This window comes from Cannabis sativa, chromosome 9 (assembly GCF_029168945.1).
Source record: "Cannabis sativa cultivar Pink pepper isolate KNU-18-1 chromosome 9, ASM2916894v1, whole genome shotgun sequence".
NCBI classification, from domain to species: Eukaryota; Viridiplantae; Streptophyta; class Magnoliopsida; order Rosales; family Cannabaceae; genus Cannabis; species Cannabis sativa.
Window position 1 is genome coordinate 5846987 of NC_083609.1, and position 144179 is coordinate 5991165.

A 144179-nucleotide genomic window follows, 5' to 3' on the forward strand; every position below is an offset into this window, starting at 1 on the left:
AAAAATTAAGAAATCAAAGAATAGGATGAAGAAATCATACAAATTGCCCCATCATAATGTTTGTGTTTTTCTTTATAAATAGATATATATATATATATATATATATAGATAAGGAAGAGGTTTCAATGGTTACATTTTTATTGTAACCATCATGGTTACATTTTTTTAAGCCATTGGATTACTATTTAATGGTTGTGATTAATTTGGAAATTAAATAAAAATAAATAAAAAATAACTTGTAACCTGAAAGTAACCTAATCATTTATTTCCTTATAAAACTTTAATTAAGATTAATTATATTTTAAAATTAAATTAATTATAATTATTAATTAATTTTTTACAATTTATTACTATAGAAGGATCTTTTAGCAATTTATTTTTTTATACTTAAATTATTTAAAATTTTATAGCAAAGTTTTTTATAATTTAAAATTATACACATATAATTTCATAATTTAAATTTTATTATACTTGTAATCTTAATTTTAAATTATTACACATAATTATTTAATTTTTTTATTTAAATATTTAAAAAGTAAAAAATGAAATAAGTTGAAGGATTTTTTTTTAAAAAAAATGACTGCACTTGTTATCGATTGATTAGCTTGAGACCTCATACTTAGTTCATATAATTGTAACAAAATAATTAATTATTTGAAAATTTATTATAAGAAGAGAATTTTAATTTGTGTCAAAAGAAGTTTAATTTTTGTAAAAAAATAAATTTTTTTTGTAAATATTATAATTAAATGGCTTAATTATTAAAATAATTAAAGTAAGGATTTAAATATAAATATTAATTACTAAAAGAGGTCTTGTTAAATATTTAATTAATTATTTTAAGAAAATAGTTAATTATAATTAAATAATTCTAAAAAAGGAATGTCTATTTAATTAATTATTTTAAGAAAATAGTTAATTATAATTAATTAAATCTAAAAAAGGAAAGTCTACCTATTAGTAACCTGCTATTATAGGTTAAATAAAAATGTAACCATATGGTTACAATAAAAATGTAACCATTGAATAGTCACTCATATAGATAAATATTGATGTATCAATTATTATTGTCTAAAACATACATTTAGAAGAAGAGGAACAGTTTTCTGTGTTTTATTCATTAATTATTTATTTAAAATATACATTTTATATCAATTTTTACCTTTTCACCTTATTATATCTAATCATATTACATTATATAATAATTAATACTGCCAAATATATATATATTATTACATCTAAATATATTTTTGATATTCTCAAGAAGAACTTTAAAAAAAATACTATTTAATGTATATGTTAATACTAACTTTATTAAAATCTAAAAAAGAAATAAAAATACCTTGGCGAAGAAAAAAATTTAAACAATCTTTATAATCATCTATGTAGATATATAGTGATCATAAAGAATGTAGATTGAGAGATCATCACATAATTCTCATATGAACAATAGCAATGACAATAGATTGTGCTTCTTTTATAGTCTAATATATAGATTGATTTTGTAGTAGCTATTTTGTTTGTTTAATTAGGTGGGGCAAGTTATAAAAAGGGAATATTGAATACTATATTATCATTGCGTAACTGTTAAGATTGTAAATCAAAGATCATAATATAATTATATAAAATTATTAAATAAGGTGAGATGAGAAAAATGAAAGGTCTTATTATTAAATAAGGTGAGATGAAAAAAATGAAAGGTTTTATTAAAGAAAAATAATTAAAAAATAAAAAAATGTGAAAATATGAGAAAACAAAGAAAAGGAAAGAAATTTCATAGAAACTGCCATGTCATCATTATTGTGCTTTCTTTTATTTATATACTAGGTCTAGATAAGGAGAGCTCAATTGACATGTTTTAACTGAGGATTCAAGATGAGTAGTTGTAAAGATAAGTGCTTCGTCTAGTATTTTCTCTCCATGAACTCTCATTTGTGCAGCTTCATACAAGTTCAACATTCCTCGAATGTCACTCGAAATTGATTCTTTAAATTTTCCTTTTTCATTCTTGTACTTGTCGAATATGTCTGTGTTAATTAATCCACCCAAGCCACCAAACAAATTTATAATCAGCAATAATAATAATAAACATATAAGAAAAGAAAAGAGCATTGTTATAAGACATCAGTGATAATATTACTGTGAGGTGATGCCTAGGGTCGAACTTGAATTGAAATGGACCATAAGCAAAAAAAAAAAAAATTGAACCCTTACTATATAAAGATAAATGGTATTTTTAAAAAATATTAAAGAAATATATATATATTTTTTAAAGGATAAATAGCAGCATAAGTACCTAAAGTTTTGAGTTTGTAATCGGCATAAATTCAATGATTTTTTTAGTGGCATAAGTACCTAATGTTTGTAAAACTGTAATTTTTCTCTATTTTCATTAGTACAAACTCCGTTTTAAATTTATTAAAAGAAGATTTAGAAGTAACTGATACAACATATTTCTGTCCGGACCAAATAATTTAGAATATGGGTCTTATATGTGCCCTATTTAAGACAATAACAGAGTCTATATTTATGAAACTGGAGGAAAATTAAAGTTTTATAAACATTGGGTACTTATACCACTAAAAAAAATCATTGAGTTTATGCTACTTACAAACTCAAAATTTGAGTACTTATACCACTATTTACCTTTTTTAAAAAAGTTTTTTTTATTTGGGTTCCTAAAATGGGTGGGCCCTAATTAAGTGCGGGCCTAGCCCGTCTTAGCTTAGGACCGACCCAGTGACACCTTATAAAATAGTTACTGATATATTATAAATTATAATACTTAATATTAATTATGTCATGAAATGAAGCATCCTTTACGTATAATTTCATGTTAATTATATTCAAATATACTATCAATTGTATTATGGAATACATATATCTATATATAAAGTCTATTTATATATATTGGTGCATGTATTATATATATACTAGGGAACTAAGCCGCGCTTTGCGCGGTGTTGCCCAAATTTTATAATCTTTTCATACATATATATATTGTACTTATTAAATGATATAATCTAAAATATAATATTTTAAAATTAGAAACATAATTTGTTATTTTTAAAATATAGAGAAAGATAGCGATTTTGTGAAAAATATTAGAAATAGTGGAACAAAAAAATTACATATATTTTTATAAGAAAATAAATGAAAAAAAGTAACAATTTCTGAATTTAATAAATTATGCTTATGACCACTGATGTAGGTTTTTTGAAACACTATTTAGATTCTATTTTTGACAGAAAGAAACAAATTAAATCCTCCCTCTAATTTATTAAAAAAATTATTATTTAAGAAAACAAAGTAGTAAATTAATAACTTTTGTAATACACATTTTGAAATGATATTTATCATTTTTAATAATAGAAAAAATATATTTATACTTGGTTAATTATAATTTTTGCAATATAGTCTCAGTGACGAATTTATATATTTTATAATTAGTACAACTGCAAATGAGTTTAATATTCATTATAAATCAAATAATCTTTTTTACCCTGTAAAAATATATTATTATTTTATTATATAATATAGAATTTATAAGTTTAAATGATATAAAAATATTAGTTAAAATTTTAAGGTAGTTCTATAATTATGAATTTTTTGTTTTAAATTGCTTAATTTTTAATTTAAAATATTATTTTTTTTATGTTATTTAAATTTTTAACTTGAAAAATTAAATTAATTATTAATGTATTATGTTATTTAAAAGTTATTTCTTTAAAAAAAAAAAATTAACTAAATATCATAGCTTTTTTATGGACTCATTGTTGAAAGGGATATATATATATATTGATGTTTAATATTTTTATTTATTTATCTTTTATCTCAAAAGAAATATGTGAATTCATCTTTATATAAAATAATAAATAATGAAATTTTCTCTTAAATATTATATTACACCTTATATTATATTCTTTAGAAAATATGATTAGTGCATATTTTTTTTTATTATAAAAGTATAATTTTTATGATGCTATAAAAGTCCCACATCGCTTAAAAATGTGATTAGTGTTAGACTTGTAACCTATAAATATATCACTCATTCTTTTTTTCACTATATGGGTGATTGATTTATTCAATATTACACCATTAAGTATACATTTTTATGATGTGACAACATCTTTGATATTTAGTTAAATAAATAAAAAACAACTAAATTTTTTCTAATATTTTAGATATTTTTAGTCATCTTTAATTACCTGTATTTTTTATATTTCCATATAATATAGATATTTATTATAGAGTTTTTATTTTTTTTTTAAAAAAAAGTATTAATGTTAGACTTGTAACTTATAAATATATCACTCATCCTTCTTTTCATTGAATCAATGAGTGATTAACTCAATCTTATCCAATTAAATATTGGTAAAATGAACAATTAAAAAAAAATAAAATTTAAATTTAAAATATCATTATAATTTAGTCATTCTTTGGACTCCATTTAAAAAAAAAAATTAAAATTCATGTAGGACAAAAGTAAGAGAATAGTCACAACTTAGTAATCTGAATAGTTTTAGATAATATTTAGTATCGATAATAGTTCAAAGACATAATTTTTTCAGTAATAATTTAGGAAAAATAAACCTATTTATTGTTATAATAATTTAAGTTATAAACATAATATTAAAATCATTTTAAATATATTGATATTGATTGTTTTATTTTATTCATAAACAATGAGAAAATGGATATAAGAATATGAATTAAAATTAACATAGGATGCCACATAAATCATTTTAAAGTTCATATTTTTGTTTTTAATTTATAATGTAAACTACAAAAAGTATTTTTTAAGTAAAAAATGTCAATTTTTATTTCTAATAATTTTTACTATTTAAATAAATTAAACTAAACTTACAAAATATAAAAAATAAGAAAAATGATAAAATAATAATAATAAAAAAAATCAATTTGTTGAAATAGGTATGTTTTGTATTCTAAAATTGATATAATAAAAAAGTAACAAAAAATTTTAAAAAATAAATAAAAAAAATATGATAAAAAATGCTCAAATATATAGTCATATAAGTGTGTCACCTCTTACAAATATATTTTTTAACTTTTGAACAAATTAAAATTTAAGAGAAAATATTTTAGCTGTAAAAAAATATTTTTAACTCGAACAAACCAATATAAAAATCTAGAATATTAAAATAAATTCTTAAACTAAATTAATTTCGTAAATATATATAAAATAAAAAATTATTATAAAAAATTTAATTATTAAAAGATAAATAACTACTTATAGAATTCAATAAATATAATTTATTAGGTAAGATATTAATAAATCACCCATAAAAAAATAATATTTCTTAGACAAAAAAGTGTTGAAAAATAAAAGTATTATTTATAACCTACTTAGATAACACCTAAAAGATATCTAAACAATGTGGGACTTTTACCTTTGTATGTATAGTTTATGTTTCAAATAAAATAAGAGAATATGCCAAAAAATAGGAAAAATAGGAAGAAAGAATAGTAAAATGCCACCTAAACTCCTCTTGTGCATTCCTTTATATATATATATTGATTTAAGGTAGTTCTATAATTATGAATTTTTTGTTTTAAATTGCGTAATTTTTAATTTAAAATATTATTTTTTTTATGTTATTTAAATTTTTAACTTGAAAAATTAAATTAATTATTAATGTATTATGTTATTTAAAAGTTATTTCTTTAAAAAAAAAAATTAACTAAATATCATAGCTTTTTTATGGACTCATTGTTGAAAGGGATATATATATATATTGATGTTTAATATTTTTATTTATTTATCTTTTATCTCAAAAGAAATATGTGAATTCATCTTTATATAAAATAATAAATAATGAAATTTTCTCTTAAATATTATATTACACCTTATATTATATTCTTTAGAAAATATGATTAGTGCATATTTTTTTTTATTATAAAAGTATAATTTTTATGATGCTATAAAAGTCCCACATCGCTTAAAAATGTGATTAGTGTTAGACTTGTAACCTATAAATATATCACTCATTCTTTTTTTCACTATATGGGTGATTGATTTATTCAATATTACACCATTAAGTATACATTTTTATGATGTGACAACATCTTTGATATTTAGTTAAATAAATAAAAAACAACTAAATTTTTTCTAATATTTTAGATATTTTTAGTCATCTTTAATTACCTGTATTTTTTATATTTCCATATAATATAGATATTTATTATAGAGTTTTTATTTTTTTTTTAAAAAAAAGTATTAATGTTAGACTTGTAACTTATAAATATATCACTCATCCTTCTTTTCATTGAATCAATGAGTGATTAACTCAATCTTATCCAATTAAATATTGGTAAAATGAACAATTAAAAAAAATTAAAATTTAAATTTGAAATATCATTATAATTTAGTCATTTTTTGGACTCCTTTTAAAAAAAAATTAAAATTCATGTAGGACAAAAAGTAAGAGAATGGTCACAACTTAGTTACCTGAATAGTTTTAGAAAATATTTAGTATCGATAATAGTTCAAAGACATGATTTCTTTAGTAATAATTTATGAAAAATAAACCTATTTGTTGTTATAATAATTTAAGTTATAAACATAATATTAAAATCATTTTAAATATATTGATATTGATTGTTTTATTTTATTCATAAACAATGAGAAAATGGATATAAGAATATGAATTAAAATTAACATAGGATGCCACATAAATCATTTTAAAGTTCATATTTTTGTTTTTAATTTATAATGTAAATTACAAAAAGTATTTTTTAAGTAAAAAAATGTCAATTTTTATTTCTAATAATTTTAACTATTTAAATAATTTAAATTAAACTTACAAAATATAAAAATAAGAAAAATGATAATATAATAATAATAATAAAAAATCAATTTGTTGAAATAGGTATGTTTTGTATTCTAAAATTGATATAATAAAAAAGCAACAAAAATTTTTTAAAAAAAAATATGATAAAATATATGTTAAAAAATGCTCAAATATATAGTCATATAAGTGTGTCACCTCTTACAAATATATTTTTTAACTTTTGAACAAATTAAAATTTAAGAGAAAATATTTTAGCTGTAAAAAAATATTTTTAACTCGAACAAACCAATATAAAAATCTAGAATATTAAAATAAATTCTTAAACTAAATTAATTTCGTAAATATATATAAAATAAAAAATTATTATAAAAAATTTAATTATTAAAAGATAAATAACTACTTATAGAATTCAATAAATATAATTTATTAGGTAAGATATTAATAAATCACCCATAAAAAAATAATATTTCTTAGACAAAAAAGTTTGAAAAATAAAAGTATTATTTATAACCTACTTAGATAACACCTAAAAGATATCTAAACAATGTGGGACTTTTACCTTTGTATGTATAGTTTATGTTTCAAATAAAATAAGAGAATATGCCAAAAAATAGGAAAAATAGGAAGAAAGAATAGTAAAATGCCACCTAAACTCCTCTTGTGCATTCCTTTATATATATATATTGATACTAGGAAACATTACTGCGCTTTGCGCGGTTTTGTAATATAATAAATTTATATATTTAGTTTTTAATATTTTTGTAAAATATATATGAATATTAATTTGAGATAGAAATTTATACATTATTTAATTTTATTTTTTTACTAATGGTATATTACAACTACTGAATAGATAAAAAAAGAAAAAGAGTAGATATAAAAAAATTTGAACTAACTTTTTTTTTTTTAAAAAAAAAAAACCAACTTTATTTCTTAATAATTGGATCTGAAGATATTATATATTCCTATACTATATTAATATAAAGTAAGTCTATCAGTACACTGTTTTAATTGGTGTTTCAGTAAAATTTATATTTGTTTTGATATTTAAATCTGGAAGTATTTTGTCAATATTTTTTTTTTTATACGAACGTGTTCACTATAAATTTTTTAGGATAGCTATTAAATTTTTAAAAAAATTGTATTATTTATATTACTGAAAATACACCATGAGAGAGAACAACTGCTTGATTATTTAGGATCGCATGATTATTTTTTCATGTAGATGTAGCAAACAAATGCTTGATTTAATTTTATTTTTCAAAGGATAGTCTCCTTATAATAAACCATGAGAGAGATGCTCTCCCTATACTATATATTATATTATTAATTATTACACCATATAATAAGTAATATTCTTAATAATAATAATAATAGTTAATAAACTTTATCACCCATTTTTTTACAGTTTTGTTTATAATTATAATAATATAACACTATAACAATATTGCTATTATTATTATATTATGATTATTAATTATAATAGTTACTAAATTTAAAATATTACGTATATTATTAAATTACTATTAATTATATATATATATATATCCAGTTAACCTTACTTAAAAGTTTAAAAATAATAAAAACCGAAGAAATTAAAATTCTTGATTGTAAAATTAGTAAAAGAATTATATAGATACTTGTTGATGGTCTTCTCTTGATATTGCTTTTTTTTTTCCAATTCGGATATAAATCATAAAGTTATTTAAACTCTATTTATCAACCTATACGGAATAAGTTGTATTCTAAAAACTCTTTAAAGCTTCATGCATTAGGTATTAAATTATTACAGGATACATTTATGCAGTTAATTACTATACCACAAAAATGGATCACTCATATGTAATTTTGTAGTTTTTACACGTAATTTTAAAATAATTTTTAGTGACATTCTTAAATTTAAATTTATCCAATCATTTTCAAAAGAAAAAAAAAAGTCACATCCAATAAGAAATTAAATAAATGACAACTATCTCAAAACAGAGCCCAACAAAAAATAAAAAAAACAAAATAGCCCGATTTTTTCTATGTTTATACAACACTCAGCATTTTCAAAGAAGCTTTCTAACTTTTCTAGGTGTGAAGAGAAAGTTCTAAATTCATCACAAATATATCATAACAATAGAAAGATGCACAAAAGTATATAAAGTAAATTACCACAACACATTAGATTAGGATATCAAATAAGATCAACCATCATTACATAAAAAAAAAATCAAGATAATCTAAATTAAGAGAAATGAAAGAGGACTAAATAAGGAGTAAACGGATTAAAATAAATAAATTAAAAAGAAACCTACCAAAAAAATAAACGACAAATGTTATCTCAACTTTGTCATTGGATAATGGGAATCAGTACTCTCCATAATCTCAATTTTCATGAAGCCATAATCTCACATATATATATATATATATATATATATATAAAAAATTTAAAGACGGATTCATCGGAACCTTTTGAATAATGGCACCTCTTCAATGGCTTAAATTAGTATAAATGACTTTTAAATAGCTAAGGTGGAATATCAAAGTTCTCATGAACATTCATATATAATATATGCTTTATAATTATCATTTATTATATACTTGAATTGTAATTGTAATTGTAATTTATTTTATATGTTACCTATTATTAATAATTTTTTGAATAGATGCTAGAAATTTTTAGTGTCTTTTCACCTTCTATTGTCATTATGAAAAATTAAAAATAATAAGAAAAATTAAGAAAATAGAAAAAGTGAAACAAAACTTATAGAGATGGCCACATCATCATGCATAACAACAAAATTATATAGATATATAGATTGATAATTAGATTTTACAAAAAAAATATCATCTTATTCAATCCAATTAAATGAGAAAAAATAAAATCCAAATAGTAATTTAATTGATTTGACTTTTTTAATTTAACTTTTAGTTCAAAAGATAACTAGTTTCACTATTAACTTAAATATATACGAAAAAATCACAAGAAAATTAGAGATAACTAATCATTTAAGTTTAATAATACTACATAAAATTATCAATTTTACAATTTTTAATATACAACAAAACTATTAAAGTATTCTTCTCAAAAAATAAGATGCATATTATTTTAAGATTTTCTCTGATTGAGTACAAAATAGTGAGAGGGAAAACTAATAAATATCCTCACCCCCAACCTAGTAGAATGCTTATGATTGTTTTTTTTGTGGTGTTTGGTGGTTGAGAACTTTTCCAAAAAAAAAAAAAACTAATAAATATCCAATTTTAATTAATTAGTAACTAATAATTTGTAAAATATGATCAACATTTGTTATTTTATTGACTTCAACAAATATTGAAATTTATTAATGTATGTAATTTTTTTGAGAACATAATTTTTTTTTTCAGTATTACACCAGTAAATATTTATAGTTATTCTATATAAAATGTGGCTATATAACAGAATTCTTGGTTTATGAGAAATTATTGGGTGACTTTTTTTTTTATGTTTTCTATTCAAAAATAATAGTTTTATTCTAAATAAATTGTAACTATATAACAAAATATCTCAAAATAAAAATAAAATATCCCCAAAATTATTTAGCATATTTCAATCGCTCCGATTGATCAGGAGAAGGCTTAAAAATTTTCTATTGAAATTTTTATTCACGATTGAGAGTTGGCGAAAAGAACTTTTCCATGATTGAGGGTGGAAGCTTAAAAAATTCGATTGAAATTTTCAATCACAGCTCCTTTGCGATTGAGGGTTGGTTTCGGAGTTCGCCAACGCCGATGATGATGATGATGATGATGATGATGATGATGATGATGATGATGATGATGATAATGATGATGATGATGATGATGATGATGATGATGATGATGATGATGATGAAGATGACGATCTGGCTCAGCAACCGATTATCCTTTGCGAATGAGAGGGTTGGTTTCGGAGTTCGCCAACGCCGATGATATGATGATGAAGACGACGATTTGGCTCACACTACTACAAAAACACCCTTTAGAGGCGGTTTTTAAGCCCTTTCAGCGTCGGTTTTCGCGAAATTCGCTACCGACGCTGATCAGGGCGACGCTAAAGGGTTTATATGAACCGACGCCATAGGGGTACCTATGGCGTCGGTTATTAGCTGATAACCGACGCCATAGGGGTACCTATGGCGTCGGTTATTAGCTTATAACCGACGCCATAGGGGCTTTATCAACCGACGCCAAAAGCAAGCGATTTTCAGTTTTTTCAAATTTTTTTTATTTAATTATATAATTATAATTTCATTTTAATTATATATTTAATAATTTTATATATTATTTTAATTTTATATTTATTAATTTATATATTATTTTATTTAATTTAAATTACATATTTATTTAAATTTTAAATTACATATTTATTTAATTTAATTATATATTAATTACATATTTATTTAATTTAATTATATATTAATTACATTTTAAATTAAATAGTAATTAAATTTGGGTAAAAACATATATAATTTGATTTCATAAAAGTAATTAAATATTACACAAACATGTAAAATTAGTTAAAAATATTAATAAGTTAATAAATCTAATTACAAGTTAATCTATAAAAATAACATAATGAAGAAAAATTCTTCGTCCTTTGAACCTCAATCGTCACCGTGAATCACCGCCATCAATTGTTCGATCCACTTTCGCTGTAGTGGTAACAATTCTGTTTTTGGATCGTATTGCTTCTTACCACCAAACTGTTAAAAAAATTAAAAATTTATATTAGTTTATGTATATGTATATTATATATTTGTTATTATAAAATTTATATACTATGATCAATAATTAAAACTTACAGCTTTTTGATCTTGTATGTAACGGTTGGGGTTGGCACGTGCGACGATGTCAGTGATATATTTCAAAACATAAAAACCGCATTCTTGGCTTTTAGGTTGTCTTGGACAGTTTGCTTGTGAAATTCCTTGCCACGGGCCAAGATGCGATGTGCGTCCTATATACATGAATGCCCCGTTTAGGAAAATTATATTAGCATTTCAATTCGTTAGTTAATTTAAATTCGTTACATAAGAAGTCATTAAATTATTACCTTCCGATCATTTGTTCTATTTCTTCGGGAATTGGGCGGCCTTTTACAGGGTTTAAATGGATAATTTTCCCTGGCGCAACCACCACTAGCGTCCAATGCATCCTAGAAAATTATATTGGAATATAAGTAAGATAGTATAAAAATAATTTGAAGACATAATATAGAAATGAACAATTAGCACTAAAGAATTTAATAAAGTTTACCTGATATTCCAAGGAATAAAGAACATTTGGTGGTTGTTGTTCATTAATGATAACCAATTAGCCAATCGTCTTGCCGCATCGTCAAAAGACTGACTCTGTTCTTCATCGTTGATCCCATGCACTGTGAGAAGCTCTGGGTCGTAAAACTTGAAAATTTTTCTCAGACCGTTGATGCTCTCCCATATGTGCCTGCCAAAAAAAGTGTTAGTGCCTTATAATAATTTAACTATAATTTGATATAAGGTTAATTAGATTAAAGAAGAGTATACATCATTCCAAACAGCATTCCACAGTTGCGATGTAGTCACACGTAGCAACTGCTGCAAATCCTCTCCGGATAACGTGATGCGGGTACGCGGTGCAATGAATGCTCGGGGACGGGAATTGTGATTATATCACGTTTATCTTTGAGCCTTAGGAATTCATGAATCATCCATTTTAGCGAATTAGGGATCAACGCCATCTTCTCTTCCGTGAACAAGTCATCTTCCCGTGCACCACGGCCTTGTGGAGAAAGCATCGGAGCTTTCCCCTTTGACGCATCACATCTTGAGGGCGGTTTAGCGAGTGGACCCTAAACAAAACAGAACATAATATATATATCAAATTTTATCTAAATTCTACCGAAATTTCGGCAGCATAACGGTTGTAATTGAATGACCCCAAAATTTTTGAACATGGCTGTATAACGACAAATAACACATATATAACAGTAGTTTGTTCATCCATCCCACCGCAGCACATATATTCGCGAGAACCTACTTCACTACGGATGAATATTGAAGATATTCAAACTCCACTAATCATTAATAATTAATTTCAGTTGAGAAGTTACCTCGGTTGTTAAAATTAAGTGTTTAGGCCAAGGAAGGAACATCTGGTACACGTCCCTAACATATCTGCACTCTTCAATTGGGGCCGGGATTTCGGCGTCCTCTTGCGGGATTTCGTAACCATGATCCGAGAATGTGAATCATCGTAATCCTGGCAGTGAACTTTGATCGTACCCACATGCTCGTACAAATACCCTCGGGCCACAATATTGTCGATGTTGTCGGAAGCGAGAGATGTCTTGTCGATTAAGGGCCGCATGGTCCTCAAAATTGTATAGGATACCTTGGTCGTTGAGGGAAATGAACTCCTCAGCATAAATTTGTGGTTGTACCTCATCCCGAGGAGCGTATGGTTGTGGAACATACGCCTCACGACCACCTCTCCTTCTTCCTCTTGTTCGGCGGCGTTCCTCTGTCGCTTAAGGGATTGGACTTCGGCTTTTAATTTTTCAATCTCCTTCGCTTGCCGAGCCACAACATCGTACACTTCCCTTTTCTTCTGCCGAACAGTTGAGATGCCACAGTCGGGAACCTACAAATCATAAAATGCAAATTAGCAACGATTTCATTTGTGTAACTAAATAAATAACATTTGAAGTAATAGCATACCCGGCGGCCACGACACGTCCGGGATGCTGCGGTGTCCGGCGCTGCGTGAGGATATCGTTTTGGCCCCGGACACGAATTTGTCCCTGACTAAGCTTCTCCTCTAATTGAGCCTAATGCACGCATATATTCAAGCAATTAGTATATGAATTATATACACTAACTCATGAGTAGAACTCAATTAAGGATTAATATATACTTACTATCTTCTCGGCAATTTCCTTGTCGTAATCAGTGACAAGTTTTCTACTCTTGGTGCGACATTTAATCCAAACACGGTGGCGGGGAGGATCTGCAACTTCGAGGTCCTTTTTCTACATAACGTTATAACAATGAAATGAGTACCAATTAAATTGTATAGCACATTATAGCACATTAAATTTTAAGTATTACTTACCACAGCTTCCCGTACGTTCACCATTCCACTCCGACCACTTCGATGTCTGGATTGAATTTTTGAGGAACGTTCACGTTGCACCTTACTCAATTCCTACAATGCCAAAAAAATACATTAGATACATGTACTTGTATTTAAGAGTTTATCTTAGTGTTAATATAATTAACGTACCAGAAATTCAGGAGTTAGTCGACTTTCAACAAATTTGCACCAATCAGCAGCGTCGATCTCCGGGTGCTTTTCAGGGACTTGTGCAGTCGTCCCAGATCATTCTCTTTCAACGCGGGCATTATGATGTCTTTTGTCATCCTATTCTTGAAGTCTTTCATTAACTTCCCAGCTAGGATGAGACAATCATGTTTGAAGGTGTCTGGCACAATGAACCCCGTCTATTTTGAAGGAAAACAAACACGGTTAGAGTCAACATTTGGAGTAATAGAAAAACAAATCAAAATTCTAACAAATAATAGCTTACCTGAATGTCTTTCCAAACTTTATTTTTCGAGTACGGTTGACTTCTTTCCGGTTTTATAAGCCAACCCTATTGTCTGCCGACATCGACTCCCGAGTGGATACGAGCTTCGCGTAGCTTTTTCCACGGTATTGACCTTTATCATTAACTTCGAGGGCCACTCTTTTGCCCTTTGATCCATTAGTTTGGATATTTCATTCATTTGCGTCGGCCCTCGTGTAGGTATTGTGGTTGGACACTCATTTTACGCTCCCGAATCGGATCCACGATTACGAGTTCGCCATGTCTACACCATTAACAAACAAACTTCAAAGTTAGCTACATATATAACAAGTAGTGTATATGAAATATTAAAAGCATAAACAAATTGTTAAGTATTCAGGACCATTCAAATATTAAAAGCTATATATCAAGTTACCAATTAGACACGTTTTCTTTTCTTTTTTTGTTTATGTTTGCCTGAATCACAATTGACCCATATTCCCTCATTGATATCGTTTCTAATGTATTCAGCGTCGTCTTCCTCAATGTTACGATCAATTCCCATGAGTTGCTCATGAATTGGTTGTCCAACAATGAAGTCATCGTAACATAAGTCAGCATTCTCCTCATCCTCTTCAGTCTCTAAGAACCTCCTCTCTGGTGTCGATAAAACAATAGACCATTTATCATTAGCCGGATCAGAAATGTAAAAAACTTGAGCTGCTTGGCTAGCCATGATGAATGGATCATTCTTGCTTCCTCTCTTACTTAAATCAACCAAAGTAAAACCAAGCTCGTCGGTTTTTACTCCAACGTTGTTGTCAACCCAAGAACACTTAAAAAGTGGAATTCGGAACGCAAAATAATTGAGCTCCCATATTTCTTCAATGACCCCGTAATACGTCATAGTACCTAAAACAGGGTTTCTATCTTTTGCACTTGCAAAGTGCATAGTTTCTGCGACGATACGTATACCACTATTTTGAACCTCTCGAGCATCATCTCTTGACTTTGTATGAAAACGTTTACCCCTTACAATGTACGCTTCATGCTTTACAACCGCAAAAGTTGGTCCAAGGGCAATACGACTCAACACATCAGATACTCCATGATTCGGTTCGTTCAACTTTGCTATAATGGTATTCCTTAACCACCCAATGAAAGTTTGACGATGTTGGTCTGCAACCCATTTTTGTTTATTTTTTTGATTTCTTGGAACCATTGATTGTAACAGCTCCATATGGTCACTGTAAAACAAGTAAGATAAATCAAGTTATTGTTCATCGTGACTTAAGTAATGTTAATCAAACAAAAGGTACTTACGTTATATATGGTTGAACCTCTGCGTTATTGTTCATCACGACTAATTGAGCTTGATCTAGTTCAAGCTTGGACACTGTCACCATTGTCCCTTTGCCCCTTAATCCTCTATCAACATCATCTGGGTCAGTTCTTGGTTTGCTAATTCCTATTGCCTCAACTCCAGCCATGTACTCTGAACAAAATTCCACAGCCTCTTCAGATATGTAGCACTCAACCATACAGCCTTGCTTCTCTCACTAGATGAACCATTAAATGGATCATGATGTCGAAAAAAGATGGCGGAAAAAACTTTTCCAGGTTGCACAATGTTTTGACTACATGTTCATGTAATGCATCTAACTTATCCAATTCTAATTCCTTCCCGCACAGCCTATTAAAGAAAATGCAAACATGTGTCAAACACTCCCGAACATTTTTTGGCAAGACTGATCTAATGGCAATTGGAAGTAGATGTTGCATTAACGCATGACAATCATGTGATTTCAGACCCATTAGTTTCAATTCAGTCTCATTCACCAAGTTTTTGATGTTAGACGAGTAACCATCGGGTACTTTCATATTTGCAAGTGATTTGCAAACTGTTTGTTTCTCTTTTTTGGACAAAGTGAAACAAGCAGGAGGCAAATATAAACGTTCACCTTTTGTAAAGACCGCATATGAATAATGCTTTGGATTATTAAATAATTAGGGTTTATGTATGAGATTTTATTATTATTAATAATAATACAATTATGTGAATTTATTTGAGTTCGTATGTATTTATTATGCTATTTTATGTTTAATTATCCAATTTCTGTGTTTGTGTTCGGAAGCGGTGGAAAGCGGCGCTGGGGCCTTTAGAGAATTGTATTATATGGTTTAGAATATTTTTCGGGATATCATTGCTAAGTTTTAGCGGTGTTGGTATTTTCGGGGTTTGGTAAATGACTAATTTACCCTTGAGATGTTTAGTTATTTCTATTATTGGATGGGGGGCAAGAAGGTCTTTTGGCAAAGGCTTCTTTTGTCTTATTTGGGTTTTATTAATGCTGAATATAAGTTGATAATTTTAAAAGAAAATCAATATATTACTTAGGTTAGATGGAATAGAAAGAAATTAGAGAAAAGTGTTCATTCCTCTCTTCATTCTCCCTCTCTCTTTCGATTCTCTTGGGGAGCAGCTAGGGTTGTGTTATTTGCTCTTGATTCAAGGATAGTTAGTAGGAATCCTCAAGCTTTGATCCAAGGTAACTTTTCTTTCTTAATTTTCTTAGCTTAAGTTAGGTTCTATATGTGAATTTGGGTTTTATGTTGCTGTATGAACTAAGGTGGTTTGATTTGGTATTCTGGAGGTTGATTGATGTTGGTTGAGTTAATTTGAACTGAATTTATGGGTTGAATTGAGGTTTGGGCAAAGTTGAGTTTAAGAACTCAAACCTAGCTCTCTAATGGTAGATTGAAAATTGGTGTGAATTGCTGAGTTTTGTTGATTGGGATTGATCTAATATGATATTTACAGGTGTTCTGGAAGTTATTGTGAAGTTTGGGGTTGATTTGAGTTAAGGGGAAGTTTTTTGGGTTCCCAGCTCAGAACCGGAATTCCGGTTCCTGGGGCCTGTTCGATCGGCCAGGGTTGGTCCCGAAACCGGACTTCGGTTGGGAACCGTCCTTGCCGGTTGGGGCTTTTTCCCGAGCCCTAGTTTTTCCCGTTTTTAAGTAATTTAGGGTAGTGACATCCTTTTTATCGATAGGGTTAAGCTTAGTTTGTATTTTAATCCCCGATAAGTGTTTTAGCGAGTCTCTTATCGGTTTTTGAACATAATGGTTTAGGGCCCTGTTAAACGTCGAGCTGCACTTCCACTCAGGCTGACCGGCACACTTGAGCACGGAACGAGGTAAGATAGCGTAAGAGTATGTATATGAATGTATATGTCTGTTTTAAATGATTATTAGAGTGTTAGCATAGTATTGCACGTTAATATAATTACGGTGTTACCAACACGAGTACCCAGGGTACGTCGTGTTCGTGGTACAACACTTAGTAATTTCCGGGAGTACAGATAGGGCTCTACCATCACAAGTACAAGTTGGTACTTTAGTGCATTTGGTATAGTAGTCGTACTACCCTTAAGAACGTTCTTAATCATTTGGTGAGCTTCGTTGTTAAGCTCAGGGCAGCTTGATCATAAAGCTGGCAGCGTGCTACTTTTATATATTTCTTGCATATCTTACTGAGTCTGTTGACTCATCAGTTTGCTACCTTGTGTAGGTAAAGGAAAAGCAAAGTTGGAGGAACAGTGAGGTGGAACTCGGCATGATTGTACATATCGCGGCAGTGCAACCTGGAGGGTTTCGGTTTATTAGTATTTTAGAGTCTGTATTTCGAGGATGCTTGTCCGCTAATTTTTTTTAGAAAAAAAAAATGTATATGTACATATTAGTAAAATACTTTTAACTAGTATTTTGATACTCGGGATCCCGATCCATATAATTATTAATATATTAATTATCAAAATTAGACTTCGGATTTTATTATTATAAAATACGGGCGTTACAGTTTGGTATCAGAGCCACTGGGTTGTCCACTGAAGACCGTCAAGATATGTACAATCAAGGCCAGTGTCGAGTTCAACTCACGGTTCCGTAAGCTTTATTTCTTTTTGCAAACTATTTTAAGATATGTTGTGTTGTATATATGATTAAATAAGATGTTTTAAATTTTAATTGCGGTCTTGAAAGTATTTTGACCCATTTGTCGACCTACGTGCCTTGTGGGTTCGCAGGCTAAGTCCTAAATAATGGACGACCAGCGAAACGTTAGAAGGCAGGGTGAATTGGTTGAGACCGGAGGTGGTCGGGGTGGTAGAAATCCCCAAAACCCCCGTGGGCGCGGTAGAGGCCGCGGTCGAGTCCCGAGAGGTGGACAGGAGAATCCACCTCAGGCCCCTGTTGATTGGGAACAAAGGTTTGCTGAGATGCAAACTAGAATTGAGCAACAAGAAGAAGAGATCCGACGACTCAGGCAACGGGATGCTCCTGTTGAGCCTCCCCCGCAACCGCCTGCTGCGGCTCTGCCGATTCCGCAGCCCCTGTGGTGCCAGCTGAGCAAAATATTGCTGGTAACCGCATGGAGCCTTTATATGAGAGGTTCGGAAAACAAGCGCCTCCGGTATTTACGGGAGGCCACGATGTTTTAAAGGCGGAGCGATGGTTGGCCAGATTATTGAGAAAATATTGAATTTTATGGGAGTAAGTTTGGAAATGATAGGGTGGCATGTGCCACGTTCCAATTTCAGGAGGATGCCCTGATTTGGTGGGAAATGGTATCCCTCACTAGAGATGTGACTAGAATGACCTGGGAAGAGTTCCGGGAATTGTTCAACGCCAAATATTACAATGAGGCGGTCCGCAGTGCAAAGCGGAAGGAATTTGTTGAGTTGGTACAAGGTGAGGGTATGTCAGTAACTGAGTATACCACCAAGTTTGATCGCTTGGCTAAGTTAGCCTCCGGAATTGTACCAACAGACTTCAGCAAGAAAGAAAAGTATTTGGCTGGGCTGAATGCCAAAATCAGACATGACCTGGTTATTACAACGAATGATACCACAACTTATGCAGAAATGGTTGATAAGGCTCTTCGAGCTGAAGGAGCAGTTAAATTTTTACAAGAAACCCGAGAGTCTTCTGGTGTTGGTGGGATCACTACTTTACCTATGTCGGGTCCTGAGAGAGAGAGTGGGGGTTCTACCTTTGAACAGAAGAAAAGAACTTTTCCACCTTCGGGAAGTTCAGGGCAAGGAAAAAGGTTTCGAGGAAACCAGATCAGAGGGGGACGTCAGACTTATTCTTATCCTGAGTGCCCGCGTTGCAAGAAGCATCATCCCGGGGTTTGTAACCGGAGAGCCTGTTTTCAGTGTGGTTCGGTGGGACATCTCAGGAAAGACTGTCCTCAGTTGAAGAAAGAGGAACCGAAGCCCGAGGTCAAACCTGTATCTGCACCTGCTCGTGTTTTTGCTATAACTCAGGCAGATGCTGCTGCCAGTCCTTCAGTAGTTACAGGTCAGCTTCTAATCAATGGTTTTGCTTATACTGTTTTATTTGATTCGGGTGCTACTCGGTCTTATGTGTCATCAAGACTTCTTGATCAGTTTGATAGACCTAGTGATATTCTCGAGACGGGGTTTGGAACCCTGTTGCCTAATGGAGAATTAATTATTTCAAGGAAGTGGATTAGGTCAGTAATAATTAGAATTGAAGATAGAGAATTGAATGCTGATCTCGTGGAGTTACCATTGGCTGAATTCGATATTATACTTGGTATGGACTTTTTGTCCAAATACTCTGCTAGTATTGATTGTAAACGGAAAATGGTGACTTTTGAACCGGAAAATGAGGAACCTTTTGTTTTTGTTGGTTCGGTCCAAGGTTCTCGTGTTCCAAGAATCTCAGCGTTGAAAGCTAGGGATTTATTACGAGATGGATGTGTTGGATTTCTGGCAGTGGTAGTGGATTCCAGTAAACCTGTGTTACTTGGACCAGAAGAAGTTAAAGTGGTTAAGGAATTCCTGGATGTATTTCCAGAGGAATTGCCGGGATTACCACCGCAGCGGGAGATAGATTTCATCATTGATTTAATTCCTGGGGCAGAACCTGTTTCAAAGGCACCCTACCGAATGGCACTTGCTGAATTAAAAGAACTAAAGATACAACTCCAAGGGATGTTGGATCTAGGGTTTACTCGGCCTAGTGTGTCACCTTGGGGAGCCCCTGTGCTATTCGTGAAGAAGAAAGATGGAACTCTTCGTATGTGTATTGATTATCGGGAGCTGAATAAGTTAACCATTAAGAATAAATATCCTCTGCCCAGAATTGACGATTTGTTTGACCAACTTCAGGGGCAAAGTTTGTATTCTCTAAGATTGACTTGAGGTCTGGGTATCATCAATTGAAAATTCGAGATGAGGATATCCCGAAGACAGCTTTCCGAACCAGGTATGGTCATTATGAATTCCTGGTTATGTCTTTTGGGTTAACAAATGCACCGGCAGCTTTTATGGATCTCATGAATAGGGTATTCAAGGATTTCCTCGATAATTTTGTAATTGTATTTATCGATGATATTCTTGTGTACTCTCGGTCAGAAGCAGAACATGAGCAACATCTTCGAATGGTTCTGCAGCGACTTAGGGATCATAAACTTTATGCAAAGTTCAAAAAGTGTGAGTTCTGGCTGTCACAAGTGTCTTTTCTGGGGCATATTGTTGGAAAAGACGGAATTATGGTTGATCCAGGGAAGATTGAAGCGGTGAAGAATTGGCCTAGACCTAAAACAGTCACGGAAATTCGAAGTTTTCTCGGTTTAGCGGGTTATTATCGGCGTTTTGTGGAAGGATTTTCCAAAATTGCGATGCCGTTATCCGAGCTAACTAGGAAAAATCAGCGATTTATATGGTCAGATAAGTGTGAAAAGAGTTTTCAAGAGCTGAAGCAGCGATTGATTACAGCTCCTGTCCTGGCCTTGCCATCTGATCAAGAAAAGTTTGTGGTGTATTGTGACGCTTCAAGGCAGGGTTTAGGCTGTGTGTTAATGCAAGCAGATAAAGTCATAGCTTATGCTTCTCGGCAACTGAAAGATTATGAGCAGCGTTACCCAACTCACGACCTAGAACTTGCAGCAGTGGTGTTCGCCTTGAAAATTTGGCGACATTACTTGTATGGTGAAAGGTGTGAGATCTATACTGACCACAAGAGTCTCAAGTATTTCTTCACTCAGAAGGATTTGAATATGAGACAGAGAAGGTGGTTAGAATTGGTAAAAGACTATGACTGTGAAATCCTGTATCATCCTGGAAAGGCAAATGTTGTAGCTGATGCCTTAAGTAGAAAAGGACCTGATCAGATATCCAACATGGTTATGATTTCCTCTCAGCTAGCCTCGGAAATGACTAGAGCAAACATTGAGTTGGTGACTGAGAAATTATTTAATACGACACTTCGATCGATTTATTTGGAAAAGAATCGAATGGTTCAGTTAGAAGATCTGAATTGGTTAAAATTCGAGAAGATGTCTTAGCGTGGCAAAGCTAAGGACTTCTCCATTTCTGACAATGGGATGCTATTGTTTAAAGCACGGGTGTGTGTCCCTGATTTCTGTGAGCTTAAAAAGGAAATTTTAGAAGAAGCTCATACTACCCCTTACTCATTACATCCAGGAACCACCAAAATGTATCAAGATTTGAAACCTTATTTCTGGTGGTATGGGATGAAGAGGGATGTAGTGGACTATGTCACTAAATGTTTAACACAATCGGCAAATCAAAGCCGAGCATCAACGACGGCGGGGTTACTTCGGCCATTAACACTTCCGAATGGAAGTGGGAAGACATTGCAATGGACTTTGTGGTTGGCTTGCCTAGAACCACAGGAATGTACGACTCAGTTTGGGTTGTGGTGGATCGTTTTACAAAGTCAGCACATTTCTTACCTGTTAAGGTAACCTATTCAGTGGATCAGTATGCTGATTTGTATGTGAAAGAAATTGTTCGTCTTCATGGAGTACCGAAGTCAATCGTTTCAGATAGGGATCCTAAATTTACCTCAAAGTTTTGGGTAAGTTTGCAAAAGGCTATGGGAACTAATTTGAAATTCAGCACAGCCTTTCACCCTCGAAACGGATGGGCAATGCCGAACGAACCATCCAGATACTTGAAGACTTGTTACGAGCTTGTGTCATGGATTTTGGAGGGTCATGGAGTAAGTATTTGCCTCTGATTGAATTCTCCTATAATAATAGCTATCAAAGTACCATAGGAATGGCTCCCTATGAGCTGCTCTATGGAAGAAAGTGTCGTTCCCCAATTCATTGGGACGAAACAGGAGAACGGAAATACTTGGGCCCTGAATTAGTTCAGAAGACGAATGAAGCAATAGACAAGATCAAAGCCCGAATGCTTGCTTCTCAAAGCAGGCAGAAAAGTTATGCAGATCCTAAGCGACGGGATGTTACATTCCAACCTGGTGATCATGTCTTTCTACGAGTATCCCCGATGAAGGGAATCAGACGCTTTGGAAAGAAAGGTAAATTGAGCCCTAGGTTTATTGGACCTTTTGAAATTTTGGAGAAGGTTGGACAAGTTGCTTATCGGTTAGCCCTACCTCCTTCCTTGTCAACAGTGCATAACGTGTTTCATGTTTCCATGCTGAGGAAGTATGTGTCTGATCCAATGCATGTTCTGAGTTACGAAACATTGGAGTTGCAACCTGATTTATCATACGACGAACAACCAGTGCAAATTTTGGATAAAAAGGAAAAGGTTCTCCGAACCAAAACCATATCATTAGTCAAAGTACTCTGGAGGAATAGTAAAGTGGAAGAAGCCACTTGGGAACTGGAATTTGACATGAGGGCTCAGCATCCTGAGTTGTTCAGGTAGATTTCGGGGGCGAAATCTTCTTAACGGGGGGATAATTGTAAAGACCGCATATGAATAATGCTTTGGATTATTAAATAATTAGGGTTTATGTATGAGATTTTATTATTATTAATAATAATACAATTATGTGAATTTATTTGAGTTCGTATGTATTTATTATGCTATTTTATGTTTAATTATCCAATTTCTGTGTTTGTGTTCGGAAGCGGTGGAAAGCGGTGCTGGGGCCTTTAGAGAATTGTATTATATGGTTTAGAATATTTTTCGGGATATCATTGCTAAGTTTTAGCGGTGTTGGTATTTTCGGGGTTTGGTAAATGACTAATTTACCCTTGAGATGTTTAGTTATTTCTATTATTGGATGGGGGGCAAGAAGGTCTTTTGGCAAAGGCTTCTTTTGTCTTATTTGGGTTTTATTAATGCTGAATATAAGTTGATAATTTTAAAAGAAAATCAATATATTACTTAGGTTAGATGGAATAGAAAGAAATTAGAGAAAAGTGTTCATTCCTCTCTTCATTCTCCCTCTCTCTTTCGATTCTCTTGGGGAGCAGCTAGGGTTGTGTTATTTGCTCTTGATTCAAGGATAGTTAGTAGGAATCCTCAAGCTTTGATCCAAGGTAACTTTTCTTTCTTAATTTTCTTAGCTTAAGTTAGGTTCTATATGTGAATTTGGGTTTTATGTTGCTGTATGAACTAAGGTGGTTTGATTTGGTATTCTGGAGGTTGATTGATGTTGGTTGAGTTAATTTGAACTGAATTTATGGGTTGAATTGAGGTTTGGGCAAAGTTTGAGTTTAAGAACTCAAACCTAGCTCTCTAATGGTAGATTGAAAATTGGTGTGAATTGCTGAGTTTTGTTGATTGGGATTGATCTAATATGATATTTACAGGTGTTCTGGAAGTTATTGTGAAGTTTGGGGTTGATTTGAGTTAAGGGGAAGTTTTTTGGGTTCCCAGCTCAGAACCGGAATTCCGGTTCCTGGGGCCACCTGTTGCAGCAAGGTCGGCCTGGGTTGGTCCCGTGAACCGGGACTTCCGGTTGGGAACCGGCCTGCCGGTTGGGGCTTTTTCCCGAGCCCTAGTTTTCCCCGTTTTTAAGTAATTTAGGGTAGTGACATCCTTTTTATCGATAGGGTTAAGCTTAGTTTGTATTTTAATCCCCGATAAGTGTTTTAGCGAGTCTCTTATCGGTTTTTGAACATAATGGTTTAGGGCCCTGTTAAACGTCGAGCTGCACTTCCACTCAGGCTGACCGACACACTTGAGCACGGAACGAGGTAAGATAGCGTAAGAGTATGTATATGAATGTATATGTCTGTTTTAAATGATTATTAGAGTGTTAGCATAGTATTGCACGTTAATATAATTACGGTGTTACCAACACGAGTACCCAGGGTACGTCGTGTTCGTGGTACAACACTTAGTAATTTCCGGGAGTACAGATAGGGCTCTACCATCACAAGTACAAGTTGGTACTTTAGTGCATTTGGTATAGTAGTCGTACTACCCTTAAGAACGTTCTTAATCATTTGGTGAGCTTCGTTGTTAAGCTCAGGGCAGCTTGATCATAAAGCTGGCAGCGTGCTACTTTTATATATTTCTTGCATATCTTACTGAGTCTGTTGACTCATCAGTTTGCTACCTTGTGTAGGTAAAGGAAAAGCAAAGCTGGAGGAACAGTGAGGTGGAACTCGGCATGATTGTACATATCGCGGCAGTGCAACCTGGAGGGTTTCGGTTTATTAGTATTTTGGAGTCTGTATTTCGAGGATGCTTGTCCGCTAAATTTTTTTTTAAAAAAAAAAAATGTATATGTACATATTAGTAAAATACTTTTAACTAGTATTTTGATACTCGGGATCCCGATCCATATAATTATTAATATATTAATTATCAAAATTAGACTTCGAATTTTATTATTATAAAATACGGGCGTTACACCTTTCTTCTCAGGTGCCAGAGATTGTTGTATACCCATTTCAACGAGATCTAAACGACTATTTAGACCGTCCTTAGTTTTGCCGGGAATATCAAGTAAGGTACCAATAATACTCTCACACACATTTTTTCAATATGCATGACATCCAAACAATGTCGAACTAGTAGACTTTTCCAATATGGAAGACGAAAGAAGATTGACTTTCTTTGAAAATAACCATTAGTTTTTTTATTTTTTTGCGTCTTTCCATACTTAAAATCTACAAGTTGAACTTGTTGGAGAATTTGTTCCCCAGACAGTGGCAAAGGAGCCATATCACCCTCTTCAGTACCATCGAATGCTTTCTTCTTCCGTCTATCAGGATGATTTACAGGCAAGTACCGTCTGTGACCCATATAACACATCTTGTGTCCATTTGCCAAGCGACGAGCCGATGTGTTAGTGCAACAAATCGGACAACCTTCGTAACCTTTTGTGCTTAAGCCTGATAAATTACTATAAGCAGGGAAATCACTGACAGTCCACAACAACACAGCTTTCAGATTAAAAAATTCTTTTTTAAAACCATCATAGACCTGAACCCCGTTCTCATACAATTCTATTAAATCATCAATCAATGGTTCCAAATATACATCGATATTATGTCCAGGTTGTTGCGGGCCTGATATCATTAAAGAAAGCATGTTAAATTTCCTCTTCATCACTAACCAGGGAGGAAGATTGTACATAACTAGGAAGACAGGCCATGAACTATGACGACTACTTAGAGATCTATGTGGATTTACTCCATCCGCAGACAGACCGAGACGAATGTGTCTTGGTTCAGATTTGAATTCAGGATTTATGTAGTTCACTTTTTTCCAAGCTTGGGAATCTGCAGGATGTCTAAGTTTTCCATCTTTCACTCTCTTGGTCTCATGCCAAATCAAATTTTCAGAATGTTCTGCACTACGATATAATCGTTTCAGTCGCGGAATCAAAGGCATGTACCACATCACTTTTTGGGGGATAAGTTTCCTATTCTCCTTACTCTTATTTACTTTATGGCGGGATAAACCGCAAGTCGGGCAATAATTCATGTCTGCATATTCCTTACGATATAAAATGCAATCGTTCGGACATGCATGAATTTTTTCATACTTCAATCCTATAGAATTTAACGTTTTTTTCACTTCATAAGTAGATTCGGAAAGCGTTGGCAAATGGTAAGATATCTTTAAAAGCAGCTAAAAATTGAGTAAAACATTTATCGCTCACTCCATTTTCTGCTTTTATGTTGTAAAACTTTACCATTGTTGGTAATCTTAGTTTTTTACAACCATCGAACAGAGGTTTATCAGCATCACTAAGAAAATTATCGAATTTCTCAGGATCATTAAGAAATTCCTCCTGTGCTTCGTTAAGCAAGTCCAATGGATAATCATCGAAATCATTACCCTCGATATCATCTACCCCGCTTTCCTAATGGATATGGATCATTAGGTAAATGTTCGCCATGGTAATACCAATTAGTATAACTTCTATTGAAACCTCGTAAATACACATGGTCCTTAATCATTGTAATATTCCCTTTAGATACATTACAACAATCTACACACGGACAATGAATACGATCGTGATTTGTAGAATTCTTTAAGGCAAACTCTAAAAATGCATCGAACCCTACTTGAAATCGCAGTGTGTCTCTCTCCTCACGCATCTATGATTTATCCATAACAAAAATCCTATCCAAAAAAATTCAGTATTTAGTAACTACTTATAGCTAGTTACTAATTACACAATGTAACTAACTAAGTTTCTCACAATTTATTCATATTAATTTATAAATTACTCAAATTCTCGTTTTAGATTAGTTCATATTACTAGGTTGTTTTGTTGATTAGAATGTTATTAAAATGTTAAATATTTTTAATAAATAAAATTGAGGGGAAAAATTTTTGGTAAAGCAATAAAGGTATTAACTAATATTTTCTCCTTTTAATTAACTTTTGCTCTTTATTTTCTTTGAAAAATAAAAATCCACATTGAACCTCTCAAATGAAAGAAAAAAAAATAAAAAAAGAAGGATTTTATATGTTTATTTTGTTAATTTATTTAGTAACTAATTATATCTAGTTACTAATTACACAATGTAACTAACTAAGTCTCTCACACAATTTATTCATATTAATCTAAAAATTACTCAAATTTTCGTTTTACATTAGTTCATGTTATTAGGTTGTTTAGTTGATTAGAATGTTGGTAAAATTAAAAAGTTTACATAAATGTGAATATTATTATTTTTTATGTGACCTAACTTCTTATTACTATGTTATAATTAACTATATTATGAATGGTTTTAGTAAGATTTATCCTAATTCTACCGAAATTTCGGCAGCATAACGAGTTTGTAATTGGACGTTCCCAAAAATTTTACAAGTGCCTAAAATAACAAACAAAACAGATAAACAATACAAAATTAATCCACCCATCCGACCGCAGTACATGTATTCGCAGAACCTACTTCACTACGAATGAATATTTAAGATATTCAAACTCAACTAACATGCATTGATAATTAATTATATATTAAGAAAAAGTTAGTAAAAGTATATACCTATAATTGCAAGCCCAAATACGCTACACACAAAATTATGCCGAACCCCTATAATATAAAGAAATACAACGAAATTACAAAATTAATTATTTCATAACTTATAACTAGTTATACAAAATTGTAACAAGTTACTTAGTTACTAAATTATACATACATATATATAATCAATTATATCTCACACTATTATCTCAAAAAAATAAAATTATATCACACGCTAATTCCATTTTGAAATTTTTATTTCTAAACTAATTTTTTTTTTGAAACTAATGAAATCCCTCCAATGTCATTTTATTCACAATAAATATATATTGCAAAAAATATATAAAATACAATTACAAAATTTATTTTCATAAAAAATATACACACACTATATACACACACAATATATACACACATTATATACAAATATTCAATAAAATATACAAATACATATATATACTATACATTGTGGTATAAATTATTACCTAATAACCGCAATCCGACGACCACCGTAAAAAATCCCGACACTATACACATAAAACACAATAATATTACTAATAAAATAAAAAAAACTCAAATAATAATTTACAAAAACAAAAAATAAAACAATATACATAATACAATAAGAATAGAAGCAATATTTATACCTTAAACGAGGTTGAGATTGAACAATTTCTCAACAAAAATGGGTGGCCGGATTTCACACCCAAAATTTACTATTTGGGTTCGGATGACACTTTTAGAGGCTAAAAAATCAAAACTTTTTAGGTGTATGTTATTAAGTATCGAAAATGGAGGATTTTAAAAAAAAAATGGGCTGAAATGGTTGAGAAATGAGGGAGATAGGGTGGGGAGAAGGTGGTGGAGGCGAGGGTTTTGGCTGAGAAAATGGGGTCTCTGGTTTTTCTGGGTTGCTGAGTGAAGTGGGGAGGAAGAAGGAAGGTCGAGCAAAGAGATATACTCTGATCGACCCTATGGCGTCGGTTCCTGTATAGGAACCGACGGCATAAGGTACACGGTCTTCGACACGTGTACTATGCGGTCGGTTCCTATGGAAGGAACCGACGCCATAGGGTAGTTCGAAAAAAAAAAAAAAAAAAATTTCCAACCGCCTCTAAATGGTATAATACAATTTTATACCTACGGTTTTTATCAAAAAACCGCCTCTAAATGTCAATTTCGAACATAGCGGGTATTTTCACACCCTTTAGCTTCCCTTTTTATAAATAGGGTTGAAAAAACTGCCTCTAAAGGCTAATATTGTAATAGTGGCACCTGATTAGGGAGCTTGACTTCCTTGAGTAAGATCAGATATAGGAGGCTTGATAGGTTTGATTCTGCAATTTCATACGATTTGAGTGCATATTCTTTGAGTAAGATCAGATATAGGAGGCTTGATAGGTATGATTCTGCAATTTTATACGATTTGAGTGCATTGATAAAAAAAATTCTCCCATCCCGTTTGGGAAAGCGGCAAATCAACTTAGTATCCTTTCGAGGTGGGTTCTCGCACACGATCTTTAATTGATTTTTGTAAAGCCCTTGAATCGCTCATGATTAGGTCAACGATTGACCAAGGCCAAGACTGTATAACTAGCCTTAGTTGAGTAAACTTCTGTGCGAATGTTTTTGTTATATCAATGATTTTTTTAAAAAATTTTATATTATTGTTTACAGGAAAGAATGACCAATGTGTAATATGGGAAAGTCCTAAAACTAAATTCCTGATTGATTTCTTAGTATTTCATCAGCACTGGATTCCATCGTATGTTCGCCAAATGTTATAACAATGAGTGGTCATCTAATCTTCATCTTTAAATCAAATCCCATCTAACACTTTCTCGTAGTTGTTTTTCTTTACTTTTTTGCTTCACCAAAATCTTTGCTCTTTTTTTCTTTAGCCAATAGATTGTCCAATATGCTGCAAGAGCAACCAGCTACAATGAAAAGTGCAAAATAAAAAAATTATACTATTGTCTCTATCGAAGCAAATGAAGATTGAAATCCACCAATGAGTATCATTATTTTTCTTATCTACAATTTTTAGACAAATGCTATCTTCAATTATCAACAATTTAGAGATTGATTTTTAATTTTCTTTTTATCTTACACCTATTTAAGTAATGTTTCTTTAAGTATTGGAACATCAATTTTTAGTTTATTTTTGGATTAACTTAAGAACATATTTAACTCATCAAGCTTTCTTAATATATTACATTCGTTATTCACTTTTAATTGACAAAATTATAAACTATAATATTTAGATACACATAATAATAATCTCACCTAATAACTAATAATATTTTTTCTTTAATTTTTAATTGTATCACTTTTAAATAATATAAAAAAAAACTAGCATAAAATTTAGTATACATTTCGCAGGTAGCTTTTTGCTAATATATATATGTACTTGCTTTTTAATATACAACATGATCAGCTCTTACATTACATCGTGTATTCCAATGATTCTTAAAGATCTCTACAGACAATTCTTAAAAAAAAAGAAAAAAAAAAAAAAAAAAAAAAAAAAAAAGAGCTTAATGTTATTATTATTACAATTTGCCTTTCTTAAATATTAGTAGTATAAATGTGTTTGGACAATATTCCATAAGGCCTTCTGATTATAGTTTACAATCCATATATATATATATATATATATATATATATATATATATTATGATCTAATTTCACATTTGGATAATTCATGTTATTGTCAACTTTCAGTGCCCAGCATTACCTACCAATATATGTATATGTAGCGTTATTTATAATTAAAAAAAGAAATATATTGAAGAACTATAAGCATATATGCAGAATGTGGATTGTTTTTTCTCTGAAAGATATCAATTAAATAGAAAAAACATACTCTAATCATAACAATGAGCGGCGCCTTTCTATGCTCTTCTCTCCATAACGACAAAATTTAGACCACCAATTATGAAACATGCGTACAACTCACACACATTAGAATGTTAATATATAATATAATTTCAAAGATATAAATGAGTAACAATCACCTATGGATTTTTCCTTCTTCATCTTCTTCTGCTCTGTCTAGAAACACAAAGACCTTAACAACCAATCATTTTAGTCCATTATTATATGTACAGAAAAAAAAAGAAAAAGAAAAGATCATTTCCTTTACTCATACTTCTACCACTATTCATCAAAGCTTTCACAAAAAACTTCATTTGAAAGCACACCCAACTTCTTCTGCACTTCACCTTCGTTTGGAACGTAGTATTAGATCGTATTGTATTGTATTGTATTATATTGAATTGGATTATATAATACTATGTTAAACTTTAATTTATACTAAAATATTATATATTTAGGTGTCCATAAAAGTTTATACCACGTATAGTTTTACATAAAAATATTGCATAAAATATAATACAATACAATACAATACAATACAATACAATACGACCTAATACGTCGTTCCAAACTAACACTTAATCTACTAAGAAGAAAAAAGAACCATTTTTTTCCAACCAAATGCATTCTCAAAAATTTGATAAACTGTATTTTCGATAACAAAGATGTGATTTCAAAACCACTTTTTTTTAAAAAAAAGAAAATAAATAATTAATTAAAAATACATGTACACTGGTCTCTTCAACAAGCCCATGAGTTCGGCCAAACTGCCACCACAATCAAGCAATAATCCAAAACATACCCAATCAACTTTATAGTCCAAGTGAAGAAAGTAAAAGAAAATGAAAGAACTTATAATATGAAAAGAACCCATTTTTCATATCCAACAAAGAAAAAATCACCCAATAAAATTTCGAGTAAAAAAAAGCTATCATCATATAAGTAAACGAAAATGAAAGAAAAATACTTGTTAATAGCATAGCAACGAATTTGCACTCCAGATCAATATGACTAATATGTTAGACTTTTATTTGGGCTTACATTAAATTTTATTGGTTTTATTAAAACTTGGGTTGATTGGATAGTTCTTTGATGTATTAGCCCATGTTGTTGGTGATCAATTGTTAATGGGCTTAGCATCTGTGAGTAAAGTCTAGGTGAAGCAGAAGTGTGGGCTTTTCTAGTTGACTGAAGCCTTTGATGAGCAGGCCCAGTCCAACTAGGGTTTTGTAGCTAAGTCCCCTCCCTAACTCTATAAATACATATTGTCTCATCACAATTGTATACCTTTGATAATCAGATAAAAATAAACTGCTTCTGATTTAGAGATCTAGGGAGGAAGACTTAGTTGATAGTATTGCACTATCAAATTGGAGTAAGCTGCGTGGATCGAAACGAGAGATAATTGCTATGGATCAATCAGGTACACATACCTAATTATTATATCTTATTATTGTGTTCTATGTTATATACAAATAGATCTTGGGTTAAATGTTAATTTATATAACATGTGGTATCAGATTGCCTATTGTATATGATTTAGAACCTATAATTAGTATAATTAATTTGTATATGTTAATTATCCATAATTTCATATCAATTTCGTTATTATTTTATGTGCAATTTTTTGTTTATAAATCTTAAAACTTTAGGAGTTTTATTGATCGTTAAATTCTCTTTCAATTGATATATTATATGCATAAAATCATTGTGTATATTAAGAGAATTTTAATTTTAAAGTTTTAGGGTTTATATGATTATAATGTGAAATTATAATTGTGTATTTTGATTTTATCGTTTTTAATCTAAAATTGATTATAGATATCTCATTATTAATTGTTTATGAATGTTCTTAAATGATTAATTTTGTATTTTGATTAAGATTGATATTCCAAATCAATTTTTTTTTTATGTTCTTTATTTTTGGATAGCTTTTCTTTAGATCTATTGTTTTTAGCAATTAATAGCCGAAATTAGTAGCATAGATCAATTAGAAATTCAATCCCGAGCAAAACCCATCCAAATTCCGTTGTTTTCGTCGAGTTTTGGCCGGAAAACACGACCAGACCCGACTGGAACCCGCCCAAGGAAGAAGAAGAAGCTGCCAGGCCGCGAAGCCCACTCGCGCAGGTGGCGCGTGGGGGCGCGTGCGGCCACGTGGGGCATCGTTTTTCGACGTTTTTTTTTTCCAGCGTGCTTAGAATTTAATTTCTGATTTTTCTATGATTTTTAATTAATTTTTTGACTCCGTTTAATAATTATTATTATTTTAATGATAATTATGTAGTTAAAAAATTATTAAAAATAATTTTTGATAATTTTTCGAAATTTGTCAATCATAGAAAATTTTTTAAGTTTCTTCTCGTTCCATTAGACATAGTCACTCTCTTATTTGATTTATCTTGACTATGTAGTCTCCACCAATTTTCTTATATTCAAATCTTTTGATTATTTGTTGTTCTAAAGTTATAAAACTTGGTTGTTTGATCCAAAAATAATGTGTTATGGTGGACACTTTATTTTTTGCTTATCAATATAATAAAAGCAATTATATATCTCTTTTGGAAATTTGGTTGAAAATTATTAATTTTCAATGATTGTTTTATCACCAAATTTCACATGTTGAAGAAAATATTATATATTTTTGGTTGACTATATGTGTAATTACTTGCCCAAAGGTAGTATTTACATATATTAGTTCACATTCCATGAAGTGAGTTAATATTAAATGTATATATTTTAATTATTTGCCCAAAGGTAATAATTTAAATATATAAATTTATTATTATTTTTTTTTGCTTGAATTAATACATATTTTTTAAGAAATTTATTTGCCCAAAGGTATAAAATTCTTAAATGATATGTATTTTTTCTTTGTTGTTAACTTCATGAAGGTAGATCATGTGTGTGTTATATTCTCACCCCAAAGGGGAGTTTATAATGACCAGTTGACTCTACAATATTTTCTAATGCATTGCTCATATTGCTTATTCAAGTTTTAATTTTTGGATTTTTCGGTCTCCTTTCTGCGAACAACAATAATGCTTCCATCCATATTTTGAATGCTTCCAACTACAAGACATGGAAACGAGATGTGGAATTTACTTTAGGCATAATGGATATGGACTTGTGCCTACGAGAAGAAAAACCTGCTGATCTTACTGACTCAAAGATACCGCCGAGAGAACTCATCATGCACAATGGGAAAAGTCAAGTCGTCTTAGTCTTCTTACTATGAAAAGATCCATTCCTGAACATCTATTGAGTGGTTTGCCAGACACTACAAATGCCAAAGAGTTTTTCAATGCTGTAGAAAAATTATACGACACTGGTGAAAACGGCGAAGTTTGGACATCTTATGGATGAAATGACAACCATTAAGTATGATGAATTAAAAGGAGTGCGAGATTTTATTCGAAATTGGTGAATGTTCAGATCCAAGTTGAAAGATCATAATATTCCTCTTCCCGACTCTTTCATTATTCATCGAGCTCTTCATGCTCTTTCCCGCCTCTTTCGGCCTTATCAAGACGGCCTACAACACTTACAATCAAACATGGACTATCGGCGACCTAATTTCTCGGTGTGTAGTGAAGAAAGCAAGCTTAAAAGGGAGAAGAATGAATCTGCTAACTATGTTTCTCACCTCAAGCCCAACAAAGGAAAAGGAAAATTCAAGAATAAAAATGATGGTGCTACAAAACAGAATGGTAATGGTAAGGAGCATAAGAATAAACAGAAGAATAACAATGGAAAGTCCAAATACTCTAATGTGAAGTGTTACTTTTGTGAAAAATTGGGGCATCGGAGAACGGATTTGTCACAAATTTAAGACTTGGTTAGAAAAGAAGCAAGCACAATCGGGTAATCCATTGGCATGTGTTTGTTTTGAATCTAATCTAGTTGATGTTCCTATTGATTCTTGGTGGTTAGACGGTGGTGCTCTTGTTCATGTTTCGCTTCCTTACAGGGGCTAAGGGATCTCAGGAAGCCAAGTGAGAGGGAGTCCAAGCTTAAAGTGGGCAATGATGTTGGAGTTGACGTTATCTATGTTGGAACATTTATTCTTGAATTACAGTCTCGTGATAAGATTATTCTGAACAATACTTTTTATGTTCCTACTTTTAAAAGGAATTTAGTTTCGCTTCCGCTTTTGGTTAAACAAGGATATTCTTTTCATTTTGCAAATGATAATGTTGACATTATGCTTGACTCTCGAATTATTGGAAATTGCTTTTATTCTGATGGTCTTTACAAGTTGTCATTGGCTCCTTTAGATTCCTCTTTTAATGTTGTGAATTCTGTGGGTAAAAGACCTCATATTAAGGAAACATCCTTATTGTTATGGCACAAAAGATTGGGTCATATTTCCAGAGAAAGGGTTGATCGTTTAATTAAATCTGAAATACTTCCTCCTCTTGATGCTTCTGATTGGGATACTTGTGTTGATTGTACTCGTGGAAAATTGACTAAAACAAGAAAGAAGACTGCAAACCGCAGTCAATCTTTATTGGAAATTATCCACACGGACATCAGTGGTCCTTATTCCACCACGTTGTGCAGAAATAAGTATTTTATCACTTTTATCGATGATTTTTCTCGTTATGGATTCACCTATTTAATTAAAGAAAAATCTGACGCCCTTGATAAACTCAAATTTTTTCAAAATGAGGTTGAGAAACAATTAGGAAGAGTCATCAAAGTTGTTCATTCTGATCGTGGAGGAGAATATTATGGTCGTTATACAGAATCTGGACAACACATGGGGCTTTTTGCAGAGTACTTACAAGAAAATGGTATAGTTGCTCAATACACTATGCCTGGTTCACCTGAGCAAAATGGCGTTGCTGAAAAAATTCCTTCAACATCTCTTGAAATGGGGGAGTCATCTAAAGGAATTTGTATTCCTATGTCATTTTCAAGAGATGATAATAGTAGTCTCAATCCTACTCCAGTTGGTAATACTCCCATTGTTGATGAATACATTGCTCCCGATATCGAAGATGATGAAGGTCCTATTATTGATGAAGGGCCTATTAATGATGAAGCTCCTATTGTTAATGAGAATCTTGTTATTGAAGAAATTCCAGTTGTGGAAGATGTTATTCAAAACAATGATCAACAAAGAGAAGTTATTCCAGAAGTACCTCCTCTAAGAAGATCTCAGAGACAAAAGAAGTCAACAAAGTGTCATGATAATTTTGTTTATCTTGGAGAAGGAGAATATGATATTGATCATTTTGTGGATCCTGTCACTTTTAGTGAAGCACTTAATAGTCCACAATCTTCAAAATGGTTAGCAGCTACGGATGATGAGATCGACTCCATGAAGAAAAATGGTGTATGGGAGCTAGTTTTATTACCTGATGGTTTCAAACCAATAGGTTGTAAGTGGATTTTAAAGGCTAAAAGGGATAAAAAGGGACAGATTGAAAGGTTTAAAGCGCGTTTAGTGGCTAAAGGCTTTACTCAAAGAGAAGGTATTGATTACACTGAAACTTTCTCACCTGTTTCCACTAAAGATTCATTCAGAATTATTATGGCCTTAGTTGCGCATTTTGATTTAGAGTTGCATCAAATGGATGTTAAAACTGCTTTTCTGAATGGAGAATTGAATGAGGAAGTCTATATGTCTCAACTCGAAGGCTACAAGGAGAAAGGAAAAGAACACTTAGTTTGCAAGTTGAAACGATCCATTTATGGTCTCAAACAGGCATCTCGCCAGTGGTACTTGAAGTTTGACCAGGTTGTGACATCGTTTGGTTTTGTAGAGAACAAGTTTGATCAGTGTATTTATATGAAGATCAGTGGGAGTCGTTATATTTTTCTTGTTCTTTATGTAGATGACATTTTACTTGCCAGCAGTGATTTGTCACTACTAAATGAGACCAAAAATTTTCTGTCTTCCAATTTTGATATGAAAGATCTTGGAGAGGCATCCTATGTTTTGGGGATTGAGATCCATCGTGACAGGAATCGAAAAGTTCTTGGCTTATCTCAAGAAGCTTACATTAATCGTGTGCTCAAAAGGTTCAACATGGATTTGTGTAAAGTCGGTTGTTCCTATTACGAAAGGGGACAAGTTCACTAAGCAGCAATGTCCTAAGAACGACTTGGAAAGAGGAGCAATGAAGAACATCCCTTATGCAAGTGTAGTAGGGAGTTTGATGTATGCTCAGGTTTGCACTCGACCTGACATAGCTTTCGTAGTCAATGTTCTTGGGAGATATTTATCTGATCCTGGCCTTGATCATTGGGTTGCAGCCAAGAAAGTTTTGAGATATTTGCAAAGAACGAAGAGTTTTATGCTTGTGTATAAGCATGTTGACAATCTTCGAGTTGTTGGTTATTCAGATTCAGATTTTGGTGGTTGTGTAGATGATTTAAAGTCAACTTCTGGCTATATTTTCACCTTGGCAGGTGCTGCTATTTCTTGGAAGAGTGTCAAACAGACTTTGATCACATCATCTACTATGTATGCTGAGTTTGTTGCATGTTATGGGGCATCTTTGCAAGCTTTGTGGCTGAAGAATTTTATTTCGGAGATACGAGTGGTTGATTCTATTTCCACACCTATGCTAATCTATTGTGATAATAATGCTGCTGTTTTCTTTTCAAAGAATAACAAGATTAGTAGTGCTTCTAAACATATGGAAATAAAGTATCTCAGCATCGGAGACTTGGTCAAGAAAGGAGACATTGTCATTGAAAATTGCAAGACCGAGTCGATGTTAGCTGATCCTCTAACCAAAGGGTTAAGTGCCGTGTTGTTTAATAAACATGTTGTTAATATGGGCATTTTAGAATCTTTTGATCTTTTGGGTTAGTGGGAGTTTTGTTTTCTGTTTGTTTTTAGAAATTATTATTTATAATTTTCTGAATAAAGTTATGAACTACATTTTATGTTTCAATATTTTTTTATTATTGAATGGATATGTTTTCAATTATGTTTTGTTATATTCTCGAGAATGATTGAATTGAAAGCATGTGGTTCATATTGTTGTGATCATTGTCTTTTAAATTTATTTGCTTATTGACAATGATATGTTGTTGGCTTAATTATTTAAGCAAGTTTAGTGACACTTACTTATTTTAAGTGGTGTATGTTTAATTTCACTGGCTTATTTATTAAGCATCACGGTATCAGTGAAATTGAGGACTGATAAGGATATTATGTTATTTTAAATTGATCACATGTTGAACATAATTCCTTACCACACTACTAGACTTATTGACCATGTCGATTTAATACTTTGGTATTTGTGATTATGAATGTCTTTTGTTGAGTTAAAAACAATATGACTGTCATAGTTCATTATCAAAGGTTAAATTGGACCGGTATGTTGAGATGCTATCAGAGAAGTATCATTTTTTAAAGTGGCCACAAATGTTTTCTTGTTGTTCAACCCATGAGTCGTTTTCAAACAAAATTATTTTGATATATAATATATATGTATTAAAATCAATGTAGCCCAAGTGGGAGAATGTTAGACTTTTATTTGGGCTTACATTAAATTTTATTGGTTTTATTAAAACTTGGGTTGATTGGATAGTTCTTTGCTGTATTAGCCCATGTTGTTGGTGATCAATTGTTAATGGGCTTAGCATCTGTGAGTAAAGTCTAGGTGAAGCAGAAGTGTGGGCTTTTCTAGTTGACTGAAGCCTTTGATGAGCAGGCCCAGTCCAACTAGGGTTTTGTAGCTAAGTCCCCTCCCTAACTCTATAAATACATATTGTCTCATCACAATTGTATACCTTTGATAATCAGATAAAAATAAACTGCTTCTGATTTAGAGATCTAGGGAGGAAGACTTAGTTGATAGTATTGCACTATCAAATTGGAGTAACTGCTGTGGATCAAACAGAGATAATTGCTATGGATCAATCAGGTACACATACCTAATTATTATATCTTATTATTGTGTTCTATGTTATATACAAATAGATCTTGGGTTAAATGTTAATTTATATAACATAATAAGCAAGATAGTAAAGTCACCATGAGACTCTGGAGACGAGAAAGACTCTCTTTATTGATTGTTATTTTCTTTGAAAAGAATCGAATAATATGGTTAAGTATAGGTCGGTGGAAACAGACCTAACTAATTAATAACTAATTACAAGTAATATAAAACTAATTACACAGTCTAATAGCTCCCCTTAAGATGGCGTGTGTATAAATTGACGACACCTATCTTGGATACAATATCAGAAAAAACAAAAGGCAACAAGGCCTTGGTAAATATATCAGTTAAATTGTTCTGAGAAGAGACATGTAGAAGCTTGAGGATTCCTTGATGGACTTTTTCACGGACGAAATGGCAATCTATCTCCACATGCTTGGTGCGCTCATGAAAGACATGATTTTCGATAATGTGAATAGCAGCGGTGTTCACAACTAGAAAAAGGGTCTTTCTCTTCGGTTTTTAAGTCAGTTTGTCTTCAATTTTTATAAAAATTCGCTACCGAAGTTATTTGAGGCGATGACGTATGTTCTAAAATACCGAAGACGTAAGGGGAGCCTTTGTCGTAGTAAGATTAGCAGGAGGAGTATGATTGACCCCGAGGTCTTTGAGAAGAGCAAGGATCCAAGTTACTTCGCAAGTGGCATTCGCCACATATAGCCCGATATTCGGCCTCAGCTGATGAACGAGAAACAATAGGCTATTTTTTTGACTTCCAAGAGACAAGAGAAGAGCCTAAAAAACACAATAACCAGAAATAGAATACCTTGTATCTTGGCAGCCACCCCAGTCCGCATCCGAGAAGAAAAACACTGGAACATTCTGAGGGGAAAGACTGGTTTCTGCATAAGCAAAAAGTTTTGTAGTGGTTGTAGATGAGAAAAAGATGCCTTGACCCGAAGTAGCTTTAAGGTATTGTAGAACCCTTTGTGTATCATGTAAATGGGGTACTCGAGGAGAGGCTAGAAATTGACTCAACCTATTGACAACATAAGTAATGTCGAGTCGAGTAATGATTAAGTAGAAAAGTCAATGAGGCTCCTATAAGAAGTAGGATCATATAAGAGTTCATGCCTTGATCTTTGGTGAGTTTTAAATTTGGCTCCATAGGTGTGGATGCTAGTTTTACACCAGTATATCCTATATCAATGAGTATATTACTCTCAGATCAGGTAGATATCTCTAATAACTTGTTTGTTTAATTTAATTGAATCTTGATCTTCCTGGCACAACTAATCATGAACCAAAGGTCTATTTTCTATTCCTTTCAACAATAGTTATATACAATTACATATTTATAGGCTTTAACACTTTCAAAATTACTAATAAACCCATATAGCATTTTCATAGTCTAACAGTGTGATTTTTAGCAATTCTCATCATATAATATTATAGAGATAATTTCATAACAATTGGCTTATACTGCGTACTAATTATCATTGATCTGTCTTATATTGAAAAAAAAAAAAAAGTAGGTACGAGTAGGTGGCATAATTAGCTTAACATATAAATAGATTAATTTGCTGGAGAACGCCACATCATATCTTGCTGTATAATTTATCGTCACTCCCTAAAATAGACAAACTAAATATATATATAATTATTTTTTCATATTAGAAAGATCTATAATGATGGTATAATTAATCATTATATATGGCAAAGAACTCAGGTCGTCGCAGATCATCAATAGTAGTTGTAAATAATTCAGCGGCGGTTTCGTGGCGGAAGCCGCCGGGGAACTATCCGTGGCGACGGAGTTCAACAGCCAGAGATGATCATCATTGTCGTCGTGACGATGGCGATGATGATATGATCATACGAGAATTGAAGAGACGAAGAAGGGTTGCAAGGTACAAGACTTATGCTATTGAAAGCAAAGTAAGGAAAGGCTTTCGATGGTTCAAAACCAAATTCTCTAAGCTTTTGCATTAACCCCCCTAATAATTTAATAATAATAATTAAATTTACGAGAGGCATGCATGCATGCATGCATATGTACGTACTGTTTGATATGATTTATTTCATCGTTTGGTTGTAATTAATTAATAATTTTATGGGATTATTATTCTCTGATTCTCTTCTGATCTAGCTAGTATACTTGTATTTATATTTGAAATAGAAGGTTTTTTATTACAATCATCATATTGCATAAACATTAATTTAACAAGCAATTAAACTTAATTATATAAAATCGTATTTTTTTTAATGTTATGCATAATTAATATTTGGGATTAATACAGTCACTGTATTAATATTTTTTTTTTAATATTTTGCGTTGACCTGGTGAACACCTACAAACAACCCATCGTACATATTTCATACAGTCGATTAGGTTTTCCAAGACATTTGTTATTATTTTTTGGAAAGGAAGGAATTATCACAATATATAAGAATGACATGCAAATTTATACTCTAATGGAAGGATCTATTTCCATCAATCTCTTAATAATTATTCTTGAGATATTTATTAATCAAGTACTTTTGTGTTTGAAATTGATTATTTATTGTCAGCAAAATGGCAATTTATTTGAAAAAATTAATTTGCACTTTAGCATAGTTTAAAGTGGAAATTACACATTTTCTGATTTTTTATATGCAAAAATAAGGTATTTATGAGAAAAATAATATAAAGTAACTCGTTAACATGATATATACAGTAGAACCTTTATTCAAGAATATACTTGGGACTAAGCAAATTTTATTCTAATTGAGAAGTTATAACTAAATAGAGTTACACTAGAAAAAAAAAATTAAAATACCAAAAAATATCAATGTAATAATAATAACAATAAATAATTATTAATACTATATTATAATAAAATTATTTTAGAGTAAATATAATGTTAATACATATATTACAATTTGGAATAAAATTATTAATTTTATGTAAATAAATTTACAAAATATATGTATATATTTTATTAAGATGTAATTATCCTTATGTAGAAGTATACTTTGTTAATACGGGACTTAAAAAATATATAACTAATTACAATTTAGAGGTTATTCTTATTTATAACTAGTCCAAATTGGGACTTGATTTTTTTTATAACAAATTAGAGGTTATTCTTGAATAGAGTATTCTTAAATAGAGGTTCTACTGTATATGTAACAAAGGTAACCAACTAATTACTCTAAACTGTTTTTCGAATATTTTTTAGTTTTTTATTTAACTTTTTAATAAAATTTTTTTTTTTCAGAAAACAGCCACATTTTTTTTTTTTAAATTTTGGCAAAAAAAAAAAAACCATAAAAATAAAAATCCCCTACTTTAAATTATAGTTTGTTAAAAGAAACCTCTAGACATCTTATCAATCAATATATCAATATCAATAGATATATATATATATATAAAAAGGAAAGCACTAAGGAGTTTAGGTGGCAATTTGTATGAGTTTTTCACCCTCTTCTTTGATTTCTCAATTTCTTGATTTTTCTCATTTATTTATAATTTTTTATATATTATCAAATGATTAATGTGTCTTTTAATTTTTATAACTTACACTATTATGTACTTTCCATTATTATATTACTTTTTATAACTTACACTATTATTAGTATATTATAATTGGTATATAAGTGACTTTTGATTGTATTTTCTTAAATGCAAAATGTCAAAAGTTGTGACCATTTAGTTTACAAATAATATTATGATCTCTATATAAATACATATTTATCTCAAGTTTCTCCTAATTACTATCAACATAGAATACTAATCATCCTAAATTACTAAAGACCAAATTATGAGTACTAATAGCCATTCTTAAGATATATTTATACATATACAATCATGCCTATATATATATGACAAGAGGATGCTCTGAAGTGGAGAGTCAAGAAAAATCAACGAGGTTCTTAAACCCTCTTTCAAGTCAAATATAGATATTGGTAGCTTTAAATTTGATTCGTTTTCTCTAATATAAAATTTCAATGTAATCATGCCAGTAGGTATGGTCACCTAACCATATTAGATATGTAGTTTTTTCAATTTCTTCTCAAAGTATCATTTAAATAATAAATCTTCATTTTTATATTTTTATATATATATTTTTTTTTTTTGAAAAAATGTATTTTTATTGGTTCAATTCTATGTTATAGGTAGTCTTCTCAATAGACAAACATGAATTGGTTTTTTTATGGAGGCTACCAAGTATTTGGGAAAGATTTATATATATTAATAAAAAATAACATTAATAGATTAATAAAATATATGGGAGAACATCGTATATCGTATACCATGAACATATGCATATTTATCGAGTGTGATGTATAAAAAATCTTATTTACATATATATAATTATAAATATTATTATATATTTTTATTATTAAATGTTAATTTATTTATTCTTCAATTATACATAATAGTGTATTTAAAATTTACTTTGATAGTTATTGTTATTGAGTACACTACTATGTGAAATCAATATGTGATGCAATCTCTTAATATATTTGTATCATTTTGTTATTTAATACATTTTCACACATTTTTCTTAAAAAAAGTGCATGATGTCAAATAATTTATTACAAAAATAATTTTAATAAAAATGATATTATTATAACTTTTTTTTATTAAATATTGTAAATGACTACCTTATTAGTAATATAATAAATACAATTCAATGGTGTAAATAATGTAAAATATAATGATAATAAGAAAATAGTGGATACTCGAAAATTGATTAAAGCAATGATTGGTGGTGGCAACCACGGGTATATATAGATTAAAATATTTAGAAGTTGTGACATTATAATCTTTATGTTTTTATTTTTGGTAAATGAGAGTGATATAATTAAATACTATAAATAGCAATCAATATCAATATATATAAGAAAGATTAAAAAAAAAGGCATGTAGAACTCTAAATGAACTATCTTCAATCTTTTTTCTATTCTCTATTTTTTTATTTATTTAATAATTTTATTAATTTATCATAACTATTAATTAATTGTACCCGTGCTTATAAGTTATAAAAAAAATCAAAAGACATATATATAATTAAATTGCACTCTATATGAGTTATCTTCAATCTTTTTTCTTTTCTTATTTATTTAATGTTTTTATTAATTTATCATAACTATTAATTAATTATATTTGTATTTATAAGTCATAAAAAATCAAAATACATATATACTATTAAATTATATAATAAATTAAGATTTAATTGAAAAAATTAATAATAATAATATGTAGCTTATAATGTAATTACTAATTCTATATATTTAACATACTAACAATCTATATATATATATATATATATATATATTAATATCAATCATCAATCATCAATAATTATTAATAAATATATATAAATATTAGGACAGATGCTATAGATTTTTTTTGTTATACTTTCTCAATAAATATAAAAATCAGTATGTTTTTTTTTTAACTATGATTTACATTTTTTATAATCTATAATAAAAAAAAAATTATACAATTCAATATGCTCATCTTTTGAGTGGTTTCTTGGACCTCAAAAGCAGCATGTATTTATATTTTACAGCTCTATTATTTTATTGTTGCCTAATTTATAGTAAGCTAAATACTAATGAATATTATTTATTTTAAATTACATTTTAAATAAAATGTAAAAAAATTACATTAAAATAATTAAAAGAATTATAAAAGTGAGATCGAACCCGCGCGAAGCACGGCTTAGTTCCCTAGTATATAAATAAAGGAAAGCACAAAAGATTTTAGGTGGCATCTTATAATTCTCTCTTTCTATTTTTCTAATTTTGTGAGGCTTTCTTATGGTTGGTGAAGAATTGTTTATTTAAATATTTTTACTACATTAATAGTGAAACTTTTTATATTCTTCAATTAATTAAAGATAAATTGTATTCTTTTGTATATTTATGAGACTTTTTATTATCACAAAACTTTTCAACTTTCTTTCACAAAAAAATGAAAAAAAAACTCTTTCAACTTTCTTACTATAATATATCCCACTCAAACTATCCTATATATACTACAATATATAACTTAGAACTTTAAGCATTTTTACTGTAGAAAAATTATCATCTTGGAATTGGGAAGAAGCCAAATTGTAAGTATATTTATGAATAATATCAAGGTACGAAATTTTTATTTTTAATTACTATAACTGGATGTTTTATATAAATTTTATATGCACATTCTGATTATTATATATTTATTATGAAAATAATATATTAAGGTAATAACATCATATATATGTGTGTGAATTAAATATATGAAGAGAATCGCTTTATATATATGATATAAATTTTAAAGCAATATTTGAGCACACAATAACAATATAGATCTCTATGCATGAGGAAATTAATAGTAACACGAAGAGTTTGTAAATTTTCAGTTGAAAAGAAGACTAGACTTAATTTTTACTAAGATATATATATATATATATTCCTTTTTAAGTTTCAATTCCTTAATTATTTTTGGTCCTTTTTGTTACCTTTTTATCAATTTTGAAGAATTTTTTTTTATCTCTTTTAAGATTATATACATTGTAAATATATATATATATATTATTGTACTATTTATATAGAGAATGATAAATATACATACCATCCTTATATTTTATTGAAATCACTCGCAACAATAATCTTCTCATCCACAATATATTATGCTATTCCTTTCATAATGTTAGGCACCAAGTTTTTTTGGTAACTAAATAAACAAATATCACATGGTCCTAAGATAAAATAATAAAAAAATTATGCTCTATCATTAACAATTAAGATTTCTAAATTTTTATTTAGATATAAATATAAGTAAGTACACTTTAAAAACTTTGAGCGCTGGAAAGTCATGATTTTTTTTTTCATTTGCAGATAATCTATAAATATTTATCTTTTTACAAACAAAAAGTTTATTAATAGTAACAATGTAGCATCTCATAATGATAGTATTTTATGACAGCATTGCATTTCACAGTATACATTATTTAAAATTGTCATTGTACTGTCACAAACCGCGCGAAGCGCGGATTTGTTTCCTAGTTACTAATATAAGACAACCTCAATTACTAATAAACCCATATGGCTCAATTCTCAACATTTTATTAATAAATGTTGCCTATTTTGTTTACTACGATTTTAAACCGTCGAGAATACTAAATTTTTCTCGACAATTTTAAATAGCTACTTAATATTTTTAGCGACGGTCCCCGAAAAAAATCGTTTTAAGGACCGTTGCAAATTCTAATATTTGTAGTAGTATTTTTTTTCTTTTATACTGTAAACACCAAAAATAAAAAATAAAATCTTCATCTTCCACACCCACAGATAGAAACATCACAGCAACACCAGAACAGTTAGAAAACAACCATTAAATCTGGCGAGATGAAGCGGAAACATTAAAACCATTAATACATGGATTGTCATTATGATTTTTCTAATGTTCACTACAACAAAAAGAGCTTATAGAAACCGGGATAAAAAAAATGTTTTTTATCCCGATTTTATGTAAAAATTGAAATAAAAGGCCTCTTTTTATCCCAGTTTTAACATAAGAACTGGAATTTAAAGGAGGTTTTCTATCCCGGTTTTTATGTAAAAGCTGGGATTAAATGTCAAAAAATTAAAAAACAATATATATATAACAAAAAAATAATCAGACCTAAAATATCTTATTATCAATTCATTGTTTTACAATATTTATTCATATGTTTTTCAGATAAAAAAAATCATTACTTTACAATTTTTTTTCCGTATATAACATATACAAATTAGTACAATAAAATTCAAAATAATCATGACTACAATAAAAATCACAAACAGTCAACAACCACGAACCACCGTCGAGAATCACCACGAATTGCCGTCGACGCCACAAACTCAGAAGCATTGTGGTTAACGAACTGCCACAAACCTCCAACCTCCGTCCACCTAAGAAAAGATAGAATGATAGAGATCCAGAATATACGAAGAACAAATTTATTTTTTCAAAAAAAAAAAAAATAAATAAAGAACGTGATGGAACGATACTTGAATGTTTCGGATGATGTGGAGCTCAGATCTGAACTCCATAGTCGCGAGAAAAAGTTACTTGGCTGTTGGACAAAGATATAGAAGTGGAGAGGAAAGAGAAGGAGCGACGGAAGAGAGAGAACATATGTGAGAAAATATATCAAATCTAAAATAAAACGCTAAAGGGGTTAAAAAGATTAGGGAAACCCTTCCTTTACCCTGTTTGGATCTAGTAAAACAATAAAGGATGAAATTTTGATTTTTTGGGGATCAGCCAAACAAGGCCCTTGCTCCAAAGTGTAATAAAAGACCTATTAGGGGCGTGTTTGGCTAGTGAATAAAAAAAATAATCTTTAACTTTTTTTAGTGTAATTTTTTCTTTTTTTAGTGCTAAACCAAACATGGCCCTTGTGCCTTATACAAAAGTGGGGTAAAAAGTATCAACATATTTTTTATCCCACTTTTTATTTTGTAAAGTATAAAAAGTGGGATAAAATGTCCATTTTCTAGTAGTGGTTGTTTTTTGGGTTGTTCCACTGTTGTTTCGTTAACAAATCTTGGTTTCAAATTACACAAGTTAAACCAACTGCTGAATATTTGTTTGAGGTAACGAGAATGAAAAAATCATGGACAATAATAGTCTTACCTCCCATTGAAATGATAAATCTGGAAGACAAAGAAAAGATGGAAGTGTTGTGATATTTTGCAAACGCAAGTGCACGTATCGTGACAAGTAGTAAACTCACCAAGAGTGATGTCGGTCCTACAAGAATTGTAGTTAAGTACGTTAAAATAAAACTTTTACTTCTATTTGGTTGAATAAAAATTAAGAAAGGATTAAATCTAAAAAATAAAAACAGTGCAAGAATAAGCAATTAAACCAATAAGAAAATTAATAGTTAATAAAAACTAGGGTTTCGACTTCAATTATTTCTATTGATTATGACCTAATATGATTATCTCCCTATTATCAATTTCTATGCAATAGCATATTTACTAAGGTATTTATAGTCTTCTCAGATATATAAATCTCAATCACATGCAAACTTTCTACTCTCGTGATAAATTTAACAAGCTGTAAGTGTCATGTTTTGTGTGGCAAATTAGATATTGCTTTTGTTCAGTATTTGTTGTCTCTAACATCTGTTCTGCAGTTAGTTGCATCTGTTTTTCACTAATATCATTTTAGTGCCATGTCAGCTTTCTGCTAGTTTGTTAGAGTGTGCCAGCTGTACTTTGCTGGTTGGTTAGTTAGTCTGGTTTATTATCTTTAGTATATAAATTCGATCAAAACCGTTGTACTAACTAACTCTCTTCTGTTAGAATCTTCTTCTTGATTCTTGCTCTGCTAGGGCAACATATTTTTCTGTTTTTGTTTGTGCAGATTGAAGTTCGAGAGATCTTCTTGAGGTTGAAGATGAAGTTCAAATCTGCTTGATCTGAAGGGAGTTCAGATTCTTTGCTGAAGGTTGTTCAGCTGTGTGTTTCTTGTGTTTGAGATCTAAATGTGTTTAGATCTCAAAGCTTGAGGTTGTTCAAGCATTAGGTAACTTTGTATAAAAGTCAATTTAGATTACTTTGTTTGATTTGAAGAATCAGAACTGGATATTGTAATTGAATTGATTGTTTAGTGAAAGTTACTGTACCCGGTTCAAGGGAACCCAAGCACTACTCGGTTGGAATGCGTTTCCAATGCAGAGGAAGCTTGTAAATTCTGTGTTCACTGTTATTAATTTCTAATTCATAACATAGAATTAATCGGCTAAGAATCATCAATATGAACTGGTAGAAATTAGGACTTTCAATTGGTATCAGAGCCTACTTTTTCAAGTAAAGAAATTGCGATCTTGGATTTGTCCTATTGTCTGCACATCTTTAAGTTTCTCTGTCAATCTTTATCCTGTAATTTTCTGGAAAACTAACCCACCACGAGTCTCATCTCGTTGTGCAACAAAGTTCTTTGCTGAGTGTGTGCAGATCTACCTGAAATGGAAATGTTCAGAGAAGGAGGATCAACTTCCAGACCCCCCATGCTGGAAGGTTCTAACTATCCCTATTGGAAGACAAAGATGAGAGCTTTCTTGAAGGCTGTGGATGAACGAGTCTGGATGGCAGTTGCCGAAGGTTGGTCACCTCCTACTGTTACGGATGAAGAAGGGGACAAGATCAAAAAATCCAGTGAATGGACTACTGACGAAATGGAACGAGCCAATTTCAATTCCAAAGCTCTTCATGCCCTCTTCAATGCAGTCTCGACTAATCAACTGAAAGTTATTTCGAACTGTGAAGTTGCCAAAGATGCGTGGGAAAAGCTGAAAATCAAGAATGAGGGAACTGATGCTGTTAAAAAGGCTCGACTTCGATCTCTAGCAAAATCCTTTGAGAATCTGTCAATGGAGGAAGATGAATCCGTCTCAGAATTTCATGCTAAGCTGTGTGACATTTCCAATGAATCCTATGCTCTTGGCAAAACTTACTCCAACAAGAAATTGGTGAGAAAGCTACTAGGTGTTCTTCCAAAAAGATTCATGTCCAAAGTAACGTCTATTGAAGAAAGCAGAGATATTGAAGCACTTGATCTAGACGAATTGATTGGGTCACTCCAAAATTATGAGTTAACTCTTGAGAGATGGGAGAAAGGGAAGAAAACCAAGAGTTCTGAGAAGGAGAAGACCGAAATGGGAGTTGCTTTCATCCATAAGGAAGAAAACTCTAAGGAAGTTGATTTGTCTGAATCTTTTACAGATGCGAATCTGGCCCTCCTGGCAAAGAATTATGCCCGATTCTTAAAAAAGAACTTCAAGAAATCTAATTCTGGTAATAAGGAAAATTCTACTGGAAGGAACTTCCCTGGTCCTAACCGACAATCCCAACAACCAGAAAAGAAAGGAAAAGGGATTCAGTGTCACGAATGCTCAGGTTTTGGTCACATACAGGCAGAATGTGCAAATACACTTAAGAAAAAGAAGGCCTTGGCTGTCACATGGAGTGATAGTGAAGAAGAAGAGGCTAGTGATGAATCGAAGGATGATAAGTCTGTAATGGCATTTATGGTCAGGGAATCTGTCCCTGAAGAAGTTGAGGGAGATGACTCATTGTCTGATTCTGAATCAACAGCTGATGAGAAAAATAAGGCTTATGAGGAAATGTTTGCCCAATGGGGCTATATGGCTAAGAGAGTGAAGGAACTACAAGATCTGAACAAAGCTCTTGATGATAGTAAATGTGAACTAGAAGATAAGCTCAAGAAGATGACATTGGAGTTGTGTTCCAAAGACAGTGAGATATACAAATTGACTTCTGAACTTGTGAGAGCAAAGCAGTCCCTTTCTCATGTTCCCTCGGGCACTGCTGCACTGAATCAAGCTCTCCAAAATCAGAAGCCGTATGGAGACAGAACATCTATTGGATACAAACTGTTATACAATCAAGGGAATGATTTGACTATTGAAGATAACTCAGCTTCATCCTCTGGTGATAAAATAAAGTTTGTATCTGCCTCTACTACCATCAAGGATGATCAACCAGAGAAAAAACCTGATGAATCTAAGCCCAACTCTGTCAAAAGAGGTCCTATGAGTGAAAAATCAAGAGACAAACAGGTTGATCGATTTGTTCCAACGTGTCACTTCTGCAATAAAAGAGGACACATCAGGCCAAGATGTTACAAACTCCGAACTTACTTGACAAACCTTATCAATAGGAAATCTGGCCACGGTAATTTCTCTTTTGCCCCACAACACGGAACTAAGAAGAAGAGGAAATCCAAACGTAAAAATCTGGCTCTTGTTGCTCATACCTCCCTGTCAGCTATGAAAGATAACTGTTGGTACTTTGATAGTGGATGCTCACGACACATGACAGGTTCCTGCAATGATCTTAAGAACTTTCATTCATCCAAAGAAGGTTTTGTCACCTTTGGTGATGGAAATAAAGGGGAGATTATGGGGCAGGGTGATCTAGATCTCTTGGATGTCTTCTCTCTGACAGGCGTGCTATTCGTGAAAGGACTGAAAGCAAACTTAATTAGCATCAGTCAACTATGTGATGCTAACTATGATGTGAACTTCACCAAGACACAATGCTTAGTCTCATCTGATGGGAAAACAGTTCTCACAGGGAACAGAACGGCTGATCACTGCTATGTTCTGACCAATCAAGTAAAATGCCACAGGGTGTTCTTGGATAAACCTGATTTATGGCACTACAGACTGGGGCACCTAAACTACAGAGACTTAAAGAAGATTGTTTCCATCAAAGCTGTCCGTGGGATTCCTGAATTCAGATTGGGAAGAGATAGGGTGTGTGGTCCCTGCCAACAAGGTAAACAAATTAAGTCCTCTCATCCTCCTATAAATGCCCTCCTTACTTCCAAAGTACTGGAATTAGTTCATGTTGATCTAATGGGTCCAATGCAAACTGCAAGCATTGCGGGGAAACGGTATGTGATGGTGTGTGTAGATGACTTCTCAAGATACACTTGGGTGAACTTCCTCAAAGAAAAATCAGATACCTTTGGAGCCTTCTCCTCTCTGTGTCTGCAGCTGCAAAATGAAAAGGGTGTCACCATTGGAAAGGTTTATCGGGTCAGAAGCGATCATGGGAAGGAATTTGAAAACGACATATTTGCTCAATTCTGTAATAAAATGGGTATTAGCCATGAGTTCTCTGCACCTAAGACTCCACAGCAGAATGGGATTGTAGAACGCAAAAATAGAACTCTTCAGGAGATGGCTCGGGTCATGCTGTGTGCAAAGGGTGTGGCTATCCGGTTTTGGGCCGAAGCTGTGAATACTGCATGTTATATATGTAATCGAGTTCATCTGCGAACTGGTGCATCTCAAACTCCATACGAACTGTGGAAAGGCAAGACTCCTAATCTGAGCCATGTACATATATTTGGGTGTACCTGTTACATACTCAATGATCGTGATCATCTTGGAAAATTTGATGCTCGGAGTGATGAAGGAATTTTCCTTGGATACTCGACTAACAGCCGTGCGTATAGGGTGTACAACAAACGAACTTTTACAGTCATGGAGTCAATGAATGTAAAGTTTGACGACTTGGAGGTGTCAGACAATGGGGTTGGATCTGGAGAGGACGATTCCCATGACCCATGTATCCCATCACTCCCTCTGGTTACACTTAATCAAGAAACACCAGAGATAACACCATCTGACAGCCAACCAGTCTCATCTGCAAATGATGGTACCTCATCTGTTGATTCTATGGGAGATGACGCCATCTCAGCACCTCAGCCCATCAGCAAGGATGCAATGTCCTCACCTCACTCTCGATTATATAAGAAGGGTCCCCCGTCTTGGATTCAAAAAGCTCATCCTCCCACAATTGTCATTGGGGACCCAAATGCAACTATGGTCACTCGTCGCAAGGTGCTAAATGTTATTGCATTTGCTTGCTATGTGTCTCTGGTAGAACCTCAAAATGTAACTGAGGCTCTCCTGGATGAATTCTGGAACAATGCAATGCAGGATGAAATGGGGCAGTTCAAAAGAAACCGAGTGTGGATCCTAGTTCCTAAACCTGATGGAGTAAACATTATAGGAACCAAATGGCTCTTCAAGAACAAATCTGATGAGTTCGGGACAGTGGTTCGAAATAAGGCCAGGTTAGTTGCTCAAGGCTACAATCAAGTGGAAGGGGTTGATTTTGAAGAAACTTTTGCACCAGTGGCTAGACTTGAGTCTATTCGGTTACTGTTAGCTGTGGCATGCTTCTTGAAATTCAAACTTCACCAAATGGATGTCAAAAGTGCCTTTCTCAATGGAGTCCTACAGGAGGAGGTCTATGTGAAACAGCCCAAAGGATTTGAAGACCCGAAGTTCCCAGAGCATGTCTATAAACTCAAGAAAGCTCTATATGGGCTTAAACAAGCTCCTAGAGCATGGTATGACAGGTTAACCTCCTTCCTTCTTGCAAATGGGTTTGCCAGAGGTACTGCTGATAACACTCTTTTTATTAAGCTCTTGCAACCAGGTATTTTTGTAGCTCAAATTTATGTTGATGACATCATTTTTGGGTCTACTTGTGAAAAGGAAGTTGTCAAATTTGTTGATCTCATGACTAGTGAATTTGAAATGAGTCTTATAGGGGATCTGAGTTTCTTTTTAGGTCTACAGATTAAGCAAACTGATCAAGGTATTTTTATCTCACAGTCCAAATATGTTAGAAAAATGCTTGAGAAGTTTGGCTTAGATCACACTAAACATGCCCCTACCCCTTTAAGTACTACTACCAAACTTAGCCGAGATGAGTCTGGTGAGTCTGTTGATCCCACCCTATATAGAGGAATGATAGGTAGTCTTCTATATTTGACAGCCAGTAGACCTGACATTTGCTTTAGTGTAGGCTTGTGTGCTCGTTATCAAGCTAATCCCAAACAGTCTCATCTGTCTGCTGTTAAGCGTATCTTTAAATACCTATCTGGAACTTCAGAGTTTGGCTTGTGGTACTCCAGAGATACCAACATGTCTATTGTTGGTTACAGTGACTCCGATTGGGCTGGGAGCTTAGATGATAGGAAAAGTACGTCGGGAGGGTGTTTTTACTTGGGAAATAACCTTGTGTCATGGTTAAGCAAAAAACAAAACTCCATTTCCCTCTCCACTGCAGAAGCTGAGTATATCGCAGCTGGAAGCTGTTGTACTCAACTGATCTGGCTTAATAAAATGGTTACTGATTATGGGTTTCCACAGAACTCATTGGTCCTATATTGTGATAGTACAAGTGCCATTAACATTTCCAAAAACCCAGTTCAGCACTCACGTACAAAACATATAGACATACGTTATCATTTCATTCGACATATGGTTGAATCTAAATTGTTGACTATTACTCATGTGTCCACAGGTGCTCAACTTGCTGATTTATTCACCAAGGCTCTGGATGCTCACACCTTTGCTCATCTTCGCAACTCCATTGGAGTTTGCACTATCTGATCTTGTGGAAGTTGCATCTTACATGAGTCAACAACCTCTGGCTATGGTAAGTTGGTCAATATTCTAAGTCTAGGGAGTTCACATGGTGTTTGGATTATTAATTGGCTGTGTCTAGGGAAGAATCATTCACTACCCCAGTTGCAAAGGCTACCTTTCTTGGATGAAATGGGAAGAGCTATCCTTGTACCTTTGAGTGCCTAGGAAAGTTTGCTCCTTTTCGAGTCACTCTCAGAGAAAAATTTAAAGGATGACGGCTACATCTCCCTGAAAGAGTGAAAGCCTCAACTGGTTGGCAAAACCCAGAGTGTGTGTGTCTATCAATCATTAGAAAAAGGGAAAGAAACTTTTTAAAAAAAAATAAACAAAAAACTGAGGCAAGTCAACTCTCTTTTCTTTTGAGTGTCTTGTTTGAGATGAGTGAAGTGCCTTGATCAACTTCTTGGTGCTTCACATGAGGTCACTTCACACACAAATGGTAGTTGGGTGATTCATCCTTGCTCATATGTCAGTTGTTATCCTCTCATGCATATGATATTGATCCCTGTTGTTCTCAAATCTTATTGACTAACTTACCTGTGCTCTAAGTGCTGTTGTCCTGTGTAGGTGTTCTTTTTACAGATTGTCTTTCAAAGCATGGGTGTGTGTTTCTGAAGAGCTATTTTTTTTTCACAAATTGAGTGTCTGTTTTCACACGTGGTAATTTTCACAATTTTTTTTCTCTAAGTCGTTTTTTTTTTGGTACGTATTGCCTATCTCGAGTTGGGCTGTTGTTTTTTTTGTTCTTTTGTTAATGGGCTTGGGCTTCATTCTATATCATGATCAGGGCAGTTTGGTCTTTTTCCATAAATGGTAATAAATATCTGTTTTTACCATCATTTGTTTTCACCAAACTTGTCAACTCAAACTATTCATCTTCTTAAGCTCAGTTCAACTTCTCTAAGGATTTTACTGTGTTTGGGGTGTCTTGGCTGTGCAACAATGGGCAAAAAGGCAGGGCGTCTCGTGAAAACGTCTGCGTTAACTGGCGATGGCTCGTCGTCTCTCTCACCACCGGTCCAACCACACTCGTCTCCCACTAGGTCAGAATCGCCTCCATGCACACCAATCCCAGGTAAGCCTTCTTCCTCTGTAAGTCTTCCGAGAAGGTTTACTAGGTCAATGTCCATTCCCTTTGCCTCGACTAAGGCTCCTCCCTCCTCCACCACTTCCCCCATGCCTCACACTGAGTCTGACTCGTCTCCGCCCCCTCTGCCAAAGTCTCACTCAAAAAGGAAACATGTTTCCTCTGATGCAACTCCTTCGTCAGTGCCTAAGAAATCCAAAATTCCTGAACCTAGTGTGTCTGAGCAAAATCTGTCCAATGCACCATTTTACTCTAATGATAAACTGCTTAGATTTCAAGAAAATGTATGTCGTCGCCCATTGTGGCCTGAATACCGTGTTAAGCTCAAGCATTTTCCTAGAATTAAGGAGTTAATTGAGTCTCGTGGGTGGTCATTGTCTGTTACTCATCTCCAACCCCCAAATGAGAATCTGGTAAGAGAGTTTTATGCCAACCTTGATGAAAGCATTCTAAATAGGAAGAGTCAGTTTCTTTATCTAGCTTATATTAGAGGTAATAGGTTTCGGTTTGCTCCTTCCACCATTAGTTGTGTCCTGAAAATCAAAACCATCACCCATCCCACATTTAATGATGAATATAAACCAGAGTTTAAGGTTGTAGGAGCTGAGATTACTGGCAATCCTAATTTTGTATGGAATGGGAAGGAGTTACCTGTCACGGTTCTCTCCGAGTTTTACAGGATCCTTCATAAAATAGCCATGTCTAACTGGTGGGCCAATTCTCACATTTCCACAATCAACTACAATACAGCTAGATTTCTGTATGCCTTAGGTACTGGGGTCAGCATTGATCTTCCAACACTCATGTATGATCGAATTATGAGTTCTGCCTCTGCCAAAAGTATCAAACATACCCTACCTTATCCCAGCTTGATCAACAGAGTGGTTAAAAGAGGTTCTCCAGTTGTTTATGAGCAAGACAAACTTCTTCCGGTTCCATCCATTGGTAAATCCTTTAATCCTGTGCATAGCAAACCACTTCCACTATCAGTCATGGATGTTTCTGCTGTTGGGGCTTCACTAATGGAAGATTCACCTGCTGCAACAACTGTCCCTTCCTCTTCACGAGATGGGGCTGCTTCCACTAATTGGCATTCTCAGTTGCTCGCCACAGTCACTGATCTGGCCACCTCCTATGCTCGTGACCAACTCAGGCAACGTCGCTTTGAAAAATCGGTCATTGATGTTCTCACTGCTATGGCCAATGTACTCAAGGAATCTGAAGCTTCTCCAGCTGTTCATACTCAGGGGATTGTGTCTAGCTCTTCTGCAGATGAATCTGACCAGCATCAGCCTGCTCCTGGTCTCTCTCCATCTCCTGCCGCCCTAGACCCATCTGCTGGACAAAGTCAGCCACAAATGTCTGCAGCCACTCCCGTCCCTTTCTCTGCTGATGTTCAAGGTGCTCAGGGTGTCTCTTCATCAGCTGGCATTGACAAAGAGATTGATTCCTGGTTTCAACAAGGCGAGGATATTGGGACTGGTATTCAGGGGGAGTCGTCACACCTTTCTTTGTAGTCCGGGGGGGAGCCCTCAAATGTGGCAGCTGTTCAGGGGGAGCCTTCCAATGTGGCTCCGGTCTCTGCTCCAGATGGTGGTGACTCAAGGATTCTTGGTGCTCCTCTGGTGTCCTATTCCAGCAGTGATTGATTATGATCATCGAGGGGGAGTTATTTTACCTTTTGATATAAACTTTGTTCTTACCTTTTGATATAAACTTTGTTCTTACCTTTTGATATAAACATTGTACACAGTTTTTTTTTGGGTTTTGTGTTAATATTGTGGATACTGGCTGTGTTTTAGTATTGCGTATGTCTAAACTGTTGATGATTTCAATATGGTTTGTCGTTGATCATAATTTGCCAAGGGGGAGATTGTAAGTGTCATGTTTTGTGTGGCAAATTAGATATTGCTTTTGTTCAGTATTTGTTGTCTCTAACATCTGTTCTGGAGTTAGTTGCATCTGTTTTTCACTAATATCATTTTAGTGCCATGTCAGCTTTCTGCTAGTTTGTTAGAGTGTGCCAGCTGTACTTTGCTGGTTGGTTAGTTAGTCTGGTTTATTATCTTTAGTATATAAATTCGATCAAAACCGTTGTACTAACTAACTCTCTTCTGTTAGAATCTTCTTCTTGATTCTTGCTCTGCTAGGGCAACATATTTTCTGTTTTTGTTCTTGTTTGTGCAGATTGAAGTTCGAGAGATCTTCCTGAGGTTGAAGATGAAGTTCAAATCTGCTTGATCTGAAGGGAGTTCAGATTCTTTGCTGAAGGTTGTTCAGCTGTGTGTTTCTTGTGTTTGAGATCTAAATGTGTTTAGATCTCAAAGCTTGAGGTTGTTCAAGCATTAGGTAACTTTGTATAAAAGTCAATTTAGATTACTTTGTTTGATTTGAAGAATCAGAACTGGATATTGTAATTGAATTGATTGTTTAGTGAAAGTTACTGTACCCGGTTCAAGGGAACCCAAGCACTACTCGGTTGGAATGCGTTTCCAATGCAGAGGAAGCTTGTAAATTCTGTGTTCACTGTTATTAATTTCTAATTCATAACATAGAATTAATCGGCTAAGAATCATCAATATGAACTGGTAGAAATTAGGACTTTCACAAGCAACAGGCATTAAACACAGAAATCCTATAAGCTATCTAAACCATATAGGTACGCTCGTCCTATATCAAAATTCAGTTCTATTTTACTATAGCATAATTGACACTCTTCTCAGACCTCGCATCAAAATCATAGATAGTTAATTGGTGATTAGGCAATTAAAAATAGTTAAGCACGAATGAAATATAATACATAGAAACTAGGGGGAAAATAAATCATATTAATACCATAAAGTAATATCAAACAATATCCATCTAACCCTAATCAAGTGGTTAGCTACACATGTTCATGGAACCAAAATCACATATATTAACTTTAAGAAAGAGAAGAAAATAGAGAAGAAAAGAATGCTGAAAACCCTCTGAAGAATGCCTCCAGTATTGCAGTTAATCTTTGAAATTGGTGCGCTTAGTATTCTGCTCTAAATTCCTTCTCAAAAACTATTGACGTCCACTTTTTTATAGCCAAAAAATGATAAAAAAAAATTATAAAAATGCTGAAAAGAAAACCTATTCTGCTTAGGATTAGAACACCTATATTGCTTAGGATTAGAAAGGGCAGTGAGTTTTCTACTGCGTCGACTGATAGTATTTTAGCCATAACTCTTGATATTACTCGGAATTAGACGATTCAAGATGTTCCGGAAAGATAAAAGAGAGATCTAGAACTTTAGTGTTTTGAATTTTTTTTCAAAATCTAATCAGAAGATAGTCGAATTCAGGCTTGAAGTTTCAGCTTTATTTTCTTGCACAAATTTCTCTATTTTATGTATCATCTTTTTGTGAGATTTTTTTCATCTTATTCCTTTGATATTTTCTAATCTTCTTCTATTTTAAATCTGCAAAAATAAAAGATAAAAAGCGTAAAATTGCTCCAAACAATAGTAAAATTAAATTAAAAATACACTAAAAATTAATCTAAAATTAATACTAAAACTATCCTAACAGCAAGCTGGCGGGGAAAAGAAACAACATAACAAATGCAACAAATGTGGGGAGCTGGGAGACAACAAGAGAACATGCAGGGGAGAAGGCATCAAAAATGAAAAGAAGCAAAATAATTTAAAAACAACAGTGGAATAACGGAGGAAAACTGAACATATATTGGAGCATATGATACTGAAAAAAAATAACTTATATACAAATTTCATTATTTTTCTATTACTATCAAAAATAGAGCTGTTGACCGAGATTTTCGGCAACCGATTTAACAATATATAAGAAAGCTGTAGGAAGTTTAATGCATGAGATTTTTACGTGGTTGGGGCATTAATGAGCCTTAGTCCACGAGTCTTTTTTATTTATGAGAGTATTTATTACAGAGAATGTTCTTGGTAGTTTTTCTCTCTTTGATTCTTATGAAACCCAGAATTCTCGACCCCCGTCTTAATGTGTTTGGGGGGTATTTATAGTATTTTTCAGGGGTGATCCCTAGAACCGTACTTCTAGACTTTCTGTGTATTTTCAGTAGGGGCACACATTTCCAGCAGATATAAAATGGGAAATACATGGCCTATACCCTAGGTACCTTAGGGGTTAGGTGGATATAATCCTTTATCCCTTCTTAACTGATGTGATCCCTCATAAAGTATCCATCACTAGGCTTATTAATCATAGTGTAATAGCTGCAGAAGAGGGGTTACGCCGTCAGACTTAATGCTTATGGCAGTTTCAATACGTCTTCTCCCATACGACATTAAATGCGAGGTGACTGTTCAAATGGGGTCTGGTGCCTCCCGGAAGTGCTTTACCATAGCTCTATCTTTCGGGAGTACGTGGACCCCTCATATCTTCTCCGGGAGGTATTTTCTTGTTGATACTCTTGATAAAAAAAAGACTTAGTCAAATTTCTCAGAACCATATTTCTCAACTCCACGTGTCGCAGTCGTATTGGTCCACGTATTTTTGACAAAATTAAGGGCAACAAGAGCAGTACAGTAATATTTGAGGAAATATGATAAAGAAATGAAAGAAAACAACAGTAAAATAACCTTATAACAATAATAAAATAATAATAAAAATAAATCAGTAACAAAAAAGGTAAGTTGAAGAAAGAGGGTGGACTTGGAAGTACGGTAGAAATGGAGCCAATGCTTTGAGACTAAAGAGATACTGAAGAACATGAACTTAGTGGGAGTTTTTGAAAGATTTCTACAAGAAATTCATCGCAGTGCAAGATCTCCATCTCTCTCTCAAACACACAACCCTGCTCTTTTCTTTCTCAATTCTTCTTCTTCTTCTTCCTTCTTCACATACATCTTTTTTTTTTGTTACCTACTACAAAAGGAGAGGGTTAGCTTTTATTTGGGTAATATTGTAGACTTCAAAAAAAAAAAACAAAGAAGATGATGAATAGGAGAGAAAGAGCTCAAATACATGAAAAATAAATAATGTGTGTGTGTGTTTAGTGATTTTTCTCAAGAGGAATATATATTATTTTAGGAAGGAAAACATCACGTGGTGGGTTGTTGCCAAAATTTTGAAAAAAAAAATTGAAAAACATATAATAATGTGTATAAGAGGTTAACATCAACTTTAATCATCATTTAAAAAAATTTGACACAATTTTCTTGGGAATGAGGAGATCATGTGATGGGCTCTTGCCCAAATTTAAAAAAAATAAAAAACATAAATAATGATGTGTATGAGAGGTCAACATCAGCTTTAATCAACATTTAAAAAGAATGATAATTTGCGGCCAAACTCCCTATACTTTGAGGTTCGTTACAGATTAACCCCCTTACTGAAAAAATTAGGGCTAAACTCCCCAAACTCCACAATGGTTTTGGTCAGCACTCCTTCTGTTAATTTTTGGTTGTTAAGTGCCAAATAGACCTGCCACCGTGTATGCAAGTGTACACGTGGCAAATTTTTATTAGGCTACCTAATATTAATAATTAAAAAAATAAATTAAAATATTTAGAAATTTTAAAAAATTAGAAAAAAAAAATTAAAAAATTAGAAAAAACTCATTTTTTCTTTTTTCTTTTATTCTTTTTCCTTTTTCTTTTTATGCTTCTTCGTATTGATTCTCCTTCTTCTTCTCAGTCCCAATTCAAATCTAAAAACCCTAATAGGGACATTTATACACAGAAATATCGACAAGATTGTAAAAAAATTATGGGAAACTCTAGATCGGAGCTAATAGAGAGAGAGAGAGAGAGAGAGAGAGAGAGAGAGAGAGAGAGAGAGAGAGAGAGAAAGGCAATCAAGATTGGGAGAGAGGAGCTCGGGGGTCCTCAGCAATGGCTCTTGGCTCGATGGTCCTCAGCGACGACGGTACCTGAGTCTTGGTCCTGGGTACCTGCATCGAGAAAGAAAGAAAATAGGGCTGAGAGAGATCAGAGAGAGAGAGAGAAGAGAGGCGATTAACTTACCTGGGTCGGGGGTCCTCGGTGACAGCGGCTGGCACGGTGGTGATCGGCGACGACAGGGTTTGGGTCCTTGGCTCCTTATTTTGCGGCGGTGGTTTTTTGTTGGGAAAAGGAAGAAGCAGAAAAAGAAGGAGAAGGAGAACGAAGAAGAAGAAGCAGAAAAAGAACAAGGAAAAGGAAAGAAAGAAAAAAAGAGAAAAGAAAAGAAAGAAAAAAGAAAAAAGAAAAAAAAAAGAAAGAAAAAAAAAATTAATTTTTTAAAGTTTTTTCTAATTTTTTAAAAATTTTAAATATTTTAATTTATTTTCTTAATTATTAATAGTATGTGGCCCAATAAAATTTCACCACGTGTATACATGTGTATATAGTGGCAGGTTTATGTGGCACTTAACAGCCAAAAATTAACAAAAAGAGTCGTGACCAAAACGATTGTAAAATTTGGGGAGTTTAGCCCTAATTTTTTAAGTAAGGGGGTTAATCTGTAATGGACCTCAAAGTATAGGGACTTTGACCGCAAATTACCTTAAAAAGAATAATAAAAAAAATAAAGAAAATAAAATAATGGTAACAAAATAGCATCAAATGGTAATATGCATAATTTTATACTCTACACAATATACAACATACAAAAAATACAATAAAAAAGTATAAATAAATTTTTAAAAAAATAGTATGTGGTGTAATTTTTTTTTTTTTCTAGAAAAATGTATTTCTTTGTATGTATTGTAAAATATAAAACATGATATTAAATACATGGTTTTTTTTAAAAGAAAAAAAATTATTTCGTTCGTATGTATTGGTAAATCTATTCTATATAAAGTGTACCTATATAACTGAATTTTTGGTTTATGAGAAATTCATGGGTGTGACTTTTTATTAATATTTGATAAAATAATAAAATATTATTTATATATAATAAAATAATAAAATAAAAATAAAATAATTCCCATTTAAACTGATATTTGATATTTGAACTGATATTATTTATATATATACAATATTATATATTGTTCTCATGTGATATTATTTAAACCATAAATTTACTATCCTATTTTAAATTTAATTAAAACCAACAAAATATATATACCTAATCTTGTACGTATATCTCTCATTTTTTCTAATTTTTTTTTATTAAAGTTAATTATTTTAAATAAATAAAAATTCATAATAAAAATCTAATTTCTAAATTTTCTCTATTACTATACTATTTTGAATTTAATTAACAACAATAAAATATATGTATGTATATTTTTTCATTTTTTTAATATAAATTTTCTATATACATATATATTTATACAAAAAAAAAAATAGAGATAAAAAATAGTAGTGAAGAGATCCAAAAAATTTCACATAAGCTTCAAACACACTCCAAAAAACGTATCATTTATAATTCTATGTGTAACTAATTTATTTGTTTATTTGGATGATTTTAGTCTATATATCTCAAATTATACTTTTTAATTTTTATAATTCGGTTATAGCAAGTAAGAATATTTGGGTTTATGTGTAATCATAACAGTATATATAGGGCTTTAGTTGAGCATGAATTGTCCATTTGATTTTGTTTTAAGTTTAGATTTTACAATTGTATTTGAATACTTAGCTATATATATGTGGATCTTGAGTTTATCGGGTTAATTTGTTAAAAATATATGTTTACTGATTTGCTCAAAACAAATATACATAAACACATATATTTTGTTGAATCCAAATATACATAAACACATATATTTTTTTGAATCTATCATGGAGTGCTATGAGATTGATGAGAGGCTTCAAGAGAAGAATGATATTAAGATAAATTTGGAGAGCATTGCTTTGTTATAATATTACTTGGAAGCTATCATATTTCTTGTTTTTTGTATTCTTTCTTTCATATGTCCAGTTATATGCCTGCTACCCATATTCTTTATAATTTTATTATTACCGGCTCGAGTTAAGTGTCCATAGTAAGTGTGTAGCATTATTATTTTTTAAATATATTTCAAGCTAATCTCCATTTCCTCTTCTCTTTCTGCAAATTTTAAATTTGACTTTTCACTATTGATTTTTAAATAACCCCACACACTAATTAAAATTAGTTTTTAAACTATTTTAAATTATATGATTATTTATTGAATCTTTCTCAATTAAATTATAGAGCATCTAATATAAAACTAAGTATACGTGCCTTGCACGTAACTTTCTTCTAGTATATAAAATATGTATTAATATAATGGGGTTTTTTAATAAAAATTAATTATAATTTCTATATAAATAAAAAAAAAATCGATCATTTTTAAACTAAAATAATTATCTTTTATTTTTTAAAATTTAATATTTGGTATTTTTAAAATAAATTCTATCGCCACAAAATAAGTTTTGGGATTAAGTACCAAGTAAAATAAAAATATTAAAAATTTTGTCGCAATTTATACTAAAAAATATATTTTAGGGAGAAATTTTCTTTTTTCTTTTACCAAATAATCTTTGCTTCTCTCCATCACTTTCTTTCTTCCCATTTTTTTCCTTGTAAACGACATGTCGTTTTCCTATTGAAACGACAGAAAAAGTTTTGAACTTGGAAAATGACCAGTAACCAAATAAATTAGATGTACACGTGGCATGTTGCTTCCTACAATTTAGGCTGCTAGTGCTGACCAACGACGGCGACATACAGACAAACCAAAAAGCAAGTGATGAGCACGTGTAATAATTTCATTGGATAGTGATTTGAAAGACTATAAACTCTAGGTAACTTTATCATAATCGAGGAGTCCCGTTTGGAATTTGAAATCAAGCCCCCCTCTCTCCAAAGAGACGTTATAGTTTGTTTTTTTTAACCTTTTGTTGCAAATTATTTTTATAATTCCAAAAAAATAAAAATATATGAAATTTCATATATTTGTCTTTCATTTATTGCTTCAACTTGTATGCTTCTTTCTCACTACACAGTGAGAATCTCTCTCCTCTCCTCTCTCTAATTGTTTGAATGAAGAAAAGGGTATCAAGAATTTTCCATTTTGATAAGTGGGTTCAGATCGTCTGTGAATTTTAATTGTTGGGTCATCTTTGTCTTTGAAGCTTACTCTCACAAAGTTTCGGCATATTTATGGGTGATAGAGACGAGTTAGCTGGCATTGCTTCCTGATTTCACGTAAGTTTCTTGCTTTTTCTCTTTTTTCCTTTCTGGGCCTACAAGCTTTTTGGTTGTTTGATTGGTTTTGTGTGTGATTTTTTGTTTTTGATTTCTGGGTTAATTTTTTATGCCAAGGTTTCTGTTTAAAATTTTCCCAGATAATTTGGGACAATGGTAGCTCTGTGTTGATTATTGCATTGTTTGTTAAGACACTTTTTTTCTGGGATGTCTTCTACTTATGTGGTTGACTTGAATTATTTACTAATGTTGTAATGAATTTTATCTTTTTGGGTGCATAGAAGATCCAAGCTTCTCTCTTTCTCTCTCAATTGTCTAACAACATTTTGAGGGCTTATAGTAGTTTGTAACTTTGTACTTTAGTATACACTTAATTTGGAACTTTGGATCAAATAGGATGAGTTAGTCCGCTGTGTTTCCTTTTATGATTTTGAGAGAAATCAAGATAGATATGGCAGAGTAGAAAGTCTTATTGATGGGTTTATGAGTTGTATGCTCAATGTTATAGGACACTTTACTTCAATATAAATCTACTATAAATGCACGAGTGTTTTTATATTTGGACAAATTTCGAAAAGTGGTTCAATTTATGCTAACAAATAAGAGGAAATGATTTGCAATTACAAAGTTTTGTGCTTGAGATAATATAAACCAAGACAGATATGGCAGAGTACAAACTCTTATTGATGGGTTTATGATTTGTGTGCTCAATGTCATAGGATACTCTACTTCAATATAGTTTATTATCGATGCATTTAAGTGTTTTTCTTATTTGAACAAATTTCAAAAAACGGTTCAACAAGTCATATGCTATATCTCTTGCAGACAATTGTTACAGAATGTGTTTCTAATTGCCTCCACTGCAATAGATAAATGTTAAAGTAGCCTTGTTTCTTCTTCAATAAAGATGGGGTTTGAGAAAGAAGGTTCAAAAAATGGAGCAGGTTATGTTGGTGGTTTCTTTCATCTCTTTGACTGGACAGCAAAATCACGGAAAAAGTTATTCTCAAACAAGTATGATTTACCAGGTACAAGCACATGTAATATGGCACTTGAACAACTCTATTTGTTTCCTTTCATTTTATAGGGTCTTAATCTTGGTTCTTCTTGGTGGTTTAGGTTATAATAACTTTTCCTTTCATTTTATCAGAGCAATTTAAGCAGGGAAAGAGGAGTGATGGGAATTTGCCAACAACTCGTCTATCATTGGTAGGAGAGCAGCTAGCTAGCTATCATTTCTTTCTATTGCATCTGTCTATTCGGTGATTGAATCTATGATTGTATGTGCTTATTGGTTTTGCAGGTAGATGACGATGAAACTGGAGTAGGGACAAGCTTCAAATGCAGTGGTGAGTACAGTTGTGCTTCATCAGTTACGGATGAAGACGGAAGTAGAGCTCCTAGTGTAGTAGCCAGGCTAATGGGGTTGGACTCTTTGCCCACTTCTAATTTTCAAGAGCCCTACTCTACTCCATATTTTGATACTCAATCTCTTCAAGATGCTCATTACCACAGAAGAAATTTTGAATATTACCAGGACAATCAAATGATGTTCTCTGGGAACATGCTTAGAAAGGATGATGGTGAAAATTCCTCGAATTTAGTTGAGTTCAAGCCCAAGAAGACACCAAGCAGGCCAATTGAGAAGTTCCAAACTGAAGTTTTACCCCGTAAATCTGCTAAGTCCATTCCAGTTACACACCATAAACTTTTGTCTCCTATCAAAAGTCCTGGATTTGTTTCGAGTAATAATGTGGCTCACATAATGGAAGCTGCAGCAAAAATTATTGAGCCTGGACCTCAAGTTACTACCAAAGCCAAAATGCCTCTTGTAGGGTCTTCTTCCATACCCTTGAAGGTTCATGCTCTCAAAGAAAAGGCGGAGGCCACACAAAAAGTCCCTTTGCTCGGTTCTTCGTCGGCAACCATGAAAGTACAAAACTTAAAACAGAAAGTGGAAGCTGCTCATAGAACATCCAGGCTTGCTGAAGTATCTCAAAGGCCAGCTGAGTCAAATGCTGCCAAGTATCTTAAGGGACAATCAATGAACAAGAGCTGGAATGGATCTGTTGATACTCCTTTCAAGATCTCTAATAAAGAAGAAGGTTCTTCTGGTCTAAAGAATAAAGGAAAGTCTATTTCACTTGCTATACAAGCAAAGGTCAACGTTCAGAAAAGAGAAGGTCTCAACTTAAATAGCTCTAGAAGTGAAGTGACCCCAAGACAACAGAATGAGCATAAGTCGTCAAGTCCAACCTTTCGAAGTCAACAGAATACTCAAAAGAATCTGAATAAGAAATCTTCTTCACAAAATTCTTCCATTCTTAGGCAAAATAATCAAAAACAGAACTGCCTAGGTGATAAAGATAATTCACTTTCAAAGCCGCTGGTTTCAAACTCGCAGGGTAGGAAACTTCTGTCCCGAGATTCGTCTCCTGTCTATCAGAAAGGATCAAGTAGAAGTAGTGGGAACTCAAAATTAGGATCTAGGAAGTCAAGCTCGCAAGTGGAAGGTGAAAAGGAACTTCCTTATTCTAATAATAGGAATGTCCCTCGAAAGAAACGGTCAATAGATGGGGATCTTCATTTCAATAAAGATCAGATTGATGACAAAAGTTTGAATGCCAAAAACCAGAAGCCAATAAAATCCAGTTGGGCAGAAGACAACCGAAAGAAAGGCATGGATGTTGTTTCTTTTACATTCACTGCCCCACTTACAAGATCAGTGCCTGGTTCTGAGGATCAGCTTGGACATAGAAAAAATGGTTATTCTGGGGACCATCAAGGTAAGAGGATGCTGCTTGATTCAGACAATATGAAATTATCTTCTCTGGGATACAATGTCATAGGAGGTGACGCTTTGAGTATGCTTTTGGAAGAAAAGTTAAGGGAGCTAACTTTTGGACTAGAGTCTTCTTCGAGCCGTGACTCTGTCAAAGGAGGGTCAGCTTCAAGTTCTGGGCCACATTTAGAAAATGTGATATCTACACCAAAGATGAAGGAGCAAAAAGACCAACAGTTAATGGCTGATGACAAATTCAGTGGCCAATTTGACTTTCAATTTTCAACCAGTCGTCCACCTATGTCTAGTTTTAAACCAAAATTTCAGGTATATGGTCCTGATCAATTCTACTTTACATTGTTTGTCTTTAGCTCTTTTTATAAGCTATCATTACATTTGTTTAAGATTTTTAGAAAGTCAGAACAAAGTTGTTATTCGCAAAGAAAATACCATAAACATGATTTTGCACCATATAATCTGATTGTAGTTGATGAAACAAATATGATATTCATATTCTCAGGGGGATAGTGAGATGGATGATTATAGAAGCAATAACTTAGAACCTGGAGGAAAGTTGCAAAATGGCCGACATTCTAGTCCAGTGACTCCAGTCTCTATCTTGGAATCTTCATTTTCTAATGAAAGTTGCAACTCTTCAATTACTACAGATAGTAATAGTACTGAAGGTATAATTTTTGATTCTCTTCTCTTTTGTTTTCAAAAGGAAGTTGTTCCTTTTGAATGATGTATAATAAGATTTCAGATGTTTTGTACAGATTAATCCTTAGCATTTTAAGTATTATTACTTTCAGGAAGCAAGTTGTGCTCATCTGTTCAAGCTCAAGAAGCTAGTAGCTTGAGTTTTTTGAAGAAATTCCAGCCACTAGAAGCTGATACAGAGCTGTCAGATTCAGCCTCTTCTACCTCTACTGGAAGTTTAACAAGAAAGCGCGCAACCACATTGATCATGTCCCATCTCTCGGAAACAACAGAGTGGGAACTAGAATATGTGAAGAAGATATTGTGTAACATAGAGTCAATGTTTAATGAGTTTGTGATGGGCCGTTCGCGTGATCTTATTAACCCTCGTCTATTCAATGTTTTGGAGAATAGAAAAGGGCCATTGGACCGTGATGTTGGAGGGGGGTCTAAGATGAGAAGGAAGGTGTTGTTTGATTGTGTTGGGGAATGCTTGGACTTGAGATACAGGCGTTGTTTGGGCGGAGGATACAGAATGTGGATGAAAGGAGTAGCAATGGTGAGAAGAAAGGAATGGTTGGCTGAAGAAATTTACAAGGAAATCTCAGGTTGGGAAAGCATGGGAGATTCAATGGTGGATGAACTTGTGGACAAGGACATGAGCAGCCAGTATGGAAAGTGGTTGGACTTTGAAGTTGATGAATTTGAATTGGCAGTAGAGGTTGAAGCTCAAATATGTGATTCATTGATTGATGAAATAGTTGCTGATATGTTACAATTTTAATGCCTTTGCCCATTTTGCTATTCTCATTTCAACAAGTGTAAGTTCATAAATCTCTCTTGCGGATCTTCTAAGTTTTGGATTCTTGATTTGTTAAGTCTGTGATTAAATTTGTATCTTTGTGATTAAATTAATTTGTTTGGTCTCAAAATGTGTCTTCATTTTTAGTATGTCTTCTTTTGTTATTGTTATTTTTATTTTGACAAGAAATACTGGATGTATTGTTTGTGAGGAGGAGACTAGACTAGAAAATAATGGTTAATTAAGTTATGATACAAAAAAAAGGCAGTGATATTGATCCACAAGTAAAGTTAACTTAAGTAAAGCACATAGGGAGGGATATAGTACCATTAGATCATTAGATGGGAAATTTGATTTTCTATACTTAAAAAATTTTAAAAAAAAAATTTAAACCAATACATTTTACACTACAAAAGATATAACACTTTTTTCAAAACCCTAAAAATAACCCCCTCATAATTCAAACCCTTTCTCTCTCCCTGAAACCGAATGAAAACAAAAAAAAAAAAAAAGGCCCAGGTCCGACCATCGAACCACTCTCTCTCTTCCTCTCTCTGAAAACGAATGAAAACAAAAAAAAAGGCCCAAGTCCGATGGTCGGACCATGGGTCCGATGGGTCCGATTGGTCGGACCCCATGGTTCGACCATCGGACCTGGGCCTTTTTTTTTTCATTCGTTTTCAGAGAGAAGGGGGCTGGGGCTGGGGCTTCGACCGTCGTTGGGGTTGGGGCGGCGATTCGTGGGTGCCGTGGGTTGAGCGGGGGTTGGGGTTTTCGTGGGTGCCGTGGGTTGAGCGTGGGTGAGGGTCGTCGGGGTTGGGGTTTTCGTGGGTGAAGGTGGTGGCTGCTGTGGGTTTCTCATGGGTGAGGGTGGTGGCTGCCGTTGGTTGCTCGTGGGTGAGGGTGGTGGGTGCAGACAAAGTCGGCTGAGAGTTTGAGGGAGGAGAGAGAAAGGGTTTGAGTTATGAGGAGGGTATTTTTGGGGTTTTCAAAAAATTGTCATATTTTTTGTAGTGTAAAATGTATTGGTTTAAAAAAAAATTAAGTTTTTTAAGTATAGAAAATCAAAATTCCCCATTAGATTATCATTAGAGCATTTTTAATAGAGTGCTGAATAGATAGTGTATTGCTATATATTAGCATATTTAAAAATAATACCACTCTAATAATATTCTAAAATGTGTGTTAAATTTGCAATATATTAAAAGTTGTGCTAAATTTAACACAAGATTAGAGAAATGTTTAAGGACCTCAATGTATCAATCACCACAAGAGAGAGTAATTTAATATTAGGTCTTACACATTTTGATTTTATAATTGACGTTAAAATCGTTATGAGTATTGTTATTGGGTATCAGTGGTAGGGTTGTTCATATAAACCGGAAAACTGCGGTTTAAATCCGGACCACTACAATCCGAACCATTGTAAGCCGTAACCGGAGAAACCGTTTTTGATGGTTTGGTCAATCCGGACCGTTTACATCGTAATGGTTCGTAATATATAATTAACGGTTAAACCGGACCGGACCGTTTATAATAAATAATTAATTTATATATTTTTTTATATATGACTATATGTGTAATTTAGAACTTTTTGTGTGTCAAGTTTTTTATTGCATAAAATTTTAGATTTTTTTGTTATGTTTGACTTTTGAGAATGTTTTTATATCATTATTTATATCTTATAGATCTATTGCTTATCATGTTATATATATTTTTAGAAAAATGAAATTAAAAACTTAGTAAAAATAGTACAATTACTAAAAAAATATGAATAATTATCAATTCCACATAAACCGTGGTTTCGAACCAAACCAAACCGTTCTTAATGGTTTGGTTTGAGAAATTTTTTAGTCTGGTTTGGTTTCTAATATTGAAAAAACCGTTATACTGGTTTGGTTCAAAACTTATGAAAATTCGAACCAAACCAATCCATGAACACCCCTAATCAGTGGTGCCTAACACTTTTTATAAATGACGCCTCTACGATTGGTTAGCGATACTTCTTAGAAGTTATTTTCTTAAGTTATATGAGACTTTATACTTAATTACATCTATAGTGGTATAATACCAAGGAGGATGCTAGACACCAATAGTGTCTTTTAGCATTTCTCAATCGTTAACCACTCACAATGCGTCATATTAGTAGGTGTTTTTTTTGTCTGTTAAAAACTTAGTCTAACAAAACAACCATTGTCAGAACTATTTACATAAAACAAAATATGCATATATGCATGTACAGACGCTTTAAAATAAACATACAATACAGCATTGGAAGTTGGAAATATTACCATATGATGGAGACATTTCATTAGTAAAATAATAAATTACAACAAAAGAAGAAAATAAGGGAAAATCAATTCTGAAACTAGTAATGATTTTTCTTTCTTTCTTCTTCTTAATTAGCTCTACATCTCAAAAACATGTCAAACCTTTTCGAGTGAGCAATCAAATCTGTTTACGGCTTGTGAAAAAGAACAAACTAAAAATAACATTTTTTTTTTCAACTCATCCAATCACACTATGTAAAACTAATACAAACATTATTCGAAGTGGACATTAAATTGTAGTATGTTTATTTTGTGGTGTGATCATCTCATGCATGATGCCCTTCAAAATTACCATTTTCCCATAAAGAAAACAATCTCTCTCCATCTTGATCAGAGGAGTAGTCATCCCAATCCCATATCCCATTATTATTATTATTAATGTTATCATGGGTTTCAACAACATAATATTCTTCCCACTTCCAATCAAACCATATTCCTTCATCTTCAAACCCAACTGAGCTGTTATTTATATTATTAATATTAATGTCATCACTATCCATTCCAGAAGAGATGCAAGTGTGCCATTCCTCACTATGATGCTCCTCCAGTACACTACTACCACTACTCAAAACGCATGTCGTTTTGTCATGATCATGATTGTCGTTCTTCTTTTCTGCTTCATCTAATTTATTACTCTCTTTGACTTCTTCTTCATCTTTTTTTATAGTAGTTGTAGTAGTAACAGTTTTGTTATTCTTTTTCAAGGATGATTTAGTTGTAGGAGCAGTATTTCGGGCTCTACCACCTCTTCTCTTGTTAAATGAAGCTAGTTTTGCTAAGTTATGAATGATGGCTTGAGATGAAGAAGATGAAGATGATGATGATGATTCGTTAGGTAGTCGCTTGGTGAAACTGTAGATTTTTCGACTCAAATGAGAGTTCCAATAGTTCTTAATCTCATTGTCTGTTCTACCAGGTAGATGATCGGCTATCACTGACCACCTTCATATAAACCAGTAATTAATTAATTAATTAATTAATGTTAATTTAACAAGCTCATTCATTTAATAGCTTATTAAGTCATATAGAATCAAAGCATATATATATAGAAATGTTAAAGGGTACCAGCACCATCCTATGTGTCAATATTGTTATTAGTCCAACTAAGTATTGGGTCCATATAATTTAATATAATAGCTTTTAGTACTGTATCGCTAGCCAATCGCAACGCGACATGTCGAGAAAGTGTTAGGCACCACTAGTGCCTAATAGCAATACTCATATGTATAGTAGTTTCTTAGGCGTTTGGTTGGGAGGAATGAAAATATAGGAATGGGAATGAGAATGGGAATAAGAATAGGAATAGGAATGGAATTGAATAAAATTTAAAATGAATACAAAAATTGATAAAAAAATCATTAAATTTTTTTTCTTGTTACATTGGAATGGTCATTCCTTTCTTTTTAAAATGGAATAGCCTTTCCACCAAAATGGTGGAAAGAGTATTCTATTGGAATGCTATTCCAATACTTTAAAATGCAGCCAAACAAAGGAATGAAATAAAAATTGTTTTCTTTCCATTCTATTCCATTCCATTTCATTACCTCCAACCAAACGCTACCTAGTGTCATCACCCTAAGGCTAATTTCTTATTTTTCTTATTTTTCTTACTTTAAGAAATTCTCAATATTTTATATTATCGAAAAATAAAATTTAAAATAATCGAATGCATAAAATAAAATAGGCACCATATAATAAAACAAATTGATTTATAATTAGTTATACACTCAAAAAAACCCTCTAAATTCATATATATATATATGAGTGATTAATAATTACATTAAAAATGTAACTAAAATAATTATATTCTTATGTAACTTGCTATAAGAGATTACTAACAGTTACATTTTTAGATTCAAAATAATTATAATTAATTATATACATTTAAATTAAATTATTTTTTAATTAAAATATTAATAAGACATTTTTTATAATTAATATTTATAAATATCTTTTATTTTTTATTTATAATGAAATAAATAAAATCAGACTAGTATCAATTACAAATAAAATAAATACACAATTATCGTAATTACAGATTTAATATAATCATTAAAACCCGTATATATTATATATTATGCTAGTTTTGTGGTCCTTTTATATAATTGATGAAATTTATTAGTAGTTGACAGTTGCTAGCTATATATAGAAAGACAACAAAAAGCTTTAAAAGTAATAATCCAAACATGTCATTATACGTAGTAAAATTATATGAGAATCCATTTGGGAATCTGAAGATGCGTATAAAAATATATTGAATTATATGTACGTGTTTATTTTCAACTAAACAGTAGAAACAATAATTTGGTGACTTTTTCTGTCAAAATAGGTGGTATAGTACTGTATAAGATAATGTGATCTTTTAACTGTAGAAGCATTAAACAAACCAAATTTCATCTAGAAATAACTATTACAAAAACTTTTCTTAAATGTAATATTGTTTTGACCATTTTTGGTAAAACCTCCAAATCAAGTCTTTTTCAAGCCGGTTTGTTCATTTTTATATCCACAAAAAATAAGGAGTATGTTCCCACAAAATACAAATTGACCCAAAATAGACTTTTGATTTGGGAGTTTAATGAAAAATGGTTAAAAATATTTTTGTTATGTTCACACTTAAAATAAAATAAATTATATGTAGATGAGGAAGTAGGAGAGAAAAATGAAAGTTCTTCAATGGGAGAGGAAAACAAGAATGGACAGAAGTTACAAATTGACTATGGGGGCATGTTCAAAACAGTTAGTTGCGCCTCTATAAAATAAAACAAAATATCAGCGAAACTAACTATTTGAATCATATTTTCGGCACTTTAAATTACTCAAACAATCTCAAAAAACAGACCTATTATAAATATAATGTATACCTTCATAGTTTTTTCAATATAATGAAAATAAGAAATGTCCGTACAATAGATTTAAAAGTGATGTTGTTACCTTAAAATTTCCAAATATATATAAGCAATAATTGGAAGAGAAAAAACACACCTATTACCAAGAGCATTATGTAAGTTGACAATGGTTTCCTCTTCTTCTGAAGTAATATTACCCCTTTTCAAGTCAGCCCTCAGATAGTTTATCCATCTCAATCTACAACTTTTTCCACACCTAAGCAACCCTGTTTTTTAAATAATAATATATAGTCAAATATTCATAGATTTTATTATATGTTTTGTTGGTATAAAATGTAGTATATATTCATATATATATATATATATATATATATGGTACCTGCATTTTTGGGTAAAGATCTCCAAGAGCCTTCACCATGAGTTTGAATGTAGTTGGTCAACACTTGATCTTCTTCAGCTGTCCATCTTCCTTTTTTTAAACCCAACTTCTCACAACATGGTGCTCTTCCCATCTCTCCCACACCTATAATGATCTTAATTATTTTCTCTGCAAATTTTTCTTTTCAGACACAAAAGATCACTAAGACAATAAATAGAAACAGTAGTTAAAAATATGCCCTATAGACTAGACAAAGACAAAACTCACTTATATGTGTATATATATATATACATGACAAATGACACAACACGATGAAGTGGCTCATAATACCCCACGAACAACACAAATGTTAAACACCATGATACATTAAATGTATGTGTATAAATACGTATATATATATATATATTAATATCTTTGTAGACGTATATATAATATATCTTAAAGTTAGTCACTTCATATAGTTGAAATGAGAGACTTTGGCTTTTACTGAAAATAAAACAAAATTGAATCAATTGCAGGTGGTCCAACTAAACTTTATGAAGAAAAAAAAAAAGAAAAGAAAAAAAAGACATTATTTTTATTGAAATGGTTTTTCTGATCCATTGCCCTAAGTTAATTAGATGAGAAAATAAAATATCATTAGATTGACCGTACCGTACTAGAGCTATAGTCTTAGTTTAATGGTTTCACACTTAGGCTCACGTAGACAAAATTTTATATTCAAATCCTCTACTTTGATATCAAAATAAAAAATAAAAAAGAAGAACGTTTTTCAATATTATATGCAGGAGCGGAACCACATAAAGGTGAGATAGAGCAGTCGCTATGTTGAAAAAAAAAAATCGAAAAAAATTATATATAAATTTTAATTAGTAACCACACGTATTTATAAATAAATAAAAGTGATATAATAGAAAAGAGTTCATAAAAAAAAATAAGTGTCGTTGATTACATGCATATCATTTATGTATATATATAAACAAATATATATTAACAGCCGAAACATTCTTTTTGTCTCCTAATCATATGTCTCTATCACCAAAAAGTTGTGGACCAATATTAAATCTCATCATAAATTACTATAATTTGGGGTCATTCTTTCCTTTCAACTTTTTTAATGTTCTTGTCCAATATTTTTAAGGCTCCATTAAGTTTTTGTTTTCATTTTATTTCGAAGAAGAAACTTATGTCAAACTTATTCCTGTTATATATTGATTCAACTCTCATTTCCTATCACACCCCATAAATTAATAGCTATAATCAAAAAGTAACTTTTGTTTAAAAAAGAATTGCACAATTTTATAAACCCCATATGTGATAAAAAAAAATTTTACTAAAAAGTGGTGTGTATATAATTTAATTTCATGATGTATTTTGCATTATGGTTTGTCAAAATTACCATACAAATTCTTAATGAAATTTAATATTTCTGATTTAATGTTGTATTTATTTCATCATTGAAAGGCAATAACAACCTTTTGATGAGCTGCGTACCTTCATGGGATCTGACTCAAAAGCTACATTGATTAGTAAAATGTTTTCATAAAGGGTAAATACTATTTTAGACCTTCTGTTTTACTAAAGTTGCTAATTGGACCCTGTGTTTTGTTAAATGACAAAATGGACCCTGTATTTTCTAAATAGTACAAATAGGACCCTGAATTGATTTTTTATCAAAATAAAGTTTAATTATAATCCGATCTAAAAGTGTTATATGACAAAACTGTTTACATTTTTTGTATCTGTTCGTATTAAGCATTGTCTTCAAGTTGGTTGTATTAAAAAAAAAGTTATCAAAAATTAAGCTCAGGGTCCTATTTTTACTATTTTAGAAAATACAGGGTCTATTTTGTCATTTAACAAAACACAGGGTCCAATCTGTAACTTTTGCAAAACACAGGATCCAAAATGGTATTTACCCTTTCATAAAAGATAGATGAAGACAAATTAACCACCGCTTTTATTAATTATTTTTTTTTCTATAAATAAATAAAACACAAGGAAAAAATCAATCTGTGAATTGTGATAATATTCAATTTAATATCTTGTTTTACAAATTCTAAATCTAATATTAGTTTAAATTAAGTAGAAATCACTATTAAATTTCACTAATTACAATTTAGTGTCAAATAATGTTGGTAACATATAAAGAGCCCGTTTGGCACAGCTTTTGGAAAAGTTAAAAGTTACTTTTCAAAAAAAGCTGTGACAAAAAAGTGTTTGGTATGCAATTAAAAAACAGCTTATTGAAGAATTTATGGAAAAGCTACAGCTAAAAGCTAAAAGCTAAAGCTGGTAGAACCCAACTTTTAGAAAAAGCTGTTTTGATTAAAAGACTCTATAATAAATTATTTTTACTAAAAATTTATATAATTATTTATTATATATTATAAAAAATAAAAATATTTTTTTAAATGAAAAAATATTTAAAAATAAATAATATTTAAATTTCTAATTTTTTATTTTATATTAAAAATATTTTATATTTATATTTTTATTATTAACAAACAATATCAATTTATGTTTCTTATAAACTAAAATTTTATCTTTTGCAAGTGATAAAAATATAATTTAAAAATATTTAAAATTATTTTTATCAAATGCATAAATTATACTATAAAAAAAAATTAAAAATATATAAAAAAAAAATTATATAACATATTTTTATATATATATATTTGTGATTATAATGAACTAAATTAAAATATTATCATTATTATAATAAAATCTTAACAACTCACAGCACTTTAAAAATTATAATTTACCAAACACTCAGCTCAGCTTTTTTCCACAGTTCTGCTACAGCTGCTTTTTCCCACAGCACAGCTACAGTTGCTTTTCCCCACAGCACAGCTGTGATGCTTGGCTGTTTCGTGTAATGTAATTGTAATAGTAATAGAATAAAATAAAAATGGTAATAAAAATTAATTACAATTTAGTTTGTTATTAATAAAATAAATGATAAATTGACAAAATTATTCTACTTTAATTTTATATATATATATAAAAAAAAAAGTATTAAAATCATTTTTAATTTTACTTTATTTATACTTTGTCATGCAATTCTTATTACATATCTTTTTCAATGTAATGAGCATTTCATTATATAATGTAATTATTTTTACATTGTAATCCCATTACATTATTTTTTAAGTGCAAACAAAACAGTGTAATGGGTAATTTGATTCCATTACAATACTAATTATAACGGATATTTGCAGTAAAATTTCTTTAATATTTACAATTGTTACACATGACCATAATAATTAAAAAAAAAAGTAGCAGCAAAAGTACTTTGTTTTACGATTTTGTTACAGTTGTACCTTTTTTTTGTTGTGAATTAGTGTCAATTAAGTCCGTTAAGTATCAGTTCAAAAATGTGAGGCGACAAATTTTTTAGCGTAATTAATACATAGTCCAAAATATGTTGCCACGTATTTCTGAATTGATACTTAATTACGAAAAATGGGTTAATACATAGTCCAAAATATGTTGTCACGTATTTCTGAGTTGATGTGTTGTGATTTACAACTGAAGCAAGAACACCCTCGTCATGGCTGAGCAAAGCCAAGAAAGTAGCAGTTGATCCCTCTTTTTCCATTGAGCAAATGCCAGATTAGGAGCACCATTGAGAAGAGTAGAGGGAGGAGTAACATCATTGAACAGGATTTCATCCAGTTCATGACCAATCACAGTGGGTACAACCTGTGATTTTCAAGCTAAAAAAATTCGGTGATCGAGTTTGAGAGTGAGAAAGGAGGTAAGAGAGCTGGAAAACGAATTCCAGATTAAAGGAACTAGATCAGAACTCTAAGACACAATAGAATTTTGGCCATTAAGACCGATAGGATCGAAAGTGGAGGTGTGTATAGACAAGTCCATTAGCAAGAATCTGATACTATGTAGAAGAAGAACAAAGGTAAAAATCAAAAATGATAAAAACTAGGAAAAGAATGTAGAACAAAGTAAGTTGCAATGGAATCACTTAGCTAGAATTTGGTCTTATTTATAGAGTTAGTTTTTAGTACAAAAGATTAGCAAGAAAGAAAACTAACTAATCTTGACGAAAACAACTAACAAAAAACCTAACTCAACTAAAACCAATAATAAAATGAATTATTGGTTAACATGCCCTAACCAAGAGAGGATCATAAGAAAAAGTAAATGACGACTCTACCAAGTCAAAGAGATTACATATTTTTCTTCTTTACAGTGGATTGTTTTTTTTTTTTTTTTTTTTGAAAAAATTCATCATCTTTATTAATCGCAATCCATAGTGATTACATGATTAAAATTTGGAGTAACATCACTACTCCTGATAACACGATCAACAACTAAATAGGATGCTCGAGCTAAGAAATGAGCAACACTATTTGCAGAACATCTAATAAAATTGACATAAACATCTTGCAAGTCATTTAACAACATCTTACAATCAGAAATAATACTCCTAAAATATAAAATCATAAGAATAGAGCTACGTAACGCTTGCACACAATAGATTGTTTTTAGTTGTTGTTTTTACTAACTTTTTATGTTTGTTGAGACATCACTTTGTTAAACTAAAAATTTAATTATTTTTAATATATAAATTAATAATTTATTCACGGAAAACCGTACTAATTTTTACTGCAATAATTTTTAAAGGGACAAAATAATTAAAAATATTAGTAAAATTATATATATAATTTCAAAAATTAAAATATACATGGATAAAATTAAAAAATAAATAAATAAATAAAAATTTATAAAAGCAAAAGTAAAAATATACTTTTTTAAAATAAAAAAAAATCTATAAAAATTAACTAGTCATGTGCCTCCACATAACCCATAACCAGTGTAGTTCCACTTGGTGGAGTATGATTTAGCTTTTTTTGCTTAACCGAACGTTGTAAGTTGGTGAACTTTTTACTGAGAAATGCTAAAAGGTAGTCCTGCCTAATATTTTGATGAGTTGTTATAGGAAAATTTGAATTTGTATGCTTAATAAGTAATAAAATTGGAAACCTAATAGAATAGTAGATATAATTTGTAAAGTAGGATACATTTTAGTAAAACCCAATTTTACCCCCCTCATTTGAAAAGTCACTCTCTCTCTCTTCGTCCCCTCTCTCTCTCTTCGTCCCCCCTATTCTCTCAAACCAAAACAACTTCGCCCAAACGCACCGAACCCCACGATGAGTAGACCCGAACCCTCTCCACCGCGTACGACCGAAGCCCCAGCCCCCTCTCCACCGCGCAGGACCGATTCTCCAGCCCCCCTCCACGGCGTACGAAGGTCCAGCCACCCTCCACCGCGTACGACCCAAACGGAAATGGCCAAGGTATGTTCGACCGTCCTCTTTTTTTATTTTTGTTATTGCTTTGAGTGATTATGACATAGAGTATGATTTTAGGGTTTGATTTGAAAGGATTTGTTAGATTTAGGGGTTGATTTAGGCTAAGAAATCTGTTTGGAAGACAATGGCCCGATGGGACCCCCGATGGGCCCGATGCTATGGCCCGATGTAGGAATAAATGTAGGAATAAATGTATCAGGTCCGATGGCCCGATGGGACCCCCGATGGGTCCGATGCTATGGCCCGATGTAGGGATGTTTTTGTGAAATAAAGTATTGGGTCTGATGGCCCGATGGGACCCCCCGATGGGTCCGATGCTATGGCCCGATACTTGGACCGAATATGGGAAATAAAGGATAGGGTCCGATGGCCCGATGGGACCCCCGATGGCCCGATGGGCCGATTTCATGCAGGCCCGATGGTCTGCTTCGAAGGGTCCGATTGGGGTATTTTGTAGGTTAGGGGTCCGATGGGGAAGGTGTAGGCCCGATGGGCCGATTGTATGTAGGCCCGATGGGGCCGATTGTAGGCCCGATGGGGCCGATGGGTATGGAAGTTGATTTTTTTTTTCGTTTTTTTAAATATTAGTAATTGTTTTATGTATTATTTTATTTGTATTGAATTATTAAGTATTGTTTAATTAATAATTGTTTTATTATTAATAATGAATTATTGTATTCTTTTTATATTATTGTATTAATTTTTTTTGTTTTAATAATTATTGTTTTTTAAATAATTATTAATTGTTGTATTAGTTTTTCTTGTTTTATTAATTATTGTATTTTTATTAATTATTAATTAATGTTTTATTATTAATTATAAATTATTGTATTAATTTGTATTGTTTTATTATTTATTATTATGGTACTAATTATTAATTATTAATTGTTAATTTTTATTATTTATTAATTAATGTTTTATTAATCATTATTAATTATAGTATTAATTTGTATTGTTTTATTAATTATTTTTTTTGTACTAATTATTAATTATTAATTATTAATTATTAATTTTTATTATTTATTAATTATTGTTTTATTATTAATTATTAATTTTTGTATTAATTTTTATTGTGTTATTAATTTTTTATTATTTATTGATTATTGTTTTATTAATAATGATTAATTATTGTATTATTTTTTATTATTTTATTATTTATTAATTATTGTTTATTATTAGTTATTAATTATAATTTTTGTTAATTATTAATTAATGTTTATTATTAATTATTAACTATTATAATAATTTGTATTGATTTATTAATTATTATTTTTTTACTAATGATTAATTATTAATTTGTATTATTTATTGATTATTGTTTTATTATTAATTATTATTTTTTGTATTAATTTTTATTGTCTTATTAATTTTTAATTATTTATTGATTATTGTTTTATTATTAATGATTAATTGTTGTTTATTTATAGGTTTAGGGTGTGATATAATTTTGTTTTTTTTTTTTGCAGTCTTCCAAAGTTCCACGACTTTTACTGCCAGTGTCTGAACATTACACTGGTCGTGTTACTTGGCGGGGCGGTAGTTACTATTACCCCAAAGTAAAAGCCAAGTTTGTACAAATGCAGTTGTTGGAAAGGGTGAAGGAGGAATCCCCTTTCAACAATTTTTTTGAGAGAGAGCCATTAGCGTTTTCAGCTGCTCTTATCCATCAACTCTTCATGCATAAGATATAATCAGATAAAGAGGATGAGGTGCATTTTTATATTGCAAAGAAGAGATGCCGATTCGGCCGAACTGAGTTTGCCTTGGTGACTGGGCTTAATTTGTTACGTGGACCGACTGAGGCTGAGGTTTCGGAGAGGGCGACGTCAGACCGGTTGATAGTAGAATATTTTAATGGGGATCCATCTATCAGCATTGGTCGTCTGCGCAGCGTCTTTGAGAGCTGCACTGAGAAGGATGATTGTTACAAGTTGGGTTTGGTGTTGTTCGTGATGGGTGTTCTGACTGGGAAAGAAGAGAAGACCCTGGTTCCCCCATTTATCATTAGAATGGTTGAGGACCTCCCTTTTTTCTACAATTACCCGTGGGGGAAAATTTCTTTCAACTTGTTGAAAGATACTTGGAGTAAGGACTTCGTACAAAAGAAAAAGCATATGGATGAGAAGATTGAGAAGGGAACGACTCAGAAGGAGTCAAAGTATTCGGCCTATGGATATGCTGTAGCATTGCAGTATTGGGCTTATGAGTCCATCCTCGAGCTTGCTGAGAAATTTGCAATCAGAAGATCGCATCGCTTTCCCCGAATGGTGAACTGGGAGAGTAAGGATGCCCCACTCGGGAAAGAGGAAGTCATCAGATTATTTGCAAAAAAAGTGAGTTTGTTAATTCATTGCATTTGCTTAGGTTTATTTATTTATTTTATTTTAATTTAAGTCTAATAATCAATTTGTTATAATTTGCAGTTGACAGTGTACTCCGTTTTATGTCCGCGGAGTAATGAGGCCGAGTTTTTGAGCCACGTCACTGGAGGTGAGGCGCCTCTATTTGTGGATATGGAGGAATTGGTTATTGGCGATGATGGCCAGCCTACTCAGGATAGTTTGCGCAGCCAAGCTTCAAAGCTTGCACTCACGCTAGAACAGCGAGCGGAGGAAGCTGGAATCTTCAGAGATGATACACCACCACATTCTCCACCATCAGGGGCCCGTTCTGTTCCACCGTCTGCCTCAATGCCCGATTCTGCATCTATGCCGCAGTCAGCATCTATTCCCAGCACCTCACAGCCTCAGGTGCCAATATCTTCTGCCATATTGGCAAGATTGGAGCGTGTTGAAAAGGAACAGCTTGCTTTGAAGCAAGGCCGATCGATATTTTGAAAGGGCAGAATGAGATAATGGGTTACTTGAAGACCCTATTGGCTCTTATGGGAGATCAGAGAAGGCCCAGCGCAGAGGCAGAGCCACAGCCAGACGCCGTGTCTCCAGGAGATGAGTTCATTCTTCCGAATGATTACAGACCTAATGATGTCGAAGATGTACTCCAGACACCTCAGAACATGTCGGTCACGTCCATTGGAGATACCCAAGATTCAGAGGTTCAGGTTTTAGAGACCGTTCCAACACCGGTGGAGAAGAGAACGAAGAAAAGGCCAAGGTGGTTTGAAGAGTACACCGAAATGAAGAAGAAGATGAAGCCATCAACAACCAATGTGAATGTTGACCCACTTCGGCCCGTTGATGAGAAGCTACTACATAGTTTTCGAAATTGGTTAGTGGGAACCATCGGAAACAAGTATCCGAGGGACGTCTTCACCGGTCTGCGTGGCATGGCTTGGTTCTCGACCCTAAATACAGACAAACTATGGCTTTCTGATGGCGTAAGTTTATTAACTAAGTATTATATGTTGTTATTTACTGCTTTTTACTGTTGTTATTTGTTTTTTTTTTTTTAATGTTGTAATGTGGTTGTGCTGACTTATTTATATGTGCTGTGCAGCATTTGGATGCTGCTTTCCATATGATGAGGAGGAGGCAACACTTCTTCCCGGAGTTGTACCCACGTAAGTGTACTGTCATGCCATCTTGGTTTACCTCATCGTTGAGGGGTCGGTGGGATGCTTGGAAGAGCAATACTGACCATGATGGTTTTGTTTGGGATGAGTCCATCTTGGAACTCCTTCGTGGGGATCCAAACCAATTTTTGCCTTCTTGGAAGGGTATGGAGTGCATATACATGGCCCTGTTCTTGAACGGACCGAAACATTGGATCGCTATGGAGGTCAATCTTGAGTTGTGGAAGATATTCCTCTTCGATTCGAGTCTTGGATCTCTAACGAACGACGAACTGAATTCGCTTATGGATGTGTGGTGCCCTTTACTAGCCAAATTGGTGGACCAGTGTGGTGTATGTGACACTCATTACATGGTGATGGTCCCTCAAATGACAGCCTCCGAAAGTCAGGTCAGACCCTTCGACTGGGAAATGATGGACAATAAAGTTGTACCTCAGACAAAATCGAGGTAATTTAAATGCATTTTTTTTATAGTATGTTTATTAATTAACAAAAAAAATTTATAATATTCTCTATGGTTTATTAAATTTTGTGTTTACCTACTATTGCAGCGGCGATTGTGGAATGTACGTCATAGAGCATATTGAGCATAAGTTATTGGATCTACCATTCGATGGAGTACATGATCAGCATATGTCGCTCTTTCGCCAGAGATGGGCAGTAGATTTATTCTACCAGAACTTGGCATGAACTTTAGATGTTTAATTTTTTATATTTGTTGAACAATGTTTACTTTTACACTTTTCAATTTGAACAAACTACTTTCACTAAAATTATTTTATTTTATCAGTAGAACTTGTTTTTGGCTCAGATTTTTAACAAAGTTTAGAAATAATTTTCTAAGAAATACGTAACAGTACAACACATGTTCATGCCACAAATTAAAAATATTTTACACCATAAATATAAATAACATAATAGTCCAGCGCATCACAATACTAATAAACTAAAAATTTATGTTAAACCTCGGTAGGTGCAAGTGCTTCTGTTGTGTCCCGTGGCACCGCACTTGCTACATTTTCGTGATTTGATAATCCTTTCACCATTACAAGCAGTTCGGTTGTTCTTAATTCTTCCAACCTTTTGCTTCTTGGGTCGCCCTACTGGTTGCTTCTCAACAGGCACTCCAACTGTCATGTTCTTTATGTCATCAGGTAATTCCCAATCATCCTCGTCACCAACTGGCATAATTGTTCCTTCGTATGTTCTCCTCCAATATTCTGTTGTGTAATATGGCGAGCATAGTGTGTACACGCTAATACTTCGCTCCTGAGATGCAGCACATGCATGAGGACAAGGAAACTTCATGCACTGGAACAAGCCGCAAGTGCAACTCTTTTCCTGCAAGTCCACTACGCCACCGGTGAGAACTGTTCTTCCAGGGTGAACCTACAACGTGTAAGGCCCGCATGAGTCAACGTTCAAAAACCGACCTTTTTCAAAATGCAATGCCAAGTCCTCCTCCATTTCTGGTGCTAGGGGTTTCGTCCACTTGTCAGCTTTTTCTTTTCGTGAAGCAAACCACTTCTGGACTTTGGACCTCAGGAATGCTACGGCGGTGATCGGGAAGCCTCTTGCATCCTTAGTTGTGTTGTTGAAGCTCTCAGCCCAGTTGCTCGTCATTACATTGTAACGTACCCCTGGAAAGTACGACCGAACCCATTTTTCAAATCCGATTTCCTCAAGATATTTTGCAACCGCTGGATTCATGGCCCGAATGTTCTCAAATTCTCTGTGAAACTCTGATCTTGAATAGTGTACGCACACGTGTAAATGTGATTCGTGAAGACGTCAGTCTTGAACTTGTGGTTGACGTTCATAATAATGTGGTGGTAGCATGCACCGTGGTGTGCATCAGGGAACACAATATCCAAAGCACGAACAATACTTTGATGCCTATCCGAAACAAAAGCTAAGTTCTCAACATCACCAATCGTTTCTTTCAATTTTCTCATAAAATAGGTCCAGGAATTGTGGTTTTCACTGTCAACTATAGCAAAAGCTATCGGAAAGATATGACTCCCTGCATCCAAAGCCACTGCACACAACATTTTCCCACCATACCTAGTCTTCAAGAAAGACCCATCAACGCATATAACAGGTCGACAAAACTTAAACCCCCGAATAGAAAGGACCCAGAGAGAAGAAACAATACTTGAAGCGACCATCTTCTACCACAAAATCTGTGATGGTACCTGGATTCCGCAACTGTAGCATATGCAAGTAACTAGGTAATAAAGAGTACGAATCTTCAGGTGTACCCCGAGTCAGGTGTATTGCCTTCTCTCTGCACCTCCATGCCTTTTCGTAACTCATTTGGATCCCGTAATCCTTGTGCATACTTTTTCTTATATCAGAGGGCAACTGATCCGAGCCGTCAGTTGTGAACTTATCCTTAATTAGATGGGCAACTATTACAGGTGATGCTTGACGGTTATCTTTTCCTCGAAGATCAAGGGAACATGTATGTACATTATGAAATGTACTCACCTCAAACATGTTAGAAAGTACGTTCTTCTTCGCTCTTAATCTCCACCCACAATCTGTATCCTTACATGTGACGTACCAAATATCGTCATCGGACTTCCTAACGTAGTAGTCAAACCCTTTCTTCATTGCATACAGGCCAACAACCATCTTTAAATGCTTTTTGTCTCTAAAAAACTTTCCCACATGTAACTCCCCGCCTGGTGTGCCACCCGTAGATATATAATGACTATGATCCTCGATGTCTTCTCTTGTATACATTTTCTCCTTGAATTTACCGTAACTTGTCGAAGAAGAAAATGGATCGCTCCATCCAGTCACATTGGTACCTCGAGCATCAGTAGGACCACTAACATCATTGGTCTCTCTACCATTATTAGGACCTGTACTGTCAGTAGTTCCTCTAGCATCACTGGTTTCGCCTGGACGACTACTACTAGTACCAGGTGTTTGGCAATTTTCTCTACGGGGCATTCTGTTATGTGTCGGTGGCCTCGGTGGCCTCGGTGGTCTCGGTGGTATTTGGTACGATAGTGGAGTCAAGTTCAAAGGTACAGCAGCAGGGGCCTCTGTACCTTCGTCGTCTCTTACGCCATCATTGCCCTCAACATAATATTCAGGGTCTGGACCATCACAAAAACCATCAATGAAGGGCATTTGTGCTACAATATCAGCACTCGGCATCATAGTGTTTAATTCAGGTAATACATCCGCAACCAACACCTCTGGATTTGTTTCTGGAACAAAACTCCCAACCTCGCTACGATTATCCTTAACAGAACTTGGTGTGGGACTAGGATCAACCCAAACATTCTTCTTTAACAAAGTCACAAACAAAGGAATAAATTCATCTGGCTTCTTCGCAAGTGTAGATAAAAAGTACCTTGCACGCTTATCATTTCGAATAACTTCAGGAGGATACTCATAGCCTTTCCTGTACTTGTAATTTACTTCCAATTTCAAGTCATACTCCGCTTTGTCAACATCCAGTTCTTCGTACAAAACATCAACCAAACCTGAGTAGCTTAGGTTCGGATCAATGTCAATTGTCAAAGCGGCACTCCCTTTATAAATCCAATCTCTACCATCAACCTCCCAAACACCATTATACATAACACACGCATTAACAGTTGAATCTGTCAGAAACATTTAAAAAAACACAGTTATAATTTACAACAAAAATCTCACCGAAAAAAATCTTAATTAATCATTAATAACAAAACAATAATAATTAATTGATAATAAAATAATAATTAATAATTAATAATAAAATAATTATTAATAAAAAAAATGAAAAATGAAACTATAATTAATAATTCATAATAAAACAATAATTAATAATAAAAAATAAAAAAAATTAATAATAAAATATAATTAATAATTATTACTAATACCATAAAAAATATAACAATAATTAATAAAACAATAATTAATAATAATTCATAATATAAAACAATTATTATTTAAAAAAAATAAAACAATAATTAATAATTCATAACAAAACAATAATTAATAAAAAAATAATAATTAATAATAAAAAATAATTATTAATTGATAATAAAATAATAATTATTAATAAAAGAAAAATTAATAACACAAATATTAATAAATCACTACAAAATAAATTAAGCATACAATAATAAACAATAAATAATCATAACTAATTAAATAAAAAAATTAAAAAAAAAGTTGCAGTAGGGTCCGATTGGTCCGACCATCGGACCCCATGGAGGTGCATCGGACCATCCTTTAAAAAAATAAAAAAAATTACAAAAAATCCAAAAACCAATCGGGTCCGATGGGGTCCGATTGGTCCGACCATCGGACCCATATGGAGAGCATCGGCCCCAGGGTCCAAAAAAATTAAAAATTCAAATTTCCCATAAAAAATTAAAAATTAAAAAAATACACAGGGTCCGACCATCGGACCCACATGGTCCGACCATCGGACCCATCGGACCCATATGGAGAGCATCGGACCCAGCTCCAACAAAAAAAAAATAATAAATAAAAAATAAAAAAATACACAAGGGGTCGGACCATCGGACCCATCGGGCCGTCTTCCCTGCCAACAAAATTTTCAGCACATCGGACCCCCATCGGCAAGACGGCCCGACGACAAAAATGAGAAAAACCAGAACAAATCCAGATTTCACAGGCAGCAAACTTTTTAACAGAAAAAACAGCCAAATAACAGCAACAATCTACAGATCAAGCATCAAAATAACATTCTAAACTAAATATAACAACAACAAACAAGATGACACAAACAAAAAAAAAAAATTACCCATGAGTTAGTGTATGATGCTCGTCCAAAAATGAGAGAAATTATGTGGTGAGCTTGTGGTGAGCCTTGTGCAGTGTGGTGCTAGTGTAGTGAGGATGAGAATAGAGGAGCAAAAATTGACTCCCTTTGTGTAGCTTCGGGCAGGTTAGAGAAAAGAAGAGAGAGGGAAAGAGAGAAGAAGTGATAGGGGGTGAAGGAAAAAACAGAGGGTATTTTGGGCATAATAGAAAAAATGGTCATATATTTTAAATATGGGGTATTATGAGTTTTGAGGACAAATTTTAATTAAATGCAAGCATACAAATTCAAATTTCCCTTGTTATATTATTATTGATATAATTTAATATCAAATCCTATTTATTTTATTTTAATAAAAGATTATAAAAAATTGTTAACTAATTATATGACATCATAAGTGGTTATAGACATAGCCTAATAGTTTCACACCTCTCTTCATAAAGAGGAGGTTCCAAGTTCGAATTCTACATTCCCCAATATAAAAAAATTGCTAATTTAGATTTTTGTCCCTTTAGTCGTTAAAAATTCTCTTTGAACTATTGAGATTATTAGATTTAAATACTTTTGTCTAATTTTACTAAAGAAAGTCTGCCGTGGATGAAAATTTAGGAGCACAATTTTATACATGTTAAAATTCAAGGGGCATAATTTTGTAGATATCAAAGTTCGGGAGCACAATTTAGTATATAAACATTCGCCACATTAGCAAAATTAAATGAAATTAGATGCAACTCTTTAAATTCAACAATTTCAATAATTGAAAAGAAATTTTTAACGACATGAAAAGTTCAGAAAGCATAATTTGATACATGTCAAAGTTCAATGACCAAAAATCATAATTATCCAAAAAAAAAAATTATAAGACATCATTTCATAATAGTGCTATAAGCATGTTACCTTAATTATAAGACATCATCTCATAAAAGTGCTAATTACAACCTCTTAGTCAACCTCTATGCCCGAAATCACATGTTTCAATTTTTTTTATAGCGTTATTCGTTATAGTTACAAACTTACAGTATCATTACTGTAAATTTTTAAAATTTTTTGAATAATTTACAATGCCGAAAATAAAGTTTTTAATATTTCAGTTTACTGCGTATATTCAAAAAACTTCAAACGTATTTTCGGTACTATAAACTATTCGAAAATTTTAAAAAATTTATAGGGATGATGTTGTAAGCATAACGAATAATGCCGTGAAAAAAAAAATTAAAAAAAAAATTCCAACATGTATCTTTATGTACAGAAGTTGACTAAGAGATTATAATAAGAATTATTTACTTAACACTGTAGAGAACACCGATATTAAAAAAAAAAGCTAATAAGTATATCGTCTCGTGAAAGTTAAATTGTCAATGTCATTCTCATCCAACATTGAATTGGATCACATGCACGGTTTAAGACAGCAAATATTTAGTACCCCAATTCCCAACTTGCTTACTTAATAATATACGTACATACAAACATATATACATTCATACATGTACAAATATACCTATTGATAAATACGAAAGGTCAAGTTGTTTAGACAGAGAGGAGGGAATGGCCATGAATGAAGCATAGGCAGTTGCAGGCACCACTATCATCACTTAGAGAGAGAGAGAGAGAGAAGTAATTGCTTTCCATACTTATTACATTTTACAAATAAAAGCAAAAGGTGAGGAGGGGTCCGAGGACCAACCACCACTTAATGCCGCCCTGCCCCTTACTACATTCAATACCCATAAAAGCATAACCCCTTTTGTATTTAATTCTTTTGGTTTTTTTTTTTATTTTTTATTTTTCTCTCTCTAGTATACGAGTAATCTTGTGAACATAATTTGTTATCACTTAAAACCCCACTTCCCTTCTTGTCATCCAAAATTGGAATTGTTCATATTAACCATATAAGTGGGTTTATCATGCGTGGCTTAAACACACACACACACCCATATATGCATACAAAAGCATTAGGGTAGTGATTAAAAACAAGTTATATTTAGTCGTAAAATGATAACTATGTATGAATTTTCATGTTATGTTCGACAAAATAGTGATTACACTAAAAATTAATACTTTATAACAACTAATTTTTAAAATAAAAATAATAACAATTACACTAAATTCTGAGTGTGTAATTTTAACCTACAACCATTGGTCATCTTATTACTTTTCAAACTCACCTAAAAGTTTGTGAAAAACAAATTATTCAAAAATGTCACAAATTCTAAGGTAGACCCCTCTATATTTGGTCACCAACTTGCAGCATGGTAATTGGGATATCATCAATGTTCTAACGAAATTTCCTTATTTCTATAAAACCCAATGTGGTCCTATGTATGAGTACCGCAACACCAAATGACTCCATCTCCTTCCTTCATAATTTCATTTATTTGCTCAACAACCACTAATCTAGTATGAAGTCTAGACTACTCGAAAGATTGGCCACCAAGTGTAATAATTTCCAAATGTTGTCAGCAAATGTAAATTCGAACCTCAAAACAAACTTACAAAGTATAAAATTAATATTAAATTCTCGAATCTCATCATGATGTATGTTTGTCAAAGCCGAATGGTAATAACAATCTGGTAATTAATATTCACAAGGGATTAAGTGTAACATCTCCATTGAATTTACAGTATTCGTAGAGTAAAAAACACATTCTATCACTGATGTTCATAAATATTTACCTTCTCTTTTCTGAAAATAATCTTCAATTTTGGTTTTTTATTGTATTTTTCAAAAATTCACCGGAGATCAAGAACATCATGCTTCATACTCGGATTCATTAAGACGTGAGAGCAATGCTCATATATTGAAGTTCCATCTGTTGGCTCCTCATGGGGATGAAAACCACGTTGGTCACAGTTGCGAATTACTGACACGCCACCTGGGTCCGACAAGTGGAATATGCCATGTGGACTGCAATGGAATGGAAAATATGTTAGGATGATAACTATATATTTATAGCAAGTGACTAAATGATATATATGCTTTTTCAAATTCTATCAGCTTGATATCTTAGAATACTTTTATTTGACAACTTCATTTGCCAACACACAAAGTCTCAGTGTTCACCATATCAAACCCCCACATGTTCAAGCTTCTCCATCTATATTTATAAGAACTGTTAAATTGATCTATCTTTCCTCTAATACAACAGTGTAAAGGTTGCTTATTGCTACGGATTAGTGGCGCAATTATACTACCCTTAGGTGGCGTTTGGTTGGAGGTAATGAAATGAAATTGAATAGAAAGGAAACAATTTTTATTCCATTTATTTGTTTGGTTATATTTTGAAGTATTGCAATGTCATTCTAATGGGATGATTTTTCCATCATTTTAGTAAAATGACTATTCTATTTTGAAATGGAAAGAATGATCATTCCAATGCAAGATGAGAAAAATTGCAATAATTTTTTTATCAATTTTTGTTATGCATTTGAGATTTGATTCTATTCCTATTCTTATATTTTCATTCCTCCCAACCAAATGCCACCTTAGTCTTAAAAAGAGTGCTTGTTGTAATAAATTGAAGTGTGAAAAGGTAGCAGGAAAACACTGTAGGCTGCAGAGTTATGAAGATGGTGTATGACAGACAATGGTATTCGTATTGGTATTGGTATTAATATAAGATTCAATTCCCAACTTCCCAATCACAAACCCAGTTCAGCAAACGATAGCAGGCAGAAAGAAAACTTGCCTAGATTCATCTGTGGGAGCCATAACAATAGCAACTGATTCTGGTAACATAACCTGAAGATGTAAAAGCAAAAACTTTAATTAACAGATTACTAAATGATATTTAATACATATTAAAAAAGAATGACAGAACAGAAAATCAAATCAGCAAAGAACTTGGATTGCTTATCCAAATATCTCATCAATAACATAATAACAGTCGGCTTATTTCACAAAAAACTGAAAAGTAGATTCTTTTTATATAAATTGAACATTCCTAGTTTCCACAATTCTCTATGGCCCTACACACGTCTCCAAGACTTCCAAATAATAATGTATTAAGACAAGTTACCACACTAGTTATCTGCCGCATTATTGTCAAATTAATGCAGACTCACACGCTCACACGCATACCCAAACACGCACAAAGCAAAAAAGCAAAATGCAAAGTGTAATATTTCATTACTGCTAGTAAAAAGTAACCATCTCTTTCAGTTTATAGTGAGTAACAAAATACACAAACTTTTTAACTCTCTTTTTTACTATCAAAGTACACAAATAAACCAAAAAGAATTTATTACCTGGTATGAGTAATGAGTGTGCAGATCAACAGATGACATAAAACATGTTTGTGTTGGATGTGTCTGAAAAATGAAAATCGAGAGAGAAAGAGTTAATACGCAAAGAAACACAGCTGTGTAAATAAATAATAATCACAGAATAATGATGGAAGATGACTATGCAAATTCTGTAGAATTTTCCTCAAAAAAAGGACACTTTAATAAGTGAAAACTAACGAGATGACCATACTATATATTATTGTTTTTAGTAATTTCCTCGAGGAGATCAAACATTTTGAAATCCAATCCAAAGATCCTCTTCATTCTTACTTGTGTCATTGCTCTTATTATATCAATAATACAAGTCTCTATCTTTGCCTAAATATAAAAAGGGAAAAGGGAAAAGGGAAATAGTCTGCTTCATCAGGCTTTGTGTGCATATAAAACTAACTACATATGAGCATACATATTACATAATGTGTATCTACCTGTTTACATGTATCTATATATTTATTAGAGAGAGAATAAATAATATAACTTTAGTTCCACTCGGGCCTAATGAAACTTACATGAATCCATCCAAGAGGAAAAAGACCTAATCTCTCTTGAACTTCAAAAATTTCTTCCTCGTTCAATGTTTCACACTGGAAAAAAAAATATATCAGCTTGTCAACTATACATAGAGAAATGCACGAATTTTTATAAAAACTTGTAAACAGAGCTTTTTGCATACCACTGTAGACAAAATAATTTACTCAACAATTTTTCTCTATACTATTAGAATTATTGTAATTTTTAGATATGATTTATTCAATACAGAAAAAATACATCTACTCACTTCTTATGAGAATAAAACCATAGTAAGGTTTGAAGGCTTAAGGCTGGAATGTGGTCAAATAGGTACGTATCTATAACGAAAAAGATGTTGTAGAGGGAAAAATATTTTCATACGTAAAAGAGCAAAGCATAAATTTAGATGTGAACATTCTTACCGAATCAGAAGTTGACTCTTGCTTAGGAACTATTAATGTAGTAATGTAGAAAACATTCTTTTGCTGCAGGCACAGAAATATGAGAATGTAAGATCCAAAAGACATTATTTTTGTGCTCCCAAAACCATTATACTTCTATCAGGAACAGAATCATCCTGAGAGTAAAATGGGGAAAAAAATAGCTGCTTCTTACCAATGAACCTGCAAGAATACCACAAGTCTCTAGGTTTTTTGCTGTATTCGCTCGAGCTAATCTCAAGAAGTCCTCCATCAACCTTACAGGCTGTGAAGTACACATATAATCACAACGGCACCAATAGTTAGAAGCAGGATATATTTGAAATGAAATAGAGAATGTCATGAAGAGCATAACCATCACAGTCAAAAATAATATTTTTGTAAGTGTATAAAGAAAATCAAGGCTTACAACATGTAGCTGTCGAAATGAATTAGAATTGGGTATCCCATCTTCAGAAGGTTTTGAAGGACCAGGTCTTGGATCTGCAACTTTTGATGGAGGAATAGGTGCAATGTTCTGCTGTACTTGAGCAAGAACTGGGGGTGGGCATGGTTGATGGATATTACTCAGCTGAAAAATATCCTCGCTCACTTCATTAAACAGACGAGGACGTAATTCCTCAGTTGGATGCGGCCATCTTCCATCGTTTAAAGAGAGCACTGCATCCATTGAAGATTGAATTCCACCTGAATTGTCATCTTTTACTGCCAAATCATTTTGTCCAGCCTGATTCAGCCTTTTTAACATAGGATGACAAAAAGTGGAACATGTTACAAGCAGCCACAAATTGTACTTGAGAAAACCACACAATAACTAAAGGGTGTTATCTTTGGAATTTTTGTTACACTTCTTTGCTTAGAAATTTGTAAAAAAGACAACACATCAAGCAGAAAGCAATTAAAGCAGATAAACTTAAAGGTAGAGGTTGCAGAAATCCTAACCCTGAATCTATAGGAATTTCAGCAAGCGTTAAATCTGTACTGCTGGGATACTGAACCTGTATTGGAGAAACATCTTGGCTCATCATTACAGTCGGAAAAGTTGGAACAATTTAAGTAGGAAAAATTTATTAAAAAACTAGTTTAATGCCACATAAATTTACCTTAGTCCCTGTACTTGGTCCAAGCCACTGGCCTCGAAGACCATTTGGACCTAAAAATGAATGTCTTGACAAAGTTTCCTTATTTGGACGACCAACTTTAATAGATCTGTGAAAAAAGAAAAGTTATTAATTACTTGATGGGAACCCAAAGAAAGACCCTGCCAGTGGACGAATTAAAAGGTAGTTCAGGAGCATCAAAACTATGAAGTCAGTTGTAAAAACTTGTACTCTAAGGAGAAAATTGCTAGAATAAACACCTATATACTTATCAGTTGCCAGTTGCCACATGCTACAAATCAGATGTACATACGAATTCGAAGGAGCTACAAGCCTACACCTAATGTGCACGGGATATTACATTTATGTTCTATGACTTTCAAATGAAAATATGTACTCACAGCTTTTGGAACTGCTTTTCAATTGGCATATCATTGGATGAAACCAAGGGATAATCATTGTTATAATTCCAGGAAGACGGTGAGGCCATGCTTGTAGACTGCAGTAATTTGTCAAGATAGATTAAAATTGACAGCATGAAGCAAAATTAAACAACAGAACAAACTGAAACAAATGAAATTCCACTAACTTCATAACCACAGAAGACCAATGAGCATAGAATAAAAGCACAGTTATGTATCAATAATCTCCTTAACCAGTAACCACCCTATCACTAAGCCAGCAACCAACATGATCATAGTTACCTGCTTAACATTGATACTCGGCAATTGTTTGTTTCCAGAAGGTACTTGTAGAGAGGTCTGGGAACCATACAAAGTCCTTTCTGGGCCATCAATCTGAGCCAACTGAGCTCTGGAATGTCTCTCATTAAGTTCTCTCACTCTGCAATCGGCTTCTGGCTTTATTTTTTCAAGCTCATCCATTACATTCAACAGTTTCTGCAACAGACACAAGGACAGTCAAAATTGATCCATGATAACCCTAATATCAAATATTGGAACAAAAAATGGTATAACTCACCTTCTTATATAATCCTCTTTCTTTTGGAAGAACAGCCTGGTAATCTCGATGACATGGTATAGTTTCAGCCACCAAACTACGATCATAACAGAATACCAAATTTGTAAAAATGAACTAACTTTAAAACTTCAGATAACCAGCTATTACAAAATTCATAATTTCCATACCTTGAAAATCTTAAAAGCATGATATACAAATCAACAATATTATTCTCCTCCCGGTATACAGTAGCCTGATCATAAAAAACAGAGTTGTGCTAATATTATTACTCTAAAAGAAGAAAAAAGCATAAGCATAATTTGATATTGAAGGCATAGGTTTTCGTTCGGTAATCGGTGATAAGAAAATTCAAATTCTAAGCGGAAACAATGCTAAGAATCAAGTAATAAAAACCTAATTGCAAATACAGACAAGAAGCGAACTGAAAAGAGAGGGAAATCGAAAAGCAAGCGAACCTGTCTGAGGAGATTATCAGCGATTCGATAGTAGTAGCGAAGAGGAATCCGATTATCGACCTCTACTTTCCGAGCTATGGAGTTGACGTTGATCTTCATCGTGTTCTCCGAAAGTGAGTGCCAGAGCTCTGATTGATTTCCCGGCGAAGTGATCAAAATTTGGTAAAAGCGTGTAAGTCAAGTGTTGTTTTCGTTTTCCCCTTTGAAGCTTTAAATATGTCGACATGGTGATGTGCTTGTTGTCTTTGATTTTTATATGCGGTCAGATCTTACCTTATTTTTATTCTTTAATCATTTTAATTTTAAAGCATTTTCACCAACAAAAAAAACCAAAAATTTAAAAATAATTACAAAAATAAATTAATACATAGAATATTTATAGTATCTTTATCTTTATATATTAAAAGTGCCTATGTAATGGCAATTCTTGGTTTAACAGAATATTCTTTACAAATAAAAGAATATTCTGTTAAATTTAACCCCAAAAAAATCAATATTCTGTTAAATTCGTCCCTACCGCACGTGCGAGCCACACGATTCATCCCTGAATTGGATTTGGGGATAGCATTCTTCAAATTAGGGCTTCCATTTCATTACACGAGAGAGTCTTCTGTCTCTCTACAAACCCCCAAACCCCAACAAACACAAGCTAAACCTTCTCAATCCCTCTCTTTCGCGACCCAGAAATGGCCGCCACAGCCTCCTCCTCATAAACCCATTCACCTTGTAAATATATAAAGATTTATAGTCACAACAATTATAATTTTCATAAAGTTGGTTTTCTCGTTATTTTTTTTATTATTTTATCTTTATATATTAAAAGTGCCTATCTAACGGCCATTCTTGGTTTAACGTTTTGTTATTTTTTATTCTGTTAACTTTAACGGAGACCACCGTTTCCTTTAATTAATGTCATTCAAACCATATTGCGATTCCTCTTTCTTCTCAAACAAAACCATGCGATTTTCAATCCCAATAATTCTCCATCCCTGCAACTGTATCTGCGATTCTTCATCCACATTAAATGTGAATCTTCTTTCTTCTCTCAAACCCAAATTTCAAAAATCTTTACGAGACAACGATCAGTGATCTCCATTTATAATCTTTTTCTAAATGGTGAGGTCCTATCTCCACTACCTTCCTCTTTCTTTAGTCTCGACCGACTAACTAAATCCCAAATCCCAAATCGCACCATAGAATTAATGGATTCCATCTCTCGCCTCTGCATCTGCTGCTCCTCACGATTGCTACCGACCACCACTGGCTTCTACGACTTCAATCATTGAAGCCCCAATGGTACAGAGTCTCTCGTCACTGAATCTCAACTCAATGTTGTCCTTGTCGTCGCTCGGTTCCTGTCGAAATGTCAAGATTGCACTGATTCTGTCCTAAATCATTGGTTTTGGAGTTCTTTCGTTATATTCGGACTTCATTCGATAAATCTTTTTGGCTGCAAGCATTTGGTACTGATGTGATTGCTTCATTCTTGGCTGAGTTTTTGAGATATATATGCAAAGCAGCGGAATCGTCGTTGGATTTTGCAACTGAGATAGATCATGAGTTGATAGGCGAGGTTGTGAATATTTTTTTTTCCATCTTTAGTGTATATTTTTATTTATCGATTCTCTATTGTATTCTTATGGTTTATGGTTGTTTACAGTCTGGGCTTGGTGAGAGGAGTATCCCTGGCAACACTGTTGCTGTCCAAGATTATATGCCTTTCAGTGGCCTTACAACATTCAGAATTACTTTCTTATCAAAATTTGAGTGTTCTCAAATGCTACATCCTGTAGGTTATCATTTTATAATTACAGTGATCTTAATTGATTTAACTATGTATCTAAATATTATTATTTTGCATCTAAAGCTGTTAGAAGACATTACATTTGTGGATACTCCTGGAGTTTTATCAGGGGGAACCAACGAACACAACGAGCATACGACTTTACTGGTGTTATGTTATGGTTTGCTTTTTAGAAATTTTCTGTGTTTAATCTTTTCTTTTGGACAGCAACAGTTTATCTATATTATTGCATACCATATATTTGATAAAATGACTCAAAGAAAATTTTGGCTACTTCTTTAGCATTGTTTCCATTGATTTATTATATTTGAGAGTAATTTTAAGATGTAATTTTTCGTACCAGTAGTTTTATATATTGTTCCTGAGTTATTGGATAAAACCATTTTTTTCTCTATTATTTGGTTGGAGAAATTTTGTGGAAGCAATCTTTTATTTTCTTAGTGGTATAATTATCAATAATAGACCATTGCCTAATGATTTATTCTACTGCAGTGCAGATTAAATCATGCTGATCTCGAAAATTCACAAATCACTACAATAATGAAAAGTAATGAATTTAGTGCTTTAGTTCTTCTAGCACTACAACGATATTGGGGTATCTTATAGCACTACAAAAAAAATTTATCATTTCTTAATTACCATTTTTAGTTTTCATTAATTTGGCTGATATATAAGTCAACAACTTGTCATGTTTTTCTTCATAATAAGTCTTCCATAAGTTTAGGGGTTAAACAATGAGCTTATATGGAATGGTTCTCTACCTTCTGTTTTAGCTTGAACCTTTTGTACTTTTGTTCTTTTGTAGTAAAGTTCAAGGTTTCCACAAAAAAAAAAGAAAAAGAAAAAGTCTTCCATAATTTTATATGCGTATTTATTGTTCATCTAAATTCTTTATATAGCTCAATCACCATGTTTAGTTTTTAGGTAAGTGTATTATTAATTCTTAATGCAATATTTACCATTTCTCAATCATCATGTTTAGTTTTCATTAGTTTGGTTAATTTTCTATTATATTTTAGTTATATACTTTGCAAGTTTTGATATAATTATCCCCGAACGAGTTGAATGTATTTTATATTGCTAATGAATTCCAAACTCCTCTATTGTCATTTTTGGTCAAAATGACCCTACACTGACTCTCTTTACTTTTTTAATTTTCTATTTTATGATTAGATATTTTTTTATTTGCTTTAGTTACAAAAGTAGTGTCCCTTATACAAAGGAAAAGACGTTTGAATATAATTACATCAAAATTAGAATGAGCAAATCTAAAACAAATAAAAAATATAATATGTTATAAAAATAAACTAAATATACGTGCAATGCACGTAACTTCAATCTAGTAGTATATTTATAGTTGTTGTAAGATTGATTCTTGTTATTTTTTAGTTAATTTTTTACTTTTTATCGAGAAAATTGTATTTTTATAATTTTAAAACTTTAAAATCATATCTTTGTAAATAATAATTTAAGCCTTGAAATTATAGATAATAAATAAAGCATAAAAAAAAATTGAAAACAAAACTCCAAAAATAAATATATAATTTTAATTTTAAAGAATAATTATTAAAAATTATTTAATTTCAATATTAAAGAAAAACAATTGTTCTTTTCTTTAGGGGTGCACAAAATGTAGGGTGGTTCATCCATTTTACAACGTTAGGACACTGAATTTGACTTTACTAGATTGCTATGTGAGTGGGCTATTATGATGTAGAGCAATAATTGTTCAAGCTAAATTTATATGGGTCGATCAAGGTGTTATTCCTCAAAAAATTTGAGAGTTGGGTATGGAATTTTCTTTCGAATATCAAAAAGGTCATCAGGAATATTGGTCATCATAGCTAGAGTCGTGAGGTTGCATGACCAACAACCTCCAGAGCTAGAGTCGTGAGAACGCGTGACCAACGACCTCCAGAGCTAGGGTCATGGGGACACGTGACCAACAACCTCCAGAGCTAAAGTTGTGGAGACATGTGAGGAAATGTGACCAACAACCTTCGGAGCTAGAGTCGCGGGGACACGTGAGGACACGTGACCAACGACCTTCAGAGCTAGAGTCATGAGAGAATGTGACCAATGACCTTCAGCGCTCCATGTTGGGCTAACACTCAGTGCTCCTCTTAAGTTCAACTAACTCATACGAACTTGAAGAGACACTTAATATTGGATTTTGTGCCCTAAATAAAACTCGTTTCAATATATAATCAGATTTACTAATTAATAAAGATCAGAAATCCTTCTATGTTGCAGGGTTCACATGATTTATTTCATGATTATGTTTTAATGTATAAATTCTATTAAGTCAAGAACATATATATATATATTTGTTTATGATTATAGTGTCGTCAGCACAGTAGAATATAATCATGATTATATGTTCAAAAGTTTAATTCCCATAATTTGGCAGTTCACTAGATTTAAAATGACATGATAATCGGCGATAAAGTATACTTACACCTTGGATAAGTGTTATGTCCTTTTCCAGGTATTGGCAAAGTTTACTAGTATCAGATGTATAGAGTATACATTGGAAGGGACCGATATTGATCTTGGATAAGATATCATAAACTTACCGTTATATATTTTTAAGTCAATATCAATAGTTGATCTTGGGTTTATAGATTTTAATCTTGATATGGTTAGGTTCAACTTAGTTAAATTATTTATGTTCTTCAAGTTGTTCGTGAATGCTAACCAATGGTTCGTAGATATTTACATCTTGAGAACATCATAGTTCAATTGAGTGAGAACGCTAAACATAGATACAAAATCTATAATTTCTATAAATATTTAAAAGTGAAATGATAATTTTATGTTTGGTGTTTTTTTTTTTTTTATGTGGGAATGTAGTTCCACAAACTTTTAGTAGATTATATAAAAAAACTTTTCTTGAGTTTCACATTGCCTACACGAAAACTTAGTATAAATTTAGGGAAATTTGATTTTTTATGCTTACATTTGGTTAAAAAAATTTTTCTAAACAAATAATAACTAATATTTGTAAAATATGACAATTTTTATGATATCCCTAAAATACCCCCATTTACATCACCCCATTTACACCATCGGACCACCCATCGGGCCACCCATCAGACCATCCATCGGGCCACCCCATCGGACCACCATCGGACCACCCATCGGGCCACCCATCGGACCCATCGGACCAAATCTGCTACCAATTTTTTTTTTATGTTTTTGTACATACAAAAGTAGCATCAGGTGACCATCGGACCACCATCGAACTACCATCGGACCCCATCTGACTACTAATTTTTTTTTTTTTTTTATGTTTTTGCACTAAAAAAAAGTATGGAAAATTTGAGAGGGGTATTTTTGAGTTTTAGATAAAGTGGTCATATATTTTCAATGATGATATGTATTAGTTTAGAAATAAAATATTAGGTATATGTAAGTATAGAAAATCAAATTTCCCTTTAATTATTTCATGATACAAATAAAATATATTTTGCATTTTCACATAGATCATGAATAAAATTACATTCTCGAAAATATTTGTCTAGTATTTAAATTTAAAAGTTAGCCCCTTATTGTTTTAAGAAAAATAATGTTTAGTCAGCTTGAAATGGCTCCAAATCATTTGTTTACTTCTTCAGCTCTTTTTTTTTTCCCAAAATTATGAAAACAACCACTAATAATATAGCAATCCTCTTTTATATATTGACTGATTTATTTCAACATTTATTCAACTAACTACTTAATTACCATGTATATTTTAATCACAAACGATAGCATGACCATAATATTATTGACTTATTGTAAAAGTAAACATACAATCACACATGTAAGAAGGCAAGACATATAGGTTTGGGGAAAAATATAAGACAACTATTATATAATACCAGCCAGAGCCAAGTATATATAAAATATACATATATTTAGTACAATTAAACTTCTTCAGCCCTTACACTAAGTACATACATACATATATATATGTAATATGTATGTATACATAACATTAAATCAAATGAGCCATATACCAGGTCCTAAAAGGATCAACCCAAAAGAAACCAGAATGATCTGGTTTGAAACTACTTTCTGATAAGCATTATTGCTTTCTTCAGCTTCAATGTGTTGAGCCACATTAAAATTTCCTACAAAATGCAATAAATTAGCCCTAATAATAAGCTTACAATATTAAATTAAAACATGTTAGAAGAGTTTATTAAAGGCTAATAATATAAAATACAAGTTATAACCTCTTTCTGGTCCATAACCACATCCTGCATGAATAGTGTCTCTAACATCTTGTATTGTGGCTTTGTTGTAAAACAGAAAGTTGGCCAAGATGTTATCAATGCAGCTCAGCACAAGATGTGTCTCTTTAAGGCACGGCCCACCGCAATATTCCTCCGCCTTCTCCGGCGGAACTTCAAGATTTCCACTCTCACTTAATCTATAAGACTCTTCACAGCTGCTATAAATCTTGAGAATCAAACATAAAAGAAAGAACAATTATATATATTTTTTTATTTTAATATTGAACATTTCTGAATGCACAACTAATTTATGAGAACGAAAATAAATAAATTATAGATTTTACTTACATATTTGTCATTGAAACATAGCAAAGCACTAGCAACAACTTGAGCAGGGTCATGACCTCCACTTCCTACTTGATAAGGTACATGTTCATCTTCTGCTTTTCCTCCTGCCAATTAAGAATATTCACACCAAAATGTGTAATTCTTCAAATTAGAATATATAATTCCAAAAAAAAGAAATGGTATTTTAGTGTGGTATGCTATATATGTACATGATATGTTACCTAACATATAAGCAATGAACAGAGCTGAAGTTAGTATCTTTAGTCTGAGACTTGTTTCTAATGCCATTATTGTATAGAACAAATGAAAAGACTCTATGGCAACATGGTATTATTGTCTCTTGTTGTTAATCAAAACAAATATGCTTATTTCTACAAATATAATAGCCACAAGATAACTCTACTTATAGAATTTGGTATTGTCACATGTAATTTTTCAACATCTGAATCTTCATAATAATGCAGCTAGAGCAAACAGTGAGAAAGTGGTGAATGTAAATGGGGAAAATGAACAAGGTTGGTGAATTTAATTGGGAAAAAAGGGAATTGCGTGTGACATTTTGTATGTGTGAATTCAATGGGGTTAAAATTTGTATGAATTGGGAGAGACTAAAGAAGGTGAGAGCAGTTAGAGTACAAGTCACCAACTTTGGTCTTTGTGTGTTATAAAAATTATCTAACCTAGCAAAGAAAAAAAAAAGTTATTGCTTCATACTTCAAGCATAAGTGTAGGTGGCGATTTATCAAAGCCTAAAGAAAATTAGAATAAATAATATTTTAAATTATGTGTTTTATAAAAATTACCAATTAAACTATCTGTTTTGTTAAATGACAAAATTGACACTAAATTTTCTAAAATAGTAAAAATAGAATCCTGAACTCAATTTTCAACAATTTTATTTTTTTCATAAAACTATTTTTAAGAAATAGATACAAAAACTATGATCGGTTTTGTCATAATATTTATAAATTTGATTATTATTAAGTTTTATTTTGAAAAAAAATTCATGGTATTATTTGTATAATTTTATTAGGTATTTAAACTTAATTATTTATGCCACAAATTACTCTATATCTTATGGTATAAATTAATACAAAATATTTAATAATTATTGATAAATTAAATATAAAAAAATAATTTATTTAAAAAGTATAAAATAATAATTAATAGCAATATTATTATATTATAATTAATGATGATAATTTAAAATTTATTTTAATAATTATTGAGAAAATTGCAATTAAAAAGAATATATATGTAAACATGGGCCGTATAAACATGGCCCAGGTTTTTCAAATTTCAAACTCGGAGGCCCGAACCGAAAGCTAAAGAAACTAGAAATGAAAAGGAAGCGGGAAAACTGGTGAGAACCAAACTTTTTCGAACTCTCTATCTTCTCCCTCTCTCACTTCCACTTCCACCACTAATCTGCAAATTCTCAACCCCCAAATTTCAAATATTTTCTTTCCAATTTTCTTGGGAAACAATCAAAACCCCAACTTTCTCATTCCTCAACCAAAAACAATTAAGAAAAAGGGAAAATTGCTCCATTTTTTTCTTGAAGAGCCCCTAAAATCGGAATACCTAGGTTTCCCAAATGAGACTACACCACAATGCGATACGACGTGATTGGTTCTGCAGAAAATGAGTAACGGAAGAGAAGAATCAAGTGGTGCTGGCGGTAGCGGCGCCGGAGGGTACCACAGGGTTCAGGCCGAGCGTGACCTAGTATCTAATTGGGAAGTCAATCTTGCCCATAAACTCGAAGATTATCTGTTGAAGATTTGCTCCGGCGAACTACCCACCGAGCCTGAGGGTCATATTGCTGTTAATTTCGCTGAAGGTTTCTTTCTTCATTTCAATTCTTCCTCTTCCGTTTTTTTTTTGTTATATATATATTTACTCATTAAAAAAATGTCATTTTTATCTTGGATTTTAGCTGCTCTACTACTTCAAGGTTCAGTTCAGGTGTATAGTCGAAAAGTCGAATACCTATATTCCCTAGTTTTACGTGCTTTGGAGTTCCTTTCTCAGAAAAGGTTTGAATTTTGTTATTTTTTTTTTTTTGGCAATATGCTTTCTGAGATTTAGGAGATAAAGATTCTTAATGTTGTTTGATGCGGCATAGGTGAAACCGAATATTTCTGTACATGTATGACTAAATACTTTTTGAACCTTAATACATCTTCTAATATTTGTGTTATTAAATTTGGCGAGCAGACAGCAAGAACAATCAGAGGGGACATCTCTCCAGCCTCAAGAAAATGAAGGTGCTGAGGGAGTTGGTGATGAAGAAAATGATTTGTTTTGGGGTTTAGATGACATCCCAGGTAGTTTTTGCTTTTACGAAGTTATGGTGATTGGTGAGAATATATTGCAAAGTTAACAGCTTTGAGATATCTTCCCTGCAGTTGAAGCAAAAACTTGCTTAGATGCTCAACATGACAATGATTCTTCTTCAAATCATTTTGTTAAGCCTCCAGCAAATTTAGTTGTAATCGAAGGTGATTGCTTGGATAATACTGGTGATGGGGAATTGGAATCATATCTGGTATTGCAGCAGAATCCATTTGTTTAGATACTTATCTTTAAAAATGTGAAATTTTCACCATTAATCTTTATAATATGCTTGCAGTTGGCCACTAGTGATCTTTACAGAGGCTTCATTCTATTAGATCCTTGTGATGCAGTGTCTGTGCATGAGTATTTGAATGGGGATAAAACTGGAAGGGGTCTTAATAGTGCTTTTAAGGGAAGTTCTCGACGCAAAAGCTTCCTTTCACCTACTAAGTGTTCTGGGGGAGCTTCACATAAGTCATCAGTTAGGAAGGGTCAGAATGTTAATGCCAATCGGTCTCCATTGGTTGGTTGCAGCTTTGAGCCTAATAACTCTAATGTTGTGCCTGATCCTCCTTGCCCCAGTATGTTTAATGATGGGAATGATGGTTTTGATATGGATGATAGATATTCAGAACCTCGGGACTTTGATGATTCAGAAGAAGATGATGATCCTTGGAAGCCTTTGAATCCCCATGAATTGGGCAACTTGAAAGTTAAACCTTTTAGAAAAGGTCATATGAGAACTTTTCTTTTGCTTGCTGTATTTTATCAGTTTTCTGGCTAGGCTTCTAATGTTATAATTTGCCTCTTGTTTTTTGTTTTCCTTCCCACAAAGCAGTTAAAGTTTTTAAAAGGAATCGGGTTGCTTCTACAAAGATTGTGTCAGTATCAACACTGTTTCCTCCTGCAAGATTGCAGGGTACTATTAGTCCATATCTTAATAATTTGTGGGAGATGCAATGTCATGCCCGCAAAAGACAAAGGGAGTCTGAGTCCCCTCCAATTTATGAAAAGGTATTTGTTTATTTATTTGAAGAAGCTAGTTCTGCTGCAATTTGGATGGTAAAATCTTGGCATTTGCTTCTCTTTGTTATCCATCTATATTTTATACAGCTACGGCAATCTCTTATCAATGGGGGAGATCAACCTTTTGATGACTTTTCCAATTCTGTGGATGGCAATGATGAAAATGAAAACCACTCTGAATTTCCTGATTTTGGGGTACCTGATGATGACATGCCTGATAATGTATTTATGGATGAAGATGTACTTTTTAACAATGATAAGGTTTGGCCGATATTATTTTGTTTATTCTATAACTATAATGTAGCATTAGGTGATTTACTTTGATTGATTAATTATGAATCTATGTGCAGCATGATGGCGATGACTTTGGCGCTAATAAAGCTTTTGGACACGAAGATGAAGATCCTCATGAAAGTTTAGAAGATCTCTGTCGCTCACATCTGGTGAGTGTTGATCTATAACTTTTTATATGGATTATGCTAATAGTTATTTTGCCTTGTAATGCATTTGTTGTAAGAGAAAAATACTGTTACTATGTTTTTTTTTTGTTGCTTAGAATTATGCATATATATATAATATTTTTTCATCTAGTCATATGGGCTGATAATTTTTAAAAACGTAAATTGTGAATTTTTGCTGTTGTTTGGTTAGTTAATTATGTGCCATCATATAGGATGCTCTCCTTGCTAGCATAGCTGAAACTGAGAAGCAGAGTGAACTGGCAGCAAGGGTCACAACATGGAAACAGAAAATCGAGCACAACCTCGATGAGCAAGTAAGTCTTAATACGTCACTCTACTTTATTTAGCTTAAAATTGAATATTCGTAATATAAATACAACTTTAATTCTTGTAGGACTCACATCCGGAATTTGATATTCATGTTTATGGTCAAAGAATTCTCGATAAACTATCTGTTGAAGCAGAGGATCGAAACGTTTTATCGTTTGCTGAAGTTGTAGAAGGTCAAGAAAAATATGATGTGGCTCGAAGCTTTTCTGCACTATTGCAATTGGTACTTTTTCTTGTTTTTGCTTATTTGCTGACATTTCCGTTCATAACATTGTTTATCCAGAAGTTTGTGTATAATTTTTGTTTTTGTATATCTAAAAGTTGATGTTTTCTTTTCTTATTATACTATTATCTTCAGGTGAATAATGGGGATGTTGAGTTGGACAGGAGTGGGGTGAATGGTGGTTCTGTTTGCCACACAGCAGCAAACCCTTTTCATGTTCGACTCCTTAGGCAAGACAAGAAAAGAGAGGAAACCCAGTTTCGTTTGTCAAGAAAGAGAGTCAAGTCTCCAAAAGTAAAACGTAGGAACGGAGAAAACGAAAACCTTAGAAGAAAGAAATCTTCTGTTGATACTTCCAAATTACAACCAAATTGCAAATTTTCTGTGCAAGATGGTAAAATTAATGGTCTAAGGTGCACTCCTGACAGGAAGAAGAGAAGGTCTCGGTTAGTTGAGCCAGTTGATCTACATTCTGCAGGATGACACATGTGGTTGGCAGGTTAGTTTCCACTGTTTTTACCATAAATGCAATCTATGGTGAAATAAAAGCAGCTAGGAATGACCTTAAATATTGTAGCTGTAGTTATAACTAACAAGGGTAGCATCGTTCATGTACTATATTTAACATCATTACTCGAATGCAATCATTAGTACTACCACCATTGCTTCATTTATCTTTGGTTCTATGCCCTTTAATAAGACCATTTTGTATTATGTGAAGGTAAAAGAAAAGCAAATTTTCTTATGGACCAAGTAGCTCTCCCTCCCTATCTATCTCTCTCTCATGACATATTTCATTTGAATTTAAGATGCTAGGAAATCAAAATTGCTAAGTAAATTTGGTTCTTAACTACTACGTATATTGATTTAGTTGTCCCCAATAAATTAAAAAAAAAGTAATGCCACTAAATTTGTATGTAAAATCATTTAGATGGAGCAGTTGGTCTCTTGATTTGACATGTTATTATAATTTTGTTTCCCCACTTTTAACTCTTTTGGTATTTACTTGCTCCATCCTCGTGAATGGGCCAAATGAGCCAATTTCATTGAAGAAACACTTATGCCCCAATGCAAAAGTATAAAAAAGTTTCAGGTTTTGACAAAAGCGCGTTAGGTAAAAGAAATTCTTTGTACTTTTGCTTATTGGACTAAGGTTTCAACGAGTTTTTGTTTGATTTTTCCAACGACTTCTATGCATTTCATTATTGTTTGTTGGAGGGTTTACTTGGAAAGTGAAGAGAAATGTTGTATAAAATCAGGGGTACTCATGTCATAACTAAACTAACTATATAATCTTGTATTGCCATGTAACTACACCATAAATATGTAAGCCTCGAGAAAATTCTAAGGTACTCTTTTAAGTGGTGGCATTAAGAAACCTTCGTTTTGGTCTGAAACCTTAGACTTAGGATCCTATAGAGTGGAAAACCGTGTTCTTCTTTGAATACAAGTACTATAGTAGTACAACATTAGAAAAACGCGTCAATAAAGAGGCCCACAAAGACAAAGTACGATTGATTGTTTTGGTTCATTTTGCAAACTAATGCAAATACAAACAAACTCACTTTGTTTTTTCTTTGGTGTGTTTCCTTATTTTCGCGTAGATTTTATATTAAACTTCGTTTTGGTTGATTAACTTGTGCAAAACTATAGACCTGATTAGGTCTTATTTAGTAAAGTCCTTACGAAAATTCCACTTTTTTATTTTTTATTTAAAATTGATTTAAGTACCTCAAAAAAGGGAACCAAATAAATTAATCATTGAAAGCAACCTATTAATGTTTCTCGTAGATGCATATATATATTTTTCTTAAAATTTATGATGATAAAATATTCCATTAATAAATTAATAATTGTGGAAGCGTGATAGTTTCGTAAGTAACGTGAAGTGAGGTGTCACTGTCCAATTTTAATGGCAATCGGGTTTATTAGATTAGATTATAGTCTTTCTAATCTTTTTCATGTTCTATAATAAAAAGGTGTATATATAGCCACCACATTGGCTGCGGACCAGACCAGTTAGTCTACATAGGCTGCTATGCATATGCTATCTTTATCATATATTCATATATAAATTTATAACCAATATTATTGGTAACTCAGAATTCTGAAATTTATTTTATTTTGTTTGGAGAATTAATAGTCGAAGAGTAAACAATGCTCTTTTTTTTCTCTATTTATTCTTGACTATCATACCTCTTAACTGGAATATTGAAAAGTGATTGGAATTCTAAGCTTGACCACGTATAAATATCTATATAATAAAGGGTTAACAAAACGTGTAATACGTAAATTCCAACAATATTGTTATTTTAGGAGAAAAAGCTCCAAATACTCACATGAAGAAGTAGGACTTGAAAATGACAATTTGGTTCATGATTGTAAATACACCAAAAATATCTTCTCATTAAGAAAAAAAAAATAAACAAATAAATAAGGAAAATGAATTCCTCATATGGTCAAATAATAAAATAGACAAGAAATTTTTAATTTATAATTATAAATATTGAGCTTATTATATTGAAGAGGTCCACCCAAAAAGGTACACTCCTTCCCTTCACATTAAATAAAATGAATTAAATGGATTTTTTTTTTCTTGTTGAAATAAATGAGATATTATTTACAAGTCAAATATTCTATCGTCACACAAAAGGCAGCGCGACAAATTCGTACAAAATTACACATTTACCCTCAAAGTCTCTTCTGTCTTCTCGAGTCAAACTCTCCACTTTTTAGTAATTTACTAATGTCCCCAACTCAGTGAGTCACATCCTTGCCTCGCTCAATATCCAACTCGTTCACGGCGCTGTAACCGGTCGGAGTACCACTCCCCGACGGAGACATCATCCCACTTCCTCTTTTATCTCTACTGAGAATCCTCTTAAACGATAACATCCGACTCATCGGAGACCTAAACGACGACGTTTGACCCGACGGCGAGGTATAACTAGATTCCTCTTCTATTCTCCCAAAGCTCTCGTTCCTTCTCGGAACTTCAATAGACACACCCACAAGCTCAAACGGCTTTCTCCGAGCCCCAAACGACGATGAACCCATCGCAGAAGAAGAAGAAGAAGACGTACGGTCGCATTCCGAGCATAACCCGGAACTGCTTCCGTGACCCGATTCGATTCGGGCCGGTTCAGCAACGCATACTTCGGTCAGGATCTCAAGCTCCGGGTTCGGACCCGGTTCAACTGGAGATCTGCAGAGGGGACAGGTGGAGTGGGAGTGGAACCACATGTCGATGCATTCGGTGTGGAAGTTGTGGTTGCATTTGGGTAACCGGCGACCCATTTCGTTCTCTTCGAATTCAGACAAGCACACGGCACATTCCATGGCGGTGTTGGGATCCGAATCGGGTTGGGTTTTGGATGAGAAGACAAAAATAGGAAGCGAATTAAGAACAGCCGGGTCTAACCCACGCGTGGCGGCGGCAGTGGCTGAGGTAGTTGTGTCCATGTGAAATACTAGGTGATTACGGCGGTTCCGATTCCGGCGCTGGTTACGACGGCGGGCACGGAGGAGGTACCAACGTGCGTAGAGATGAAGACATACCATGAGAATTACAACGAAGAACAAGATGACTATGGCGCTAAGCATAATCTTACCACTGAGAGCGTAATTCTTGTCGTTTGGAGTAGTGAAGTTTGTGGGGTCACCCATGAAGAGGTTATCGTTGCTGGTCATGATGGGTTTCGGTGTGTCTGTAAATTCCGATGGAAATGGAGGTGGGAGTGGGAGGTGGTGAGTGGGGAAAGACATTGGATAAAAGTTTTGATTTTTAAAGTAAAGGATTTGGAAGAGAAATGAATACAAAATTGTTAATTAATTAATTAAAATGAATAAATAAAAGGAAAGGAGGGAGTGAAGATTGATTAGAGTAGTAGAGAGGGAAGGTTCTGGGAAAGGTGTGGAGAGTGGAATTGAGTTTCATTTGAATTAATATAAATTGTAATAACCAAACATAGTTCTTTCTATAAAGGCTTCGCAGTCCAAAACCGGGTCGCCAACGTTGACGCGGAATTATTTTTGTCCAATTACTTACTTGCCCTTTACTCCTTAACCTCTTGTTATCAGCACTCGTATCATTTTCTCAATAAAATCCTTCCTAATAACTCACTCACACTGTAACTTCACTTTTTTATATTTTATTATATTAGCTTCACTACATTTTCTTTATATCATTTAAAAAAGGGGTTTTTTTTTTTAGTTTTAACTAAAAAAAACTAATAATATTATAAAAATACTTTCAGTTGGCTAAATAAGCAAATATACAATTCAAATAAAAAAAATTATACTAATACCACTTACACACACCTTCAACTCAGGATCCATACTTCCTGGACAACTATCGCGCAACCATCGCACCACTACGCAGCAACCCAACGCAATCGAAACGAAAATTCAATCAGATTGAGAACCACAATTAATTCTGACGACTTCACCTGAGAAGACGACCAGAATCAATCAAAACAGGGGCTGCATCTAATTTATAAAAAAGGTGTAGAAAAACTACTACGAAACAAAAATTCAATTGGAAATCTAGTTTAATTTGCATAAAACTAATGTCTTGACTTCAATTTTTAGATCCATAAAAGGCAGATCTAAAAAAGTTGAACTGGAGTTCCCAAACAATCCAACTTATGTATAATAAAAAAAAATCACATCAATACTATAGTAAATTTTTATCCTGCTGTATTTTTATTGTTTTCTAAATTTCTAATGGTGAATTTATTCATATTAATTCATTAAGAGACATGTAGCTAGAGTTATGTACGTGGAAACAATGTTCTGATTTTTAATGTTTCACAACAGTTGCATTACAGTTGCCTAAACATTTTGCTAACAATTATTTTGTCTGATTGAAACCTTCATCTAATGCAACCTTCAGCCAACCAACCAGAAACCACCCAGAAACTTTCGTCTGATTGAAACCTTCGTCTGATGCAACCTTCGGCCAACCACCTAGTAACCACCCTGAAAGTGAAACCATCATCTGATTCGTCTAATGCAATCACTGTGCAACCACGTAGTAATCACCCTGCAACTATCGTCTGATTGTGTAAGTGATGATAGTGTAAGTAGTATTTTGGTAATTAAAATCACATATAAAGTATAAATGTTGTCTTTACCTTATGGAGATATTTTTGTAAATAAAATATCATTTTATATTTTCAATGTAATAATTCCTTTAAAAAAAATTATTTAATTTAATATATTTTATTTATTTCAAAATATATATATATAATAATATTACACACTTTAACAAAAATATAATATTTATACATTACTAAATAATATTTCTTTATATGTAGTTAAACATTATTCATGAGCTAAATATTTGAGCTATAATAGCTCATTTGATAAAGTACTATTCTTCTTTTTTTTTGAAAAAAAAGATTGCAACAGAGTAACAATGTTTCTCCTAATTTAAGGACAAGTTCAAAATGACTATTTGGATCTCCTTGTATTGTATCATTCTCATTTTGAGGAATGCCCAAATAGATGCTCTCATTTATGGAATACCTTTGTTCATTCTACTAAAAGAATAGATGCTCTCATTCAAAAATACCCTCATTCAACCAAAAAAAATAGATGCTCTCATTCCACCAAAAAGATAGATGCTCTCATTCAAGGAATGTCCTCATTACAACAAAAAAATGGATGCTTAGCTATTTTACACATTCTATTGTGAGTTAAGAGCACTTAGACCATTTCCAATGAGAAATGTAAAAATTATGTTATATTTGGCACAAAAAATATCTTTGTGGTATATTTACATTAAATTTTAGTATTGTAACACAATAAAAATATTATAAATATTTCATAATTTAATGCTATAGTTAAATATACTTATAAAATAATACAAATGACATAAATGTAAATAAAAAATTAGTGCATTAATTGTGACGTAAATTTTACTTCATAACAAATATTGTGCCAAATTCGGCACAAAAGTTACTATGTGCCAAATTTTTATCACTTTTTGGCACACCATTGGAGCGCTTTTTTTTGTTAAATGATCTATATTTTAGCTTTCCACCATTTATTTGCATCTCTATTGAACATGCTCTAATAGATGAGCCAAATATAACACAAAAATTTACCTTATGATAGTGCATAACTAAATGAAGCTAAGAGTTATCTTTATTGTCAACTTGTTCAACTCTCGATAGTCAAGGCACATATGTAGTGACCCGTCCTTCTTCTTGACAAACAAAACTAGTGCACTCCAAGGAGAAGTACTTGGCCTTGTAAAATGCAAATCAAGCAGGTTTTGTAACTCGACTTTCAATTCCTTCAATTCTACCTGTGTCATCCTATACGGGGCCTTAGAAACTAGCTCAGCCCTTGGCGCTTATTCAATTTTAAAATCAATCTCTCTCTCTTTAGTAGTAGTCCCAGTAATTCTTCCAGAAACACATTTGGGAACTCACATACTAGCCGAACCTTCTCCGATCCTTCCAGTGTATCTTTTGTGGTATCTATCACACTATCCAGAAATCTTATACATCCTTCTTGCAACAATTCTCTGGTCTTAAGTGCTAATATCATTGGAATCCTATATCCCTAAATCTTTCCCTTAAAAAGAAATAGGATTTCACCTCTCGTCACTATTTTTCTCTTACAATCTATGGTAGCATTGTACTTAGCCAACCAGTTCATCTCCAGGATTGAATCAAAATCCTCTAAATCTAGCCAACCTTAAACCCTAAACCCACTAGACACGATATCACATGGTCTACTCAAATTTTTAATTATTCTACTAGAGATATATGAATGTGTGGTACTTGAATCAATCAAAATAGTAAACATAATACCACCAATAGAAATCACACCTATAATAGTCGAAGGACTAGCCTCTACATCTACCTGGGTCAGAGAAAATACTTGAGGAGGAACCATAGGGCTTTCTTTCTTGGTCTCGGGCTTTTATAACTGCGAGGAATTATTTCTAAAATCGCATACTGCTGCACTATAAAAGCAGGCTTTGGACCGACATTCGCCGAAGTGGCATCACTTGTACTTTGAATATTCAGGGTAAGACTGCCAAGCTTCATTTCTGCCTCGATGGAAGCCCCGGTTACCTTGAAACCTTCTATTTGAACCCATAACTGGTGGCTTAATTGGTTTCCTTTTTTGATCATTGGGATTGGAGCCCTTGCTCATTCCAGTACCAGACAGTGTCTTCCACGCATCCTTCCTCTGATTACTCTTTTTTTTAATCAAGTCTTGAGCCCCTTCAATGGTGAGGGCTAAACCCACAATTTGAGGATAGGTCTTCACAACCCTTAGTTATTTGGCTGCCATAATAACATCTTTGGCAATGTACTCTTTCAAGGCTCTGATAAACTTGGCTTTTCGTGCCGCTTCATTGGCCACTTCATCAGAAGCAAACTTGGCAAATCTATCAAATTTGGTAGCATATTCAGTCACAGTCATGCTACCATGAACTAACCGTGCAAACTCTTCTACTTGGGCGGCACGAATAGAATTATTATAATACTTTCAATGAAATATTGCCCAGAATGCTTTTCAAGTCATGGTATTCAAATTATGACCTTGAGATACGTTCTCCCATCATATTTGAGCATCATCACGTAACATGTAAACAACACATCGTACCCGATCATCATCCTCAATCCGCATAAAGTCGAAGATAGAGGTAATCATACTCATCCACTATTCTGCCTTCGGTGGATGCCACCCTCAAACATAGGCGGGTTTTGTTTCTTAAACTGCTCATAAATTGGTTCCATACGATCCCCCATATTCGGTTGCACTACCTGAGGTGCCAGTATATGTGGAGGACGAGCCTGTTGCTCTCTCAAGTCTCGAATTTGCTCTCCTTGTTGCCTAATTGTCTCTTGCATGGCAGCAAACATTTGTTCCTAGTTTTGAGGTGGTAAAGGATGCTCTTCCTCACCACCTACCCCGAGCCCCAGCTCGCGGTTCACACGACCAAATCGCCGCTGCATGATCTAATGTACCCGTGATCCAAAACTACCAACCATTCAGAATTCAACAATTATCAATACCAATATGCATATGTCACACACATATTCTTATCACAATCATCTCTATGTTATTTTTTCCAACATACTTTATAATAGTCTAGGCAGGTAGTCCAATAGCAAATAATATAAATACTTACTATACCATGAGTCGACTCGTCTTCACAGCAAATGTATATATTCGACCAGACTTCAGGTCCTTTAAAATCATGGGTGCTCTAATACCAAGTTGTAATGTTATAATCTAAAGGCACGTCACATGTATTATTTTATAAATTAGTTTAGTAATAATAGATTAATTAATTATTAAAATCTGTGATGATATTAAAAACTTCACTAAACTAAAACCCTAAAAACGGACATTATAAAAACACTAAAACTTTGTTCCGAAGATCCCTGTATGAAAATTTTACCAAAAAGGACTTTATACGATCAAAAATTCAAAATACACAACTGATACAACCTAAAACAACTCATGGCAACTCGACACACAAGCCAGTATGGTCCATATGTACATTCACCGGAGAAGACCGTCGCCTCATGACTGCTCTAGTTTCACCTTGTCCTTACCTGCATCATAAAGCACCTATGAGTCACAAGGACTCATCAAGAAAATTAATAAAAAAAATACATATAGTAACCAGTTATCCACTTTACCGTCATGAAATGAATTAAATAATAACATCCCAATATTTACGTGATATAATCAACTATATATATGAGAAATAATCGTATTCATTACATCATATTGCCTAATTAGGCAAGTCGATGCTTTACTTTGGTAACCACATATTGCATAGTCTAACCAGGTAAGCCCGTGCCATAACTTGGCACCCATATATCGCATCACCTAATCAGGTGAGCCTGTGCCATAACCTGGCACTCATGTATCACATCGCTTAATCAATCGAGCCCGTATATCATATTGCCATTGCCTAACAAGACAATCAACGATCAAGTAACTTGTCATGCCATATGGTACATTATACTTTTCTTACCTTAAGTCTCACTTCAAGTATGTTGGCCGACCTGTTAGGAGAACGATCGACTATCCCGGGCCCTTGCCATAATAACAAAAGAACAATTAACCAAGTAATCTAACCTTGTTCCAGGTCCAACAATTCATTCCCAAGGTTTCCCTGTAGTTCTCTAGGGTATCCCTACCTCAAATTTTGAGAAAATACAAAAATGGGGTTCAAAATCATCACCAAAAACGGTCTGCCATTTGTGAAACGGTTAACCGTTTCCTTGGGGTTCCCTAGCAGGAAACGGTTAATCGTTTACTCCCAAACGGTGGACCGTTTGTTGTAGGAAACAGGAATCTCGAGTTTTGCACTCTCCTAAATGCCATCGAAATCTATCTAAATTATTCCAAACTTTATATGACATATATATACCATATATACAACAGTCCCAATGTAATATAAATTAAAAACGAACCCTTAAACAGAAAACATCATTAAAGCTCAAGCTTTGAGTTTTAAAAAGCTCAACTCGATTTATACTTCAAAACCATCTCAAATTCAACAACTAAACATCGAAACTAGTCCCATAGCAACCCATAAACATGGCCTTGAAATGTGACCGTATATAATTCACAATGAATTTTATTTGGTGGTAATACAGGCATGATTACTCCTCAAAAAGAAGCTGTGTTATTGCAAAAGAATGATTACCAAAAATATGCTGAAATATGATATAGTGGTAAGAAGTTGCTTCTTTTGTTTGCAGTTTTTAACTTGGTATTTTCCATTGTTGGAACTTGGAATGGAAGGGTCCAAAATGTTTGGTATAATCTACGTTTCATTCCTTACATTTCTAATTGAGAATTTGGTTGGTGGCACAGCCATTAGTGATTCATAAAATATTAACAGAGATGTGAAATTTTGATTGTGAATACTAAATAAATAATTGATTCTCATTACACCTATGTAAATTCCAGTACGAACATCAGTACCAATTAGAATTTCCGGAAGGGAAAAAACTCGATCGTTCAGTGCTAAAGAATTAAGTAATGTATGACAAATGACTCAGGAATAGAAACTACAAATGACTCAGAAATCTTATGCGCAATTAATCTAAATGATCAAAAAATTAGGCAAGGTTTCCAATCTCCAATGGGTACATTACAGTAAACTTCACTCTTTGAACTAGCTATCTCTGTGATCAGCTTTGGAATCGGGATCATTGTCGCTTTCATGGTCATGAGCATTGAATCCCAAGCTCAGATCCAAAGTACTTTCATTCAGATCTTGGCATACTACCTGATTTGTGTCCTGAGAGTAATGAAAATTCAAGTGTGAATGTTAGGCCTAATGAGATTATACTAGGTTCTGCTTGAGAGGAAACAACATTAAATTATACTACGTCTAAACTCTAAACTATCCGAACCCATAACTTCAAAGAAGGTAACATAGACAGTTCATTTAATAAGTGGAAAGAATAAGCAAACAAAATGCACCCGATGAGCATGTGAACGTTCACCTGGTTTTCTTCCATGGGAACATCATTGATGTCAGGTTTCTCATCCAAATTACCATCCTTTGATGAATCAATCTCAATTGCTTTAGCTTCCTCTGTCACCTTTTCTGCAGCTTCATCTTCTGCTGTGTCATCTTTCTGTTCCTCTTCTAGCAATGCAATCTGTACATTTTAGATGATGAGAGAGATCATATTAGCAAAGCATAAAAACAACCAAAACCATACAATCATGTTTGATCGTTACTAACAGCTTCAAAACCTTTGACTTAATATTGAGAACCATAAATAGGGCCTCTAGCAAAGCTCACACAAAACAGATAAAGAGTAAAATCTTGAATCCCTTACTAGATAAAATCTGGTCTAAAATAGAAATTACAGTGCAATTCAAGAAAGCCTTGTCAAACAGAACTAAGAAAAGAGAAACAGGCAGTCCTCGAAAGGTTCTCTTCAACTTGCCAGTTAAGATCCATAATGCATAAATGACCAACAAATCCAACCAGATTAAAGAGAAAAACCATAACATTACAATTGTCAAGCAACATGGATATTTTTTTTGTTTTTGAAAGCAATGAAGAAATTCATTGAAAATATAATGTCATACAGGCTACCTAAAAATGCTATAAATTTTGCATGTTCATCAAGCAAATACTATACCTGCCATGTTTATCAAAATAATAATATACATCTCACAAAAATATGAATAGTCATCTAACCAAGCAAGTTGTTCATTCATCCAAAGAGCATGCACAACTAATATGAATAGTGTCAATCAACATGGATATTAAAAGGGAAAAACCATATCATTAAATGGTCAAACAACTACTTCTGAACATCAATTTCTTTTGGTTACGTTATTCCTCACATCATCAATACTCGTTAATATTTGCCAAATCAGCTTAATATGAGCACGAGTTCAATTAAGTTTACCACTCCAAATACTGCATTTCTCGCAACAGGAAAAAGAAAATAGTCTAGCCTAGCATTATTATATCATAATATATAATAGATTAAAACTTTTCACCTATAAAGACCCTAGTGTAGCATGATCATTTCAAAACCGAAAAGATGGCTCTCCGTGAGTCTACTCCTATTTTCCACTAAACTAAATGCTAGACCTTTACCTTTAATACTACTACTTAATAGTTGTTAGAAATGTTATCTGATGGTAATCTTAAGGAAACAAAAAAGATAGAACTTGGATATCCATTGAGCACTAATTTCAGTAGCTTTAGAAAGCAAAATTCCTTAAAGCTCGATGTTATAAGAAACATAACAACAAGCTTGATTTATACCACCAAGCAAAATAATTTCTGAAAGAGCAATACTACAATTACGATAGCATTCTGTTGGCAAGCTAATGAAAATACACTTACATCATACTCTTGTGAAACTGTCAATAATTTAGAGCATAGAAACTATGTATGATCTGCCAAATTCCAGATCTAATAAATTAGAGTTTAGAGGAAGAACGTCACAATGAGTCTACTACTTATAATATGCATCACCAAACATGAACTACGAGTTTAAAATTTGAAATCATCCAAAAAACAACAACAACAGCAACAAAGAATCGGTAATAAACAATCCCACATAGTAAAAGTAATAGAAGATTCCAACAAAATAAATCTAAAAAATTTTGATAGTTCCTTAAGGCACCTACATCTTTTCCAATGTAATGAAGAGAATGAAAAATATATCTCCTTTACTATCAACCCTCCATGAAACCCATATACCAAAGCTCTCTAATCAGTTCTTTAACCAACTAAAAATTTAAAATCAGAAATTAACATTCTAAATGAACTGAAAAATATGCTTAATTCTTTGACCGAATTGAAATCGTTTTTTACCCGAAAAACAAAAAATACCCAAAATTTAAGAAAAGGTGAACATAGACCTACCGGAATGTATTTGAATTTTCGCCTAGGAGGCTCGTCCGATGGTGTCACCGTTGTCTCGTCTTCAGCAGAAACCCTGTCCCCATTAGTATCTCCGTTCATGGCGGCGTTTTGGCTTTGGGTAATTGGACTCCACTTATAAAGAAGAAGATGAGAACCGTTAGTGGTAGCGTTATGGACGTGAATCTGAGAGTGATTTGAGGAGGATGTGGTGGTGGCGGCGGTGGTAGACGCTGTTCCAGTACTGTTAGAACTCGATGGAGCTATGTGTACCCATTTCTTCTTCCACCTCCTCACCGGCCCAGTAAACACCGTCGCCGGACCGTACCGGGTCGATGACCGCCCAAGCCGGGCCCCAACTCCCTCCATGAATCGATTCCGATCCGGGTAAAGATTATTAAAAATACAAAAAGGAATTTAAATTTAAATTAAAAAAAAAAAAGGAAACTTGGTTACTTTTTTGCTTAATAGGAAAATTGGGTACTTGGTTGCATTGGGTGTTTCTCTCTCTAAAACCTCTTCTATTTTCTTCTTCCTTTCTCTCTATTCAGAAACGTGTCGTATACTTTACCTTTACCTTAGAGCATTTTCAATGGCCACACTCCAAATTTTCATTTTTATAATTTTTAAAGTTTATAAAAATATAATTTTTTATTAAAAAAATTAATTAATGAGATTTTTTTAAAAAAAAATATATATATATACAAAAAATATCATAAGGTATTATGGTTAGCCATATATGGTAACACTACCTAGATGATACGTGCCAAATTACGTATGTTAATTTTATTTTAGTTTTTAGTTTTTTTTAATATCATAATTTTAAAATTAATAATGTTTAATGTAGTAATAATTATTAAAATTTGAAAACATAATAGTGATTTAAATAATAACAAAAATTACTATTATACTTTGTAATAGTAATTAAAAAAAATTATTATTCCTCCTAAATTTAACTTCGCAGTTAATGAAAATGTTGATCGGATTAAACTATCAAAATATTCAAATTTAAGTTAAAATAATATTAAAAATTTAACTAATTTTAAATATCAAAATTTGAAAATAATTTTTAATAAAAAAATAAACGAACAAATTTATTATTAATTCCAACACTTTAGGTGGATTAATTATATTTAGGTTTAACTAACTACCTGGCCCGCAACATCTAATAATTTGTTATTTTTTTTATTTAAAAAAAAATTCACCCAATAATTTCTCATAAACCAAGAATTTTATTATATAGCCACATTTTTTATAGAATAGAATTTATTCCTCTGGTTATATGTAAGGTGTACATAAATCGATTTAATCCATAACTGACTGATCCAATTATAATCGACCTCCAAACATTAGATATTAAATTGTGATCGAATCGGATCAGATTGGATGTTATTTTTGAATATCTAATTGGATCGGATCGGATGTTGGATGAGATGTTAAAAAATCTAATACATCTCACATCCAATCTCATTTAGTTTTGATGAGTAATTAGATTGTATAGTGTTATACATAAAGCATATATGTATATATTAAAAATGACATTAAAATTTCACTTGGACTATTTTCAATAATATAGGAAAAATTATTGAGGTTTAGATAAATATGGCATAAAGAGTAAATGACACTAAATATAGTATTATCTAACCAATTAAATAAAAAATATGATTTAAAAAAAACCATATAAAACATTAAAAATAGAATCTGAATTTAAGATTCATCATTTTTCTCGTTCTCAACAGAATATATACAATTCTCTCTCTCTTCTCTGTGTCTCTCTCTCTCTCTCCTCTCTCTCTCTCTCTCTCTCTCTCTCTCTCTCTCTCTCTCTCTCTCTTCTCCGAAAGATTACGATTCTCTCTATCTACTGCAATTCTTTCTCTTATTCAACATTCGACGATCTAAAAAACTCCAGCAGTATACAATCCACTAATTCCGGCAATGACAGTAGCAATAAAAGATGATTGGCACCGAAAAAAACAGAAGCCCCACTTCTAGCAGCAATACAAACATAATCTTGAAGCACCGATCAAGCTCTATACACAGATTTTAATCAACAATTAAACAAAAGCTCTGATCATCTCTGTCAACACCGGTGATAACAAAGTCAGGTAAATATATATAATTATATAAATACATATATATATAAAGGAGAAAAGAAATACACTATATATGTGCATTTGTAAATTGATCATAATAATATACATATATATAAATAAAAATAAATTTTACACAAAAACTATATCATTTTACATTTATGAGACGTGAATAAATAAATATTGATTGAGACTATAAAAATTCACAAACTAACTACCATTTACACTAAAAATGAAACATTTAATTTTAGACATATACACTCATAATCAAAAAAGTTACTGAATAATATAAATCAAAAACCGATTACTATAATTTATCTATTAAACATAAACAAAGAAAAAACTTATTAGAAACCGATTTCTTAACTAAATGGTAAAATGAAGACATATAATTTAAAAAAAAAAATTGATTTCTTAATAAATCATAATTTTTAACTATTTGTTTTCAAATATTATACATGAATAGACTCAATAATGTGTGTGGTCCAATATAAAGGGCAATGAAAAGAGGAGAAAAAATATGAACTACATAATGACTGGACTACTAATACCAACCAATTGTCAGCTAAACAGTTTGTTGAAATTAGTAAAGAATGAAATCAAATGAAACACTCCAATAGAAATGCATTACCAGTTATGCCCAGGCTCACCACCAATGAAAATAATAAGTGACAACTCACTATTGTTCTACTTGGAACTCATAAAGAAACATAATGCAGTTAGTGAGTCTCCATTTTGCATCATAACTGTAGATGAGACAAGATTCCGAAGTATTGCTCAACAAACATCAAAAAATGAAGCTGTAACACAAAACACAAATATTCAGAAACTGGTTTTACAAATAACCAACTAGCCATCATACGACTGTATGCAATATAATGATGAAACTTCAGAAATAAGCGAGGTACTAGCATTACCAAACATATTTCAAGTAGTTGATAGGGTTGTTGATTGTATCATTGAGAAAACACAAGAAAACAAAAGAAAAAGGGACGAAGAAGAAAGAGAAATAATAACAGATTATAAGGTTTTCAAATTTAAAAAAGACAGATTTACAAGGATAGGAAATTATTGAAGACTGCAATGGGTTTTTTTGCTATGATCAACAATTTCTTATTTAAAACTAAAAGATCTAAACCAAGAGAGTATGTGGTGACTTGTGTGGATGAACACTGTAACTGGTTTCTGAGAGCTTCAAAGTTTAAAAGTACCTCAACATTCAAAGTAAGAAAATATGTCCAAAATCACAACTACTCATTGGATATTGTAATGGGAGACCACAAGTAGGCAAACTGCAACATGATTGCAGAAATGATAAAAAAAAATTTCTGTCAATCAAAAGAGATCATAGACCAAATGACATTATGATAGACATGATTGATGATTTTGAAGTTTCAATGAGCTATCAAAAAGCATGGAGAGCAAGAGAAAAAATTTTGGAGTTAGGAAGAGGGAGGCAAGATGAATCTTATCAGCAACTACCAAAATACCTAAACATGCTTAAAGAACCAAATCCTGGAACAATTGCACAATTGGAAATGGATAAGAAGGATCGTTTCAAATATTTGTATCTAGCATTTTCAAACTCAATAGAAGGTTAGAAACATTGCAGGTCAGTCATTGTAACCGACAGAACGTTTTTAAAAACATCATTTGGAGGAACTCTATTCACTTCTTCTACCATGGATGCAAACAACAACACATTCATTCTAGCATTTGGGATAGGAGACTTAGAAAATGGTTGCTCTTGAGAATGGTTCTTCACAAAACTAAGAGAAACATTCAGAGATAGAGAAGTTACACTATTAAAAAAACTGATTTCGTTTCATCTAAATTCAAGCTAAAATTTTAAATTTATACATAAAGCATATAATAAATTTCATGCATTTTGCTACAATTACAAACAACAATGATAAAAAATAGGTGTTATCTAATAATAAATAAAAAAAAAAATAGAAACTGGTTTCCACAAAATAAAAATAAATGATTATGCTTCGAAAAAAAATTATTTATCATACACTTACTTACTGATCTCATTAAAAGTGGTTTCCATGAGCAGGGTTGACAATCATACCAAACAGGCATAAAAGTATTGAAAAGGCGGTGAACAATGTCTACACAAACCACTTCCACGGAGCATGCATAATTCCACTTGTTAAACAACATCAAAGCAAACTTTGGAGTGCATGGAGATGATCTGACAACAAACTTCGTAAAAGCAGTAAAGACATACAAGTTGACCTCATTTGAGCACTACATGACAGAAATAGACAAAATTGACAAAAGAATAAGGGGAAATTTGATTTTCTATACTTAAAAAACTAAAATATTTTATTCTTAAACTAATACCTTTAAAACTAACAAAAATATGACACTTTTTTCAAAACCACAAAAATACCCCTCAAACTCTCACTGCATCTCTCTTTCTCTCTCTATCTCGGCATCCCAAAAAAAAAAACCCAGGTCCGATGATCGAACCATGGGGTCCGACCAATTGGACCCATCGTCCGACCATCGGACCTGAGGTTTTTTTTTTTTTTTTTTCCATTCGGTTTGAGAGAGACGAAAAGAGGGGGGTCCGATGGGTCCGATTGGTCGGACCCCATCGGACCCCATGGTCCGACCATCGGATCACTGTAATTTTTTTTTTTGTTTCGGTTTGACAGAGACGAAGAGAGAGACGAAGAGAGATAGGCTGGGCCCGATGGTCGGACCATGGGGTTCGACCAATCGGACCCCATGGTCCGACCACTGTAATTTTTTTTTTCTTTTTTTCTTTTTCGATTTGAGAGAGACGAAGAGAGAGAGGGGGCTGTGCACGGAGAGAGGCTATGGGGGCCGCTGCGCCGTGCGCCGTCACCGTCGGTTGAGGCTTCGGGTTCTCGGGGTTGAGGCTTCGCGACCGAGAGAGGGGGCTGGGTGGGTTGATGCTTCGGGTCCGAGAGAGACGAAGAGAGAGAGGGGGCTGTGTGGTTGAGGGGGCTGTGGGGGTCGGTCGGAATGGTGCTGTGGGGTGGGCCGGCGTTGGATTGGTGTTCTTGCGATGGGGTATCGCCAGGAGAGAGAAAAGGGGAAGGAGAGAGAAAAGGGGGAGGTGATTATGAGAGGGGTATTATGGGGATAAAGCAAAAATAGTCATATATTGCCTATGGTATAACATTTAGGTTTAGAAAAATAATTTTAGGATTTTTTAAGTATAGAAAATCAAATTATACCTCGAGAAATTGGACATGAAGTTTGGACCAGGAGCCACTGCCCAACAAGAAGGTACATTATGATGACTTAGCATAATCAATAAATTCCGCGATCCTAGCTGCAAGATCATTACCTATTACAACAATGATTGACTGCTTTAGAAGCCTTGTGCAAAAATGAGTGTGGAAAAATGATAGTGAAACACATGAAATATTTACAGAAGTATCATCAGAAGCTGAAGCACTACTTAGAGAAAATTTGGTTAAAACAATGAAATACCAGGTAATAAAACTAAAACATAAAAAAGATCAGTAATTAAAAAAACTTATTTCTTGAAAATGTTTAAAAATCAGTTTCTAACACATTATTTATTTTTCAATAAATCAACAGGTCATAACAATCACAACAATCCTATACTAAGTAAAGGTCCAAGAAAAAGGCAATTTTACAATCAACCTACTTGACAAAACATGCAGCTGCAGAAGGTTCCAACAAGATGAGATACTATGTGCACATGCAATAGCTGTATTTGCAAAAAGGGAATTAAGACCTTATGACTATGTTGCCGACTACTACATAACTGCAATAATGAAGGCAACATATGAAAGAATTGTACATCCTCCACCAAATGAAAGAGAATGGAGCTTGATTTTAGCTGTCTCTTTTGAATATCTGTAGATAAATATGATTCATCATATAAAACTAAACTCATCCTATTACTATCATCAGGAAATGAAACATCATCTTCCTTCAAAATTTGCAAAACTGACAAATCCGTCTGATATTTAGCCCACCACTCAATGTCGTATAAAAAATGTGCAAGTTCGGTTTATTGTGCATAATATTCAACAATATCTACTAGGAGAGAATATTTGAGAGTTGCTACTTTCATTTGAAAATGTCAGTGATAATTCTAGTAACTTATATACTATTCCTATTTATTAAACTAGTCTATTGTATTCTATGTCCAATAAGCTATTACATAATTTCAATATATTTTTGTTAATATATATATTTATTTATATTATGTACATTATTTGTCTAAGTTTCACACTTGCCGTTCCTCAGTTGTGGGTCTGAATAATTGGGCCTTTTTGATGGGGGCTGCCCCATACCTACAAAAAGCTCAACAATGATAAGCTGGTAGAAACAAGGCCTTGTTTTATTATATTGGGCTATTTTCAAAAAAATAGGAAAAATTATTAAGGTTATGATAAATATGACATAAAAAGTAAATGCCATTAAATATGACATTATCTAACCAATCAAACTAAAAATAAAAACAAATAATAAAATATTAAAAAGAAATCTGAATTTAAAATTCATAAAAAAATAAAAACTTAATTAAATTACCATAAAAAATATTAAAATTCCCTTCATATTTATTTTTTCTAAGAAAATAAAACAAATAAAACTATAGTGATTGCCGAAGTTGTCACTCGTGCTGGAAAAGTCACCGGAGTTTACTGTCGGCACCGGAAAAGTCGTCGGAGTAGCCGTCGGTGCCGGAAAAGTCATCGGAGTTGCTACCGGCGCCGAAAAAGTCGTCAGAATTAGCATTGTCGCTGGAAAAATTACCAAGAAATCGGTTTCTAACATCAAGAAACCGGTTTCTTGGTGATTTTTCCGGTAATTTTACCGGTGACAATGCCAAGTCCGACGACTATTCTGGAGTTTGATGTCGGTGCCGAAAAAGTTTCCAGAGTAGTTCCTGGTGTTGGAAAAATCACTGGAGTTATTGCCGGCGTAAAAAAAGTCGCCAGAATCGGCATTGTCGCCAGCAAAATCATTAGAAAAATTACCAAGAAAGTGGTTTTTTCATCAAGAAACTGGTTTCTTCACCAAGAAAGTGGTTTCTTCATCAAGGAACTAATTTTGTTACACAACGATAATAAAGATTATGAAAACAAAACAAAAATGATATACACTGAAAATAATTGAAACCAATTTCATCAATCAACCAAATAGAGAAAAAAATACAAAAAAAATTACCAAGAAACTGGTTTCTTCATCAAGAAACCGAAAAAAAACCAGTTTCTTGGTGATTTTTCTGATAATTTTTTCCGGTGACAATGCCACTCGACGAATTTCCCGAGTTCTTGTCGCATCGAAAAAGTCACGGAGTGTTGTCGGTGTATTAGTCGTCAAAGTTGCTACCAACGCTAGAAAATTCGTCAGAATTGCCACTGTCGTCAGAAAAATTACCGGAAAAATTACCAAAAAAACTGGTTTCTTCATCGAGAAACCAGAAACCAGTTTCTTGGTAATTTTTCCGGTGACTATGCCAATTCTGATGACTTTTCTGAAGTTTAGTGTCGGTGCCGGAAAAGTCGCCGGAGTAGCTGCTAGCGTCAGAAAAGTCATCAGAATTGGCATTGTCAACGGAAAAATCACCAAGAAACCGGTTTCTTAGACTTCAAGAAACCCGTTTCTTGGTGATTTTTCACTGATTTTTCCGGCGACAATGCCAATTCCGACGAATTTTCTGGCGCCGGCAACGACTTTTCCGGCACCGACCGCTACTCCGGCGACTTTCCCGGCACCAACCGCTACTCCATCGACTTTTCCGGCACCGGCATCAAAACTCCGGTGACTTTTCCGGCATCAATGACAAATAAAACTTCCTAAACAAATAAAAACATTAAATATGGGATTTTGAAACCTAATTACATATATATGGCATATCAAATACCATAAAAAAACTTAAAAACAAAAAAATACCATATAAATTGGCCAAACTTAAATGTGCCATATTATTATCATAAAAACTTTTAAAATCCCATATTAAGTGTAATTTCCTCTATTATATTTTGTTGGAATATTTTCATAAATACTCAAAATTAACAAAGAAAAAAAAAAAAACTTCACAAAAATATGAATGTCTTTTTAATATCTTTTTACAGATTTATTTATTTTTACAAAAATATGGAGCAGTCTTTTAACGTTATTTTATTTTTCTGTTACTACTATATTATAATATGTTATCGCAACATAAAAATAATTTTATTTTTTATAAAAGAAAAAGTAAATAAAAAGTTATGTAAAAAAAAAATCCTTAAAAATTATACAGTAAACATTGGTTATTTATAATTAGGGAAATTTTATTTGTACTCCAAAAATTTATAAGTGCACCTGTTGCCCCTGATTTCACCCAATATACGTGGACCAATCGAACAGCGACACGTGAATCAGATAACTTGTAAATATTTGCTAAGTCTTTGCATGCCACAAGGAAACACCCTGGGCATGGGTCCCGGAGGAGGCACCCGGAGTGCAAGGTGCTCCTGGAAGCTCGCATAACACAAAGCCTCTCCGTGAGGTGTCAGGCTTCTCCTGAGCAATCAAGTCACATTTAATGCTGCATGGGAGGAAGCGTGTTGGGACTGCAACACGCAATAAAGTCTGACGGCACAACCTCCAAACAGCAGCGTCACAGTAATGATCATTTAAGTCTAGCGACGGCTACTCTGCGAAGAGTCACATCAATCACAAGGCAAAAAGGACATTCCTCATAAAAACCCTACAGCACCTAGGGATTTGACCATGCATTACTCATGGTATATTCATTGGGAATACCCAACTTTATGGATACTTACAGATACATTTGTAAGAACAATGCTAGGGATTACCCCACCAAAACACTATAAATACCCCCTCAAAGCTCATTAAATGGGATCGAGAATCTTGGGCTGCATATGAGCAAGAAGAGTAAATACTCACCAAGAACATTCTCTGTATTTATAAGGGTGACATTCTCTCAAGTGTAGAATCTGTATCAAATACATCAATTAATAACAAAGACTCGTGGACTAAGGCTCATTAACGCCCCAACCACGTAAAAATCCTTCTCTCACTTTCTTACAGCTCAATATTATAATCATATTTTAGTAGTTGCCGAAAATCTCGGTCAACATTTTGGTGCTTTCATTGAGAGCTGAAGAAAGCTGCTACACAACAAGCATTTGACTTCACAAATATGGTGGAGACAAGAACTACACGTCAGCCTCGCCCTCTGGAAGATGCTCAAGACCCAAACGAGGAAGATGTAGCCTCAAGAGCAGCAGAGGAGTCCGAGGAAGAAGAAATAGTCCCCGATGAGGACTACGAGGGAAACCTCGATGAGTATGCCTATGACGAAGGAAGTTACTCGGAACTAGTGCTTCTTAGACAAAAAGCTATCGATCACGAAGCCGAGATCGAAGCTCAGAAAGCGCAAAACCAGAAAATGCAGGAAGTGATGCTAGCCATGCAAAAAGCCATGGAAGCAGCTGACATTCACGTGCACCCCAAGGCGATGACCGCTGGACTCAACAGGGAGCCAGCGACATCTTCGCCTAATTCCCAGCAGCAGAAATCTAGGGAACCTAGCCTTATAAGATATCCTGCTGAGGGAAATCAAACAAATAACCCTACTTCTACCCCTGGGCGAAAGAAAAAGGTGCAGGATCCGCGAAAGGTCCGCTCAGATTTCCCTAAAGGGAAAGGTCCGCAGACGGGCAAGCCCCAAAAAGGGAGTCTTGGCCCTCAGGATCGAGGGGACCGTGGGTAGAGGGAGAAGAGGACAGAGATGTCCTCCCATTGATCTGAGAAATCAAATCAATGGGAATCAAGGCGACCTCCGGGATCACCTTGACCAAAAAAGATACGGGCCCGTGGTTTCCTCGGGTACGATAAATGAAGGAATTATGGCGGAACTCGCCATACTCCGAAAAGACATTGCTCGAGTCTCCCGGAGGCAGAAGGGAGATGACTCCGATTCAGACAGCGATGATCGGGAGCCATGTGCCAAGCACATCCTGGAGGCGGAGCTCCCTAAAAACTTCAAGATGCCCGAAATGGCGGCATATACCGGGAACTCCGATCCCAGCGACCACCTGTCACGGTTCAACCGTGTCATGACGGTCATGAGGGTCAGCAATGACGCCAAGTGTCTGTGCTTCCCACTCACTCTAAGTGGGTCCGCGGAGGAATGGTTCAAAAAATTGGAACCAGGCTCCGTGGGCTGTTGGAACAAGCTTCAGACCAACTTCCGGAGACAGTTTGTCGCTGCAAGAATGGTCAACTTGGAGGTCAGTGCCTTGACTAATATCAAGCAACTGCCCACCGAGACCTTGAAGAATTACATCAAGAGGTTCCGAGAGGAAGCCTCGAAGACTAAGAAGGTTGATGACGGACAACAGCTTGCACTTCTCCAAGCAGGAATCCGTACTGGGACTCCCTTCTGGAATGAATTGCAGCAAGAAGGGGCTGCCAGCCTCCAGGACTTCCAGAAAAGAGTCCAAAAATATATCAACCTCGAAGAAGCCCAAATCGTGGCTTATGGAGGCTATTATCCCACCGGGATAGCAGGGTACATGCCCGGAGTATCGCCCTCAGGTACTGCCCCGACCGCAACTCCACAAGTGAGTGGCATACAATTCTCTGCTACCCCCGGGTATAGCCAGGGCCAAGCTTTGGCACCAGTATCTTCTCATTTTGGCAACCCGTCCGGAGTAAATGGGCAAGCTCCTTCACATGTTGCCCCGACTGCTAGCTTAACAGGCCCTTCCCAGGGATCGAGGAGTAAAAGGTCCTCCAAAGGTAGCACCCGAGCGGGAGAGAAGCGCCAGAAAAAGGGGTACACCCCCCAATATACTCAATACACGGAGCTATCGGACTCCCAGGAACGTGTGTACTTCGCCACTAGGCAAAATACGCACTACCGGAGACCACAGCCGTTGTACAAAGACAGCTCCCGGAGAATTTCGAGCAAAAGATGCGAGTACCACAACGATATTGGTCATAGCACCAATGAATGTAAGAATCTCAAAGACGAGATCGAAAATCTAATCCGATTGGGCCACCTCTATGAGTGGATCAAGAATAGGCTGCCCCACCTTAATCCGGGTCACGTGGCTGGGGGTATGCCTCCGAGAACACCAGGGGGTACAACAGGAGTATTGGCTCCGGCTGCTCCCGCAGGTGACGCCCAGCATATTCCCGGACTGCCGCCCCGACCTAACGGGCGGGTAGCCATGATCTCCGGAGGTCCCCATATCGGAGGGAACACTCGCAAGGAGCGAAAGCGATACGCCGAGGCCGCAAAACACAATGAGATATGGGAAGTTACTCAACTCCCAGCTCAAAGGCCTCGGCTGATGGACCAACCCATCACGTTCACGGAAGAAGACGCCAAGACGGTGCGCTTCCCTCATCACGACCCGTTGGTCATAGAGACACCCATCGCGAATAAAGTGGTGGCCAGAGTCTTAATTGACAATGGGAGTTCCGTGAACTTGCTCTTCAGAGAAGCCTTCACCGCGATAGGCTTGACCGACCGTGACCTCTCGCCTAGTGGGTCCCAGCTCACAGGGTTTAACGGGACGACACTTATCCCAATGGGAAAAGTGAGGCCCCCGGTTACTCTGTGCCCGGATACTCCCCAAAGCACATTTAAGTATTGCACCTTCGTGGTGGTGGACTGTCCGACAGCCTACAACGCGATCCTCGGCCGACCGGCCCTAGTAGACTTTGGTGCCATCACTTCGATCCGTCATCTGTGCCTAAAATTCCCTACCCCGGAGGCCGGAGTCGGGACTGTGAGGGGGAATCAGGGGGAAGCAAGGCAATGTTATAATGTTGCCACCCACCTACTCGTACTTATGGTCCGGGAGTCCGCTGAGCCAGAGACGGCTGAAGAGGATGAGTTGGATCCTCGTGTAGGGTCCGAAAGGATCGTGGAACCAATGGAGGACGTCGAAGAAATACCAGTGTGCGACGTCGACTCCACCAAAGTACTCCGGTTAGGGAAAAACCTGGACTCGGAGGAAAATGACAAAATAATAAAAACACTGAAGGGCGCCATCGACATCTTCGCATGGCTCCAAGAAGACATGACCGGCATAAGCCCTCATGTCATCACACATGTACTCAATGTCAACCCGGACATGCCTCCTGTACAGCAAAAGAGACGCCCGCTTGACTCGGTGAAAGCCGAAGCTCTAGAGAAAGAGGTGGACAAGCTTTTGACCAACGGCATGATCCGCGACGTGTACTATCCGGAGTGGCTGGCCAATCCGGTCCTGGTGCCCAAGCCGAACGGAACTTGGCGAGTTTGTATAGACTTCACTGATCTAAACAAAGCTTGTCCAAAGGACTGTTTCCCGCTGCCCAGGATTGACCAAATGGTAGAGGCCACTTCCGGATTTAAACTGTTATCTTTCATGGATGCCTATGCTGGGTACAATCAAATAAAAATGCATACGGCAGACCAGGAGTGCACTAGCTTCAGGACCGATAAAGGGGTATACTGCTACCTAGTCATGCCTTTCGGACTGAAAAACGCCGGAGCAACCTATCAAAGAATGGTTAACCGGATGTTTAAAGGCCTCCTGGGACGAAACATGGAGGTGTACGTGGACGACATGCTCGTCAAATCCAAAGCATGCAACAGCCATGCAACCGACTTAGAAGAATGCTTTGAAGTTGTCCGGAGATACGGTATGAAGTGCACCTTCGGGGTCAAATCAGGAAAGTTCCTGGGTTTCATAGTCAGCCAAAGGGGGATTAAAGCAAACTCGGAAAAAATCCAGGCTCTCCTGAATATGTCATCCCCCAAGAAGCATAAAGATGTGCAGAGCTTGACCGGAAAGGTAGCTGCATTAAGCCGTTTTATCTCACGATCCACGGACAAGTGCATACCCTTCTTCAACGTGCTAAAGAAATGCCAAAAGTTCGAATGGTCGGACGAGTGCGAGGAGGCATTCAAAAGGCTAAAAGATCACATGGCCAAGCCTCCTATCCTATCGAAACCCGTCCTTGGAGAATACTTGTTTCTTTACTTGGCCGTCTCCGAGCACGCGGTCAGCGCTGCCCTGGTCCGGGAAGAAGAGAAAACTCAGCATCCCGTGTACTATGTCAGTAAGCGCATGATAGGAGCCGAGACAAGGTACCCGGTCATTGAAAAACTAGTATTTTGCCTCCTGATGGCGTCAAGGAAGTTAAGGCCATACTTCCAAGCCCATCCGATCAAGATTCTGACCAACCACCCGCTTCGGCAAGTTCTCCAAAAGCCTGAAGCGTCCGGAAGACTCCTCAAGTGGGCAATGGAGCTAAGTCAATTCGACTTGCACTACGTCCCCCGGATTTCTATAAAAGGCCAAGCCTTGGCAGACTTCATTACTGAATGCAACGAAGCCGAGGCAACAGCAAATACGCCGGTACCACCAATCCCCACCTGGAGGGTATTTGTAGACGGAGCTTCTAATGAGAACGGTTCAGGAGCCGGAGTGGCTATGATATCACCAACTGGACTGCGACTCCAGGCGGCCCTCCGATTTGACTTCACAGCTTCAAACAATGAGGCCGAATATGAAGCCCTGATAGCAGGGCTGAAATTGGCAAAAGCTGTAGGAGCCAAAAGAGTGGAAGTCTACAGTGACTCCCAACTGGTCGTAAACCAGGTATCCGGAGAATACCAAACCCGCGGCGAGCGGATGGCCGCATACATAACGATAGTCCGAGAACTGCTCCACGAGTTCGCAGACTACAAAATAGAAAGAAGGGTAAATACCATTTTGGACCCTGTGTTTTGTAAAAGTTACAGATTGGACCCTGTGTTTTGTTAAATGACAAAATGGACCCTGTATTTTCTAAAATAGTAAAAATAGGACCCTGAGCTTAATTTTTGACAACTTTTTTTTTTAATACAACCAACTTGAAGACAATGCTTAATACGAACAGATGCAAAAAATATAAACAATTTTGTCATAGCACTTTAGATCGGATTATAATTAAACTTTATTTTGACAAAAAATCAATTCAGGGTCCTATTTGTACTATTTTATAAAATACAGGGTCCATTTTGTCATTTAATAAAATACAAGGTCCAATTGATAACTTTTGTAAAACAGATGGTCCAAAATGGTATTTACCCTAGAAAGAATCCCCCGAGAAAAGAACGCTCATGCGGACTGTCTGGCTAAGTTAGCCTCGGACAGCGAAATCGAAGAGCTGGGGGTAGTACCAGTGGAACGCTTGGCAGAACCAAGCATCAAAATAAAAGAGACCACACTAACGGTTGGGCAAGAACCCAACTGGATGGTCCCCATCATAAAATACATAACAACAGGTGAGTTGCCCCAAGAGAGGGCACTGTCTCGAAAGATTCAGTATCAGGCTCATCGTTATGTAATGATGGACCAAATTCTCTACCGGAGAGGACTCAGCATGCCTTATTTAAGGTGTGTATCGGACCCTGAGGCTAGACAAATCATGCTAGAGGTCCACGAAGGGTTCTGTGGAGATCATACGGGAGGACCCAGCCTCTCAAAGAAAATATTGAGGCAAGGGTACTTCTGGCCAACAATAAAAAAAGATTGCATAGACTATGTCCAAAAGTGTGACTCGTGCCAAAGGTACGCGAACATACCGAGAGCCCCTCCAAATGAGATCACCCTGATGACCAGTCCCTGGCCCTTCGCGGTCTGGGGAATAGATCTCGTCGGGTCTCTGCCAACAGGAAAAGGAGGGGTAAAGTATGCAATAGTAGCAGTAGACTACTTCACCAAATGGACAGAGGCTGAGCCTATGAAGACAATAACTGTCAAGAAAGCATTGGACTTTGTTATCAAAAACATAGTGTGTCGATACGGCTTGCCTCACAAAATAGTCTCCGACAATGGAAAGCAATTTGATTGCGAGGAATTTACTGACTTCTGCAACCAACACGGAGTAGTGAAGAGCTTCTCCGCGGTAGCCAGGCCTCAAACAAACGGCCACGCGGAAGCGGTCAATAAAATCCTAAAGGTCACCTTGAAGAAGAAGCTGATGGCCTGCAAAAACAACTGGCCTGAAGAGTTGCCAAGGGTATTATGGGCCTACCGGACGACCCCCAGAACCACGACCGGTCATTCGCCTTTTTCAATGGCGTACGGTTGTGAAGCAATGGTCCCGGTAGAAACATTATTCCCATCCCACAGGAGGACGACTTACGATCCTGCCACGAATCAGGCACTGCTTCAAGAAGCTTTGGATCAAGTCGAAGAACTCCGGGATGAGTCTCAAATACGGATGGCTGCTTATCAAAAGAAGGTGACCAAGTATTTTAACTCTAAGGTTAAAAACAGAAAATTCGCTATTGGGGATATGGTCCTAATAAGGGTTTTCCCAGCCACCCAGGAACTCGGAGTGGGGGTACTTGGGCCAAATTGGGAAGGACCATATGAGATCGAGGACGAGATCGGTTCCGACACTTACAAACTAAAAAGAATGGACGGAACCACCGTGCCAAGAGCCTGGAATGCCGATCACCTCAGAAGATATTACCAGTAGCGAAATAAAACTTAGACTTTGTTCAAAGGGTTTGTACCACCCAAATGTATACCTCCTCTACATGTTAAATAAAACCGAGTGCCTTAAAAACAAAGTTTCTATGCCACTCAGGGGGGTACTAGGGTATGCCGCACGGACAGACAGAAAAACAAACTAAGTAAAATATCCTGACCCAAAGGGCAGGTCAAAAAGTATGCGCAAAAAGAAAAAGCATAAGTATAAAAACCCTGATCCAAAGGACAGGTTAAAAAGAGAAGTATGTGGCAAAAGAAAGATCACATATAAAATATCCTGACCCAAAGGGCAGGTCATATACATATAAATGGCCCGGGGATAGGCCTTAAAAAATATTGTCTCCCCTTTGAATAAAAACTGCTACCTATATATATAGTTCCAAGGCAGCAGAAAATATGTACAAAAAAAAAAGAAGAGAATAATAAAAGAAGCGGGTGGAATCTTGGTTATACTGGGTCAATCATAAGGCAGCTCAGTCAATGCGCGGAGGAAGGCGAGGTCCGATACGTGCCTCTACCATGGCATCAAGTTTCTTCTTCTTCTCCCGAAATTTGGCAATCATTTCCTCGGGTTTGGGATAGAAGGTAAGCTTGATATTTTGGTCGTTGGTAGACCAAGCCATGTAGACCCCATCATCGAAGCGCTTTGGACACCGGGCGCAGGAAACAGGAGAAAGGAGCTCGGCTCTTTTTGCCTTCTTGATGGATTGCTCCTTGTAGTCCCTGAGCTCCTTCAGCTCCGCAGCTAGAGCGGCCTTGGACTCTATGTTCACCTGGTGAGTTTCCTCTAAGGATCTCACCTTGGCAACCATCTCGTCCAAAGCCTCCCTGGCCTCCCGGAGTTCCCGCCTGGCCTTATCAGCAGCCTCGCTTCGTGCCCTCAGCTCCTCCTGGTGTTGGGCCTCCAACCTGTCCCTCCGTTGGGCCTCGTCCCGGATCATGGCTTCCGCCTGAGCCTCCCTCCGTTCGGCCTCCTCCTATTTGGCCTTGGCAGCCGCCTCCTGGCGCTCAGCAGCCTCTTGGTAGATCTGCCTCTCCGCAGTAAGGTCCTGAAGGACCTTCCTGACGTCGTTCATGTCCCCAAAGTCAGACAGAACGAAGCCGTGATTTATGATGTTCTTGGAGAGGCGGCCAGCCTCAACAGCAAGCTGAACAATAACACAAGTGTAAGAGAAAAATTCCCAAGAAGAAAAATAAAGGGAAAAGCAAAATTGCGAAGTACTTACCACGGTGAGGGAGTGGCTGAGGTCCTGGACCTGGAAGATAGAGTTCAGGGAGGCACAAGTGGCGAACCGCTTAGGCGCGCATCGGGTAAGCTGAGAAGCAAACTCGCCGGTCATCTCCGCGGCAAAGGGAGCCAAGGTGGGCCCAAGGAAGCGGCGAAACCAGTCCGACAGGGGGTCCAAGTTAAGGTCCCACGGATCCTGGTACTCCGGGTTGTTGATACTCTCCATTACCTCAACCCGCAAAACCCTCCTAAGGGCTTCCACCTCGGCATACCCCCAGGAGTACTCGTCCATGGCATAGTTATGCTTGGCTATCCGAAGCTCTTGCCTCACCTCATCCCCCGGGACCGGAGTTAACACGATATTGGGGGGAGCAGGATTTTCTTCCATGGGAGAAACCCCGCCGTCGAGACCATGGGCAGGAGTGTCGGCTCTCCGAGGCTTCTTGGGCTCGTCCTGGGCAATCATCTTGCCCTTGCGCTTACGAATCAGAGCCACCTCAGGCTCCTCTTCGCCTTCTTCAGCCTCCTCCGGAAGGGCCCGGAGCTCTCCCGCACCCTCGGCGATTTCCTCAGAAAAGCCCCATTGCTTTCCTTGGCCTTCTCCCGGAAGCACCTCCTCGTCGTCCACTAAATCAATAGTGTCAGGGGGAGCGCTAGAAGAGACCTTCAGGGAAGGGGCTATGGGGGAAGAGGTAAAGGCCGGAGGAGCCACGGGAGTGTGAACTCCGGCAAGCTGTTCCAAGATGGCATCCATGGAGACACCTGTTTCACAAAAATAAGCAAGTGTTAGATATCCGTGGGAAACCACTTACACAAGATACAGCAAATAAGCTACTCCTACCCGGACTTCCTAATTCGGCCCTAGCAAAGTCCTGAACTTTAATGCTGGCAGCATCATCTCCGAGATAGCTGTCCGAAGGCTGGAACCAGCTGGACGTAATGTAAGCTGAAGGACCTAAGGGAATAGGTTCCGGAGGGCCAGAGCCCATCCGGGACCGACCTAGAAAATCTCCTAAGTTTGAAAAATAAAATTCCTTCAAACGATCCCCCCACCGGGTCGATGGCATCCTAAACCTATGAAGACGCTCGTCGAACCCTACAGGCCTACGACTGGCGTATTCGCCAACGGAAGGAACATAACGAATTATCAAAGGAGACTTACCGTCGGCACCGGAGGTGCTAGCACCAAGAGCCCCTGAGTTTGGCTCTGGAACCGAAGGCTGTGGCCTGGGGGTTTTTCTCTCCGAAGAATCCTCAATGCGGAGGGGCCTCCCGGCCGGACGATCCGCAATCTTTTCTTGAAGAATCTTGTCAAAAAATTTAGCCTTGGACTTCCCGGCAATCGTCTGGCTTCTTCGTACCACCGGACTCCCCACCCGAAGTCCCCTCCCCAAGGCCGCCTGGGCCTGAGAGTATGCCTTCTCCTGGGCCTTCCGGTAGAGATAGTCTTGATATTTTTTCTCTGCCGTGGCGATAATCTCGTCCCGGAAAGTCTTCTCCGCGACCGGCGCCCTTACATTGGGACAGACGACCCGTGAGAGGTTAGAGTCCTCCACGGATTGATGCGGAAGGATAAGTTTGGCCTTCCTGCAGTTTTCCGTGGTGACCAAACCCCCGACGTCAAGATCGGCTCGGTCGTAGGAGGCAAAGGCCTGGGCCCTCCGGAGGAAGGTCTGTGTAGGGGACGTCCGCTGATAGGGTGGGATCCTCACCCACTCAGTAAGGAGCTCCGGGTGATCCACTGCCCTGAACCCGGAGGAAAAGAAAAAGCGATGGCGATACTCCTTGACATGAGTCTGCCTATTATACGGAACCACCCCTTCGTTAGCGGGATGGATCCGGAACCCATAGAAACCATCCTTAAGTTTGTCCCCTTTCTTGGGGACGGATACAAGTTCATAAAAATATAAAATTTCTGCCGGGCGAGGAGATCCCCATCCACGGGCGGCATAAAAAATAAACAAGCCTGAGAGCAGGCGATAAGCTTGAGGAATGAGTTGGTATGGCGCAAGGCCGACAAAAACAAGAAAATTAACAAAGTAGTCCTGAAGTGGGAGCATGGCACCGGCCATCAGGTGCGTCTGACTCCAGGCTCCGAAGCCGCCGTAATTATGGTTAGGCGTCTCCGAGTCGCGAGGTGGCCGGTGATAGGTCCCCGAAGTGGAAGGTTTGATCCCAGCAACGTCCACAATATTCTCCAGTTGATGGGGACATGTTAAGGTGGAATGAAGCTCAGCCGCTTCCCACCCAGTTGCTCGGGACTTATACCCCTCCTGGGCAACGGGTCCCAGGGAAACCTCCTCCAAAGTGGCCATGCGCTTCCCGCTCTTCTTCGAAGACTTCGAACCAGAGGCAGACATTGTCTATTCTGTGAAAAACAAAAAAGAAAGAAAAAATTCCAGCAGTTAGGTCCCATACCAAACCCTAAGTCAAGAAAAAGGGAATGGGGGTCCCCTAACCGCTGGAAAGAGGCCCCCTCCGGACACGTGTCACATAGGAAACCCTAGAAAGGTTCCCTGAACAAGTGTCGGGTGCAGTAAAATTGCAGGAGGTGGTTTTACACAATAAGGAGAACAGAAAGAAAAAGACCCTATTTTATGCCCTAAGCAACCGTTGAACGAAGAATGTATGGTTTTCTTCAACGAAAATGCACAATAATAACAGAGGCATGATAATAGCGATCCTACAACTAAAGCAGTAAACACGAAACAGAATACATGAAGAACCCAAACACTTGCATTCCCAGAAATCTCAAAATGCGAACCCAGAAAAAACAAACAAAGCAAGTAAAAGCATGTCATTACCAAAGGATGCAAGAAACTTACAGTGAAGTGTTGGACTGGGGGTCCTGATTTTAGTCGAGTAAAGACGAGAAGGACTGATAACAGCAAGCAAGGAAGAACTGGGAAAAATGGCAAAGTGTTCAAAAGTTTCGTGCTGTTTTTGAAGAATTTTCTCTCTCGGAAATTCGAGCAAAAATGGCAAGGAATGGAAAGTAACCGAGATGAAGGAAAGGTGGTGGCTTTTATAGGCAGAAGTGCATGAGGAACAGGCGTCACCACCTACCAATCGAACGGTAGGGGAAACGCACGATTCAAATACCCAAAGATCAACGGGCCAGATTGAGTTGCAATAAAGGCGGTGGAAACGTTTGAGTATCCGCCTGACACCATTAAGGCGCCGCATCAATCAATGGGCATGAAACGAATCGACCTCTGCAAAAAGCGAATCGCTGCATTTAATGCCATCATTAGACGCACCCTCACGCGCCCCAAGCTCGTGCCGGGAAACCGAGGAGTCGGCCGGAGACACCTCTGTAAAAAGCGAATCGCTGCATTAAATGCCATCATTAAAAATGCCCCCACGCGCTCTGAGCTTGAGCCAGGGAACCGAGGAGTCAACCGGAGGCACCTGAGCAAGCCTTGGTTTATTTTCCAAGTAAACAAGGCTTGGGGGGTAAATGTTGCCCCTGATTTCACCCAATATACGTGGACCAATCGAACAGGGACACGTGGATCAGATAACTTGTAAATATTTGCTAAGTCTTTGCATGCCACAAGGAAACACCCTGGGCATGGGTCCCGGAGGAGGCACCCGGAGTGCAAGGTGCTCCCGGAAGCTCGCATAACACAAAGCTTCTCCGTGAGGTGTCAGGCTTCTCCTGAGCAATCAAGTCGCATTTAATGCTGCATGGGAGGAAGCGTGTTGGGACTGCAACACGCAATAAAGTCTGACGGCACAACCTCCAAACAGCAGCGCCACAGTAATGATCATTTAAGTCTAGCGACGGCTACTCTGCGAAGAGTCACATCAATCACAAGGCAAAAAGGACATTCCTCATAAAAACCCTACAACACCTAGGGATTTGACCATGCATTACTCATGGTATATTCATTGGGAATACCCAACTTTATGGATACTTACAGATACGTTTGTAAGAACAATGCTAGGGATTACCCCACCAAAACACTATAAATACCCCCTCAAAGCTCATTAAATGGGATCGAGAATCTTGGGCTGCATAGGAGCAAGAAGAGTAAATACTCACCAAGAGCATTCTCTGTATTTATAAGGGTGACATTCTCTCAAGTGTAGAATTTGTATCAAATACATCCATTAATAACAAAGACTCGTGGACTAAGGCTCATTAACGCCCCAACCACGTAAAAATCCTTCTCTCACTTTCTTACAGCTCAATATTATAATCATATTTTAGTAGTTGCCGAAAATCTCGGTCAACAGCACCTATTTTAATAATTTTTATTTTGGGTGACTACTCAATGGTTACATTTTTATTGTAACCTTATATTTTTTTTACCTATAATAGCAAGTTACCAATAGGTAAAACTTCTTTGTTTAGAATCAATTAATTATAATTAATTATTTTCATAAAATAATTAATTGAATATTTAACAAGACATCTTTTAGTAATTAATAATTAAATAATTTCTTATATAAATCCTTACTATAATTATTTTAATAGTTAAGCCATTTAATTATAATATTTACAATACTTTATTTTTTTTTTTTGCAAAAATTAGACTTCTTTTTATACAAATTAAAATTCTCTTCTTGTATAATAAATTTTTAATTATTTTAAAAGTGATTTTTTTAAATATTAGGATATACTTATCATGTTGTGGATGGAAATAAAATTCTCCTTATAATTAACTTAAAATTAAATTAAATATTTACCGGAAAACAAGCTTGGAGGTTAGTTACAAATGATCATTCTCTTGTTAGTCGGGTTTATAAGGCCCGATATTATCCACAGGGTTCTTTTTTGAGTGCTTCTCTTGGGCCGAATCCTAGCTTCATTTGGAAGAGTATTTTTGAAACGCAAGCTTTGATTAAGGAGGGCGCTCGTCGGGTGGTGGGTCCAGGTACGAACATTAGTGTTCAGTTTGACCCGTGGATATAGCGGATGATTCTCAACCGTGGGTTACTTCTAGGGCTAATGGTATGGAGACATGGACGGTTAATAATCTCATGGTGGTAGGAGAACGGGCTTGGGATCTAGAGGTGGTTTCGGATATATTCAATGATCGAGATAAAGAGATTATCATTTGAACCAACATTGATCAGGATACCCCCATTGACACTTGGTATTGGCATAAGGATCTTCATGGTTTCTATACTGTCAGGGAAGCATATCGGTTGCTGCACCATTCAGAGATCACTAGTACTAGTGAGTTTGAGATTAAGATATGAAAAATTTCATGGAAGCTTCATGTCCCCCCCAAAGTGCACCAACTCATGTGGTGTGCTTTATCTGGCTGTTTGGCTATTAAGGTTCAACTTACTACCAAACATATTCCTCTAGACCAAATTTGTCTTATGTGTAATCAGGTGCCTGAGACCATTTTCCATTTATTGGTGCAATGTTCTTTCGCAAGATCTTGTTGGCATCTTTCGGTTATAAATTGGAGTCATTCGCCTATGGAGTCTTTTTGGGATTGGTTTAGTCACATTCTGCTACAACACTCATCCACAGCCCAGGAAGAGCTGCTCATGGTTCTTTGGGCGATTTGGTATGCCCGAAATGAGGTGGTTTGGCGAGACAAATCAATGTCAGCGGCGAAGGTTATTCTGTTGGCAAGAGTAGTCCTTAATCAATGGAGAAATGCTCAACAATGGAGAATGGCGTCTTTACTTGTTCCTGCGGGTTCAAGATTGGACTTAGAGCATTGGGTGAAACCGGTTATGGAAAAGATTAAGGTTAATATCGATGGTGCAATCTTTGCAGATGATGGTCGATTTGGAGCGGCAGGGGTGGCCCGGGATTATTAGGGTCGATTCATTGAAGGCTTCACAGTGTTACGAATGGGGCGTGTGGATTCGGCTATATATGGCTGAATTGGTAGGGGTTAAGGAGGCTTTGAGTTGGATAAAGAGGAAACAATGGGGACCGGTTGAGGTTGAAACTGATTCTTTGGTTGTTGTCCAGGCAGTCCATAGTACGGTGGATATCCCTTCTCCTTTTGGCCTTCAGGTGGCGGTTTGTCGCTCTCTTATGGCTGAGTTGCCGTTAGTCACAATTAATTTTGTTAAACGTTCTGTAAACAAAGCTGCACATTGTCTTGCTCGTAGCTCTTGTTTGTATCCAGATCGTATGTTTAGCGAGGATAATGTTCCCGCTGATTTTCTTTCTAGTGTAATGGTTGATTCTTCTTATTAATAAAGTTACCATTTTCCTTTAAAAAAAAAATTAAATATTTACCAACTTTAGCCTTGAATAAAAAATTTGAGATATTTATATGAACTCATTTTTTTTTATTACATATTTATTGAGAAGGTGAGTCATCATGCCATGCAAGCTTAACAGCTTTTTGTAAGCAAAACAAAAATAATTAAATACAATATATTAATTAGTAGGCCACCACACCACGTGCATGAAATACTCAACCATTTTGACCAAAAAGGCTGAATATATAAAGAAGATGATGATGCTTCTCATTTTTACATATGCTTACATGTGAATCTATTTTGTTTCACATTTTGTTCTCTTCATATACCACTATACCTAACATAATATTCAATATTACAACAAATCTTTTTTTTTCTTTTTATTATTCTTTTCTTTTTTCTTGTGTTCTGTGATAATTTGTTATAAAGATGACAATACAAAGTGAAAATAATCGATCAAACAACATATAAGTATATAGTGACTCATGCTCACCATCGATCGAGACTTTTGCATTTGGATTCGCTCAATATTCCTTATACATATAATATCATTATTATATCAATATCCTAGTTAATATCAAAACCTGAATATCAATTGTCAACAACTTATTTATTTTATATATTAATATATATAAATACTGTCCCTAACTTCGGTTCAGTGATTCCATGGGAATTTGGATTGGGATCAATATATATAGAGTTTGATTGTGCTTGTTTTGACAGATCATATAGTTTGTACCAATTTTAGGTAAGTGCTGAATATATCTGCTTATATGTTACAACTCTAATATAATTACACTATGGGACGTTTTCCACTTGAAAATAATAATAAATGGTCAAAGGTACATAATCAAATGTCTATATCAAATTTATACAAGGAGCTTTTATATATGATGGTATAAAGTACTAAGTATTTATAAATACTGCTCAAAATTATGACATGGGTAGCTAGTAATAGTATCTCCAAATTTATAATTGTTTTTTGTTTTTTTTCTTAATGCGACTGATCATTGCTTTAAGCACTTGTAGCACCCGAATTGAAGAGGAGACATATTAATTCTCACTAGTCACGAGTATGAGTTTTATGAGGTTGTTTTTTTTTTTTTTTTTTTTTTTTGATTTAAGCGTTTATATATTACATCAGCATAATTTGGACCTCCAACACAAACGCACCCCCTATGGCCACTTGATCTAGCCTCAAGTGGTTGTCTTATGAGATTGTTAGTTTGGTAGAGAAAGAGTTTTTAAATGATTTGGTACGTAGTCCTGGCGCTGGACCTCCAAAATGCATATATATATATATATATATATATATATATATATATTTATATATACCTTTACCTACAACATTTTGCATAGCTAATTTTTTAAAAACTGCTAAATTATAACACACTACATTACTAATTTAACATTTTATTGGAGATGTTCTAAATATATATTTTAAGAAATTTTGATAAGGGTGTGTGCAATAAGTTTGTTAATCAGTATTTTGATAGTATAACCTTTAAATTTTCAACTCTACCAATAATAGATATATAGACTTAGTAATTCATCTAGATAGAAAAAGGGAGTTTGTGGGGGAATCTAAGCTACAAGTGGTCATTTTAAACTCAAATAATACATATAAATATTCTAGTGTTAGATGCTTATTATTATATATTGTTACTATAAATTTTTTAGTCAATTTTTGTGTCAAAAAATGTACTTCAATTTTTTTTTTCCCTTTTTTTTTTATGGTAGTATTTATTATAGTTATATCATTATTTTTGTAAATTTTTAAAAAATTTTGAATAATCGGTAGTCTCAAAAATAAGTTATAATTTTTTGAATATATATGGTAAATTGAAATATTAATAATTCTATTTTTCAGTACTATAAAGTATTCAGAACTCTTAAAAAGAATTATAAAAATTATATTGTAGCTATAATAAATATTGCTATAAAAAATATTTCAACATATAATTTTAAACACAAAGATTAATTAAAAAATTGTAATTAGCAATTAACATTGCTAAAGCTACTCTCTTTAAATAGGTTTGCAACGAAAATTGATAGCTTAGAGTCTTCATTTATCAGAAAATCAATTATTTATTTATTTCCTTAAATAGAAAATCATTTCCTTAATTAGAAAATAATTTCCATAAATAAAAATATTCTAATATTCTCCCACTTGGTCAGCATTTAAACTAAAATATTCAAACCCAACGTTCCTCATTATATAATAAACATACGAATCATAGCGACATGTCCTCATTATGAATCGAGTATTATCTTCCATGTATTACAATACATTTATTATATAACAATGTACTTTATGTGGCAATGTACTTAAGTGAATAAACCCTAAACCTTATGTTTATTCAGGTCCTCTGAAATTTTTCTCAAATGTAAAATTAAGATGCGCATAAATATGAGAAAATCAAAAATAAGAGTTTCATTAATAATAACTTTATTTGTACAAATTACATAAGGGAACCAAGTCCCATGTTCTCTACATGATCCTTGAATTTATGAGGTGGCAAGCCTTTTGTCATAGGATCGGCAATCATCAATTCAGTGCTAATGTGTTGAATGACCACTTTATTTTCCTTAACACGTTCTCTAATAGCTAAGTACTTAATGTCGATGTGCTTGCTTCGACTTCCACTTTTTTTGTTCTTAGCCATGAAAACAGAAATTCGAATTGTCACAGAACATCTTTAGCGGCCTTGCAATGGAATCAACCACTCTAAGGCCTGAAATGAAACTCTTTAGCCATACACCATGTGATGTAGCCTCAAAACAAGAAACGAACTCAGCCTCCATAGTAGAAGTAGCAGTCAAAGTTTGTTTGTTACTCCTCCAGGACACAGCTCCACCAGCAACCATAAACACGTAACCAGATGTAGATTTACGTGAATCACTGCAACCAGCGAAATCTGAGTCTGAGTAGCCAACTACTTCTAGATTGTCAGTTCGTTTGAACATCAGTTTGTAATCCTTAGTACCCTGAAGATACCTCATTACTTTCTTTGCAGCTTTCCAGTGGTCTATCCCCGGGTTACTCTAAAATCTTCCTAACATTCCGACAGAATAAGCAATGTCGGGTCTTGTGCACACCTGAGCATACATTAGGCTTCCGAC

The 144179-nt window shown here is 34.1% G+C and overlaps 10 protein-coding genes and 1 long non-coding RNA gene across 12 annotated transcripts; 4 read left to right on the plus strand and 7 right to left on the minus strand.

The window, feature by feature from the left end:
* Positions 1-14679: 14679 nt before the first annotated feature.
* LOC133031070 (uncharacterized) lies at positions 14680-15898 on the minus strand. Its single transcript, XM_061104327.1, has 2 exons — positions 15688-15898; positions 14680-15611 (listed from the first exon to the last, which is right to left on the minus strand). The coding sequence occupies exons 1-2, from the start codon at positions 15852-15854 to the stop codon at positions 14804-14806; spliced, it is 975 nt and encodes a 324-aa protein (XP_060960310.1). The 5' UTR covers positions 15855-15898; the 3' UTR covers positions 14680-14803.
* A 12003-nt stretch (positions 15899-27901) lies between these two features.
* LOC133030878 (uncharacterized) lies at positions 27902-28599 on the minus strand. The gene is made up of 2 exons (XR_009684412.1): positions 28264-28599; positions 27902-28143 (listed from the first exon to the last, which is right to left on the minus strand). It is a non-coding gene; the product is annotated as an uncharacterized LOC133030878 (long non-coding RNA).
* Positions 28600-63230: 34631 nt separating this feature from the next.
* On the plus strand, positions 63231-68022 carry LOC133030831 (uncharacterized). 2 transcript variants are annotated; one of them, XM_061103744.1, is made up of 6 exons: positions 63231-63609; positions 64435-64637; positions 64760-64818; positions 64913-66718; positions 66912-67077; positions 67204-68022. In XM_061103744.1, exons 2-6 carry the CDS (start codon positions 64517-64519, stop codon positions 67872-67874), a joined length of 2823 nt encoding a protein of 940 aa, XP_060959727.1. In that variant the 5' UTR covers positions 63231-63609; positions 64435-64516; the 3' UTR covers positions 67875-68022. The 2 variants fall into 2 exon arrangements, with proteins under 2 accessions (XP_060959727.1, XP_060959728.1); XM_061103745.1 differs by having other exon boundaries at positions 63273-63609; positions 64479-64637.
* A 2148-nt stretch (positions 68023-70170) lies between these two features.
* LOC115702585 (transcription repressor MYB6) lies at positions 70171-73819 on the minus strand. Its single transcript, XM_030629997.2, has 3 exons — positions 73451-73819; positions 73208-73337; positions 70171-71164 (listed from the first exon to the last, which is right to left on the minus strand). The coding sequence occupies exons 1-3, from the start codon at positions 73581-73583 to the stop codon at positions 70489-70491; spliced, it is 939 nt and encodes a 312-aa protein (XP_030485857.2). The 5' UTR covers positions 73584-73819; the 3' UTR covers positions 70171-70488.
* A 4591-nt stretch (positions 73820-78410) lies between these two features.
* Positions 78411-81626, plus strand: LOC133031195 (uncharacterized). The gene is made up of 3 exons (XM_061104634.1): positions 78411-78774; positions 80256-81122; positions 81213-81626. The coding sequence occupies exons 2-3, from the start codon at positions 80742-80744 to the stop codon at positions 81624-81626; spliced, it is 795 nt and encodes a 264-aa protein (XP_060960617.1). The 5' UTR covers positions 78411-78774; positions 80256-80741.
* Positions 81627-82127: 501 nt separating this feature from the next.
* LOC133030832 (uncharacterized) lies at positions 82128-83131 on the plus strand. The gene is made up of 2 exons (XM_061103746.1): positions 82128-82769; positions 82873-83131. The coding sequence occupies exons 1-2, from the start codon at positions 82267-82269 to the stop codon at positions 83009-83011; spliced, it is 642 nt and encodes a 213-aa protein (XP_060959729.1). The 5' UTR covers positions 82128-82266; the 3' UTR covers positions 83012-83131.
* A 6471-nt stretch (positions 83132-89602) lies between these two features.
* On the minus strand, positions 89603-95125 carry LOC133030833 (AMSH-like ubiquitin thioesterase 3). The gene is made up of 14 exons (XM_061103747.1): positions 94884-95125; positions 94596-94660; positions 94429-94504; positions 94152-94346; positions 93849-93946; positions 93451-93556; positions 93290-93345; positions 92757-93084; positions 92523-92612; positions 92330-92392; positions 91907-91981; positions 91359-91421; positions 90800-90852; positions 89603-90018 (listed from the first exon to the last, which is right to left on the minus strand). The coding sequence occupies exons 1-14, from the start codon at positions 94980-94982 to the stop codon at positions 89844-89846; spliced, it is 1542 nt and encodes a 513-aa protein (XP_060959730.1). The 5' UTR covers positions 94983-95125; the 3' UTR covers positions 89603-89843.
* A 5389-nt stretch (positions 95126-100514) lies between these two features.
* LOC133030810 (uncharacterized) lies at positions 100515-101720 on the minus strand. The gene is made up of 4 exons (XM_061103706.1): positions 101477-101720; positions 101256-101359; positions 100908-101133; positions 100515-100802 (listed from the first exon to the last, which is right to left on the minus strand). The coding sequence occupies exons 1-4, from the start codon at positions 101541-101543 to the stop codon at positions 100672-100674; spliced, it is 528 nt and encodes a 175-aa protein (XP_060959689.1). The 5' UTR covers positions 101544-101720; the 3' UTR covers positions 100515-100671.
* A 799-nt stretch (positions 101721-102519) lies between these two features.
* LOC133030834 (condensin-2 complex subunit H2) lies at positions 102520-106388 on the plus strand. Its single transcript, XM_061103748.1, has 11 exons — positions 102520-103098; positions 103195-103294; positions 103476-103585; positions 103667-103806; positions 103891-104326; positions 104434-104609; positions 104709-104882; positions 104972-105064; positions 105295-105396; positions 105477-105635; positions 105771-106388. Exons 1-11 carry the CDS (start codon positions 102900-102902, stop codon positions 106116-106118), a joined length of 2037 nt encoding a protein of 678 aa, XP_060959731.1. The 5' UTR covers positions 102520-102899; the 3' UTR covers positions 106119-106388.
* Positions 106389-107992: 1604 nt separating this feature from the next.
* On the minus strand, positions 107993-109753 carry LOC133030835 (RING-H2 finger protein ATL2). Its single transcript, XM_061103749.1, has one exon. The coding sequence runs from the start codon at positions 109398-109400 to the stop codon at positions 108393-108395; it is 1008 nt and encodes a 335-aa protein (XP_060959732.1). The 5' UTR covers positions 109401-109753; the 3' UTR covers positions 107993-108392.
* A 5784-nt stretch (positions 109754-115537) lies between these two features.
* Positions 115538-118636, minus strand: LOC133030836 (uncharacterized). Its single transcript, XM_061103750.1, has 3 exons — positions 118033-118636; positions 116138-116296; positions 115538-115929 (listed from the first exon to the last, which is right to left on the minus strand). The coding sequence occupies exons 1-3, from the start codon at positions 118396-118398 to the stop codon at positions 115804-115806; spliced, it is 651 nt and encodes a 216-aa protein (XP_060959733.1). The 5' UTR covers positions 118399-118636; the 3' UTR covers positions 115538-115803.
* Between the last annotated feature and the right edge of the window lie 25543 nt (positions 118637-144179).

Coding starts and splice junctions, on each gene's coding strand:
- LOC133031070 (XM_061104327.1), bottom strand. CDS start 15,854: ATGGCTGGAGTTGAGGCAATAGGAATTAGCAAACCAAGAACTGACCCA. Junction 15,612..15,687: donor GAGGTTCAACCATATATAAC/GTAAGTACCTTT, acceptor CTTGTTTTACAG/TGACCATATGGAGCTGTTAC.
- LOC133030831 (XM_061103744.1), top strand. CDS start 64,517: ATGGGGTTTGAGAAAGAAGGTTCAAAAAATGGAGCAGGTTATGTTGGT. Junction 66,719..66,911: donor GTTTTAAACCAAAATTTCAG/GTATATGGTCCT, acceptor TCATATTCTCAG/GGGGATAGTGAGATGGATGA. Junction 67,078..67,203: donor AGATAGTAATAGTACTGAAG/GTATAATTTTTG, acceptor TATTACTTTCAG/GAAGCAAGTTGTGCTCATCT.
- LOC115702585 (XM_030629997.2), bottom strand. CDS start 73,583: ATGGGAAGAGCACCATGTTGTGAGAAGTTGGGTTTAAAAAAAGGAAGA. Junction 73,338..73,450: donor ATCTTTACCCAAAAATGCAG/GTACCATATATA, acceptor TTTAAAAAACAG/GGTTGCTTAGGTGTGGAAAA. Junction 71,165..73,207: donor CATAATGCTCTTGGTAATAG/GTGTGTTTTTTC, acceptor GTTTATATGAAG/GTGGTCAGTGATAGCCGATC.
- LOC133031195 (XM_061104634.1), top strand. CDS start 80,742: ATGGGTGTTCTGACTGGGAAAGAAGAGAAGACCCTGGTTCCCCCATTT. Junction 81,123..81,212: donor TCAGATTATTTGCAAAAAAA/GTGAGTTTGTTA, acceptor TATAATTTGCAG/TTGACAGTGTACTCCGTTTT.
- LOC133030832 (XM_061103746.1), top strand. CDS start 82,267: ATGATGAGGAGGAGGCAACACTTCTTCCCGGAGTTGTACCCACGTAAG. Junction 82,770..82,872: donor GTACCTCAGACAAAATCGAG/GTAATTTAAATG, acceptor CTACTATTGCAG/CGGCGATTGTGGAATGTACG.
- LOC133030833 (XM_061103747.1), bottom strand. CDS start 94,982: ATGAAGATCAACGTCAACTCCATAGCTCGGAAAGTAGAGGTCGATAAT. Junction 93,947..94,151: donor CGAGTATCAATGTTAAGCAG/GTAACTATGATC, acceptor AAATTACTGCAG/TCTACAAGCATGGCCTCACC. Junction 93,085..93,289: donor GAAATTCCTATAGATTCAGG/GTTAGGATTTCT, acceptor TATGTTAAAAAG/GCTGAATCAGGCTGGACAAA.
- LOC133030810 (XM_061103706.1), bottom strand. CDS start 101,543: ATGGCATTAGAAACAAGTCTCAGACTAAAGATACTAACTTCAGCTCTG. Junction 101,360..101,476: donor GTTCATTGCTTATATGTTAG/GTAACATATCAT, acceptor CTTAATTGGCAG/GAGGAAAAGCAGAAGATGAA. Junction 100,803..100,907: donor TGGTTATGGACCAGAAAGAG/GTTATAACTTGT, acceptor TGCATTTTGTAG/GAAATTTTAATGTGGCTCAA.
- LOC133030834 (XM_061103748.1), top strand. CDS start 102,900: ATGAGTAACGGAAGAGAAGAATCAAGTGGTGCTGGCGGTAGCGGCGCC. Junction 103,295..103,475: donor GAGTTCCTTTCTCAGAAAAG/GTTTGAATTTTG, acceptor TTTGGCGAGCAG/ACAGCAAGAACAATCAGAGG. Junction 104,883..104,971: donor TACTTTTTAACAATGATAAG/GTTTGGCCGATA, acceptor ATCTATGTGCAG/CATGATGGCGATGACTTTGG.
- LOC133030835 (XM_061103749.1), bottom strand. CDS start 109,400: ATGTCTTTCCCCACTCACCACCTCCCACTCCCACCTCCATTTCCATCG.
- LOC133030836 (XM_061103750.1), bottom strand. CDS start 118,398: ATGGAGGGAGTTGGGGCCCGGCTTGGGCGGTCATCGACCCGGTACGGT. Junction 116,297..118,032: donor GAAAATTCAAATACATTCCG/GTAGGTCTATGT, acceptor TAAAATGTACAG/ATTGCATTGCTAGAAGAGGA. Junction 115,930..116,137: donor TTCCCATGGAAGAAAACCAG/GTGAACGTTCAC, acceptor CATTACTCTCAG/GACACAAATCAGGTAGTATG.